The 144,179-nt window shown below is 37.2% G+C and overlaps 3 protein-coding genes across 4 annotated transcripts in view; 1 reads left to right on the top strand and 2 right to left on the bottom strand.

Annotated features, from left to right (window-relative positions):
- ZFAND1 (zinc finger AN1-type containing 1) overlaps positions 1-23,964 on the bottom strand; it is a 27,024-nt gene extending 3,060 nt beyond the window's left edge. The window contains exons 1-7 of the mRNA XM_024731771.1: positions 23,908-23,964; positions 22,289-22,340; positions 21,526-21,568; positions 20,521-20,560; positions 17,977-18,101; positions 17,798-17,889; positions 16,897-17,018 (exon numbers count right to left, since the gene is read on the bottom strand). Coding sequence (XP_024587539.1) covers positions 16,897-17,018; positions 17,798-17,889; positions 17,977-18,101; positions 20,521-20,560; positions 21,526-21,568; positions 22,289-22,340; positions 23,908-23,964 — 531 coding nt within the window. The remainder of the gene's footprint in view (positions 1-16,896; positions 17,019-17,797; positions 17,890-17,976; positions 18,102-20,520; positions 20,561-21,525; positions 21,569-22,288; positions 22,341-23,907) is intronic.
- A 10,505-nt stretch (positions 23,965-34,469) lies between these two features.
- CHMP4C (charged multivesicular body protein 4C) lies at positions 34,470-60,265 on the top strand. Its single transcript, XM_024731510.1, has 5 exons — positions 34,470-34,837; positions 52,855-53,032; positions 55,202-55,316; positions 58,308-58,473; positions 58,665-60,265. The coding sequence occupies exons 1-5, from the start codon at positions 34,648-34,650 to the stop codon at positions 58,727-58,729; spliced, it is 714 nt and encodes a 237-aa protein (XP_024587278.1). The 5' UTR covers positions 34,470-34,647; the 3' UTR covers positions 58,730-60,265.
- A 22,261-nt stretch (positions 60,266-82,526) lies between these two features.
- On the bottom strand, positions 82,527-119,180 carry SNX16 (sorting nexin 16). 2 transcript variants are annotated; one of them, XM_024731849.1, is made up of 9 exons: positions 119,082-119,180; positions 117,103-117,350; positions 116,876-117,015; positions 111,177-111,263; positions 103,530-103,678; positions 90,231-90,300; positions 86,146-86,282; positions 85,504-85,623; positions 82,527-84,703 (listed from the first exon to the last, which is right to left on the bottom strand). In XM_024731849.1, the coding sequence occupies exons 2-9, from the start codon at positions 117,248-117,250 to the stop codon at positions 84,607-84,609; spliced, it is 948 nt and encodes a 315-aa protein (XP_024587617.1). In that variant the 5' UTR covers positions 117,251-117,350; positions 119,082-119,180; the 3' UTR covers positions 82,527-84,606. The 2 variants fall into 2 exon arrangements, with proteins under 2 accessions (XP_024587617.1, XP_024587608.1); XM_024731840.1 differs by having other exon boundaries at positions 83,767-84,703; positions 116,876-117,350.
- Between the last annotated feature and the right edge of the window lie 24,999 nt (positions 119,181-144,179).

The raw sequence follows: 144,179 nt of genomic DNA, 5'->3' as shown, positions 1-144,179 counted from the left end.
AGGAGCAATATTTTTCCAGAGTTTTTTTTAAGTCTTGCTGAATTAAACCTGAGGTTGCCTGCAGCTATCCTCCATGCCTCTCAGCCACTCCTGAACTAATGTGGAAAAGTTTCCTCAAATGAAAAACAGTGAGTCTAACTCACAGAAAGAGAAGTCAAGGAAAGAGATGGCCTCTTTCAACAGCATTTGAGTCCTGGAATTCAGTCATACCTTGAGACCAGATCAGTGCAGCACTCCCCATTATGTGAGAAAAAGAAAAATTGTTTTGAGTAAGCTAGTTGGTTTCTGTCAAGTTTCTGTCACTTACAATTAAAAGATTCCTGAGACATATAACATATCTTTTCACCTGAAAGACCTCACTACATATTTAGAGACAGCAGGGCTTTCGAAAACAAAGAAACAAACAAACAAACAAAAAGTTAGACAAGCACCATATCAACAAAAGAGAAAGATTCAGAAATCTGGAGATGGTTCCTCCAGTATTCTATACCCTGTATGCTTCCTTTATATTGTACTTTCTTGCAAAATTAACAAATGTAGAAAACAAGAAGAGGAGCAAAGGTATTGGCTTCTGATTTTCCCTTCTTCCTAAAATCGCTTTAAAGAAGTGCTGGCTTTACAGACCAATTCCTGCTACAGTAAATATTTCAGCATAACTGGAGGATCCCTAAGTTGTAGGGAAAGATCACAATTATTCTAAGAAATAATAGATTCAACACAATTTCTATCTCAGCACTAAGGAATTTAGATTTGTTAGAGACCAGTGGAGTGCATTATTACAGAGAACAAGTATTAAAAGAAAAGTAAGAAATCATTGGAAATTCAAGCTTTGGGCCAACTCTATAACCTCATAGTCCTTGCTCCAAAAACACAGCAACAAGAGGATTAATCTGAAAGAGAAATTTAAAAAGATATACCCTCACCTGAAAGTAAAAAAATAAATAAGTCTGAGGATCCAAAAATGAAACAGAAAGGCAAAGTGACAGTAGGCAGGCTGAGCCACAGGCTTTCAGGGCTCCAGAAGAGGAAGAGCTTTTGGGTTAACAGGAAATAACAGTGTCACATGGTGATGGGGCACCTACGTCTAGCTCACTGATTGAAAGCAGGAGCTTGTGTGGGACGTGCACTCCAGGAAAGGAGGCTTAAGAAGTTACTGTTGAATGTTGATGTAGGCTGTTGCTTACAAAACCGATATACAGGGAGGCAGAAAAGCACAGATATAACCTCTTGACAGTGAACAAAGCCAAAGCCTTCCAGCTCAGTAAATGGATCTGTAATAATCTGAAAATCTTCATAGAACAGAAGCAAAAAGTGTCAATCTCAAACTTGGGTTTGGAATAGAGGTCATGGGTAGGTGGGCCTGTGGAAGAAAATGTGAGACTGCTAGCAGGGAGAGGTGAGTGAAAACAGTAAGAGAGACACAGAAAGAAACTCCTACTCAACATGAACATGCAGAAGCTGTATGCCGAAATTTCAAAACAAATCAAAGGTTAACTTATTCTGGGCAGGTGAAACTAAATAAACTTGAAAAAGACATTTATAAAAGTTATTTAGAATGTACAAGGAGATAAAGAATAATATTCATAAAAATGGAACAGAAAATTGTAAAACCGAAACAGGCAGAAATGAAACAGGAAAAGCTATGAAGATCCAATTAGAAATATAAAAACCTAAGAATACAGTTTCTGAAATAAGAAATTCAAGCACACTAAATTTCTATAATCTTCAATAAAAAGGTTTAATTGATTGGAAGATGAATTGAAGCAGTCATCTAGAAGGCAGCACAAATAGACATAAAGATAGAAGTTACAAATCTCTAAAATATGTCTAGTAAGAGTTTCAGAAGAGAAGAAAAGCAAGTAATATTCAGAAAGAAAATAATAATTTTCCAAGAGTAAGAGATAAGTCAGATTTTAAAATCTATCTCAAGGGTCAAGCTGTGTAATTAAAACAAATCCACACCTAGCAACATTGCACTGAAACTGGAAAATATCATAGATAAAATCTTAAAAGCTACACACACACAAAAAAGAAAGAAAAATTAGCCAAAAAGCAACAAGAATAAGATCTACAGCACAAGTTTCCTGAACAACAGACAAAAGAAGCCAATGAATAGTATATTCAGCGTTGAGAGAATCTAACAGATAATCCAGCTCAAGTGAGGGAAAATTAGGGCAGTTTCTGACAAACAAAAGACTGAAAGAGTTTACCAACAAAGACTCTTAATGAATGAACTGCTAAAGAATGGACTTTAGCCAAAATAAAAGTGAGTCTTAAGGAAAAAAGAAACAAAAAATATATTGGTAAATTTAAATAGCAAGTGACTTAAAAATAATCATGTGTGAACAAAGATGATGGGATGGAAGATATTCAACTGCATAAAGCCATGTCAAACTCTTTGTCTTATTCAAGAGGATACAATACCAAGTAACTTTAGATTTTGAGAGAAGAATTGGTATTTAATTATACACGTTAAAAATTTTAAAGGTAAGCACATGCCTATTATCACTATTATTACAAAACATTATATTGAAGATTATAGATAATATAATACAAGAAAATGAAATAACTAATATATTTATTGAAAAATAAAAACTAAGCTACTTGTCAATGGGATGTGATTGTATACCTAGGAAGTCAAAGGCAAAAAAAAAAAACAACTTCTAAAATAAATAGAAGAATTTGGCGATGTGATTGAATAAGATGAATATACAGAATACAAGACCTTTTTCTTCTATATTAACAAAAAGTACTAGGAATAGAGGTAAAGGGAAATACTCTATTCACAAAGAAAAGAAAACCCATAAGATAATTAGAGATGAAAATAAGCAAGGAGTAATAAAACTTAAATGAAGAAAAATATAAAATGTTACAGAAGGCAATAAAATGTGATGTAAAAGAGAAGACGTAAAGTTCTTAGATAGGAAGATGATGTCATAAAAATGTCATTTCTCTCAAAATTAATATATATCATATAATGCAAATTCAGAGAATCCTTCAGGAATGATCCTCAGTCAGGACTTGTTAATAGATGCTGCAGGGAAGTTGAATTTTACTTCACCCAACTTCACAGAAATCACTTGATAATGTATCAAGGAGGTTTTGCCTCAGTTACTTGCACCTTGTGGGTAGGGAGGGAGCCAGAATCCCCAGAATCAAAAGGAAAAGGCCAACTGGGTAATAAAATCCTCCTGAGAATGGCAAATCAGGCTTCTCATAAATGACAGATTTCTCACTTCCTGTAGGCACTATTATTCACAGCCAACATCCTTGTGGGAAACTTTGAAAGATACGAGAAGCCACATTTCTGCCTAAAACCACGTTGTGTTCTCTCTTGCTTTTTATAATGATTTCTTTCAGTTTCTACATTTTGACCTTTAAAGAGGCTATATTCTTTAACAGTATCTGCTGGAGTCTGTCACTTACAACCTTGTCCCATTATGACAACCATGAAAATCCCGAGAGATTAAAAAAAAAAAATGTATATAATAATCACGAGGTTCATATGGATGAATAAAGCAAAAAAAAAAAAACTGCTAAGAAAAACTATGGAAAAATATGGATGGGACTTACATTATCATATGTTAGAACATTCTATAAAGTTATTATATCAAATCAACTTGGTATTAACATATGAATAAGAAATAGATGAATGGAATAGAATAGGAAATCCAAAAGCTGATCTAGTAAAAATAAATTTTAAACTTATCATGAAGGTGATATTTGGTATTTCAATTCAATAGGACAAAGATGAATTCTTTAATTGGTTGGCAGAAACTATCTAATCAACTGGAAGAAAATAAAATTGGGTCCTTAGCTCATATCATATGCTAAAATCAAATTCCAGACCTATTAAAGACAGATAAAAAAATGAAAACCCTAAGAAAACAGAAATGAAAGACAGACCTTAGAAAAATTTAGAACCCTGATATGTCAATGAGATACCTAAGTAAAATCAAGATGTCTGACAGATTTTGAAAAAAGATTCCAAAGCGGATTGATTATAGATAAAGCATTAATATCCATTCTACTCCAAGAGTTTCCATAGTTGACCAAACAAAATGTAAATGAAATAAAAATAACAAACTAAAAGAAAAATGATCAAAGGATATGCATGGGCAATTCAAGGAAGAGCAATCATACATGGCCAATGAACATAACAAAAGATGCTCAAACTGAACAGTGGTCAAGGAAATGCAAAGTAAAGCAATCAGGAAATATCTTTTCACAGCCATTAGACTGGAATACATTTTAAAAGATAAACAACTACTGGAAACCACTGGAGGGGAAAGGTACTCTCATGTATGGCCACAAGAGGCAGTATAATAATAAACAGGGTAGAATGGCAGGCTCTGACCACGCGAGTGATCTTAACAGCGCTTCACTTCAAATTACTAATCTGTGAAATAAGGATAATAATATATCACATGACAGTCATGAGTACTAAGGGAGATAAAAATCTAGAGCCACAAAACAATGCTTGGCATAGTGCAATCAGTCAGTAAAAGTTGACTATTATAATTACTGATGGTAGAAATGTAAATTGTTTCAACTTTGTAAAGCAGCTTGGCAACATCTATTAAGATTTAAAATACACATACCCTTTGACCCAGAAAACACACTCCAGGGAATTTATCTCACAGAAATAGGAAACTTCTTAGCACAGCTGCCAAAACTGGAAACGGAAGTGAATGTTCATCAATAGGAAAATGGTGATATAAGTCACAGTAGATCCACACCACTTGGAAAATTATCCAAGCTTTTAAAGAAAATGATTTAGAACCATACCAGTTCCCTTGGGGGAACTTCTGTTAGGCATTGATAAGAAGAATATATAGAGATAAAAGGATATCTTACCTACCTGAAGTGGGCTTTATTTTTATCCATAGGCTTAATCACCATCTGAAATTGTAGTATATATTTAATAGCGGTCTCATCCTACTGGAATATAAACTTCATATGGGCAGGGACTTTGTTTTACCTACTGTTGTATCCCCAGAACCTGATATATAGCACGTATTCCAAAAAGAGTGCTAACTAAAGGAATATCATGCCATTTTTATGAAATAATGACCCTAAAACACTCTTTATGTCTTTGTATGCATATACCAATAGCCATTTTCATATGTAAAATTATACACATGTATATGCACATATATACATGGGTGTGTATATATATATATATAAATAATATGTGTCAGTACATATATGTATAAACACACACAAATATTAATGACACAGGGGAAGAAGTTCTATCTATAGACCTGCATGCTCCAAGATAAAGTGTTAGGTGTGTTGAGAACATGGTTTCTGAGGCAGTCTCCCTGGTTTCAATTTGCAGCTCTCCACTTACTAGCTGTGTTACTACCAAGTTACTTAACCTTTTTGTGCCTCAGTTTTCTTGTCTATTAGGCAGAGATAATAGTACATATTTCACAAGCCTGTTGTGAGGATTAAATGTGACAGAAGAGGGCCTGGAACAAAGTTAGTGCTATAGAAGTTTTTGCTATTATGTTTTAAGTAATAAAAGAATTGCAAAGTAATGTGAATAATATTTTTGGATACTTTAGAGCAGGTCTTCTCAACTATGTCACTATTGACATTTTAGACCAGAAAATTCTTTCCTGTGGGTGCTGTCCTGTACACTGTGGGACATTTAGTACACTGTGGGACATTTAGCAGAATCCCTGGCCTCTACCCACTAGATACCAGCAGCACCCCCATGCCCAACTGTGACAACCAAAAATGTCTCTAGACATTGTCAGATGTCCCCAAGGGGGCAAAACCATCCTCAGTTGAGATGGACATGAGCACAGGAGGGTGTGTTTAGTTTTTTTCCTTTATACAATTTTTTTAAGTTACCCTTGCTGAAAGTATGTATCTTTATAATTTTAAAAACAAATAAAGAAGTTTTCAAAAAAGAAATATTAAGGATATGCAAAGAAGAAGACTATAATCAATGGTTTCTAAACCAGCAGAATGAAAGGGAATACAGAAAATTCAGTCGATACAAAAAATGACTGGAGAGAAATAAATAATAAAAGGAAAAGGATGATGAGCAAAAAACATAAGATGGAAGAAATACATTCAAATACATGTGATCATAATAAATATAATTGGGTTCAACTCACCTATAAAAGAAAGATACTATCAAATTGGATTAAAAAAACAAAGTCCAGCTACATGCTGCTTACAAGAAACATCCTAAAAAATAAAACAACAAGAAAAGTTGAATATAAAGGGATAAAGACATAATAGTTAACTATTCATCAAAAGAAAGGCAATGAAACAATATTATTATAATTCAAAACTGGATTTAAGGCAAAATTCATAAAGAAGACATAATGATGAAGAAATTCAATGTATCTGATAATATACAACTCAGCAAAACTATTAGAGTTACAGGAATAAAAAACCTGACAAAACCACAGCTACAGTGGGATTTTGATACCATCTGTTTCAGAAACTGATACATCAAGCCAAACAAAAATTCGTAAGCATGCACACACATATACATATGGACAGAGAGAGAATGCAAATGAAATAACAAACAGGACAAAATGTAAATAACTGGTATATTTGGGTAACAAATATGAAAATATTCTTTGTACTATTCTTGCAACTTTTCGGTTTGAAACTGTATCAAAATAAAGTTACCAAAAAAAAAAAAAATACACCTAACAAGTAGGTTGAAATAAGCAAGTTCATTATTCAGTATGAGAAGTTAGAAAAAGAACATCAGAGAGAATGTAAGCAAAGCAGAAAAAAAATAATAATATAAGAGCAAAATTAGCGAAGCAGAAAGCAAAGAAACAATAGAGAGGTCAATAAAACCAAAACATGATTCTTTGAAGAAACTAAAATATAAATTTAAAAAGTAAACACAAACCTCTAGCAAGACTGTTCAAGGGGAAATCAAAGAAAAGTACGAATGAAAAATATTAAGAATGACTAATGAAAGACACAATAGAGATTTGGGAACATAAGAAAATAAGTTGAACAATTTTATAACAATAAACTGAAAGATCTACATCAAACAGAAATTTTTAAGAAAGATGTTATTTACCAAAATATATTTCAGAAGACATAGTGTACCCAAATAAGCCAAGAACTATTTAATACATTAAAATAGTATTCAAAATTCTCCCCTCAAAAAAAGGCAACAGGGCTTCCCTGGTGGTGCAGTGGTTGAGAGTCCGCCTGCTGATGCAGGGGACATGGGTTTGTGCCCCGGTCCAGGAAGATCCCATATGCTGCAGAGAGGCTGGGCCCGTGAGCCATGGCTGCTGAGCCTGCGCGTCCAGAGCCTGTGCTCCGCAACTGGAGAGGCCACAACAGTGAGAGGCCCGTGTATCAAAAAAAAAAAAAAAAAAAAAAGGAAAAAAACAGAAAATAAAAAAAAAAAAAAAAAAAAAAAAAGGCAACAAATCTGAAAGTTATAACAACCATTACCAAACCTTCAAGAACAAATAATACCCAAATATTTCAAAGAATAGAAGAGGGAAAGCTACTCAACTAATTTTATTTGTTGGCTACTAATGTGAAGACAAAACACTAAATAATATATTAGTAAATCAGATTAGCAGCACATTTTAAAAGAATTATATACCAGAGTGAACTGGTTTATCCCAGAATATGTGGGTGATTCACAACAAAAAAAATTGATCAATGTAATTTACCACATTGATAAGGAAAAAAAACTCAACATAATCATCTTACTAGATGGAGGAAAAAAAATTACAGCAAAATTTAATACCTATTCTTGATATAAATTCCTAGAAAACTAGGAATAGAAAAATATTGTTAACCTAAGGAAGGCTACTATCAAAAATCTACAGCAAATATAATATTTAATGACAAAACTTTAGAATAATTTGCATTAAAAGTCAGAAATATGATGAAAATGCCTGCTATCACTCATATTATTCAACATTGTTGTGGCGATTTCGGCCAATGCACTAACACAAACAACAATAATGAGAAGGTGGAAGAGCAAGAGAAAAGCAAATTTGAAAAAAAACAAAAACAAAAAAAAACAACTCACAAAATTGTCATTTGCAGAAGATGTGACTGCACAGAAAACAAGCCAGGAAATCTATAAACTATGGGAACTATTAGAGTCTATTTGCTGGATGGAAGGGCATTATAAAACAACCAGGAATAAACAATTAGAAAAATGTTAATTTAAAAAAATTACCATTTACAATGGCAGTAAAAATTATGAAGAGCCTAAGAACAAACCTAAGAAAAGACATATAAAATATGTATGGTAAGCATTATAGAATGTTCCTTAAAGACATAAAAGAAGACCTAAATAAAGTTGGATAGACCATGGAGATGAATGGGAAGAGTGAAATTTTAAAGACGTCAACTGTCTCTAATTTTAAATTCAGCACAATATCTATCAAAATCACCACTTAACAGAACAGGACAAAGTGATCCTGAAATTTTTACAAAAGAATAAATGGCCAAGAATAGACACAGTTGAAAGCAAAGAAAGAGGTGGAGAGGGTTGTCCTACTTATTATAAAGCTATTATAATTAAGACAGTTTAAATTAATGCAAAGAGAGACAAACAGACCAAAGGAACTGAACTGAGATCCCCAGACTAGTCCCACATATACAAAAGAATCTGGTGTATGAGAGAAATGTCATTACAAGGATGAATGCTTCAATATCTTATGTTACAATGATAGGTAACCCATTGGGTGGGGAGGGGAAGGAAGAAATCTCTACCTCTACTTACTTACAATTAAATTCCAGATGGAATAAAGAGCTAAACAAAAATATAAAATAAAACTTTTAAAGGAAAATGTAAGAAAATAACATTTTTAAAAGTACAATCTTAATGAAATCATTAATAAATTTGAGTGTATTAAAATTTAGAAAGTCTGAATTACTAAAGAGATCAAAAGCAAAGTGAAGACAAGCTACAGACTGAGAGAAGATTTGTGTAACATACTTAATCAAAAATAGATTAGAATTCAAAATATATAGACTTTTATAAACCTTTCTAAAAGTTCCACAACCCAACAGAAAACATGGGCAAAGGATATGAACAAATAATTCACAAAAGAAAGCCCAATATCCAATAAACATATGCAAAGTAGCTGAACCTCACTAGTCACAGGGAAATTCAACTTTAAACCTCACTGAAGTATCATGTCACATCTATCAGATTGGTAACAATGAATAATACCCTACGGTGGCAAGAAACACTGAAACCCTCAGACACTACAAGAAGGAGATAAATTTGTACTACTTAAAATAAAAAGTTGACAAGGAGGAGAGAAGGCAAGATGGCAGTGTGTGAAGATGTGGAGTTAGCATCTCCCCACAACTAGGGCACCTGTCAGCCACTGGTGGGGGACTTTAACCCCCAAGGAGATGGGAGGAAACGCAGAGTGAACCAGTAGGATGTAGGGGGACCGAGGCAGGAGGAGAAGTGGAGGCCAGACAAGACCGGCACCCTTGAGGCTGGGAAAATCAGGAGAGGCAGGTGGGAGAGACTCTCTGGGAAGAGTGGGAGAGGAGCAGAGGGCGATCGCCTGGTCCACAGGGCCGGGGAGCCTGCTGAGCTCCCAAGCTGGTCCCCACGCACACACACACAAAGCTCCATCCAGGCCATGAGGGTCCTGGGGGCATAGGAGGGACGCTGGGGAGACCAGGAGTGGCAGGTGGGAGAGGCCATCCAGGAGGAGCGGGAGAGGAGCAGAGGGCAATTGTCCTGCCCACTTGGGCACAGGGAGCCTCTGAACTCCCAGGCTGGTCCCCCGCCCTCCAAACCCCACTACAGGCCACGTGGGTCCTTGAGGGTATAGGAGGGAGGCCAGGGAGATCAGGAGAGGCAGGCGGAAGGAGTCCTCCGGGAGGAGCAGGAGAGGAACAGAGGGTGACTGCCCCGCCCACTCGCCTGCTGAGCTCCCAGGCCGATACCCTGCTCTCCAAGCCCACTACAGGCTGCGTGGGTCCTTGGGGGCATAGGAAGGAGGCCAGGGAGATCAGGAGAGGCAGGCAGTAGAGGTCCTCCCAGACCCCAGATCAGAGGAGCAGGAGAGGAAAGGAGGGCATCTGTTCTGCCCACTCGAGCCCAGGAAGCCTGCTAGGCTCCCAGGTGAGGTCCCCTGCTCTCTGAGCCCAGGAGTGGGAGGTACGCCTGAGCCCCTTCTGTTCCTTGAGCCTAAGCCCCACCCCCACAGTCCCCAGAGCCTTTTCCAGCCCTGTGGGATCTGAGCATTGGCCCCGCCCACCACCCAAACCTCATCCTTGCTTAGGCCCCACTCTCCACAGCCAAGGCCTTCCCCCCTCCTTCTTTTTTTCTTTTTTTTTCTTTTCTCTCCTCTTTTTTACTACTGTAGTACTGATGTACCTTCCAGTTGTTGATTCATCTATATTTTTGTTTTTACATTCTTTCTAACATATCTGTTAGTTTCCTAATCTAATTTTATTTTTTACTTTGTTATTGTTCTCTCTTTTTTTTTTTGCCACCACACGTGGCTTGTGGGATCTTGATTTGTGAGCACGGGGTTGGGCAGAAGATCCTGCAGTAGGAGCTCCGAGTCTGGACCACTGGACTAACAAAGAACCTCAGACCTCAGGGAATATTCATCAGAGTGAGGGCTCACAGAGTTCCTCATCTCAGCACCAAGACCGAGCTCTACCCAATACCCTAAAAACTCCAGTCTTCGAAGCCTCAGGCCAAACAACCAGTAAAACTGGAACACAATCCCACTCATTAAAAAAAGAAGCATGAGATGGCAAAAAAATATGTCACAGATGAAGGAGCAAGGTAAAAACCTACAAGACCAAATAAATGAAGAAAAATCAGGCAATCTACCTGAAAAAGAATTCAGAGTAATGATAGTAAAGATGATGATCCAGAATCTCAGAAATAGAATGGAAGCACGGATTGAGAAAATACAAGAACTGTTTAACAAAGATCTAGAACAACTAAAGAACAAACAAACAGAGATCAATAACACAATAACTGAAATGAAAAATACGCTAGAAGGAATCAATAACAGAATAACAGAGGCAGAAGAACAAATAAGTGAGCTGGAAGACAAAATGGTGAAAATAACTGCCAAGGAGCAGAATAAAGAAAAAAGAATGAAAAGAATTGAAGACCATCTCAGAGACTTCTGGGACAATACTAAACACACCAACACTCAAATTATAGGGGCCCCGGAAGACAAAGAGAAAAAGAAAGGGTCTGAGAAAGTATTCGAGGAGACTACAGTGGAAAAATTCCCTAACATGGGAAATGAATTAGTCACCCAAGTCCAGGAAGCACAGAGAGTCCCATATAGGATAAACCCTAGGAAAAACACACCAAGACACATATTAATCAAACTAACAAAAATTAAATTCAAAGAAAAAATATTAAAAGTAGCAAGGGAAAAACAAATAACATACAAAGGAATCCCCATAAGGTTATCAGCTGAGTTTTCAGTGGAAACTCTGCAGGCCAGAAGGGAGTGGCAGAATATAATTAAAATGATGAAAGAGAAAAACCTACAACAAAGATTACTCTACCCAGCAAGGATCTCATTCAGATTCGATGGAGAAGTCAAAAGCTTTTCAGACAAACAAAAGTTAAGAGAATTCAGCACCACCAAACCAGCTTTACAACAAATGCTAAATGAACTTCCCTAAGTGGGAAACACAAGAGAAGAAAAGGACCCAGAAAAACAAACCCAAAACAATTAAGAAAATGGTAATAAGTAAATACATATTGACAAGAACCTTAAACGTAAATGGATTAAATGCCCCAACCAAAAGACAGACTGGCTGAATGGATGCAAAAACAAGACCCATATATATGCTGTCTACGAGAGACCCACTTCAGACCTAGGGACACATACAGACTGAAAGTGAAGGGATGGAAAAAGATATACCATGCAAATGGAATTCAAAAGAAAGTTTGAGTAGCAATACTCATATCAGATAAAATAGACCTTAAAATAAAGACTGTTACAAGAGATAAGGAGGCACACTACCTAATGATCAAAGGATCAATCCAAGGTGAAGATATAACAATTATAAATGTTTATGCACCCAACATAGAAGCACCTCAATATAAAGGCAAATGCTAACAACCATGAAAAGGAGAAATTGACAGTAACACGACAGTACGGGACTTCAACACCCCACTTACACCAGTGGACAGATCACCCAAACAGAAAATAAATAAGGAAACACAAGCTTTAAATGACACAATAGACCAGATGGAGCTAATTGATATTTATAGAACATTCCACTCAAAAGTGGCAGAATACACTTTCTTCTCAAGTGCACATGGAATATTCTCCAGGATAGATCACATCTTGGATCACAAATCAAGCCACGGAAAATTTAAGAAAATTGAAATCGTATCAAGCATCTTTTCTGACTACAATGTTATGACGCTGGAAATCAATTATAGCAAAAAAACTGTAAAAAACACAAATACATGGAGGCTAAACATTGTGCTACTAAATATCCAAGAGATCACTGAAGAAGAAATAAAAAAATACATAGAAACAAATGACAATGAAAACACAATGACCCAAAACCTACGGAACGCAGCAAAAGCAGTTCTAAGAGGGAAGTTTATAGCAATTCAATCTCACCTCAAGAAACAAGAAAAATCTTAAATAAACAATCTAACCCTACACTTAAAACAACTAGAGAAAGAAGAACAAAGAAAACCTAAAGTCAGTAGAAGGAAAGAAATCATAAAGATCAGAACAGAAATAAATGAAATAGAAACAAAGAAAACAATAGCAAAGATCAATAAAACTAAAAGCTGGTTCTTTGAGAAGATAAACAAAATTGATAAACCCTTAGCCAGACTCATCAAGAAAAAAAGGGAGAGGAAGCAAATAAATAAAATTAGAAATGAAAAAGGAGAAATCACAAATGACAATGCAGAAATACAAAGGATCATAAGAGACTACAACAAACAACTATATGCCAATAAAATGGACAACCACGAAGAAATGGACAAATTCTTGGAAAGGTACAATTTTCGAAGACTGAACCAGGAAGAATTAGAAAATATAAACAGACCTATCACGAGTAATGAAATTGAAACCATAACTAAAAATCTTCCAACAGGGCTTCCCTGGTGGAGCAGTGGCTAAGAATCTGCCTGCCAATGCAGGGGACACGGGTTCGAACCCTGGTCCAGGAAGATCCCACATGCCGCAGAGCAACGAAGCCCGTGTGCCACAACTACTGAGCCTGTGCTCTAGAGTCTGCGAGCCACAACTACTAAGGCTGCATGCTGCAACTACTGAAGCCTGCATGCCTAGAGCCTGTACTCTGCAACAAGAGAAGCCACCGAAACGAGAAGCCTGTGCACTGCAACGAAAAGTAGCCCCCACTCACCTCAACTAGAGAAAGCCTGCGCACAGTAACGAAGACCCAACGCAGCCAAAAAATAAATAAATTAATTTAAAAAAAATCTTCCAACAAAGAAAAGTCCAGGACCAGATGTCTTCACAGGCAAATTCTATCAAACATTTAGAGAAGAGCTAATAACACCCATCCTTCTCATACTCTTCCAAAAAATTACAGAGGGAGAAACACTTCAAAATTCATTCTACGAAGCCACCATCACCCTAATACCCAAACCAGAAAAAGATATCACAAAAAAAGAAAATTATAGACCAATATCACTGATGAATATAGATGCAAAAATCCTGAACAAAATACTAGCAAACAGAATCCAACAGCACATTAAAAGGATCATACACCATGATCAAGTGGGATTTATCCCAAGGATGCAAGGATTCTTCAATATATGCAAATCATGCAATGTGATACACCACATTAACAAATTAAGGAATAAAAACCGTATGATCATCTCAATAGATGCAGAAAAAGCTTTAGACAAAATTCAACACCCATTTATGATAAAAACCCTGCAGAAAATGGGCATAGAGGGAAACTGCCTCAACATAATAAAGGCCATATATGACAAACCCACAGCAAACATCATACTCAATGGTGAAAAACTGAAAGCATTCCCACTAGGATCAGGAACAAGACAAAGATGTCCACTCTCTCTATTCTTATTCAACATAGTTTTGGAAGTCCTAGCCACAGCAATCAGAGAAGAAAAAGAAATAAAAGGAATACAAATTGGAAAAGAAGAAGTAAAACTGTCACTATTTGCCGATGACATGATACTATACATAGAAAATCCTAAAGATGCCACCAGAAAACTACTAGAACTAATCAATGAATTTGGAAAGGTTGCAGGGTACAAAATTAATGCACAGAAATCTCTGGCATTCTTATACACCAACAATAAAAAATCAGACAGAGAAAGTAAGGAAACACTGCTATTTACCATTGCGCAAAAAGAATAAAATACTTAGGAATAAACCTGCCTAAGGAGACGAAAGACCTGTACTCAGAAAACTATAAAACACTGATGAAGGAAATCAAAGATGACATAAACAGAGGGAGAAATATACCATGTTCTTGGATTCGAAGAATCACTATTCTTGGATTGGAAGAATCACTATTGTGAAAATGACTATAGTATCCAAAGCAATCTACAGATTCAATGCAACCCCTATCAAACTACCAATGGTATTCTTCACAGAATTAGAACAAAAAATCTTACAATTCGTATGGAAACACAAAAGACCCTGAAGAGCCAAAGCAATCCTGAAAAAGAGAAATGGAGTTGGAGGAATCAGGCTCCCTGACTTCAAACTATACCACGAAGTTACAGTAATCAACACAGTATGGTACTGGCACAAAAACAGAAATTTACATGAATAGTACAGGATAGAATGCCCAGAGATAAACCCACGCACATATGGGCACCTAATTTATGACAAAGGAGGCAAGAACATACAATGGAGAAAAGACAGCCTCTCAGTAAGTGGTGCTGGGAAAACTGGACAGCTACATGTAAAAGAATGAAATTAGAACACTCCTAACACTATACACAAAAATAAACTCCAATTGGATTAAAGACTTAAATGGAAGGCCAGACACTATAAAACTTTAGAGGAAAACATAGGAAAAACACTGACATAAACCACAGCAAGATATTTTTTGACTCATCTCCTAGAGTAAAAGAAATAAAAACAAACAAATGGGACTTAATTAAACTTAAAAGCTAAAAGCTTTTGCACAGCAAAGGAAACCAACAAGAAGACAAAAGGCAACCCTCAGAATGGGAGAACACATTTGCAAATGAATCAACAGACAAAGGATTAATCTCCAAAATATACAAACAGCTCATGGAGCTCAATATCAAAAAAACAAACAATCCAGTTAAAAAATGGGCGGTAGACCTAAATAGACATTTCACCAAGGAAGACATACAGATGGCCAAGAGGCACATAGAAAGGTACTCAACATCACTAATTATTTAAAGAGTGTGGTGAAAAGGGAACCCTCCTACACAGCTGGTGAGAATGTAAACTGATACAACCACTATGGAAAACAGTATGCAGGTTCCTTAAAAAACTAAAAATAGAACTACCATATGACCCAGCAATCCCACTACCAGGCATATACCCTGTGAAAACCGTAATTCAAAAAGAGACATGCACCACAATGTTCATTGCAGCACTATTTACAATAGCCAGGACATGGAACCAACCTAAATGTCCATCGATAGATGAATGGATAAAGAAGATGTGGCACATATATACAATGGAATATTACTCAGCCATAAAAAGAAACAAAATTGAGTTATGTGTAGTGAGGTGGATGGACCCAGAGTCTGTCATACAGAGCGAAGTAAGTCAGAAAGAGGTAAACAAATACTGTATGCTAACACATATATATGGGCTCTAAAAAAAAAATGGTACTGATGAACCTAGTTGCAGGGCAGGAATAAAGAGGCAGACATAGAGTATGGACTGAATGACACGGGGTGGGACGGCGAAGCTGGGGTGAAGGGAGAGTAGCATTGACATATATACACTACCAAATGTAAAATAGTTGGCTGGTGGGAAGCAGCAGCATAGCACAGGGAGATTGGCTCTGTGCTTTGCAATGACCTAGAGGGGTGGGATAGGGAGGATCGGAAGGAGGCTCAACAGGGAGGGGATATGGGGACATGTGTATGCATATGGCTGATTCGCTTTGTTGTGTAACAGAAACTAACTTGGTATTGTGAAGCACTTATACTCCAATAAATATCTATTTAAAAAAAAAAGAAAAGGTTGAAAATATCTAGTAAAGCTGAAGATGAGCAAACCCCATGATCCAGCTTTTCTATTTCTAGGTATGTTCCCTAGAGTAGCATTTTTCAATTTGATGGTCTCAATCCTTCGGGGGCTACAAAATCAACAATCTTTAAAGTAGAATAAAAAATATCAGAAAATACACATACACATAAGGTATACACATACACATCAGTTACTTACTGAAACTGTGTTAAGGTATGTATGTATGTACATATGTACTGAACCGTTATAGAAAATGTAATTGGCAATATGGAGTTTTAAAGAAGCTGCCCTAGAGAAATGTTCCTACAAGTACACATGGATGTTCACTTTTGAACAGTTTATAATAGCAAACAACTTGGACAAGAAATCTGAATTGTGTTCACTAAAAGAATGGATAAATGGATATTCACACTACAGAAAAATGTGAGCTATCAAAATGAATGAACAAGACTCAACGTATCAGCATGGATAAAGTTTTAAAAAATGATACCAGGGGTAAAGGAAAAAAGTTGAAGAAGGATACATATGGTTTACTGCTGTTTCTATAAAGTGAAAAAAACTCATAAAAACTATGTATTATTTATGCAGACTGATGCCATGTAATAGTAGAAATGATACATATAAGGTTCTCATACTTAATGAGAGGGAAGAGTAAAAAGGGAGCTCTAACTATGTTTAGAACATTTTGTTTTCTAAAATCTCTAAGACCAACCTGTGGCAATGATTTATCTCCATTAGCATGCATCTTTAATTTCATCAATGCTACCTTTGCAGCTGTTTCACTATTTTTTGCACCTTTCCGTCGTTTACTTGCTGTCTCTCCTCTCTTGGAATCTAAGAAATAAGTGTAAGCATATAAGCAAATAAGAACTTTTACATTTTCCAGAGTTTTATTTTTATTATTATTAACTATGGCCCTGAAATGTACATGAATTACATATTATAGAGATATATAGAGACCACATTCATTTTATAGGTATGATCAATGGAAAAATACCACTGAGTTGACCTAAGTGATTTCCACATCAAAAACAAGTTATGTGCCTCTTTCCAGCTTAAATCTATTTAATCCAGAGCAATCACTAACACTTCTACAGAGAATTTTAAGATTTGGTTATAGAAGATTTTAATTTGATTAATTTAATTTAATTTAAAGTAACACCCTTAATATAAAATGAAAATTCAGCTGAACTAACATGGTAGCAGACAGACTGGTCTAAATCACAGATACATTCTTTCCTCATATGTCAGAATATCAGCAGCATTCATAGGACAGCTGACTGGGCTTAAACTTTAGTCTTTAAAGAATGTAAACCACTACTTCAGCCTCATGAATACAATTTTTAGCCAAGATGGTTAACCAGCTGATATAAATGGTCCAGCAAGAGAACATCTGGTAGGATATTTCCATAGAATTTCCAAATTTTCATTGGAAAGCCTTGTGAGAAATACTGTCACAAGAATGTCATCAAAATCTATAGCAAGTTATAACCATCAGGGTTGCTAACAACACCTTCCATAACTGGCAAGCTGACACGAGAAGCAGGGCTATGGAACTCATATAGAGTATAGAGCAGTAGGGAAACAACAAAACAAGCTTTCTAGATACTTGCCAATAATGTCTTTAACAAGTTTCTGAGTGGCAGCCATACGAGACTTAGGGATTTCCAGTTCTTCACATTCATGATCTGACTGATGACGATGTCTATGAGCAACAGAAGAGTGACACTAGTTCATGTATTTGCATATGACTTAAACAGATATACAGAGTTTGAATGGTCTCAGTGATCACCTCAGGCAAAAATTCTTCTCACAATAAGGACACATAACCGGCACAAGCTCTCTTTCAGCACAGTCCTTGAATGAGCATGGGTAAGATGTATGTGTATCTGACTTCAGTCTCTCAATTACAGTAACCTGAAAATGTAAAATGGGGTACATGATATTATATTTCACATTTAAAGCAAATCAACAAATCTATTCTGGATATCCACATCATTTTTGCTTAAACTTATAAGAGAAACTCACACATTCTCACATAGATTATAAAAATTGTTCACGTGAGAAATGATTACTGTGCTGACTGCTCTACATTTCCAAAGTTTTCCTACTGTGGTGTATTTATCTTCTAAGTCAAGTTAAAATGACTACTCAGTTACTCTCCATAATTTTAGTTTTCTACTTTGTAACATACTACACAAAGATGCCTCCATAATAATATGCTTAGGCAATCAGCTCATCACTCCTCAAATGGCAAGTCATATCTACTTTCTATACTGGTTTTAGAGGCTTAAATACATGTAAAAGAACACTTAAAATTATATGTTTTTCCATGATACAGAGTTGGTTAAAGACAGTTTTCACAACGATATACTATTCTTTTTTAAAAAAAATAAATTTATTTATTTATTTTTGTCTGCGTTGGGTCTTCATTTCTGTGCACGGGCTTCCTCTAGCTGCGGCAAGCGGGGGCTACTCTTTGTTGCAGTGCACAGGTTTCTCATTGCAGTGGCTTCTCTTGTGGCGGAGCATGGGGTCTAGGCGCGTGGGCTTCAGTAGTTGTGGCATGCAGGCTCAATAGTTGTGGCTCGTGGGCTCTAGAGCACAGGTCCAGTAGTTGTGGTGCACAGGCTTAGTTGCTCCACAGCATGTGGGAATCTTCCTGGACCAGGGCTTGAACCCATGTCCCCTGCATTGGCAGGTGGATTCTTAACCACTGTGCCACCAAGGAAGTCCCACACAACGATATACTTTATTTTGTATTTAATACTGTATTACTAGCAAATATTACATCAGAGGAAAAAGAGCTTTTGAGATAAAAAAAAATCCAGATCACTCAGGCTATTTTGAGTATTAAGTAACTAGGTTTCTAGAACTGAATGAACTCAGTAGACCCTTGCACAACTCAGGGGCTGAGGTACAAACCCTCCACGCAGTTGAAAATCCAAGTATAACTTTACAGTCAGCTCTCCGTATCTGCAGTTCTGCACCTGCAGATCCAATGCATTGTATAGTACATACCTAGTGAAAAAAATCCACATATAAGGGGACCCACACAGTTCAAACCTATGTTGTTCAAGGGTCAACTGTAATTGCTTGAAATCTATAACCAAAGGGCATTCCTCTATATAAACGATAGTTACATCTTGTTGGAATTAACTTCTTAACTATTTTTTCAAATTTATTCCAATGGTCTAAAGGTAGAAGATTTTTATTTCACCTTTAAATTAATAAGATCTAATTGAGAGACATTCTATGAGACATTCATAGATCAACTCATATAAGAAAAAGGAAAACACAGGGAAGATTTACAAGCTGTATAACAAACATGAATATGTTTACTATATGACTCTATATGAGTATTTTCTTCCAAGTAATCCTGAATAATACCAATATGTTACTTAATTTTTATTTCCTCAAATAAATCACCAAAACTTCAAAGGGCCAGATTTTGACTGAAGCTCATTTAACCTTAATTTTCTATAATCAAGAGACTCAGTAAAGTGTTTGGTAAATGGTGGGCAGGAATAAATATCAACTGCAAAATGTGAGGTAAATGCTTCTTTCCAAATGGAGTAAATTCAGTTCAACTTTCTGCTGATCTCTGATCCAAGGGAGGTGGAACAACTTCTCTGATTACAAATTTGAGAAAATTACATTAGGCTCAGCTTTCTTTTTGTTTCCTTGGAAGCCTAACCTGGTGCAGCATTGCTGTGACTGGTGGGCAAATCCACCTAATTCTGGATTTCCTTTGCAGACTCTACACTAAGCTATATCATTTTTGGCTCTACACTAAGCTATATCATTCAACTTATTCTTTATCAGTAATAAAGATGATATTTCGGCTTCTATTTAACAGCCCTTTTTAATCTCTTGATTTGGTCCAAATTAGGGTAGGGAGATTTTGCTGGACTACAGGTTTGCTCCTGGTGACCTAAGGCTGATGGAGTCAGAACAATGTATTACCACAGAGTCCTAACACCAGGCACCAGTGAAAATGAACGAAACAGTGAAGCAAACTGGAAGGATTATATGATGAGGATATTAATTCCATTATGTATTTATAAATATAGAGCCTAAAGCTATAAGCAGGCTACGTAAACACAAATGAAGTACAAAGGAATAAGAATTATAAGAACAAAAATTTATAAATACCAAGTAGACTATTTTATGTTAAAACATACTGAGAAAAATAATATAAATAAAGTAAGATCCTCTTACATAATCAGTTTAGTCTGTCAAATTTTAATCTGTGGTACACTGGGATTAAATTGAATCAAGTTCTGAATGAAAGTACATAAATACAAACATGTTTTACCGGGAGATATTAACATACCTCAGGACAGCTATGTGAGTCCCTGCTCCTGTGTTCAAGGCTTAAATAACAACAAAAGAAAGTGTTTATTTAAATGTAATCAAAGAATGTACTTAAAGATAACTGTAGTAATTTGAGATATTTTAATGGTTAGTATCCTTAAGATTAACTACACTCACACTACATTAACAACTCTGCCTATAAGAATAAACTGAAATGACAGATAAATAAAAGACAGAGCATCTATAGTCTCAAAAGTTTTAAAACCCAACTACTATTCAACTTCAATATGAGTACAAAAATTCACCACTCTTAATTACCTTTACTTTGAGTGCTTTAAGGTGTGTGAAAATGCAGACCCTTTTGATTCTTTTATTTCTCAAAAATAATCAGTAATAAAATGTCAAAGGAGTGTTCTAGTTCTGAATGACTTTAAAATATGCATTATTTTTATTTACTTCTAATAAATATTTCTGAATCATCTTCTGAAAAAAATTTATTCTTTCAGTGCTCTGTTTAATAAATTAAATACCTGATACTTGAAAGTTTAATTGAAAAGAAAATGCATTTTCCAAAATTCTTGTTTGTTCCCAGGTTTTACTTTGCATATGATGTGTGTGCAAAGGACGTATAGTACTCAATTTAAGAAATATAAAGGTTGGGCTCTTTTCATTTTATTAATTAAAATAAAGACTAATAATCATAACTGGATTTTTTTTTACCATATTCTTTATATTGTGGATATGTTCTCTCCTTGTGATTAAAAGACATATATATGACTTTTACATAAAAATCACACACATCACCCCATTTCTGGAAAGTTTAAAGGCTAGCCACATATATGTACAAGTAATCAGAGTCTATGACTAGTCTATTTGTTTTTTTTCCCCAAGTGATTACTATAATGAATATCAGATATCAGTGGCTAAAGTAAAAACTATTTTAAATCATTCTACTTTTTAGAAATAAATCTCATATTATAAACACTAAAATTACTCCCAAATAAAGCATAAAAACTTAACTTACCAAAATATTCCTGAACAACCATCACATACAAATGGAAGAAAATCTAAAATTGAGGGGAAATGTTATATGTTCTGGTCAGTAACTGATTTTGATTTAGTTTTCTTAAATAAAAAGAATCTTAAAGTACTGAACTATGGCTATAGGAGAACTTTCCTTTTTGAACAATATCCTAGTGCAGCAAGCAGTGGTTAAACAAAAGCCATCACAACCTCAAGCACTTTGAAAGTAACTGGATTATCAGAAGATAAATGTTACTTGCTGTAGCATGCTAAACCAGAAAGAAAAAAAGAAGTCCTGTGAGTTTTCTGTTTGTTTCCCAGATTTACTAGGTGTTGTTTCTGAGGACTGTATAATGCAAAAATCCTGCATTTGAAGTGACAATCCTAGGTTTCAATTTTGATTCCACTGCTTACTAATCTAGCAATGCTAGGCAAGTTACTTAACAGTAGAGCTTTGGATTATATACATACATATTGTATATATATATATTTGATATATAGTATACAGTGTATGTATGTGTATGTATACAAAACCAAAGCTCTATTATTAGGTAATATGCATAAAAATAGACATAGATATAAGTATATTGTGTTTGTGTGCATATGTATATATGTGTGTATGTATCTATGCTATATGCCACACCTACTACACAGGGTAATTGTAAAAACCAAATGAGATACATGTAAAAGATAAGAATAGTAAGGCAATACCTGTAATTAACAAGAATAACTATAGCAATTAACTTGTTCTGAATACACTCAACTCAGAAAAATCCTGTGGTGACTAGGTAGAGATGTGTTCAAAGAAATTCCAGAAATTCAATGGATGGATTGATTGATACCGCAAACTGTAGTCTTGAATTGTTTCTTTCCTTGCTGTTGAGGAAAAACTAAGTTAGGACTAAGTAACAACTAAGTTAGGAAATGAATTTTTGGAAAGCACATGAAAGTATCCATTCTTAGATGTGACAATTGACCATAAATCACTGAATACAATCACTTCTTCTCTAAACTGTTTTCAGTGTACCTCATATTAAATTACAGTATACAGCCAAGTGAGGCTGGCTATATCTAATCACACCACTTTCACAAAATGAAAACAAAAAGCACTGCACTTTAGAGAAAGTTACTATTGCTCCCAAAATATCTCACCCTACAGAGTATCTTAACCCAAAAGAAAAAGAAGAGGTCCTATTATAACCCAAAGGGACCGCTGGATGTTTCTGCTTGTGGGACAAGAGGGCCCAAATATAGTTCTTCCTTCACCTGAAAAGCGAACTTAATGCATTGTCACTGTTGTCCTGAAAGCATGATACTGTAAGTATCTGTTTCATACCAAGAAAGTAGGTATACATTTGTCAAAAAGAGAAGGAAACTGAAGTATATGATACTTTACAAAACTTTTATGTCTCTTTCAAATCGGAAAAATGTACATGCTCACTATTTTGAGACTTTGGTGACCAACTAAATATTAGACGCAAACCAAGAGAATCCAGGGGTAAGAGTTAAGATCAAGATAATTTCCTAACACTTGACACCATCCTTCTACTCATCCAGAAACTAAATGAAATTTAGGATACTCACTTAACGTATTCTAACTCTTAACTGCTCTCCACTAGTCCAAAAGAGCTAGACCCTGGCCTCAGTTCAGGTATTTACACTTTAAGAGACACCTGAAGTTGGAAAGGAAGATGAACTATGTCATAAATGGTAGATATTATGGACTTGCTAGAGATAATCAGGTATACCAGAATTATATAACTTACAGTCAAAACCCAACTGGCTAAGCTTCCCTATGAAAGATCTGCAAGGAAACATTGGTTCTTGCCTGCTGAATGGCTGAAGATGACAGCCAGTGGTGAAAGATACAAATCAGAGTGCTGAAAATAACAATAACCTAGCAGGGATTGTGTCCTTTTGCCCACCACACACAACAGGTATCATTATCAACTGTAGCACTCCCACTAATTCTGGGCTAAAGCCCAGAGTCCTTCTCAACAGTGATCGGGTGGCTACCTGCTGCCAATGACCGTAGCTGCAATGGGAGATAAAACCTATTTTGTCACCCAACGTAGTATGAGCCAGATGTGGTAGCATCCATTTGGAGTGAAAGCCAGGAACCAAAGACTGAGCATTCTGTGTGGCTCTAGTGCTTCAGGACATACCTGCTGCAGATGTTTCTAAGGCCTGTACCCCACTACCACTGGCTATTAGATTGGGCTATGTGTATCACAAGGTCTCTCAGTTCAGCGGAGAGAGAACATCACCTTACTAATGCTCTAAAAAAGCAGCTAACTATCCTGAAAGCTTTTCTGTGGAAAGGGCTATATTTTATACCCTAATGTGGTCCCAGCACCAAAAGAGGTGCTCAGTAAATGTTTACCGAATCAGTGATAATCAGAATCAAAGAGTGACAGAGCTGAGAGAGCGTAATGACCATCCGGAGGAAATGCTAAGGGCTCCTCTCCTGAGCAGCCCGCGAAAATGAGGTTAAAAACTGATCTCACCCAATTCCTTGCTCTGACAGATAAGCAAACAAAAAGTTTGGGAGAGAAGTGGCTTGCCCGAGGTCGCAGTGGCAGGTTCAGAAGGGAACTCTCCCGCTTCCCAGACCGAAACGTCCTCCCTACCCGTGCTCATCAGAAAGGAGTGGGCGCGAAGCGACTACTTGGCAAGGCGCACTTGAAAATCAAAGTTCACACTGCAAGGTATGTTTTTGGGAATCGCATGGCTTCCTTCCAAGGAGACCATAAGCCTCTTCCAAAGGCTCAAGGGCAACAAAAAACATGGGCATCGAGGGCATCAACACATGTCTAACTCCGCCATCTCCCAGCGCCGCGAGAGGCGGGCACAGCCGCGGCAGGGCGGGACGAGGTCGCTCGCGCGGTGCCTGCTGGGAATGGGGTGGGCCCAGGGGCGGAGTCCGCAGGTGGGGGCGGGGCTCGTACTGAAAGGGATCGGGCTGATCCTAGTGCCCTGAGTTCTGAATGTTTGCTATCTGGGTCGCCTAGTGAGGCGGCAGGAGGAAAAAGGTGGTTTCTCCGTTCGGTTTTCCCGCGGGCGGAAGTCCTGTCGCCCAGTCCTTAGGAAAATATCCAACTGCCTTTATGGAAGATTGCGTGCGTGCGTTACCTCCTCCGTGCTGCAATCGGAGTCCCGGACGGCCTCACAGGGTTTGTTTGTTGTTTTTTTTTTTTTTGAATTAACATAACTCCATAACTCTAGGAAGCACAGTTTGGCACAAGTATTTGCAGGAATCAAGTGAAGTAGACCGACCCTGGTTCAATCCTCACTCGTCCTACACCAGTGTTACTTGATTATATAAATGCTCCTTGCAAAGGAGTCAGGGTTTTTAAAAAGTAGACGTTTCTTTTTCTGCCCTGCCCTTACTTTCTACATTCTAGTAGGAAAAAAAAGTCTCTAGCTCTTGAAGTCCTGAGTGTGCACTGAGCCGCATAGGGTCCCTCAGTTGAGAGCACAGACTGATTTAACACACGTCCTGAAGAAAGCTTGTGGTGATTCCATTGGGATGTAGGGAGGTAGGGAGCTTCATGTGCTTGACAAGCCACTCCAAAGATACTGAGAAAGGAGAGACTCTTCTAGGTGGGGTGCAAATGGATGCCATTCCACTTAGGTGACACTAGACACGACTCAGAGTGGATGAGTGACAATCAAAGCTGTACTGAGAGGAATTGTAAAAATATCCAGTGCCTCCTATATAAATTTAACTATTTCCCAATCAATATTCATTGAGGAAGAGGGAAGGGTGGGGTTGGGAAATAGGTATCCTTACTTCAAGATTTGCTCTTGAATAAATCTATTTAAAATTTTCATCTCAGACTTTGCTTGGGTCTCTGAGGAAAATTTAGATTTTAGAACTGGAAGTAACAGAAGAAATCTAGCTATCCCAGCCTTTTTTTTTTTTTTTGAAGAGAAGACAGGTTCATAGAAGTTAAATAATTTGCCCAAATTAGTGGAAGAGCCAGGACTAAAATCCAAGTATCAAAGACTTCTGGTGTTCTTGAATTTAAGAATCAGTGGCTTATCTAGATTTTGTATGTTTCTTTTAGCTGATTGGATCAACCAATGGCAGGTTTTCTAGAATTTTACTGTTAAAATGTTCTAGATAGGTGGCAAATATTTATTTATGAGTCCAATCTTAATGGAAATGTTTTTTCAGTTCACTAGCTTGGGAGTATAGGAAGCATTAAATGATTCAGATAGCTAAGATCACAGTTGTTAACTCTTCCATCTCTGTTTAGTCTCCTTTGCTGATTTCTCCTCTAGGTGCTACTTAAACATGCCTGTTTCCCTGTAATTTTGTGCTTGGTCCATTTATCAATTTGCATCCTCATTCAAATGAAATTCCCATGGTTCCAATGATCCCATAACCCTATTCTCTGCCCTGAGAACTTGCTCCCAAACTGGAGGTTTCTAGTTCCATATTTCTAATTCTAAACTGGAATGCTTTCTTACCATACCATCCCCTCTCTAACAAGGGAAGTCTGCCACATTAGAAACCTTGGATTCATTTTTCACCTCTCCTTTCTTACTTCTCTCATGGAAGTAGCCATTAAACGCTCTCAATTATGTCTCAGAAATGTCTCTCAAACCTGTACTCTTCAATTTCTTGAGTAATTTCCTCCCAAAAAACTAATTTCCTTGCCCTAAGATCTTCCATTGGGTCTCCATTATTCACAAGATTTTTTAGCTTAGTTGGGACAAACTTAACTGGTAAAGCGCTTCAGTTTCCAGCCTCAGCAATAACTGCTTTCCCTTATCTCCCTACTTCCCAATCATTTCCATAAAATACTTCTGGCTTTTTCAGATGTTCATACTTTGGCACATGCCTTTCCTTTTCCTTTGAATGTTTTCTATACCAGAGTTTTCCAAACTTTCTTGAGAATAACAATCAGGTAAAGTGCTTGTTAATAAATACAGCTACTTACATCTTCCCTGGGTCTGATTTAGAGGGTCTGGGATGGATCCTGGGAAGCTATATTTTTAACAAGTGCCCTCACATTCATTCTTATCATTGGATCAGTTTAGCAAACAGGTTTCACTCTTATTCCACCTTCAGAATGTAATTCTGTTAACCTTTCACCTGGGAAAGCCTTCAGAATGCACAGACAAAATTCCAGGACATCAACCACATGCTAAAGTAGCACCTGCTACATACTTTTCTTACTAGCACTAACCAGGCAAGATTATAATTTACCTGACCAAAAAAATTCTTCAGTGGCTTCTATTAGCTACAAAATAAATTCTGCACTCAAGTCAGTTTAGCAAGTCTTTTGAGCATCTATTATATATCAGATATTATTCTAGGTTTGATACAGAATCGACTAAGACCCAACCTCAAGGAGCTCACATGGTCTAGGAAGGAATGACTCTGCTTGGCATTTAAAGTCTTTCAAATCTTGGCTCAACCCAACTTTCTCTCACTCTTTATCTTTCAAAGGCCTCTTCATAATGGGTGCTCCCCGGAGCCTCCATCGCTTCACAACTGCTGTTCTTTCTATTTGGCATGCTCTTCCCTTTCCCATTCGATCTGGTTAATTTCTGCTTTATTTTTTTAGCTGTGGACTCAAGTATCTTTTCCTCAGGAAATTCTTCTTTGTTCTTCCTGACTAGGACAAATCCTGCTATTATGACATTCACTTTGTATCTCCTTCAAGGCATTTGTTGTCCCAGACGCGATTTTCTACTTGTTTGTATGATTATTTGATTAATGTTTGTCTCTCCCTCTAATCTGTAAGCTCTATGAGAACAGGGACCTGGGTTGTGGTTATATAGATATTCACTGTATAACTCTTTGTTAATCTGTCTCTATATGTTTATGTACCTTTCTGTAAATTTGTTATAACCCTGAATATCAATTTATCTTGCATACCATATTCGAAATCAAATCTTGAATATTCTAAATTCAAGCTTAACAATAACAGCTGAAATTTCTTGATTATTTTATTATGTACCAGGCACTTAAACGAATCATTTAATCTTCACAACACTTTAAGATATATGCCATTATTATCCCCATTTCATTGAATGGCTTATAAAAACGTTACTCACCTCCTGCCTCCCTGTCTGATCCTTTCCTCCTTCTTCAAGGCCAGCAATGTGTCCTCCTCAAATATCTCTCTTTTCCTGTCCTTCTCCACTTCTCCCTTCTCTTACTCTGACCCTTATGCCCTTCCTCTGTTAAGGACACTTGTGATTACATTGGACCCTCCTGGATATTTCAGGATACTCTCCCCATCTCAAGATCCTAAACTACTAACACTTGCAAAGTCCCTTTGGCCATATAAGGTGACATAGTTACAGGTTTCAGGGTTTAGGATGTGGACAACTTTGAGGGGGGAATTATTCTACCTACCCCAATATACATTCTTATATTTCCTAGAATTGTTCAGTGCTTGACACATGGTAAGGCCTCAAAAAATATCTGTCCACTGAATCAATGAATGAACAAGTCTACATTGACATTCAGCTGCACCAGAAGCTTTATAATCTTAATCAGTATTAATAAAAATAGAATCTTCAGAACAAGGAACATGGATGTGGTAGCTTGTTTCACTCTGCTTGACTGGTCAAAAACACCTGGGATACTGTGCTTGGTCCTGAGTACCGCACTTCAAGTGTGAAAGAGGCAATCTAGAGCACATTTAAAGGAAGGCAACCGAATCGTGAAGAACAAAAAACAGTGTTATGTGAAACTCAGAGCCTTTATAATGTTTAGGGCTTAATCAGTAGAGTTGAGGAAGGGTGTGAACAAAGAAAAACCCATCAGCAAAGCTACCATCCCCACTATTATTATAACAGCCAATGTGTGCATCTGTGTGTGTATGTTTGTGCATTAAATGTCTGCGTTTTGGAAAGTATCATCTTTTTTTAGCAATGGTTTGTCTCAGAAGGAGTTTTCACAGGCAATTATTCTTTAGAAAAATAATTTTAGTTGTCCTGATAAACATACATAAAAGTATTTTGAAATGATGTCTTCAATTGTGTTTTGGGACAAATTGGGTAGTCACATATAATTAATTAACTATAAAAGATTTTTGGATGTGCAATAACAGCTACTATTAGCACGGCTCCTTGAAATTCTCACCAATGAAAAGGAATCAAATATTTTAAAATATGAATTCATTTCTAGAGAGTACATTTTTAATATGAGAAAGTGATTTCTTCCTTCTAAAGTGCAGGTTGCAACATCTGTCCAAAGTTTTTTCCTTTGCCCCGGTAAGACAGCCAGAGATTTTGTGAGAACCTTTGCAAACTGGTTTCAGACTTAAAACTTAGAAGTATAGGTGTCTCTTCTGTATCAGAATCACGACAAAGATGACTAGATCTAGGAAATGCATTTCCAAATATTTTCGTATTTTATACCATCATTTGAATATTTTATCACTTATATTGTATTTCTTCATTCATTCATTCATTCATTTATTCAACAAATATTGATAGAGTGCCTACGATGTGCTAGGGTCTGTTCTAGGAACTGGGAATATAATGGTGAGTAAAATAAATAAAAATCTCATTTCTCATGGGGAGCATTCTAGTGGGGAGGGGCAAGAGACATAGAATAACAAGACCAAGATAGCACATGATAGATGGTGGTAAATGCTATGAAGAAAAATAAAGTTGGGAAAGGGAATAAGGGTTCTGTAGGAGTAGGAGGGTGAGGGGAGAGGGTTGCAATTTTTAACAGAGTGGGGCGAGAAAGTAGTACTTAAATAAAGTCCTAAAAGTGGTGAAGGAGTGAACAAAATGGATGTCTGGCTCCTGGGCAGAGCAGCCAGTGCAAAGGCTCTTCAGTGAGAGTGAGCCTGCTGCATTCTAGCTGGAGTGGGAAGACCAGTGTGGCTGGAGCAGACTGGACTGGGGGGAATGGCAGTGAAACAGAGCAGGACCCTACGGTCCTTGCTCCCCATGTCCTCTGCCTGCCTTTTGTCTGTGGAAAAAACTTTAGCCAAAGAATAAGTTTAATCAGAGAAGTGAGAAAATATGGAAACAAAGGAAAACAGCCGAAGGAGACCAAATAGTAATAGTTTAGTCATTAAGCAAATTCAAGGACTTTTAGTTCCTCCTCAGGGCTATACATAATATTCTGAGCCCTATCCTTTGAGCTATCTTACAGATATTGAAACCCTCATCAGGTGGAGAAGTTAACTACATGATGACCAGACTGTGTCCATGACATCAGGTGCCACAATTCCGAGAACTGCCTTCAAGAAATGGAAACAAACCAACCCTGGAACTGAAGATTAACTGTACTTAAAACAAGATGACGCTGGTCAGACTCCTGAAGACCAATTTCAAAATGACAGTCAGAGCTGACTGTGCTGTTTCTGCATGTAGCCCCCTCCCTTCACCTATAAAAGCTCTTACCCCCGATTGTCAGTGGGGGGAAGTCAGCCTTTGGACAGGAGTCCGCCCTCCGCCCGGTTGCCGGCATCCAAAATAAAGCAGACCAACCTTGCCTCTTTATTGGCTTTTGAGGGGAGAGTAGCCAGACCCCATTTTCAGTTACAGTAGGATGTGTGGACAGGGAGGCACTGGTGAAGTGAGGGTGTGGTTGGCAGCACTTCATGTCAGAGCTTGAAGATGTTTGTGAAGATCTTGGCTTTTTATTGGAGTGAGGTGGGAAGTCAGTGGAAGGTTCTGAGCCATGCTCACTCTGGCTGCTGTGTAGGGAGACAGCAGCAAGGTCAAGGTGACCATAGGGAGGTCAGTCAGAAGTCTACTGCAGTATTTAACTGAGAGATTAAGAGTGGCTCAGAGCAGCGTGTTAGCAGGGTTGGTGGTGGCGAGTGGCCATGTTTTTGTACGTGGGGCTTGCTGATGGATTGGATGTGGGGTGAGAGAAGAGAGGTGTCAGGGATGACTCCAGGGTTTTGGGCTTGGGTGAAAGGAAGGCTACAGTTATCACCTGAGAGGGAAAGGAGCTGGATTGGATACAATTTATATGTTCCTCCATTAGGTACAAAGTCTCACCTGAGTGCACTCGGGTATAATGAAGTTCTGGAGGTAAATGAAGACGTTAAGAATCAACTTTGGGAAGGCTATGCAGTAAGGATGGTGTTGAAGTAAATGGGTTACATTTCCTTTTCTATACATTAAGTGACTGGTGTAGAAAACACTTTACAGCCAAATCTGATAACCCTTAAATTCTTTAATTTCTTTCTAATCAGGGATGGACAGAGATATGAGAAAACATGGATAAAGAGCTATGCAGGCAAAACTCAGTCACGGGTACCAGAGACCTTCATTATGAATTAGGGCAACAAAACTTTTATTTTTGCAAAATTATTGTTTTCCATAATGGCTACTTTTGTAGTCATTATTGTGATTGAGTGTTATATACAATGAATATTTGGTTCTAAGAAACAAACAAAAAACCTGCTGATGGAAAGAATGTGTACATGCTTGTTGAGCTGTTTAATAAATAACTATTTGATGATGATTCTGCAGTATGTTTAAAGGGTAATTCTTCTTTTTTGGACAGTTCATCTGGCATTCTAAAAATGGATGTAATTTCAAGGGGTAACCAAAATGCGTCAATTAGCCTGACATCTAGGTCTTTTTAACAGATCTTTAAATTTCCTATTTCCTTTGCCATCTTAACCATGGTAAATCATCCTGAACAAGATCATTCTTTTGAACAACAACCTCCTTATTAACTGAGATCAATTGAGATTAGAAAATGAAAAATACACTAGATGCTGAGAACTCTTTATGAAACCACATTTGTAAGATGAGTATTGAATGAAGATTAATGTGTTATTTTCAGCTTCTATATCATTGATTTAAACATTTATTCTCTATATCCCACTGCTGGATTAAACACTAATATATATTTGGATAGTGTGCTTGTTTGCAAGTATTATCTTTTCCCTATTGAGATTATATATTAATGGAAGGGAATTATTTTTAATTCAAAGGTAGCTTGCTTTGCACACCACATGTGTTTTTGAAAGTGCTACACATCAAATTGAGTAGAACAGATTTTCCATTGAATTATAAATTAATGATTAACTCCTTTGTTCTAATTTCCTATTGATTTTCATTTGCTCTACAAGATCCTTAGCACATCGTGTGGCCCCTATGTGATCTGGACTCAGCCTACTTTTAAAGACAACCTCACAGCACTCTGCTCTTCTGTCTCCAGATACCCTGGTCTTCTTTCAAACTCTAATACTTCAGACTTGAGATTTTTGCACACACTGTCTAAAACGTTCATTCTCTAACACTACCTGCTTTATGTTTTCCATATAGTACATTACTTTCTTAATTATTTGTCTGTCATTCCCTAACTAGAAGGTAGCCTCCAAAAAATGCATGGATTTTAGTTTCTCTTTCCTCACTGCTGAATCTCTAGCATCTAGAACTGTGCTGGGTATATAGTATGCATTCAGAAAAAAATCATAATGAATGAATAAATGAATGAATGAATGATCACTTACCCTGGAATACCAATTTCCCCTCACTATACCTAGGTACCCTCTATTCATCATTCAAATTCCAGCTTAAATGTCACTTTTTCAAGCCACCATTTTTGACCCCTAGGGCAAGATCAGCTTTCTCTACGACTTGTTCTTACATGTCTCTGTATGTCTAAGTTCTCCATAGCACTTATTAGAACTTTAACTTATAAAGTCCATTATTTGTGAGATAATTTGCTTAGCTCCCGTCTTCTCTTCTAAACTGTAAAATGTCCTTATCTTGTTTTTAATCACCTCCCCAACATCTAGCAAAATGCCTGGAACAGAGACATGCTCCATAAATAGCTGTTGGATATAAACATGGATAGATGGATGGTCAAGCAACTCCTCATTATAAATTTCAGTCTCTTTGTTCCACTTGTTCAATGTTCTCTCAACAAAAAAATAGTTGTTAGTGAACCAGAGGGAATGTTTTTCTATACCGGACAGGTTCTTATTTAAACATACTCCTCCATGAATTCAGTAATGCTTGTAGGATCCCTTAAAGCTGATGCCTCATACCAGCCTCTTTACCCCCCATGTTATTTAATGAAATAAATACTTTATGAGTTTCTCCTCTGGACCAAACTACACAGGAGGGAAAGGTCATGTAAACAATAGAAAGACCAGAAGCTTTAAAACAGAAAGATCTCTTACACTTTGACTGCCTGTGTGAGCTTGGCTAAGTTACCAGTTGAGCCATGGGTTCTTCATCTGTCAAAGAGAAACAGCAATACCTATCTTGTGTGGTTGATGTAAGGATTATTAATAATGCATGTAGTGTGCTTGCCATATAATAGGTGCTCAAAATATGGCACCTGTTACTACTATCACGATAAGGTAAGCTCCTAGAGGGCAGACTACACTTGCATTCCCAGAACCTTATGTATAGAATACTCTTAGTAAAGGTTGGTTAATCTGACCAGCAGAATATGTGCTACTTCTCCACTCTCAACGGGTTTTAAATCTAAGCATGAAAATAAGTTCCAAAACAGATTCATGAAATATTTAGATAATAACAAAATATAATCCTTATTATAGTGTACTATATACAAGATTAGAGCAAAATATGTGTTACAGGCCATAAGTGCTTTGGATGGCCAGGCAGGAAATGGTAAGAGGTGGCTGGCTATAGTTATTGGGAAATGATAAGTTCCCATGTCTGTGTGTGTAAGATATAGACCAGTAAGCCTCCTATAAAAATATTCAATTTCTTTGTCATTAGCTCTACCAATGTTGGATAAAATGGTAGAAAGCATCAACCTGATGCTTCTGGGTAAATATGATGGCAGACAAAATTGGGTTATTGATCGTGAGTAGCAAGCTGTATCTGTCATAGTAATGGATGCTTTTCCCCCTTTAACAATCAGTGGTTAGTTAGCTAATGATCACGCATAGGTTCTGATGACGGTGAGTAATGCTGCTCAAATAGGGCTGTATTATGTGGAGTACATCCTAGCCTTGGAAAACTAGAACATAGACTCAATCCCATATTCCACATCTTTGCAGCATGCTCTGTACAGGTTTTCAGTTGAATTGCATCATCCATAATCATTACTTATCGTGGTCCCTTTATCTTAACCAAACTCTTTGGTTACAGCTCTACTAGATGGGACTGAGATAGTGAGAATGAACAAAACAATGCTGCTTTTTCCTAAGACGTTGTCTCCTTTTTGTTACTTAGATGTCTCTGTAAATGTATTTGACATAGATCCAAACACAGGCACCCCATTAAAGGCTTTGGTACACTAGCAATCATACTGAAAGCTTCAGATGCCTAGTTACAGAACTGAATGCAGCCATCAACACACTCAGAAGTCCTCACATTAGGGAAAGAGATGACCACCGTCTTTCGTCACCTCAAGCCATGTAAGGATGATCTAGAATCCACCCATGCCAACTGGCAACCAGGCACACATCAACCTGCCCAGATTCTACACCTGCGGCAACAAGCCCAGTCAGACCAGCCGTCCTGAGAATGAGCTACTTGCCCACACACCTGCATCACAGTGACAGACAAATGTCCTGCAAGCCGCTGTCCTCCACACTCCTACACACACCATGCACACCTACATGAACGCGCCTGAATAGTCTCATTCACAAGGACAGAGACCTGACACTGTGCTCACACGATCACAAACAAAAACACATGTGGAATTATGCGTTTTGTTCATCCAGGGCAGCAAAGCGCACTTATTAAACACAGGCTTTCATGCCCCGCCCAAGACCCTTGGAAGAGTGGTTTGCTTTTCTCTGAGCCATGCACAAACTAGTCCTTCACCCCCGGGTGCGTGCCCAGCGTAGATAAAAGAGCAACTCGGCTGCAGTCCCGTCGCTCTTTTCAACTCTTTTCTCCGCCTGAACTCCCTGGGGGCCGGGTGGCGCCGGTCGGCCACGTCCGACTCCGGTGTCCTCCCCGCCCCTGCCGCGCGACGGGGCGGGGCCCAGCCGGCGGCCAGGAAATGCCCAGGAGAGGGTGTCACCTGGGCAAGCCCGACGACGTGTTGATTCCCAGGATCGCCGCCTTCCCGGGTCTGGGCCTCCGAGACCCGAGCCCGATCGCGCTCACCTGTTCCCCAGGCGCGGCCCCGGGGAGCCCTGGGACGCTCCCGGGACCGCTCTCACCCTTCAACTCCACAACCATGAGCAAGTTGGGCAAGTTCTTTAAAGGGGGAGGCTCTTCCAAGAGCCGAGCTGCTCCCAGCTCCCAGGAAGCCCTGGCTCGACTTCGGGAGACAGAAGAGATGCTGAGCAAGAAACAAGAGTACCTGGAAAATCGAATCCAGAGAGAGCTCAGCCTGGCCAGGAAGCACGGCACGAAGAATAAACGAGGTAGGCTCGGGGGTCTGGCCCCAGGCGTGAACTCTCCCTCTCCTACCTCCAGCCGTTTCCTTGGGGATAGTCCGGTCTGGCCCACAGCACCTGTCCCCCAGGCCGCCAGGTGTGCTCCCATGGCCTTTCTAGAAACTGGTAATGACCCCCCAGGGGCCCGGAGTTAGAGAGAGCTGAGCAAAGCACAATCCTAGAGGGCAAAATGTAAGGAGGCATCACATATCTCAGGAATCAAGATGAACAATATTTTTATGCAATATTTTAAAAACTCAAAGTTGATACAAAAGCATCCATAATGAACAAAATATCAATATTTAAAATAAAAACAGGATTGGTATTATTGATTCTTTTCTGTTGCAGCTGGCCCTTATGTGTTCTGCGCAGCCCTTCTTTATTTCAAATTCATTCTGAAATGTGATGTTTTGTTCATCGTGGATTTTTTTGCATTAATTTTGAATTTCACAAATATTGCATTGAAATATTATTTATCTTGATTATTGCTTTTTTGGGTGCCCCCTTAAAATTTCCTCCTGGCTTGTCTCACCCTGGCCCAGTCCTGCTGATTTCGATGCTAAATATCAACTTTTCTGCCGTGTGTTTGTATTTTGAATCGTACATTTTAACTTGCTTGTAAATCTCCATTGAAGTATATTCTAGTATGTTCTGGTTTCCCTTTTCCTCCGCTGTTGAAGACTTCAGTTGGCTGTTGTGCAGTTGAGCTATTATACCAAAAAAGTAATGTCGGAGAATTAAATATTAATTCTATCACTGGCTTTTGCCACGCCGAAAGGACTTTAAGTCAGTAATGATTCTTGGTGATCCCCTTGCACCTTGAACCTTTTGTTCTTTGCCAGAGTTAATTGGTTTCTTCAGTGTATGGCTCTCTCTATAGAGAATAGATCTAAACAACACCCGTGGCACATATAAAAACCCAGCAAGAAGTTGAAGTGATTTGCTCTTGTAACACAAGTTCAGTGACAGACCCAGAAATAGAAGTGGCAATTTAGGACTCTGCTCACCACCAAACCCTGAACTTGCATCCTCAAGTTGGGCTTCTTGAGTCGTAATGAAGCCTTGGGAAGATTTAGTTTGCCCTAAATGACCCTGCCATTGTTTAACACAGGAAAGGAATCATGTCTCCTGGAGTCGACCTTGAAAATTCTGCTCTTTCCATAAAAATGACATTTGTGCCCATTTACTACCAACAACAAAAAGGCCAAGTTTCATTTTCCTCTGCTCTTGCATGTAACTCTTGTCCACATTATAGGCTGTTTTAGAGTTAAGTGCTGGTTTCTATTTTTACTTCGTGCCTGAAGTATTTTGGGATGTTATTAAATGGCAATTTCTACAGAGAGACTATGCCAATATGACTTGCTAAAAAGCCATTGTTGTTCTGTTCCTGGGCCCTTCCTCTTCAGTTTGATGGGTACTCTGCCATTTGCTTAGAGTACCCATCAAGGTACTCTGTCAAAGATTTTTTGTGTGTTTTTTTTGATTTGTTATCCACTTGGATCTGTATGTAGCTTTATCTACAGTGGTTGCTCAGTAAATACTGGCTTAAAAAAATCTGAAAAATGAAACGTCTGCTTCTATGAAGTGGTAGAAATATAGATTTCCTTTCAGAAGAAAAGAATGTAAAATACTATAACGTTCTTGAGTTGGCAATGCACTAAATAAAGTGTCTACAAGTAGACTTTATAAAGACACCAAAAAAAAAATAAAGACAACACTAATCAGGAACATCAATCTAACTTCCTTAAATCAGAGTAGCTAGAGATGTATCAAGTGCAAATAATCAATTGGTTTCAGAAAAGCTATTTCTTTTTCATCATTTATCCATGGGAACTTCATTGAGTTAGCCCAAGCCTGATTCTACAGTGGCCCTGGAAGTAGGAAGAGTCTGGTTAGCATGAGGCCATCTGTAATCTAAACTATGGAAAGAATCCAATCACAGGCCATGCATTCGAAACACTGTCAATATCAGCATCTTCCAAATAAACCAAATAACTTCATATACATATGGTTACTGTTTTCCGTTAGCCCCCAAGAAATATTTTCACACACATAATAAGGTCAAATATACTTAGTACTAAATGGGTCTTGTGCTACACAATGTCAGTGTCAGAATGGCCATAATTTACCTGTTAATCAAAGTGACATATGTATGTGCAGTTAGAGTTTTACTTCTAGAGGTGGTTAGTCAGCTAACATGCTGTCAAGAATACTAGTTGAGTGGCGAGCTAGTATCATATCAGAAAGGGCCATACTCCCAGCCAGTACAAATTCTTCCGTGATCTAGTTCTCTGCAACAGAAGTTTTAACAGTTAGCATTCTCAATGTCAAAAATGGATTTTACTGGTAAAATGAGTAACTCTTAAATTAGCATAATAAATGTTAGAAATGGGATCTGACTGGTGAAATTGTGGGTATTCTAAACCTGTGGTTTGGCTGAGATAGTTTAGAGATACTTCCTTGCTCCCCACATAAGAACAGGCATTAAGAATGTACTAGGTGTATAACTAACAACGTGAGGATGGTACCCGGGGCTTGATCAAATCAGTGTAGTGTCCAGTCCTTGGTTCAGGTGGATGTCTGAACTCCCACAGAGCACAGCACCCTGCCAGGGAAGGTCGCTGTCTGTGTTCAGTGAGCCTTTCGTATAAGGTGTATTAGACTAAAAGGGCATAGAGCTGGGACTTCACTGAGCTCATAAACAGGTTGAGAAACTGTTTTTTTGCCTGCTTGGCCAATGTATGTTTGTTTAATAAGTGTATCTGCAGATCTGAGTCTGAAACTTGCTTTCATTGCAACTTGTAGCAAGGCTGTGCAGTCATAGCTAATTCTTACTTCAAACCTCTTTGGCAGTTACCATAATCTACCAAAAAGAGCCATAATGGGCACCACCAAACTGGTTTTGCAACAGCCATGATATCAAGGCTCTGTTGATCTAAAAGAGGAACAATTGAAGCAAGATCTATAATTTGGTTAAAAACTTGAGAAGAGCAGACATGCTTTAGTGCAGTTTATTCAGATTACTATGACAGAACTCCTGCTTTATATAAGCTAGTAATCTGCTTTGTGGAAAAGCAGATTTTTTTATACGTCACTTAATTTTTTTTTTCTATTTTTGCTGAGCACTGTCATCTAGAGCAGTTTTCAGTCCTGGCTGTATGTGAAAGTCACCTTGTTGCCTGCGGGATCCTGCCCGCATAGATTCTAATCTAATTGGCTGGGGTGGGGTTTGGACATCAATATTTTTTAAAGGTGCCCCCAGGTGATTCTGCCCTGTAGCCAGGGTCAAGGATGAGAAAACTAAATCCATGGTAATGTTAGTGGGGTAGAAATACAAGGTCTCTTAGTCTTGAAGTGCTTCCTAACTCTTTTCATATCATGGCACCCATGGGCACCGATAATATTTGTATGTGTCACTGGGATAACTAAGGACCAGCAGCTCGAGGACTCTGGACACCCCAGGCTGGAGGCCTCAGGAGCTGAAGGTATCAACATTATAGTACATTGCAACTCCCTCCTGCCACACTAGTTGGTGAAACACCTTAGAGGTCACTGTTCTAACCTCCCTTATGAGTTTTTTTTTTTTTTTTTTAATAAAATCATTAAGAGATGGTCACAGGGATTTGCTTAAGTGTAATATCCCTATTCAGTTTTCGTCAATGTGTAAATATCTGATAGAAAGTAACTTAGTGTTGTAGTCAAGAGCCTGGGCTTCAAAGCAGATAGCCCTGGGTTTGATTCCTGGCCCTGTCCTGACACTTAGAAACGGTGTGACTTTAGACCATTTACTTGGCCTGAGTCTGTCTCTTCATCTGCATAATGGTGGTGATAAAGTTAATCCTCAAAGGTTTGATGATTAACGACATTACTGTGTCAAGCCCTCCATTCAGCACTTTATATATATCACCCTTTGTGATAAAATAGCATTTTTTTTTTAAAGCTGACATCAGTTTCCTAGTAAGATCCACATACTGGCTCCAATTTGTCTTCTGGAATAACACGGAATAAATCTACTCCACCTGTCATGTGAAGACCTTTCACATAGTTGAGGACAGCAGTCACTTGCCTGAGTCTCCTGTTCTGCAACCCCACCTCTGTCACTTCCTCAGTTACTGCTTCCCATGCTGAGGTTTGCTCACCAGGGCAGGTCAGTCAGAGAGTGAGTGCCCCTTGACATCTTCCCCCTCGGTACCGCTCTACTCTCTCCCCTCACTCTTGTGGTGGCCCTGTTGCTTACATTTTCCCAGGCAGAACAAGAAATCCAAATATGTAACTATGTGGAAAGGGGTGGATCCAGGTTGGAGTTATCACTAGGCCTCAGGCTGTTGGGAAGTGGACTTACAGAGGTGAGAGGTTGAGACAGAGAGGAAGTGAATTTGACCAAAATCCCTCCTCAGTTTCATTTCACAGGGTTCCAGTGACAACCCGGAGCCGAGGTCATTCAACGTCTTTGCCAGGTGTCTGCTTGGTGAAATGAGACCTCAAGGCAGAGAGTCTTGTGTGCATAGCTGGCTCACTTTGAGCCCTGAGGTGTTTGGGGGCAAGGATGAATTTGTTTTCAGAGTCATGATGCAGTTTGGGGCTTCCTTGGAGTCAGGATGTGGGCACAGTCCCACTAGTTTAGCTCAATGCTGGAATCTCTTTGGGCTTTTTATGATAGTTGTCACAGAGCTGAAGTCTGCAATCTCAGACACCGGAGACCAGAAGAAATTGGTAAAGAGAACCACATCGGTATCAGCTGGTTGAGTGTCAAACTAGTGAGGACAAAAGCATGGCTCAGGTAATAGGAGACAGGCACAGACTGCAGGACCCAGATGGAAGTTCCCCTGGGAGATATCACTTACCTGGCGACCTCTTTTCCTAATAGAATTTCTCAAAATGTGGGCCTCAGATCAGCTGCATCAGAAGCCCTGGAGGATGCTGGTTAAAGTGTATACTCAGAAGGACGCCCCTAAAAATTCTAATTTAGGGTTGAGTGTAGAGTTCAGAAACCTGAACTTTGAACAAATAACTCAGTGATTCTGATGCAATTTGAGAACCTGTATGTATTATTTAATGGGCTGTTAAACTGGGAGGCACTATCTCTTCTCTCCTTTCTTCCTCCCCCATTCTGTTCTCTTGTTTCTCCTCTCCTCTGGCATCACTCAGATACCCGGATGAGAAATAAACCTCCCGCTGTGTTAATTGTGAAGAAACACTCCCAGAGCCTCTGACAAGTCATCTCAGGCACCGGAATTAGTTTTCTTTAGGGAAGTGTATAGGGTACTATGACTCCACAATCGTGCAGGGTCCCAGAGTCCCCCAGTATTCAAATTACAACCAGGCATCACAATAGTGTTCTGTTTGCCTCTGATTATCCAATTGTTGTACCACACCCTGTGTATTCCGGGGCCAGGGAAAAGAATTTTATTCCTGGGGCATCCAATACCTGGATCTTATTCTCAGGTCAACTGCCCATTTCTCTTCTGGAAAAGACAGATCAATAGAAATGCGACCCTTCCTCAACCTCCACCCTCAACTTCCTCCCTCACCTCAGGAGCTCCCGTCAGGCTTTACCCCCTGGTTGGGGGGGACCTAAAATGTCTGGACCACTCCTGGGAGCCCTATTCACTTAAACTGTAATTTTAAAACTTCTCGCTTTCTTAATACCTCCCACACCCCTCTGAGCCCTGGCAAGGATCTACAACTGGACTTGGAAATAATTAAAAATCCCAGCCAGATTTACCCTTCCCCCCCTTTCTAAAATCAATATTTTAAACTTGCATTCCGTGTTTTACATGTATTTCTATTCAATATCATCTTATTTTCAGTTGCCTTAAAATTAAGATTCTAAAATTCCAATTTCATTGGCTTATATATGAGCCATTTCTTTTGGTTGAATCAGTCACAAATTTATTCAACTGCCTTTTTTGTTGTTGTCCAAGTATTAAAATGTATTGAATAAGACAGAACCAAGGACAGAAGCTCATGACACACCACTAGAGACTTCATTCCAGGATCACCTCTGCACGATAGCAATGATGTTTCATGTAAGATTCAGCTAAGGCATGATTACCAGTTTGACACCTCCGCACTCAGTGAGTTTAGTTATTCATCTAGCTATGAATACACCTGACCTCTATCTCTACCCGACACCATCTTATTTCTCTAAGTTTTTTTCTCTTTTCCCTAACAATGCCTCAGTATACCTTGCGAATTACATCCCTAAAACCAAACTATATTCACACACCTCTGGTTCACAATGCTGGTTTATGAACTGGTAGTGTGTTAACTTCATCAGATTCACCTGGAAAGCTTTTTAAGCTGCCACAGCAGGAGATTCTGTTTCAAGAGATCTGGGATAAGGTTTAGAATTCTGGTACTCATAGCTTTCTGGGTGATTTTGGTATGTATAAAGTTAGAAGGCCAGTGGGTGGTCCATATTTTTTCTTTGGTCATCATCCAGTAGCCCAAAGAAAAGAAGCCCATGAGATTAGTTTTTGAACTAAATTTTCACCTTGTGAACTCGTATTGGCTTCTAGTTACCACTGGCTTCTTTTCTACTTCCTCAGAAACTAGAGTATAGAGTGTATCTGTTCTAGAATCATTCTTTCAAGTATCTGTGGTACAAATTTTGATAGTTTGCTGACCTATCATATTGGATTGGCCAAAAAGTTCATTCGGGCATGGAAAGACCTGAGCAAACTTTTTGGCTAACCCGTAGCTTCTTCTATGAGGGTAATTGGGACCGTTTCTTGTGTTATATAACTTTACATCTAGTTTATTTTTTTCCTTCATGAATTTGAAGCTATAGTATAAACATTGGAACATTCATTTGTTATTATTCTTCATATAAATTCCGCAAAGCTGGAACAGAGCACCATATTTTGGGAAATATTTACGTTCAGCAAAAATATAATTTTCCTTGATTTATGCTATTTTGTAGTTTACTGAATCAGCTACAATAAAATAGAATAAGGTAGAAAAGTTACTACTAACACCGTGGTTATGCCAAAATCATGTGATTTATGCAGTTTCAAGAAACTACAACAGGAGATTACTGTGAACTGTCCTCAGATGTACTTAGTATTACTAGCATGTTTCTCAGTATTTAGGGCTACTTATTTCAGATCAGATTTTATTTTCAAGATAACAGAAAAAAAAAAAAACTCAAAACACATAATACTCTAGCCTATGCCTATAAGGCAAGACATCTGATTCTGAGTTTTAAAGTTTATGCTGCTTTGCTTTGGGGGTCAGTTTTGGAAAGGGCATGAATAATCTATTTTGGTATTCAATTTTTGTAATACGCTTAAGTACACGTGAATCTATTTGTGCTCTTAAGGGACAAAATTATCACAATCACTTAAAATATATAGATAATATTGAGGTTTTATTTTTTAAAACTACACTCTCAATCCTCTGCTTTAGCAAACTACATCCAGAACTTATAGCATACACCAATCATTTTAGTTTCTCCTACTTTTTCTGACTATAATTTTATAGAAGTTCTAGCACATACACAATTGCTCAAAAATTTGCAGAAGGTGAAGGAAAAAAAACAAAACAAGAGTCTGGAATAAATATAAAGCAAATAATAAGCCATTTCCTGAGTAACTGACTTTCTTGTACCAGAGATTTTAATTACTTACCTCAAACAAGTGGTATTAATAGAGAATTACTTATTGGAAATATTTAGGACTTAGTACGAAGTTTATATGGTCATACTTTAAAGCAGTAAGAGCTCTTAAACCTGGACCAGTGGCTCTCTCAGCCCACTGCTAAGCCCTTTTCTCAAATATTTCTATCTTGCGGGAATTTCCAGTGAGAGAATGGGGAATAGCTAAAGCCCTGCCCATCATCTGCTCTGTGCAGCCTCCAACACCTCTTCTCAATCTAGCAGTCTAGTGACTTAAACGCCAACAGTGTAATTGCTACCCTCAAACAAAACAAACCCAAAAAGGCAAGCAAGGAGGAGTGGTGATTTTAAAAGTATAGGAAAGGAAAAGTTGATTATTCTCTGTTAAAATTTGGGAATCCTTGTATTAGAAGATATTTAAAAACTTAAAATTGAATGTCAACCAGTGAGCTTAAATTAATAAAGTTTACACTTTTATATTTGGCTTACATATGAAGTTAGAGAAATAAAATTGTGCGACCAAACATTTTGGACATTTCATTCTCTAGTTGAACATGAATTTCTAGTGAATCTTTTTGGTGCTTTCACAGAGTGCTATATGCTGCACAGTCATAATGGGTGTGTCTTTGCTGTAGCAGGAACATTGTTCAACAGGCCTTTCTCAGTGAGCAGTGCTATTTATATTACCATTCTTTTTGTATATTTCATTCATGTAAAATGAAAGTCAGTGTAACCTTGGAGTTTGAACAAAGATATTATCCTAACTCAGAACTTCTACTGTGTTGACTGAAGCAAGAAAAAAAAGTTATGATTATGTTAAGCCAATTTACACATGTTTCAAAGATCATATACACAAGAACCTATGTTTTATCATCTTTTGAGCAGTTTGACAACTTTTATTCATGTAAACTATATTTATGTAAACTATTATATTTGTTGAGTGTTTTTCTCTCACTTACATTTGAAAAACTAAAGAATAGTACATAGAGTTCATCACCAGTGTCAAAGTAAACCTTTCTCCAAGAATTTAAGTTAGCAATAGTCACCTTGCTTTGAGGATAAGAATTATGTATTCCTCCAGACTTTTTTTTTTTTTGTATTCCTCCAGATTTGTTGGTCATAGGATCTCTGGGGAATAATCATAGAATCATAAGCAGTGGGAGCTAATGGGGGCTCTAGGGGTAAAATTTGTTGGTTCTCAGGAGCACCTACAAGCCGTGGGCACAGTAGTTGGAACTATTGGTGCATCATATGAACAAGGAATACTTATTTACAAGTAGGAAATAGAACCACATTACACACACACACATATACACATATATCCATATATAGATACATATACACACATGCACATATAAACACATGCATATACACATATTCGTATATACAGACATACACAAAGGTACACACACAGCATACAAAATTATATCCATAGGTACCTATGTCTACCCTGTAGAATGAAGCATAATCAGCTGTTTTCTGAGATTTTCTATTTAATATTTGCTGGTTTCATGTTCATACTTTTTCCTCTATATTCTAGGCAATAGCAGGCCCATAAAGGTTACCAATTTGTCAGGTTACTAATAATACTAGTAGCAAGTAGAAAACTTATTCATTCAATTGGTTATATATTCTGCCTGGTCACTTAACTGGGTCTTTACAAAGAATGTCAAGTAGATTTTAATTAATACATTGGTATAGTGTTCCAATAACAAGTTAATTTTACTTGCCTGGAAATTGACCTTGGAAGCAATTAATTATGAAAAATAAGAATTTTGGTAGATATTTAAAATGAGTCTTTTTTACAGAGTGAAGTAAGTCAGAAAGAGAAAAACAAATATCGTATATTAACGCATATATGTGGAATCTAGAATAATGGTATAGATGATCTTATTTGCAAAACAGAAATAGAGACACAGACATAGAGAACAAACGTATGGATACTGAGGGGCAAATCGGGGTGGGTGGGATGAAATGGGAGATTGGGATTGACATATACACACTACTATGTGTAAAATAGATAACTAATGAGAACCTACTGTATAGCACAGGGAACTATACTCAGTGCTCTGTGGTGACTTAAATGGGAAGAAAATCCAAAAAAGGGGGGATATATGTACATGTATGGATGATTCACTTTGCTGTACAGCAGAAATTGACACAGCAGTCTAAAGCAACTATACTCCAATAAAATTTTTTTTTAATTTAAAAAAAGGAAAAAATAAATAAAATGAGTCTTTTATGCAAGCATTCCTTCCTTTTTTGGCAACTCAAGCCTAATAGCACTTTTAGGTCATGACCTTCCCCTCTCAGATTTATCTCCTCTATTAATCTCTTGGGTGACATCCTGGCAGTAAGAACTGCCTTATCTCCAAAAGTAAGTGTGAGCTTTTTAGGATGCGGAGAAGAACATCATTTCTGTTGGACAATAACTTCCATTTCCCTTGTCTCTTTCTATCTTTCTGCAGATGGCTAAGGCCACCTCTTTGTAATCCTTTACACTTCATAATATTAATCAATCACTCTTTTTTATTTTCACACAAAATTCAGTACAACATTACTGGCTTGCTTCCAACAATATTCCTCTTCCAAATGCCGTTTCCTCAGAATATCTCTCATTCCTTTTTTATTGTTTTCTCAAGCATATGCTTTGCCATTGTATAATTCACTACATCATTTCTGTGGTCTAATCTTCTTTTAGCTTGCTATTTACCCTTTTTAATGACATTTAATATTGGCCAGACCTCTGAAAGTGTGATCTTACTTATAAGTTCCAGCTAGTGTGGCAAACTGGTGTGATTTGCTCCGGTTTCTCAGCCAGAAATTTTACATCATTTAGTAAAGAGATTTGCAGCAGGGGAGAGGGTCAGGGGCTAGAAGTAATATGTTTCATCATTCATGCTTCTTACTGGGCAGTGTGTTTGAGCATCTGTGTAGACAGTCACCCTGGCTTCATTACCTTCCCTGTGAGGTCTTCCCTTACTCTCCAGAGAGAGTGTAGTGTGTACATTCCTCTGTGTATCCATTGTGCCTTGTACATGTCTCTTATTATTTTCCTCAATGTCTCCTATGCTACTCGAAGTGAAGGATGTACCTTATACAAGTTGGTATCCATGGAGACAGCTACTGTAAGATGATTGGTGCTTAATAAATGCTTGTTGAATGATGAATAAGTGATTGAATGCGCATTTTATATTTTGCCTCCTCTGAGATTGTAGCCTTATTTCTTTGCCCCTGCAGTGCCAAACATGTGGTGGATCTCCAGTGCATACCTGTGGAGTGATTGAAATTAATGGATGAAGGATATTTTTTTAAAAATGACAAAGCCTGGGGAAAATTCATAATGGGTTGGCCCTGGACAAATAAATGAATGTTAGAATTTTCTAATATTTCCCCAGCTGTTTCCAATCTAACCTGTGACTTTGAACAGAAACATTTTGTTTTTATTCCATTTATGGAATGCTCATGGTGATGCTTACTCAGATTGTGTTTTTCGAGAACTATAATGAGTTGCCATAAATAGAACTATTGTTTAATGAAGTGAGTTGTATGTGAGTAAGAACGGGGCTTACGTTGAAGTTTCTCAAATAAAACAACACGATTATGAGACTTCCCAGTTAAAAGCAAAAGAAGACATAACCAATTGTGAGTGGCATGTCACTTAAGCACTCTCTGGGATTAAGTCTTCCAAGCTTCATCTTTTTATGCCTTCTCTAGAAATCATCCGTTCCTGGGAGAGAGTAGAGCTGTTGTAATTCAGTTTCATATTTCACAGATAGGTTTGTTTGTAGTCACTAGATATGATGGTTCCTAAAATGTTCTTCCTTTTTTGCCAACTAATAGATGAACAATGGCACGGATTTATACACCTTGAACAAGCAAAGAATAACAGATTGACCTTTCCAATCAAGATGCCCTCTACATTATCTAAGCAATGAAACTGCAACTCTTTCCTGCTATTTGAAGTTATTTTTCCTCCTCTGGCAGAGGTAGGAAGGCTTTCTCTGCCAGAAAGCCTTCCTCCTCTGGCAATGTGGTAAAGTTGCAGAGGGCTAGTTGAATTTTGGTTCAAGTGGGTAATTCTTACATTTCAGTCCCAGTTCTCAATGGGCTGTATAGTAGGGGCTCTTCGTGTATCCCTTGGCAGCAGTACATACCGGACATTGTTCTGCAGCTCCGTCGCTGAAGGAACATCACTGTTATACAAAGAGACAAAACCCCTGGAAGTTTCTCCCCCACAGAGGAATACAGTAGATTCCTTTGTTTTAGAAAGAATGTTTTCCAGGTTTCATCAGCTGCCTAAAAGCACATGTAGGAGCTTGGCAGATTGAATTGCACAGTCTACATAGGTTAAATTACACGCCTCGAAAAGTGTCCTTCTTCGCTAAATCAGGAGTGATGCTTTATTTGCAACATTTGTCGAATGTCTTTGAAAAAAATACAACTGTTTCTTTCCTAAATTGGTTATTAGAAAACAAAGTTAAAGCCTGTCCATCTCATGGTGGGCGCATGGCATCATCATTTCACATGAGAAACAGCTCGCAGGGGTACTCCTCACATACACCTCTTGACTCTTTGGAACAGAAGCGTCCGGTCTTAGTGTTTGGGAGAAACATACTGTGCCAGATAGAAGCCACAAGAAGTGTCAGGTGTCCTGGGGCCAGATCCAGCCATACAGAAATCATCTGTTTTGCTCACATAAGTTTCTTTTGAAAAATGTAGCTCAGCTTTTAAATTTGAAGGATTTGGGATGCAAATCCAGATCTCTTGCTTCTTTTGATCGTGTGGAAGGCTGGGTGTGCAGTCTGCGTGGCAGCCAAGGACTGGAGCCCAGTGGGGCTACTTCCATAGATCAGGCTTAATCTCTCCTGGTCTCTGGAGTTCCCACTTCTTCCTGTTGTCTCTTTCATACTGGAGCCAGTGTCCATGGCCATTTATCGTCACTCTTGCACTATTTTTTATTGTTATAATAGAGAAATATTCCTCTATCTCTTTCGCACAGGTGAGAAAACAAAGAAGGCCTTTCCCCTTATCAGAATGGGGGAAAATATTTTCAAATGAAGCAACTGACAAAGGATTAATCTCCAAAATTTACAAGCAGCTCCTTCACTTACTTTCATTACCTGCTTCCTCCTTCAGAGTTTAGGTGTCCGATTCAGACCAATGGGTAGTTTGCGGTATGGAGATTATAGTGTAAGTTGAGATCTCACATCTTGGTGAATTTTTAAATTTCTCCCAACTATTTTTAAGGGCAGAAACCATATGTTAATATAGGCATTCAAAATTGTGTCCAAATCAGAACTTGTTATTATAATGTCAGCTGTGCCATGTGGCTTGTGGGATCTTAGTTCCCCGACCAGGGATTGAACCTGGGCCCTTGGCAGTGAGAGCACAGAGTCCTAACCACTAGACTGCCAGGGAATTCCAGAACTTATTGTTATTAATAAAAAATATTGACAAGGTTGGGCATTATATCATGTGGCTCCCAAAATATAGTTCTGAAATCTTGCGAAGAAGATGATGGTAATGATGAAGGTTTCTAATATTTAGTAATCACTCACTATGTGCCAGGCTAATTTCTTTACATATGTTATTTCATTTAACCTTTAACAACCGCATGAGTTATATTCACATTTTCCAATAAGCAGCTATGTAAGGCCATGTAGCAGTGGGTAGATGGAGCCTAGATTTGAAAGGAAACCTGACTCCAGGGTACAATGTTCTATTGTTATCTTCTAGGTGTTATTTTTATTGTTATAATTATTTTTCAACTGAGGGAGCATCATTTAAGGAGAGTTAAGGTCACATTACAAGGTTATTACACACAGTTTTTAATTGGTAGAGGTAAGATTAAAATGCAATGCTAGTGATTCCAAAGCCCCATCTTTTATACCAAATTGTATTTTTCAATTTACAAAGAGTAATCTAAAATTAATTGTTACTAGGAAGCGTGGCATATTTTTTTAATGAAAAGTTTTTAAAATTCTCAAAAACAAAAATAGAAAATACTTTTGGGTCAATGGGTATAGTTAGGTTCCAAATAAGTATGGACACTGAACCAGCCTGACAAGATAGGAAAGAGATGGACTTTGAACCTTCCACCTCTGGGTATGTTGGGTGGAGATGTGTATTTGAAGTTTACCTTCTTAGGATACTCTGCTGTATAGTATTATGTATTATACCATAGAAATGCAGAGCTGTTTTGTAATATTATGTTCCTGTTATGGTGAGTTAGGGTGAAAAAACAGGTAACTTGTTGCTCGGAGGTCTCAGAAATAAGATATGCAATCTCATTAATGAATGACTGTTATATAAATCACTGTTACTAATAGAAATAATATCTAGTTGCTCAGTCTCTACTGTGTACAGGTACTTTATAAGGTGGTTTCCATAAATTATCACTAGTTCTTAGAACAATCACCCTGACTCTTGGGGATTATGTCCTCATTTCTAGAACAGCAAACTGAAGCTCAGAGAACGAAAATGACTTATCCAAGAAGGAAAGTGACTTATCCAAGAATATACATCTATTAAGTCATGGAAGAAAATTTCACACTCTGACTTTGAAGGCCGTACTCCTTCCGTTATACCATGCTGTCATGGTGCACAAAATTATCAAATTTATTCATTTAGTATTCATTCATCTTATCTTCTCTAAAATGGACCAATAATAGTATTTACTCTTGTAGTTTTTTTGTGAGAGTTAATGATATAAATCACATAATGCACATAAAACACTTAACACCAGTTTGGCATCTAGCAAATGCTCAGTAAACATTGGTTTTTATTATGTACAGTATTTTGTTGGCCATGTGCCAGGAACTGGGGAAACAGACGGATAGGATTCTGTATCTTTCCACAAAGGGCTTATAATTAGTGTAGGGGAGATGGATTAGAATACATTTTACAAAAATTATAATCCAATGTAATAAATGTCATAGTGGGTGTGGATCTACAGGCAGAGTGATAGCACAGAAGGTCAGCTGGCCATATTCCTGCATTCAGGAGAAAACCCTCACACAGCTCTGGTCACTCACGTGAAGAGCCTCTCCACAGTGATATTGTATGATATTGTAGAAAGGCCTTTGTGCCAGTTGTTTTTTTTACTTTTTATTTTTTTTTAGTTCTTTCCTAAAGGACAGATTAAATAAATAAATAAAAGCTGTTCTTTAAATTAAGTGTTAGTGCTATTCAGCAAGGACAGAAATTGTGGTGTTGCACCTGGGGAGGGAAGTAGAGCAGAACCGAGTTGACCCTGGACCTTCACAGTGGGCAGAAAGGGGCGGGGAAAGAAAATTACCACTCATGAGGGAAATATAGAAAAGTGATCCACACCTAAAAAGCCTTTCTTTGGCAACTGTAAGAATCCCCAGCCTGTCTGCTTCCTCCCTACCCTTGGAAGGAAGCCTGCCTGTTGGCATGACCCACGCGCTTCTGTAGAGCTCTGGGCAGCCTTCTCTTTCAAGAGAGAGACCTCATGGAGAAACACTCTTATGTAACTACGATTTCAACAGTTAGTTACACTGTTAAACTACAGTGTTCCCTGGCTTATTTTCTTACTATTACTTTTTGTATCCTATATTGTCCTTTCTTGGATTTTTAAAAAAAATTTTACTGGAGTAAAAGTATTTTTTTTTGGAAACAGTGCATAGATATAAATTCTCTAAATGCCTGTAGGTCTAAAAAAGACTTCATTTTGTTTCAGACTTAAATAATAGTTTGGATTTTTACAGAATTCTAGCTTCAAAACATTTCAAAAAGTTTAAGACACTATTCCATTGCTGTTGGATAGCCAGTATTTCAAACGTTTGATAATAATATCAGTCTCTTTCCTTTGTAGATAATCTCTTTGCTTGTTTCTCCTCTGGAAACATTTAAGATTTTCTTTTTTTACCTTGGAGTTACAAAATTTCACTAGTATAGGTCTAAGCATGTGCCTTTTATTTTTTGTTTTTCCCATCTAAGTGTTCAGTGAGTATTTTTATTCTGAAGAATAGTCTTCCTTCAGCTTGGGGAAACCGTATTCTTTAATTTTTTTATTACTTCTTTCCCCACCATTGTTTCTATTTTCTTCTGAAATTGTTATTTATTCTTGTATTATTATCCACACTCCCCCTGAAACATTCTTTCTCTTTTGAAATCCTTGTAAGACGGATGTTGGATTCCTTGGCTCTGTCCTCCAATATATTAACTTATCTCTCTTTTCATTCTATGTTCTGGGAGAATTCCTTAACTTTATATTCCAGGTCACTAATTTAGTCATCAGTTATATTTATTCTACTCTTTAACATTTTAATTTATTTTTTTAGTTATGTTTTTAATTTCTAAGAATTTTTCTTGTTTTCTAATTGCTCGTTTTTATGGAAGCCCATTCTTGTCTTATAACACAATAGCCTCTTGATCTCCCTGAAGATACTAATACAAGTTTTGTATACAAGTTTTGTATATTCTATTTCCTACATTATCTCTCTTCTCTTGGGTTCATGACAATATAGGATACAAGAAGCAATAGTAAGAAAATAAGCCAGCAAGCTCTGTTGGTTAGTGTAAATAACTGTTGAAATTGTATCTATGAAACTTACTGCACTTAAGAAATGTTTCCTTAAATATTGAAAGAATAATTTAAAAAACTGGTAATCATCTGGAACTAATAAAAGCTAGATTATTTCAATCAAATACTCTGGGGTTTGGGGTGATAAGACAATCTTGTTTGGGGACAATACATTTTATAGATACTGATTAATTATAGATTCTGATTTATTTTCAACATGGATAGAAAACTTAAGTTTAATTATATGGGTATATTTTAAATACAAGGGTATCCATTAGAATAATTTAATATATAAAACTATCCCACAATTAAAGGGGGATAAAATGGACAAATGAAAATTGATGAATCTATATAAAGACAAGAAAGCAAAAAGAAAATAAAAATCATAACAAACAGAAAACACAATAAATATGATAGTAAAAAGACCATACTAGATGACATATCAGTTATTACAATAAATGAGAATAACTTAAAAACTTACATTAAAAGTTGGAGACTATCTGAATGGTTAAAAATAATCACACACATTAAACACTCAATGCTATCTGTAATAGGCAGTATCAAAAGAGAGCAAATTAAAAATAATTTTGAAATTGAGGTCCACGTAAAATTATTACAGGCAAATTGTAATAAAAAGAAAGCTGAAAGATTAATTTTATATTAAACATTAATATTAATATACAAAATATAAATTTTAATAGATAAATATTAACTTTATATTAAATATTAATTTAATAGAAAACAAAATGGAATTTGAGGCAAAGGTTAAATGGAGATCAACTAATATTGATTCATAGATCATTAATAAAATCCAGCAGGAAAGTATAATGGCTAGAAGTCTTCATGCACCAAACAAAAAGCATTGGAATAAATATACTGAATCTGTTGGAAGAACAAGAAGAAATTGACCAAAACCATTAGAAAAGAGTCTTCCCTCAGAAATCTCTGTTGCAATAACTTACATGATTCACTCTGAAACCATAAAAATATTTGTGTTCTTTTGTCAATTCCATTTAATTATCTTCATATTAGTATCCTGCTGCTGCTGTTTTCTTGCATTCTCACTAAATGCCTTATCAAAACTCACATTTTAGGGCCTATTTTTCGGGGTGCCTTCCAAGGTTCCATAGTCAACTCTCTTAGTGTTGTGATTTTTGAAAGAAGCACGTAAGATTTTGCTACGTGTTAATGGGAGGGTATTTGGATAACATTTCTCTGAAGGCACCAGTCTTTTCCCTCACCAGTATGCCATCTAATCCTTGAGAATGACCCTACAGTGTTGATTTTATGGACACTTATGATTAGATATAACCTTACTGATCATAGTCACTTCAGACCAAGACAAGCTTGGCATCCTAGGCTTTGGACTGTCACTCACTGATTACCTTCAAGCAAGTCATATAACTTCTCTGGGTCTCAATTAACTTGTCTTTGAAATAAGAAAATAGGGCTAGAATAGATAGTTCTTAAAATTCTTTCTTTCTCTAAAGTTTTATTTTTCTTATTACGTGATATTTACTTCTATTTTATCTATTCTTTTTCTAAAATCCAATATTAACAGAAACACTTCTGTGGTATATTTTATAGACTATGAAATTTTGACTTTTCATCTTCTGACACTTGGCAGATCTTTGGAAGAATAACAAAATGTGTAAGGAAGCAGTAGTTGGTACAAGCAACTGAAAGGATAGATGCTACCCTTTAGATTTTTTATTTGGTATCCTCTTTGGTTTCAACAATACTGATTCCATGGTTGGTGCTGAGTAAACAGCTCAGCAAGTGTCTTGAGTGAGTGATTGGCTCTCTCCTTATAAATGTGGCTTCTCCATTATTTAGCTGCATTACAGGCACTAAAGAGAAAGAAGAGGTTTGAGAAGCAGCTCACTCAGATTGATGGCACCCTTTCCACCATTGAGTTCCAGAGAGAAGCCTTGGAAAACTCACACACCAACACAGAAGTGTTAAGGAACATGGGCATTGCAGCAAAAGCCATGAAAGCAGTTCATGAAAACATGTGAGTGACTTTAGTCTCCCTCTGAGCCATAAATTCCCTCAGTGCTTTGGAAGTATATGATGATCTGCACAGGAATGGGCTTACTCATTTGAGACTCTTTGACATGTTGGAATGGAATGTTCCTTCAGAGAAAGAGCAGAAGTAATATTGGCAAAAGAAAAAACAGACCATGAAAAAATAAAGGACATTCGTTTTGCCCTTAACGTTTCCCAGTAGCCTCACTATTGTTTGACACTCCACCTGCAAATATTTTCATTCTATAATTTTTAAAAGACTTAAATGTTAATATCTGTGAAGGTGTTAGAACTATACAATAGTGGTTGTCAAATTTTGGGGGGACTCAAAAATCACTACTAATGAGAACACAGATGCCCAAGCTCCTTCAAGAAAAGCAAGGATTGGGCCTTTTTGTTTTTAACCAAGCTCCCAGGTGATTCTGATACTAAGCAATGTTTGAGAACCATTGACATACAATAGTAGATAAAAGCATGGATTTGGGGTCAGATTTTCTGGATTATAATCCCAGATCCTGCTGACTGTCCTTGGGCAAATTACTTTGCCTCTCCCTGAGTCAGTTTCCTTATCAGTAAATTAGAGATAATAATAGTACTTACCTCATGTGGTTATTGTGAAATTCAATGAGATACAGTATATACTGCATTTAGGAGTTCCTGGCACAAAGTAAGCGCTCAGTAATCTATATTCATAGTGGCAGTGGGGCTAACAATTTGCTTTATATTCACACTCAGAATCAATGTCTGGGACCTAATCCTTTTCCAAAGTTAAATATCATAGTGAAGTTTGGACCAAAGGTATGCAAGGGCAAAGAGTGACTGAGGGATGTAGAGAAGCTTCCATGGATGGGAAAAGATGGGAGAGAGAGAGGCTGGGGTCAGTGAAGACATCTTTGCTGACATTTTCTTGCCTTGATAATTGACAATTAGCCATCATTTCGACAGCTTCTGAGAGATCATTCAATTCATTATCAGAGTCACAGTCCTATATTGTTGCTGTAAGCTGGGTGCTAAAATGTATTACAAAATCATAGTTTTTCTCTCCGGGTAGTTTAGCAGCATCACCTCTGGGTGTTCCTTTTGAGAAAAATTCACTCCCAGGCCCAAACTTTAGTTGTACCTTTGTCATATGATTTTTAAATAAATAATCCTTGTATATTTGTTATAAATATAAGAATTAGAAATAAGGGGTGATAGGAGAATGGCAAAGTATTCTTTTTGATTACTACATGAAATTATGTCAGAATACTCAGCTTTTCCCATGTATAGAGTATGGAAAACTTGTAAAAGATTTATTCCACTGGGAATCAAAATTTCAGTGTTAATTGCTTAATAATGAGGAAAATTGTCACTTCTCTGGTATCCAATCAGTTTGGCCTAGCTTCAGAGTTGGAGGAATGATTCAGAGACAAGGTACTGGAGAGGCAGCTCAGATGCTGGCATTCGGAAACTGGCAGCTTCAGTGGGTGGTTGGAGGCCAGTGGGACTTGGGTGCTAGAAACTGTCTTGAAAGCAGCTGTCCGTCCTGGGCCTGTGATTCCTTTGCTGAAGTTGCTGATTCTTCTGAAGGCTTCATAGGCCTAATCCTGCTCTCATCGGTAATCTCTCAGACCATCAGCAGCTATGGGAAAGTTCTCAGGGAGCCAGGACCTCAGACGTACTAGGCAGTCTAGAAAATAGATCTCTAGTTCCAGAGTTCACCTTCTACAAAAAGCTGCCCTGATAGCAGCTGCTGAGAGCTTCCCGAGTTTATCTTAGTCACAGTGGTCCTTGGTGGCCCATGGTACCACTTCCTGCAGAGTTTATACATAGCAGCTTATATTTAAATTTTACATATGCCCTACCAGACAAAATTTCAAAATGGGTCTACAAATATTGTTAGTTATCAAATAATTTGCCCTCTAGTGACTCCCAAATGTAATAGCTATCAATTTAATTTAATTTACATAATTTAAAATATATGTACATATACAGAATTATTAATTTTTTTGAAATGCAATTCTTAAAGTTGATAAGTCTTATCAACCAGAATGTTTACTATCCTACTGAAATAACTAAGAGTTTATATTAAATTGACTCATTTTTCTAATTTATATCTAAATTCATAATTTTAAAGTAAAATTCTAAACTATTTCAATAAAATATTATTTCCTAGGGATCTGAACAAAATAGATGATTTGATGCAAGAGATCGCAGAGCAACAGGATGTTGCCCAAGAAATCTCAGAAGCGTTTTCTCAACGAGTTGGATTTGACGATAACTTTGATGAGGTGGGTGACCCTATAATAAAGAATGGAGTATGGTGGCCGCTAAAAAAGACAGCTTCCCATCATATGGAGCAAGCAGGTTTCCTTACACATTTCCTTAAATATCATTAAAGAATAAATTTCTTAGAAAAGTACCTGTCTTAAGAGGGAAATGAAGTGTTGGTAGCTCTGAGTTAAAGGAAAGATTAATATAGTTTGGCAAATAGCCCCCTAATTAAGTTTTCAGCTATTAAGGAAAAGCAGCATGTGATTATGTAAAGTTAGTGACTTTTAATGGTTGAAGCCTAAAACCCCATTACGAAAAATTGAGTGCTCGCACATCTGGGCAAAACAAAGCAGACTGTGTCACTCTGCAAGAAACAGATCATGCTCATGTTAAATTAGAGGTTAGGCTGCCTCTGTTCATTACTTAGGCTATGAAACAAAATAAATGTGGAGTGACATTATTAACACACACATTCCATTGAGATTAATCAGTCCAATAATACAGGCTATAATTATAATGGTGATGTCTGCACTGTGAATTTCAATTGTTCTACTCAAAGTACACACAAAGTACACACAAATTTTGAAACATTTCCAATTCTCAGATTACCATGGCAAAGAATCTGACTTCCTACGTTCATGTAGTGTTAAAAATGGTACATCTAATAAGTAAGATGTAGTTCCACAGAATCCTTGAAAGTGAGAACTGGGTGTCAACAACTTTTTATTTCTAGTTTTGTTTTATTTTATCTTTCTCCATTCTACTTTTTTTTTTTTAAATTGAAGTATAGTTGATTTACAATGTTGTGTTAGTTTCAGGTGTACAGAAACGTGATTCAGTTATACATACACATATATCTATTTTTTTTCAGATTCTTTTCTCTCATAGGTTATTACAAAATATTGAGTGCTGTCCCCTGTACTATACAGTAGGTCCTTTTTGGTTGTCTATTTCATATACAGTAGTGTGTATACGTTAATCCCAAACTCCTAATTTATCCCTCGCTCCCCACTACTTTCCCATTTGGTAACCATAAATTTGTTTTCTATTTGTTGTCTGTTCGTCAGTTTCTTCAATAGCTTTTTAAAATAGTATAGACCAGGGGTTGGAAAAATGTGGCTTTCAGGACAAATCCTCCTGAAGTTCTGTTTTTGTATGGCCTGTTGAACAAGATGGTTTTTATATGTTTAAGGGATTGCAGAACACAACAGCAGCAGTGACAATAGCAACAAAAAAGGCTATGAGACAGAGACCATATGCGGTCTGCAAAGCCAAAAATACTGCTGTCTGGTCCTTTCCAGAGAAAGTTTGCCTATCCCTGGTTAGACTAACAAGCACCTAATGAGTGCACTATGACATGGTGGAAAGAGCTCTGGCCTCATTAGGACCTCTGGGTTCTGCCATTTATTACTAAACTTTGTGTAAGTCCCTTTACTTTTCTGACCCTTAGTTTTCTTATTTATAAAATGAAAATGACCGGATCCCTAGACTATCTCTAAAGTTTCTTAAATTCTAAAATTCTTTTATCAATGAACAAATAAGTGTATGATACCTGAAGTTTGAAAATGATGGAGATGATTATCCTGTCAACACATATTTGCTAAAGAAAATATCAATATCTTTTCAGTGCTGTTGGTAACCATCAAGCACTATTGGCAATTCTGGGCATTCATTCAGTGTAGGATAGTGTGTTCTGCTACTACTACATTTGCTATATTTGTTCTTAATTGTTTTGTGAGCAGAAATAGGATATCAGAGTATTCATGCTGAAGGTACATTATTCATTCAGCCTGTGGAGCATCATAAAGCCCACAACTACACTGACCACACTATTTCACATGGCCTCATGCTATACATTTTCATGTTTGTTTCCTTTTCATGAGGTAGATATAATGGTGGTCAGACAGTCATTCAGCTTACTGTATGTCTGATACACGGTGACTTGATTGAATGCTGTGGTTGGCTTAAGGATCTCCACTCTTGGCCCATAGTATTGTTACTCTCATTCTAATATAGAATAATTATTTGTTTCTGTGCCTTTCTCCTACATTCAATATGCTCCTTAAATGTAGGGACTGTTGTTTGGACTTTGTCTCCCCAGCCCTGAGTTCAGCCAGGAGTGAGCTCTCAGTAAATTTGTTCTATGATGAATAAATGAAGAAATCTCCTTGGTCGAATATAAGAGTGTCTTAGGTCATTTCTAATAATGACAACCTCAGAATTCTAATGATGACAAATTTAGTTTTGACTCCCAACTTCTCTCAGGGGGGTTGGACTCAACCTGAGGACACTTGGAGCCAGTTAGACATGAACTATTCATCTCAAGTCATCTCATATCTGTCATAAGGTGACTTTTACCCTTAAAGCCTCAAACTAGACTTGCCTCTCTAAGGTTCTTGAGACAGAGAACAGTTTAGGATTAAACCAAACTCTGGGGCTATTGCTAAAAGAAAGAAATACAGTGTACCTACCTTGAGTTGAAGCTTTCTTAACTAAGACATAGAGCATGATATTTACTAGTTTTGGTAATTTGACAAAGGAACAATAATATCTTTGATTCTTTTTACTTTTGGTATGTTATGGTTTTGCTATACCTGTTGTTTTATTTCAGTAGCATTAGCCCAAATGAAAATATTTATTTCCTCTAGTTAAAGTCTCACAGATTCTTAATTCTTAACAGTAGAAAATAAAAGATACATTGGAAAAATGACAGGCAAGGTGTAAATTTCCTAGAAACTGTGGAGGTTATATATTCAGCAAGCACAAATTACTTGAAAAACTGTTGACTGAAGTATTATAAGATTAACTACAACAAATTTGCACAGCCCCAAATATTCATATTTTAATTATTGCTCAGTGTTGCAAAACAGACTTAGTCTTAAAATAAATATTCCATTTCACTGGGTTCTCACATATCAATTGGGTAGCAGATGTTCTTGTTATTATGTTTGAGGAAACCCACTTCTTGAAACATTAACTCCCTAATTCTTTCTTTTTCCTCTGTTCAGGATGAGCTGATGGCAGAACTTGAGGAACTGGAGCAGGAAGAATTAAATAAGAAGATGGCAAATATCCGACTTCCAAATGTGCCTTCCTCCTCCCTCCCAGCACAGCCAGACAGAATACCAGGTCGCATGTCTAGCACATCCTCCTCTGCACATCGATCCCGAGCAGGTCTGCTCCCCACCTCAACCACCTGTGGTCAAATAATTACCTGAAATAATAGCCAGGCCTATGCCTTTTAGCACTTATTTTTCATTGCATAAAATATACCTTTTAATACATAATTCATACCTGTTTTCTGTGCTGAAAGTATGAATGTCACCAATTACTAATTTTTATCCATTTTTGTTTGTTTGTTTCAGCATCTTCCAGGAGGGCAGAAGAAGAGGATGATGATATCAAACAATTGGCAGCTTGGGCTACTTAAAACAGAATTTTTGGACACCGATATTAATGAGCTGTACATAAGACACAAAAAATGTTTTTGCCAAATATAGAAGTTAACAAAGATTCTGTTTTATATTTATACTGGATGAATAATTGTCTTTTAAGCCTCATAAGTAAAAGTTAAAAAAGGAGTCATGTGTAGATTTAGGATCCGGGATGGAATGGGACTTCCTGGTAGCATTTTGGAGGATCTCTCCATACTGACGGGAGGGGGCATTCTACCTTGTTCACTATTATATTATTTCCAGTCCTGGCATGTAGTTGGTACTCTCTATATATTTGTTGAAAGAAAACTGAACTCTATGAACATATAAAACATATAACAGTTTATAAGCAACTTAAGAGTGATATGTTTAGGAAAGATGGGGAAAATAACTTTCTTTCCTATGAGAATGTAAGTTTGCTGTGCTGTATCCATGTTGTAGCCCAGAGTGAATGTATAAGAAATGTATCTCTTATAGGAGACATGTTTGTAGAGAAGTCTTGTGTGAATCTATACATAAATAGTTTCACTTGAGTTTAAAATCTTAAAGGAGTTTTAATTGACATTTATTATGCCAATTAAGCTTGGAATGGGACAATGGATGCATTTCCCAAAATGACTGGAAGCACTAACAGCTTACACTGCTGAGCGAGAATCTCCTGGGTGTAATTTAGTCACTTAGGGGGCTACATTAACATTCCCAGTCCATTATGATGCTGTTATGGCTTCAGCGTGCTAAATGTGTGAATATTCATTCTTTTCTGTTTTGTGCTGTCTTGTACATTTATTTATACTTTACATCATATTCCTTGTAAATACATAAAAATATAGGAAGGAAATTAAAAGTGTATCTTGAATAAAGTTTTGGCCATAATGATTTTTAAGTGAAAGTACAGCATTATGTATTGTCCATAATGGTTCATGCACCATAAAATGACAAACGTCATTATAGAAAATGATCTAGTAATTCCCCACATTTGCTTAGGGAATACAAGGTCTAATGGGATGGAAAGAACACTAGACCTGGAGGTAGGAGTTCTGGATTCCATCTCCTGTTCTGACACTAACACAGTACAACTAGGTAAGTCATAAACTCTTGTGTCTTGCCTTTGTGTCTTCACTGGGAAATCTAAAGGTTGGACTTGATGATGTCTAATGGTTCCATCTTGCCACAGGCCTTTTGCACATGCTGTTTTTTCTTAGCAGTCTTCCCACCCTCCACAACACAGATACCACATCTTACTTATCCCTTAAATCTTAGAGTGTCCTTTGTTTTGGTAAACTTTTCCTGATCGCACAGACTAAATCAAGTCTCCCTGTTGTGCTTTTGTAGCACTCTGCTTTCTCTCCTATCATCTATCATGGTTTATGTTGCATATTTACTTGAACAGTCACTTTATTATTCTTCTTCCCTGCTGGGCTGTGGTAATTTGAGGTCATGGACTATATCTTTTCCAGTTCAATCCCACTGTGTATCTCTGCACAGTCCCTCACATACAGTTGGCATTTAATAAAGATTTGTTATATGAATGACTATTAAGTTTTTACATTTTTGGGTTCTGATAGAATAACAGGAACTGGATTTACCTTCTACCACCAAATAACTAGAAAATTGGACAAAATATATGAAACAACAGTTTCCAGACAGTTGACAGCAGGCAGCACTAGACAGTGATTCTTGAGAGGGAAACAAATGAGAGGGAAACAAAACAAATGAGTCCTTAGAAGGGTATTGTCTCACTAGTGAGGTCAAATTATGTCTAGACTAAAGGCTGTTCTGTGCTCACCCTAAAAAGCTTAAAAGCAAGCTTCAAAATGATTCCAAGTAAACTACCTGCATCCCAGAACAAAACCCCCAAATGCTTAAAGGAATATAAAAGCTAATAAATACCAACAAAAAAACAACTAAAATAAAACTGGCACCCAACAGCATAAAGTTCACAAAGTCTGGCATCCAATAAAAAATTTTCAGGAGTGCAAAGAAGCAGGAAAATACAACCCATAACCAAGAGAAAAATCAAACAGTAAGAACAGACTCAGAAATGACACAGATGATGGAATTTGAAGGCAAGGGTTATTAAAACAGCTATTATAAATATATTTCATATGTTCATTAAAATTACTATAATAAGTATACTCCCTATGTTTGAGAAAGAAAATCATGATCACAATGAAGAGAGAAATGGCAGATATGAAAAAAAGACCCAAATTGAAATTCTAGACATGAAAAATACATTATCTGAAATGAAAATACAGAATATAGTGGGAGGGAGTAACATCAGATTAGATATTGCAGAAGAAAAGGTTAGTGAACTTAAAGACATAGCAACAGAAATTATCCTAAATAAAATACTAAAGAAAAAAGAGATTGGAAAAAAATAGAACAAGAGTAAGCTGTGAGACCATATTAAACTGTCTAACATGCAGGTAATTGGAGTCCTGGAATTGTGGTGGTGGGCTGGATGGATTTTTTTTTCAGGGTGGGGAGAGTAGGGGGGAAGGGAATACGATAGAAAAAACCCTTTGTAGAAATAATGGCTGAGAAATTTCTAAATTTGATGAAAACTATAAACCCACAGTTCTGTGAAGCTTAACATAACTTAAACATCAAAACCTCATAAATGAGACCTGAGACGTGTTTGGATATCTCTCCCCACCTACTTAAACACACATTCCTAGCTAGTTCTGCTAGACCTGTGAGGTCCAAACGGTATCCAATAGCCATATGAAATGAATACTTGAAATGTGGCTAGTGCAGTTGAGGAACTGAATTTTTAATTTCATTTAGTTTTAATTAATTTAAATTTAAAAACTAGTGCTCAAGTTGGTTATAAGAAAATGTTAAGTATGTTTGAAAAAACTTGGGTACATACTTTTTCAACTGTAAAATTTATAAAATATATATATACAGAATAAATATTTCTAATTGAAATTTACATTTGAATTGAGATGTGCTCTAAGTGTAAAATATATACAGTAAGTTCCCTACATACGAACCTTCAAGTTACAAACTTTCGAAGATGCAAATGTGCGTTTGAATGTCCAGTCACATAAGTTAGTTCGTGTGTCTGGCGTACATTATCATGTGTGTGCATCCTCTACAAGTGGTTGTGCTTTTGGGTACTTCACTGTGCAGTACTGTAGAGAGTACAATAGTACAGTATCTTTATTTCAAGCCCAGGATGCCTGCAGTTTGTTCATGATTTTCATAGATTTGAGAAGGTGGATGAGGAGTCCAAAGAGGTCTTCAGTGACCATCAGCAAGAAGCTGGAGCTAGATCTGCAAGAGGACCACTTCACTGAACTCCTTACCATGCAACACGAGGAGCTTACTAATGAAGACCTGATGAAATTGGAAGCCCAGAGACAGGATAAAGAGAGACAAGAGGAAGAAGAAGTAACTGAAGAACCGAAGAGATTCACGATGCAGGAAATGGTAAGGGGATTTTCTTTATTTGAGGAGGCACTGTTAGTTTTTGAGGCACAGGACCTGAACATAGAATGCTACATGAAGGTTGCAGCAGCAGTTTGGAATGCAATCCAGTGCTACAGTGTCATCTATGACAAGAAGAAAGAACTGCTACTCAGACATCACTGGATCGTTTTTTCAAGAGGGTAGATAGAATTGAATCCAGCAAGGAACCAGAAACTGTGCCGTCAACGTCAGGTGTGAGTGAAATTTCAGCTTGCCTTCCATCTCCTATTGCTGATGATCCTTCATCTCTACCATCTCCCACCTCCTCTCCCTCCTCCAGTCAGTAACTCTTCTTGCCTGTTCACTCGATTCTAGCCCGTGTATGCCAGATGTTGTACTGAATTACTGTAATTTTCAAGGTACTGTACTGTAAGATTAAAAATGTTTTCTTTATTTTTTGTGTTTGTTTTTTATGTATTATTTGAGTGAAAAGTATTATAAACATATTAGAATAGAGTACTATATAGCCGATTGTGTTAGTTAGATACCTAGCCTAAGTTTGTTGGATTTACAAACAAATTAGACTTACGAGTGTACTCTCAGAAAGGAACTAGTTCGTATGTAGGGGACTTACTGTATTGGATTTTAAAGATTTAGTATAAAAAGAATGTAGAATGTGTCATTAGTACTTTTATATTTATTTTATGTTCAAATATTGTTTTAGATGTATTGGGTTAAGTAAAACATATTATTAACATTTATTTCACCTGATTGTTTTTACCAGTTTTGAATATGGCTACTTGGAAATTAAAAATTACAGATGTGGCTCACATTATATTTCTATTGGTTAGCTTTGGGTAAGAAGATCAGTTCCTCATTAGCCATGAGTGCACAAGTAATGCATGATTTGAAGTACTAAAATGCCGAAGTGTTAAAAATAAAATAAATTTTGCAGAAGGTGACCTCTTACTCTGAAAAGAAATAAAATACTTTGAAGTAAAATTATAATGTTGTTGCCCCTCTGTTGACAGTAAGAAGGAATGAAAGAAATGAAAGGAAAGGTGAAAAGTAAATCGTCCTTAGATTGAAGAGGTATTGAAAAGAATAAATGTATTAATCAGACATCTAAAGGTGTTTCCAGCAATGCATCTTAGAATGGAAAAACTTCTGTTTGGAAGTTATAAATTCTGGGATGTTTGCTAAAAATTGGTTTCACTAAATTACAGTGATACCTCAGGGGTGGATCTCCATTCGGGCAGTGTTGTTTCATATTTTTAAGTAAAATGTTTTCCAATATATCACTTAGACTTTTCTCCTTCTTTTTGGTTGTAAGAAACACACAACATAGCTTAAGAGACAAACTTGGATTTTTTTGGAAGTGATTTGGATAGTTCCTATAATCAAAGAAAACACTTGAAATGCAAATCAGAGGAAGATTAGAAACCAGAGAGGCTCTGGAATTCACAGCAGCCAGATCTAAGGGACTCTTTTTTCTGAGTAGCGAACGGTGAGGAAATGTAAGCTGCTACCATTTCGACCAAGCTGTTATTCTGCTCAAGAATCAAATTCCAGAGCCAGAATATTTGATTGACCAAGCTTGGCTCATATAACTAACTCTGGAGTAGCTACCTGGACCATCATGAACTGAGAAGCAGGAAGGGAGGTTTGCTAAAGCATAATCAAGGTGCTCCTTCCTGAAGAAGAGAGAAGGGGTGTTAGCTACCTAAACCTAAAAACACCACTTCAAACCACACATGTCCACTCAACAACAGAGAATAATTAACTCTGAATTGCAGCATTTCCTTATTCTTGGCAAACATAGAGTCTAAGCACTGATTTATTTAGTAGAAATTGGAGTAGCAAATAGTTTATACACCACAGTGGTATATGTCTTACTAAAACAAATTGAATAATGTGTCAAAGTTAGCAATCCAAGCAAGAAGAAAGAAAACAAAATTTTTAAGGGAAAAATTCAGAGAAGCTAGGACCAATAAGGATATCTTGGTAGCATTATATTACAGCCCAAGGGAACAAACTGATGAACTGTTAGTCAATGTCTATTTCACCTCTCTACTTCCTTTCATTTCTTTAATTTAAGACAGATATTAATGTTTCTGATGCAGAAAGTGTTTCTTAAAATAGTTAAAGTACTCCTCTAACTTCAAATTTACTTTGCATCATTTGTTTCTTGACTGACTAGAAGTTTTATTGCACTTTATACAAGACATTGGAGCTACTTTTCAGAAAAAAAAAAAATGACTTGGTATACATTGAGGGAGTACAAACAGGGAAAAGCAGTAAAACTGTTATTCAGAAGGAGATATTCGAACACTGAGAAAGTAGGTGATGCCTTTGATTATGAATGATTCTCCTGAACATTTCTGATATTCACAGGCTACTGAAAGTTATATATACACTATTATCTGTGATATCAGGAGGACAGAGTGTTCCTTTTCAGCATTCGGAAAAAAATTCCAATTCATCTCGATGAAGCACTGAAAGGATGACATGTATGTGGCATGTGACATGATTATATGTAATATATCTATAAATATATGAAATGTGTGTATGTAGATTATATATACTTATATACAAATTATACATACTCTCTATATTAATACAATATGTGTGTGTCCTGTACTCTTGAAGGTCTGTTACTCCTTGCCCTCCACAACTTTCCTGTATTTCCTCAATCTCCACTTCTTTTTTTTTTAGGCTGTTTATCATTTCTTTATTTACCTTTTTCTTTCTTTCTTTCTTTCTTTCTGCGATCTCCACGTCTTACTCTTCCGCCATCTTCCAACCCATCCCACTCTTGCATTTCTTTCTCTTTGGAAGACTCGGTCTTCTTCTTGACTCATAAATGTGAATCTTTCTCAGATTTTCCATAATTTAGTTATTTGACCTCTCTTTCTTCTATACTATTCATAGATACCATTTAATTTATAGCTTCAACTACTCTTCTATGAGAATGACTTAGATTTCACGTATAAATTTATTCATTCACTCAACCAATATTTACTAAAAATTATACTCTGACTTCTGAGCTAGCATGGGGATTAAAGTTTAATATAACAATCCTGTCATCATGTATATTTCTAGCTGTGACCTGTATCCCAAGCTCTAGTCAATTAGAATTTTACTTTAGTTTTCCTGCCATCTCTTCTATGTCAACATCTTTGTCTTAAAGTCTGTTTTATCTAGTGTTTTTATAGGTCCTCCAGCTCTCTTTTGGTTACAGTTTGCATGGGATATCTTTTTCCATCTTTTTACTCTCAATCTATATCTGTGCTTGAATCTAACGTTAGTTTTTGTAGACAGCATATAATTAGATATTCTGTTTTTATTCATTCACCAATCTCTGCCTTTTAATTGGAGAATTTAAGTGTTACTATTTAATGTAGTTACTGTATTTGTCATTTTGCTGCTTGTTTTCTATATGTCTTATGTCTGTCTTTTCTCCTTAATTTCTCCATTACTCACTTCTTTTAAAAAGTTAATATATAAATGGTAAATAAATACATTCTAGTGTACTATTTTAATTCCCTTGCAGCTTCGTTCACTATGTAATTTAAAGTTATTTTCTTAGTGATTTCCTTGGGGATTACAAATAACACCTTAATTTATAACTAGTTCAGATTAATACAAACTTAACTTCAATAGTATACAAAAATTCTGTTTCTATATATCTCCATCCCCCTTTATGTTGCATAAATTACATCTTTAGGCATATGTGCCTATCAACATAGATTTATAGTTATTGCATCATGTTCTTGTCTTTTAAATAAAATGGGAAAAAAGAGGAGTTACAAACAAAAAAATTACATTAATACTGTCTAATATTTACCTAGCAATAGTTACCTTTACTGCTATTCTTTATTATTTTGTGTTGATTCAAATTACTGTCTAGTGTCCTTTCATTTCTGCTTGAAGGACTTCTTTTAGCATGTCTTATAAAGCAGGTCTATTAACAATGAATTCTTTCAGTTCTTCTTTATCAGGGAGTATCTTAATTTCTCCTTCATTTTTTGAAGGGTAGTTTTTTTGGTTATAAAGTTTTGGGTAACAATTTTTTGTTTTTTTTCTTTCAGCACTTTGAATATGCTACTTCCTTCTGGTCTCCGTGGTTTTTTTTGAGAAATCAGCTGTTAATCTTAGTGAGGATCCTTTGTACATGATGAGTCTCTTCTGTCTGGCTACTTTAAAGATTCTTTGCCTTTTGATAATTTGATTACAATGTGTGCAGGTGTGGATCTTTTTGAGTTTTTCCAACTTAGGGTTCATTGAGCTTCTTGGATATGTTGATTCATATCTTTCATCAAAGTTGGGAAGTATTTGCCATTATTTCTTCAAATATGCTTTGGCTCCCTTTTTCTCTCTCTCTTCATTTGGGTGTCCAATTACATACATTTGCTTGGTGGTATCAGACAGGGCTTTTAGGCTCTGTTCTTTTTTTTTTTTTTTCATTTTTTCTTTTCAGAGTAGATAATCTTAATTGATCTACCTTCAAGTCCACTGATTCTTTCTCTGCCTGATTAAGTTTGCTGCTGATTTTCCCTAGTGAATTTTCATTTCAGTTGTTATATTTTTCAACTTCAGAATTTCTATTTAGGTCTTTTTTAGAAATTCTTTCTCCTTATGAATATTTCCTATTTGGTGAGAAATTGTTCTCATGCTTTCCTTTAGTACTTTAGAAATTGTTTGTTTTAGCTGTTTGAACACATTTAAAATGGCCAATTTAAAGTCTTTGTCTAATAAGTCCAACATCTGGGCTTTTTCAGGGATAGTTTTTATTGATTGCTTTTTTCCCCCTGTGTTTGGACTATACTGTCTTGTTTCTTTGTATGTCTCATCATATTTTTGTTGTTGTTGAAAACAGGATATTTTGAATATCATATATTCAAATATTATAATCCATCCCTTAGTGTTTTTTGTTGTTTCTTGAACTTGTTTGCTTGTTTAGTTACTTTTCTGAACTAGCTTTTTAAAGTCTGTAGTTTTTGTTGTGTGTGTCCATTGAAGTCTCTGTTTCATTAGTGGTCAGCTAATAACTGGATACAGATTTCCTTAAGTACCTGGAAATAAAGTATGTTGTATAAAACAAAATATTCTGTATAAAGTGGTGTGTACCACTCTCTGTACCTTTTATGAATACATAATAACAGTAAACATGACTTGTTAAAATTTCAGTAAGACTCCTGTTTCCTTGAATGTGACATATGCACAGTCTGCACTACATGGGAAATAAGGCTTACATTTAGTTTATGCATTCCCAAATTATTCATTTCTTCATATATTTTTTCACAAAAGTCCACTTGATGATAGATATTGTGAATTTAAGCAAGACACAGTTGCTGCTCTTAGGTAGGTCACAGTCTAGCTCTGTGACCTTGGGAAAGTTTCTTAATTTCTCTGAGGATGAAATTCTTCTATGATACAATAGGAACACTATCCTTGATATCACTGGATTATCATGAGAATTAAATGGGAATATGTATGTAAAACTAGTACAGTACCTGGTACAAAATTAATGCTTAATAAATACTTTCTTCCTCCCCTTGTCAATTCTCAAAGCAACAGAGACACGTTAGGTAACAATTATCACCATCTGTCATGTGCTATCTCTATGCCAACTGAGTGCAAAAGTCTTATTCAATATTTCATTAGTTTGTAAAACATGGCTATGAATTAGGTATTAATTAATTAATATAAGTAGTCATTAATAATAAGCTTGAAAGTGGCTCAAAGAGATGAAGCAATTTCCTGAGGACACACAATTGCTAAATTAAGACTAAGAATTTGAATTCAGTTCTCCTTTAGTTCAATACCTATATACTTAACCTCTTCTCTGTACTTCTGCTGATACCACTTCTTCTCTCACAAGATGACACAGGCATAACATCCTTAAGAAAATAGTTCCAGACCAGTAGAACCTAAGAAAGGACCATTCCTTGTCTTTCCTTGGCTGTAGAAATCCAGACTGTGAAAAGGGTGAGTGTGTCATACTGGTATTTCTCCTAGAAGGTTATTTTACTTTGGACAATGCAAAATTACATAAGCCTAAAACTGTGTAATAAACTCCTGGGAAACTGGGCCAGATTGGTTGCATTTCTAATTAATTAGTTAATTGTTTATTTGTTTTTCTGACAGAGTTTTAACTTTTTATTTTAAAGAACAATTATGCTTTTGGCAGAGAAAGAAAGCAAACTTCAGCCGAAAAGATTGAGCTACTAACAGTTCAAACACTGGCTCCCCTCAGTCCCTATTGGAAAAGTTAGCCCATTTGTAGTTCTTAGTCAAGATCGACAAGTTCAAGATCATGTTTTAAAACTAAGGTTCACATTGAGAGATTGTGATTAACATAAATGAGAACCTACTGTATAGCACAGGGAACTCTACTCAGTGCTCTCTGGTGACCTAAATGGGAAGGAAATCTAAAAAAGAGTGGATATATTTATAACTGATTCACTTTGCTGTACAGCAGAAACTAACACAACATTGTAAAACACCTATACTCCAATAAAAGTTTTTTTAAAAAGAAAAAAAACGAAGGTTCAAAGGAATTTGAGTTGTTTTTACTCTGATTTCTTTCCTGAAGATGTTTGTTGACAGGATATGGAGCATTCCGCCATAGCTAAAGGTTTCAGATGACTGCAATGCTTGAAGTCACTCAGAGCAGACTGTAAAGTGCAGGAGAGCTAAATGTGTGACATGAACACTCCTGGTAGACCCAAGGGTCCTTACGTGCCTGTGAGTTCTTCTCTCTCCTTCTCTTAAAATGTTTCGCTTTTTAATGGCCTTAAAGGTATTTACTAAAATAACATCAATAAGACTTGGATCAGGCTTGTATTTAAGGGGTAGAAATATAATTGCTGAATTTTTGAGTTTCTAAAAGCATTGATAAATGAAACAAAGTCTAAAATTAGAGTGTTTTTGTACTGTTTAAAGCAATTAAATTGATCATTTATTGACCTGATCCTAAAATCATGAACTTTAGAATATAATTTGCCCGCCCCTCTGTGGCAATAGACTAGATGGTGAGGTTCCTGAGGGCAAGAACTGTAAACAAATAACCCTAACCAACCAAGCCAAAAAAACAGATAAAAAGGTGAACTGACAAATATTTGCTGAGTACCTATGCTTAGTACCAGGGGTACAAAGATAAGCAAGGCTTGTTTATCGTAGGAGGTGGTATAGTTAAATGGATCACAAGCACAGCTCCTGCTATAGGCTGCTGATCTGGTCCAGGTGTTGGCTCCGTCATTTACTAGCTGCATGACTATTACCAGCCAGGTTCCCTGAGAAGCTGACTCTGAGATGGAAAAGAACACAGGAAGTTTAATAAGGGGTACTTTTGGCATCTATACCCAAGGAAAGGATTAGATAGAAGGAGAAGCTGAGCCGCAATGCAATCTAAACGGAGGCCTTAGCTAACCCTGTGAGACAATAAGAAGTGGTATCTGAGTGGAGGCAATTCCCCATGGTGATCGGTTATTGAATGTGGCTGCCTTGAAAAAAGGTATAGTCTTGGGGTGCCACAGGAGGAGTGCCACAGACAACACTTCAAGGAGATGAGAAAGTCAGTAATATCTTGAAGGGGATGTGGGAGGTACATTATAGCTTCCACCACAGTCACCTTAGATAATTTAACTTTGTTGACCCTTGTTTTCTTCATGTGTAAAATAAATATTTAAAAATATCTTTATAAGGTCAAAATTAGGATTAAATATAACCATACAGGTAACATCCATGTTGTGCCTGGCACACGAGAAGTCACGAAGATTCTCCATTGTCATCTTGTTCATAACTTCTCCAATAAGTAAAACAACTACTCTATAGGGCATTAGGTTTTCAAAAATGGGTAACCTCATTCCTGCCCTAACCACTATTCCTGGTTGGGGGAGGGCTGGCACATCAAAAGACAGTGCAATGCGATGTGATAAGTGTTCCATTGTTGCTTGGATGCCTTAGGCTGGTCTTCCGGACAAGCTGTTGCTTGAGTTGAGGACTGAAGGGTCTAGTCCAAGGAGCTGGCGGGCAGTGGGTAAGGCAGGGCATTGTGAAAGTTTATGCTGGGGTCTAGGATGGCCAGAACACTGGGTGTAAGACAGAGTGTGGGGAGAGATGAGGCTGATAGGAGCCAGGTGATGAAGGTCTCAAATATCCTAGTATAGGATTTGGATTTATGCTGAAGGTACTGGGGAGTCAAGGAAGGATTTTTAAGTGTTGATGAGCTTGTACTTTTACAAAGTCCAGTCTACCACAAAAATAAAGACTAGATTGGAGACAGATGAAGTGAACACAGAGAGACCCACTGAGAGGTGTAAACTGAGAGCACCACAATGGGGTTTAGATGAGGGGTCATAGATACCCTCAAGTACTGGTTTGAGAGACTCAGCAGATGGTTGTGCCATTTTCTATGAAATAGGGATATCAGAAGGTGGATCACACCTGGGTGGGAGGAAGGGGATCAGTTTGGTTTTGGACATCAACGCTGAGATGCTTAGTGCACATTGATGATTTCAGGGCTGGAGTGCAGAGGGTAACCTATACAAGAGTCAGAGTTTGGAGTCAGCAAACTGCAGCTGTAGAGAGAAGAGGGTGGAGTGGAAGAGGACTGGCTAATAGCCAGTTAGTGGAAATTGCAACTGAGGAAGGAACAGGATACATGGAAAATCCAGGAGGTTTTTTTTTAGCTTCTATGACATATTTTGACAGAATGGAAAAGTTCCTATTTCCAAGAAGCAGCTTTCCATCTTTTAATTATTTGAGCAAAGCCACTTCTCTTCAAAAATCAACCTCTCCCTCAAACGGAAGATATGGAGAAAAGAGGAAGAATTTTATGTTTTTCAAAATAAGGTGACAAAAAGTTTTCAAACATACCACTTTTAGGAAACTAGCCGTAAAAGGAATTAAGGCACAAGAAGAGTTTTGATAAAGGAATAAAGAGAATGTGAAAAAATGAAAAGGGTGATATTGGGAGTAGAATTATTAAAAATGTTTAGAGACAGGCACCTTTCATCCTTGTGTAGCTGGCAACCTAAGTGAAAAATATGTAAACTAATAGAAATGGATACATTGCAGAGTTTATTACAACTAAAAAATAGTTGATCATGACTTCTGGCATTTCAGATATAAAAATGGGTAAGGCAAGGGTAAATTTTATGTTCTTACTTTATGAAGGCAAAGGTAAAAACTCACCAAAAATTCTACAGTAAATGAAATACATTCCTCTGTAGGCTATTTGAGATCTAGCTGGGATGAGTTCACTCATTCGGGTAGTACATTTTCTTAGATGAGATAGTCTCTCAAGATAAATCTCCTTGGGATGTATCTCCTTTAGGTCTGACAAACCCGTAAAACAACAGCCAGAGATCTTCAATTTGTAGCCTCTCAGACATCTCCTGATAGTTTTTTCCTCCGCAGAATGCGAGGCTATCAAGTGCTACCACGCATCGTTCCCACTAGGCGGCACTCCAAGCTCATCGTCAAGCCGAGTATTAGCCGCCGGCTAAAATCTGCCATAGGCATCTCGGTTCGTGGAAAATCGCTGATAGTTTGCATTTTATTAATTGAAACTTAAGAATTGATAAATGCTTCTTTATAAACTAGGCAGCAAGGCATGACATATGGTTTAACTGAGCCTGAAAGTAAGTCGTCTTTGGAATCCCTCCTGCTTCATCTCACGCTCCAGGGCATCTTGCGCACCAGTAAGGTGAGGCTGCCAGTGACAGCATCAAGTTTGCAGTGATGCCTGGGGTGGCCCTCTCTTCCCCGAGTACAGGTGGCTTGGGACTGTGCTAACTGGGAGATGCCTTGGTTGACTGCTTCTCAAGGAATTGATAAGACCCAGCAACATTGCTCAGCCATGCACGCAAGAGAGGTAACTTCTCTAACAAGCAGCTCAGAGGAGCAGGGTTTTCACTGCTCACTCACACAGAGGAACCAGGACTGCATGATTGCCGCAGCGCCTGAGGGGCTCAACATTCCAGTAAATTCGGAGAAACAGCTCTCCTTGTCTGTGAGCTTCTAGGCATTGGAATGGGCACCGATTTTCAAAGACTTCAGGGAGGAGGATAGGATGCGTGCAGCTAGGCTCAGGCTGGAAGTTGTTGACTCCTGTTTGTTGGTATTAAAATGGGACACATGACCCTTCTTCACCAACCTCTTCTGTCAACATAAGCCTAAAAGGTAGAACTGGAACCTGGAATCAGGGACAAATTTTAGAACTCTCCCTCCAGTAACTGTGGGAAAGTTAATACATAGATAATGGCTATGATCTATCATCCATGTCGTCTTTATGGATATAACCAAACACAGGAGAGGTTTTTATGAAATAAAGCAGCACTGGACTGGAAGCCAAAAAGACTTGTTTCCCATGATGCTCTACCACTCAGTCACTGCATTCAGGTAATCTTTCTGGTTTGACTTTTTTTACCTGTAAGATGAGGGATTTGAAGCAGAAGATTTGACAGGCTCTTTCAGGCATAAACATTCTAAGATTGGAATCTAGAGAAGTAGAGTCTGTCTGCAAACTTCCATGCCACAACCCCTGCAGGAGAGCTGTCCAAATCACAGTCGCTTCTGGGGGAAAGGCAGCTTTGTTACGTATGGGATTTGTGCCCGAGGATCAGTTTAAATCAGCTAATTTCTAAAGTACTTCTAGTTATAATAGACCCTCTGAGTCTATATTACTTGTGAGTTGTTGATAAAGTATTAATTGACTGAGCTCCAAATACCTTATTTTAAAATTATTTTTAACTTCCAAGATTAGTCACAATCCTTTCACATGCAACAAATATCCATAGAGCCTCTGGCATGCATATGATTAGTGTCTACATGGGGAATGGACTTAAATGTACAGCCCAAAGCAGTAAGTACTCTACCAGAGGAATGTACAAGGTGCTAGGGGTTCAGCTTCCTGGGCATCCCAGTGGCAATATGCCATGCAGAGCTGGAAGATAGCATGTCTGGAGTTGAGGACTCACAGAGGACTGACCATGTCTGGAGTTGAGGGCCTGGAGAAGTAGCTGGGTCAGGAAGGGCCTTGTTCCTTGCAGCACATGTCAAGAACAGGCTCTACCATGCAGACGGCCAATACTGTTTGCTGATTAAATGCCTGAACTCATACAGTTTACAAAGTGTTGTGTAACTGAGAGCAATGTCTAAAAAGTTTCTACAATATTTCTCTAGACAGAATCTAAGGCCAGCATAGACTGTGTCTTTGTTGCTGTCATTTTCCCAGAAATTCCATGGACATGGGGAGGAATCTCAAATTGGTTAAATTTAAGGAAATTCTTATTTCTGCATCTCAAAATACAAATTTCTTAGACTACATCTCTTCTCATCCCAGCAGAAGCTTGTGAAAAAAGAATGGAATAACGTTATTCAAATAATATTTATTTTCAAACATTTTTAAGTTGAAAACTTAAATGTATGTAATAAATGAGCCCTATGTAATAAAATGAGAAACCTACCAAGGCCCAAGGCATACAGTCTGTTTAGTCATGATGACCATTCTGTACCCTGAAAATAAATTTAGGAAGTGACTTCCATATCAGATTTTATGCCTTGACAGTGCACTAAATCAATATTATTCCTCTGACATATTTGAAAGGTGAGACTAAACCAAAAGAAAAATGCTTCCAAGAATAAGTCTGAGGGAATTTGATGTCTGACAACAAATAGATCAACTTCCTTCATTTCCCTATTTCTTTGTGTCCTTAAATAATACGCTGTATTTGCCTTATGCATTTACACTGGACAATTCATTTTAACTTTCAGTGTTTATAGGGCAATTTGTAAGCAACCCTCATGAAACAAAACTTATTGGAAAGACAGCAGAAGCAGGAAGTTGAGATATCCTAAGTTTTGGCTTTATGCTTCTATTGAAGGAAAATGTGGAGATAATGTGTGTGAAGGTAAGGGGGTAGGAAAGTAGAACACTCAAGGAGCTGAAAAAGGCTAATATGACTAGGAAATGAGAAGCAGAGTGATAGATGACCTTGAGAGGTGAGCTCCAACTGATTGTCAACTTGGGTGCGTTAAACGTGTATTTCCATGAAAATATCTATTCACACAGAGATCCCACTATCACCAAGTAAAACTATGAAAGGTAGGAATATGGAAAGTCCAGGACTGCAGGTAGCTTTCTCTTCTCCACTTAAGTCTCCAGACTGTGACTGAATTATGACCTTTTTATAACACAGCTTGGTGGGCACTGGGTGAGGCAGAAATGCCTGCCTGACAGCTTTACCTGTGCACAGAAGAGCACGGTTAGCACCTTTGCAACACCCATGCTGCCCCGGGGCTATGGTGATATTTCCAGGCCATGGGAGGTGCCAGGTCCACAGCTGCACACTTGACACACCCTTTCACATGTCTTCCTTTCAACAAACCAAATTGGTGAACACTATCATTATCTCCATTTTAAATGAGCACTGAGGCTCAGAGAGGCAAAGTAACTTGCTCCACTTGGTAAGAAGCAGAGCCCAAACTCAAACTTAAGTCTGCTCAATTTTAAAGTATATTCTTAACTAGTATTGGATTAAGAGGTAAGTGAACTTGGAAGGTTCTGAGGCTTCAAGAACTGGAGAAAATCAGGAAACATTTTGTAGATATGAAATGTTCAGAAAAGTAAACCCAACAGGTTTTTACAAAATACTTTGAGGAAGACATTGTAAATATATCCATGTTAGCTATATCAACCTTTATTGAGGAATTAATGTATTACCTAGCTAAAAAGTGAAAGCCATTTCTAAATGTATTTATGTCTTTCAGCACATACAATAAAAGTCTTATTTTGAACATAAAGTTGTTCATATACTATAAAAACAGTTTCTCCAAGACCCTACTAAATAAATCATTGGGTTTCTGAAGGATTGAAGTCTGACACAGTGAATTATCAGCCTCCTAGAAGGAGAGCCCCTCTGCTTTTGTCTGTCCCAGCTTTATCAACTGTATTCATATTTGTCTGGTCTTCTTTCCTTCATTTCTGGGGCATGAGCCCAAATGTTGTTGTAACTTGTTCTTTTATCATGCATACTTTAATTATTTCAACTATAAGCCATCTCTCACTTCTTCCTCTGTCTTCCAATTCCTGTTCATTTATCACAGGGAAATCATTAATCCATTTTAAGCAAAAACACAGCCCTTATTTTGATTAATGAGCATAAAATTAGAGCCGGTGGTTGATAGCCTTTTGTGAAACATGAATGCACGAAGACACTAAAAATAGAATTAATTGTCAGATAATCATGGCACTGAAAGGGGTTCCCTTGTATGGCAGTAGGTGGGCCTTTAGGGCTGACATGGCTCCACTCTAGCTAATGTACAAGAAGGCAGGGAGGGAGCCAGTGGTTACTTTGCTTCTGTGACCTTGTGCCCCACGTGTGCTGCATGAGTCACCAAACTAGAGGTTGGCCTCCATGAGAACCCAGGGAGAATTTGGGGAGCTATTTTTTGTATCCTTATGGCAAATCTTTTGCACTGCTGGTTGGCTTTGTTGGCCCATTTAGTTGAGGTGGTCAGAGTTGTCATTTTTGAGCAGACTACAAATCTGTGTCATCTCTTTGTGTTTGGCCTGGCTCTCTTTGAAATCTCCCATTAGATTCTTTACAAAAGTCTCCACTTAGTTTCATCTGTACCATTATTCTAGATTCCACGTATATGGAATAGAGACGTAGACATAGAGAACGGACATGTGGACACAGTGTTGGGAAGAGGAAGGTGGGATGAATTGGGAGATTAGTTTTGACATAAACACACTACCATGTGTAAAATAGATAGCTAGTGGGAACCTGCTGTGAAGCATAGGGAGCTCAGCTCGGTGCTCTGTGATGACCTAGATGGGTGGGATGGTGGGGCGGGCAGTGGGAGGGAGGTCCAAGAGCGAGGGGATATAGGTATACATACAGCTGCTTCACTTCATCGTACAGCAGAAACTAACACAACATTGTAAAGCAATTTTACTCCAATAAAAAAGTCTCCACATACATTTCATCTCTAATCAAACTGCTTCCCTCAAGCCCTGTATGTCCACATAAATATTTGTTGTTAAATTATTCTTGTTTAATCACCAGTTCAAAACCATTTTGCCCCATTGCAAACATTTTACAGATTTCCATTATCTTATAGATTAAAAAAGCATTTTAAGCTCAGTTTGATAAACCATCGCCTACCAAATGGGTCATGTGGAAGTATGGTTAGAACAAAAACCATTTGTAAACCAGACAGAGCCTATTCAAGCCTTCAAAGTGTGAACTATACGGTAAATGATGGAATAACATGGTTAATGAATGACATTCAGTCTGTCCACCAATATCAGTTTAATGAAGGATTTCCACTGTGTTTCAGGTTTACGGGTATACACCTGAATGGCCAACAATGATGGTACACAGGGTTGGATGTCAGAGTCTGTTCATTTATAAGTGCCTACTATGTGATAGACTGTGTTTTCACACTCCATTTAGGCCTCAACAGTGTTGTAGTTTGAATGGCATTATCTTCCTTTTACAGGAGACAGGTAGGTTGAGGAATTTGCCATGAGTCAAACACACAGTAGATGGTGGTGTTAAACACATATTAGTTACCATTAGTTTAAAAATTATTTTAGGGCTTCCCTGGTGGCGCAGTGGTTGGGAGTCCGCCTGCCGATGCAGGGGACACGGGTTCGTGCCCCGGTCCGGGGGGATCCCACATGCCGCGGAGTGGCTGGGCCCGTGAGCCATGGCCGCTGGGCCTGCGCGTCCGGAGCCTGTGCTCCGCAACGGGAGAGGCCACAACAGTGAGAGGCCCGCGTACCGCAAAAAAAAAAAAACCAAAAAAACAAAAAAACCCTACAAAGTAATGCATGCTTAATGTAGAAAAGTGAGAGGATACAGATTCATGAAAAGAAGGAAATAGAATTCCTTCCTAATTCCATCTAGTAGATAATCATGGCTATGATTTTACGTATTTATTCTTTATTTAATCGTTACATATTCTTATATTTTATGTATTTATTCTTTTTGTATACCAATGCATGAGTGTATACCTTTTATACTTATAAAAGTGAGACCATACTGTCTTGAAATCTGCTTCTTTCAAGTAGTGGTATTTCATGTACATCTTTAAATCTGCAACCTTGCTTTATTGGGTACAAAAGAATCTACCTTTTTATATATTATATTTAATAAATCTCCTTAGCAGTGGAAATTTTGAAGTGTTTGAGATAAATGTGATGCACATCCCTTAAGCAAGATCTTTAAACATCACATATATTTCATTGGTTTAAGTTTCTAGAAGTATAATTCCTAGGTTGAAGGCTATGAACATTTTTAATAGTTTTGCTGTATGAAGTCAGATCAGCTCCAGAAATATTATTCTTAAACCAATTCCCACTGCCACCAGCAATACAAAGACTTCATTTCCCCAACTCTAGTAAAAATACCATTAAAAAATATACATATATATATAACAACTATTTTTGATTAGTGAGGTCAAACTTTTCTCATTTTATTGTATATTTGAATTTCTTCTTTTTCTTAACCTTTGCTTTAAATACTAAATATTAATATTAGCCTCAAACAAGACAAAACTGTGATATTGTGCCATTATTGTATCTCCTCTGAAGGAAGAAGAAAAACATGGTCTTCTCTGATAACAAATTACTTATGGGATGAAAAACAAATTAACTGGATGAGACACCTGGGCCCATTAGGTATATTTCCATGATGCTTGTCACCATAGTACACATGGAGCCATGCATTTCTGGTCTTCATTTTAGTGCTAACATATGAGTCCCTGATAGGTTTTAGACTAATGTACAATGGGCAAAGAATATGAAAAACAATTAATCCTAATTAATCTGACTTGAGTTCTACAAGGCACACCGTTCCCCTGAATTTTGGAGGATTGTATCCAAATGCCTGCTGCAGAGCTCCACTTGGATAACCTACAGTATTTCAAACCCAGCGTGTCCAAACTGAATCTATGCCCCCCTCCCTAGAACTCCCCCTCCTTGCGTCACTCTCTTCCTCAGTTGGTAGCACACAATCCACAGACAGTGTCAATCCCCAAGACTTAAATTTCCCTTTCAAATACCTCTACTTTCTCTACTAGTTCCCTAATTTAGGTCTTTAATTATTCAATAAATATTTTTGAGCACCTACTATGTGCCTTATCTTTCTAAGCTTGGTAGTGGTGGGGACAGGCAAGGGTTAGAAGAAAGTAGACAAAGCTTCAGAGCTTCCTTTTGGAGGAAGCTCTGAAACAGACAATAAGAAAGTAAGAAATCTGCAGTTGAAGTGACTGTTTTGAGGACTATTTGAGGTTGCCTAAAAAGATAACACTTAACTTAAAATTTGGAGAGGAGCCAGACAGTTAGGATTCTGGATACAGCATTCTAGACAGGGGATATGGAAAGGTTAGGTGGCAGAGGACCTTAACAGACTCAAGGAACAGAAAGGTGGCCCGGTGGGCTGGCGTTAGGGAGAGGAGTTGTCAGGGTAAAACCATGTTTGGAGGCCACATACAGGAGTTTGAATGTTACAGTACTAAACATGATAGGAAATCTTGGAAAGTTTTTAAGTAGAGAAAAAAACATTATGTGATTTACATTTTTCAGAAAGAACACTGTGGCAACTATGGGAGACTATAGTGGGGCGAAGATGGAAGCAGGGAGATCAGTTGATAGAGGCTCACAGTCATTCACTTGAGATATTTTTGTGGTTTGGACAGGGGAGATGGCAGTGGAGATGAAGAGAATTGGATAAATTCAAGGTATAAGGTAAGCCATCTCCTCGCCACCCCCAAACTTAGAATACATAATTTACCCGCTGAAGTTTTCCATCTTCTCTAGAGAATGTGCTCATTGACACCCAGGGTATGCTGGATGCTCGTGGCTGGTTGGATGCTTTTTAGAACACCTGCACACTCTGTTCCCTCCTAAGAGGGCTGTGTGATTACCAAGCATCAGTTTTGTTTCCAAACTTGTATCAGCTGTACTTAGATTAATTTTAAATAAATTTATTAATAGTATATAAAACAGTGAAATAGGAGAATAAATAATTTCTAGGAAAAACTAGGTCAGATGATACTTGGTAAAAGTGTATGTAAGATAGCAGTACAGGATTGAAAAAGGAAACAGTAAGAAATGTGCTTCCTGTCGCAGATTCCTTCATACATGTCTTCATTCTGCAGAAACCAAAGCTAAGATTCAGAAAATGCATTAGGGGTATGGCTTAGCAAGAGAGAGAATCAGAAACTCTCACTAGTGAAACTATACCAAAGAAAAGCCTTGAACCTCTATAAGAACATTGGTAAATGAATATACACTTATGTGCATTAAGTTAAAATGATATGTTTAAGGTGTGTATCATAATATGTATCTCTGATCTATCACATCAGGTAAGTGGACTTCTGCATTTTGTAGCTATAAGTAATGTACGGGATAAGGGAAAAAGAATTATGGATAATTATACTTGTCACTTGCATAGGCTGGAGCAGACTCTTCGGCTTGGTGTGCCCTTCACATTCCACTTTAAGAAGCAGCTAAAGCACTAGACCTCTACTGCTTGCCGGTCTTTGCCCCCCTTTCCAGTCCTCTCATTCCCATAATTCATCAAGAATATTACCACATCTACCTCAATGCCACACCACATAGAGATCACCAAAAATCGTATCACTCTGAACTCCTTGAAGGGATCATGTGCCTCTCAATAATTTTCATAACCCAGAGCAGACACACAGTAGATACTCAGTGTTTGTTGAATGAACAAATGAAAGAATATGCTATATTTTTTAAGGCTATCTACTTTTATCTTTTGAACTGAGAAAAATCTTTGCAAGCATTTAGTGATATCATATTCATTCCATACTGTTATGGACTGAATGTTCGTGTCCCACCCCCCCAAATTCATACGTTGAAGCCCTAACTCCCGAGTGTGGCTGTATATGGAAATGGAGCCTCTAAGAGAGTAATTAAGGTTAAATGAGGTCACAAGGGTGGGGCCCTGATCCAATGGGACTACTGTCCTTACGAGAGATACCAGAGAGCTTGCTCTCCACACGCACGTGCACTGAGGAAGGGCCATGTGAGCACACAGCGAGAAGCTGTCTGCAACCAGGGAGAGTCTTCAGCAGATACCAACCCTGCTGGCATCTTGATCTTGGCATCCAGACTCCAGTACTGTGAGAGAGTAAGTTTACTGTCTAAGCCATCCAGTTTGTGGTATTATAGTAGCCCGATCAGATTAATACCTATATGTAGAATACTAGATTTTCATATTTAATTTGTCTAAAGGAGCCTCAAATGTAATGTGACCTTGGATATGTCTAATAGATGCTTCTCTCCCCTTTAGCTTTCAAAAATTTTTTTTTCTCCTTTTTTTTTCTTTGCTAATATACAACATCATCACAGGAAGAAAGGCCTTTTATTTTCTCTTTAAGCTTACAATCCACAATCCAAATTTAAGATAGCTTTTATCTTGGTACAATTAACAAAAAACTATAATTTAGAGTGGTTTAACAAGTGGCTAGTCTCTGTGATTTTCTTACTCTTCCCCCATGCTTGTCACACCTCATGTTTGCAAGATGGCTTTCATAGTACCTCTGGATACCACCTGAGGTCAAAACAAGAGGAAGTGGGGAGAGGATGGGTCAGTAGCATGCTTACCTTCTTACAGGAAAAGCAAGAGATTTCCCAGAAGCTACCAGACTTCCACTTGTGTTACTGGCCATAATGTGTCACAGGCTCAAACCTAGCTGCAAGGGGAGCTGAGAAAACAAGTATTAAGTTTCTCCAATTCTTATTTTGGAGGTGGCAAAGGAGATGAGGAATGCAAGCATCCGTCAGGTTAGGCAATGAATGGTGTGTGCTATAGAGGGAACTGGAAGACTGGACTGGCAGATCAGCTCATTTTAGAAGAGTCCTTGAGATTAATCATCACAAGGTGGGCTTTATATTTCACACTGTAGCAAAGGACTTTAGCCACCATCTGACTAACACTAATACCTCTTTGATTACAATTAGCTGGGCTGCAAACATTACACTAGGGTATTTGAAGTCTGTACCTAGTCTCCCCTGTATCTAAAACACTACCTTTCATCTCTTGAGTATACATTGGCTGTATTTTTGTTGTTGTTGTTGTTTGCTTTGTGTGGAGATATTAACTCTGTTCTACTTTTCCATCAATGATAAATATAAGAAAGTGGCAAGTAGGGTTTGCTCTAATCTGAGGCAATGGTTAAAGCCATAATTTGAGTTTACTGTGTTCTGGCTGAGAACCTACCAATAGCTTACCACTAGCCAGCATTTCTAAATTTGCATTCGTGTTCACTGATTTTACTTAAAGGCAACTTTTAAAATAATTTGTATAATTACTGGCATCGCTTAATGATGCAGTAATTGTTTTAGTACAGGCTATGACAAGTTCTTACCTAATGTAGTCTAAAATATCATTAAAATCTGAGACTTTACCAGAACAAAATTACATCTGTTCTAATTGAAGAACTTAAATAGGGAAGAAAATTGGAGTTAAAAGAAAATAAGAGGGAAAAATAAAGTCATCTTTACTATACAAAAGGATAACTCATAAGGTTCTATACAGTAGCTACAGGTGAACCACAATTTGGCTTAAAGCTCCCCAGGAAACAAAACAAAAAAGAGAATGACAGTAATAGTCTTTAAGATAAAAACAAATCAATTGTTTAGGAGACGCACAGGTTTTACTGGAACTGAGACCTACGAGAATTTTCTCCCATGAGTTCTCATAAATTGTACACAATGTGACAGAGAATGCATCAGCTTTAAAAACACATGTACTGAAAATACAAGTTTTGATGATTGTTTTTGCTAGTAGAAGCCAACAGCATAGAAGCAAATTGCAATGGAGTAAAGCTAACTCTATGAAGAATCAAAATGTGGATCAAATATGTAGCTCTTTGAAAATCTCCCAGAATATAAAACTTAGATTCCTTTCTCTTTCTAGTCGGGAATACAAACTTGTTTTAACAACATCTAAAACTTCCTCTATTCCTATAAGTAATACAAATCCATTTCAAAACCAGACTAATTATTCTTAGACCTAAGGCCACTGTTCCCTGCTAATCTCACAGACAGGTGAAGCAGACTACATGATTTATCTGAGGACCATGGTTTTCCAAATAAATGTGCTTTAAATGGCTAATTTAAGTATAGTAGATAGAACACATTCTAAAATGCTGAACTTTATGGTTGTACTTCTTATACATGGACTTAATTTTCAAAACGTTAAGTTAAAAGATTATCTACAAAATTGTTTCAGTTACGTTCAAATTTTTAATCAATACTGGTTACAGTTGAAGTGCACTGCACCTATTTACAAAGACTTAAGATGATCAGTAATATGAAGTGTAAACTTAAAACGAAAATCACAGACTCATTCCACATCTGTGAAATGCCGCAGTTAACTGTGATTAAATTTACAATGATCGTAAGGGATAGGAAGAACATAGAAACTGGAGGAGAAAAATAGTATTCAAGATCTGAACAACACAGCTACTGTTGTACTGAAAAAATAATTTATTAAATGAGTATAATACTGGGAATAAGATGCATTATAAAAGTAAATTCTAAAAATAAACAACAGTGGTTTTCCTAATTAACAAGAGTTTTTCTTCACCCATTCAAAGTTTTAAATACAATCTTCTGAAAGGCCAGATTTTGAAAGTGTATGGTTCACTTTAAAACAGACATGTATGTAGCACTATAATATCTGGAATTTATCACCTTGTTTTATTAGACTAAAAATGATATTAATTTAAATGATTGTTCTTTTTAAACCTTTTTAAAGCCTAGAATAATATTTTGAAATGAACAAGTAGACCATTTTATTATACTCTTTCTGTCTCCCCGGACAGCACACACATTTCTCATACAGTTTGTGGAAAATATTGAGATAGAGCACACCTGTCCATTTTGATGAAGACTTTAAAAAATTTTGGTACTTTGGTAAAAAGCAGTCTCCTTTTTAGATCAAAGGTTGACAACAGCCACTGTATCTATTAATCTACGTCCGTAGAATTTTAAACAACCACATCTTAATATGTACGTCAAGATACTGATAAGCTTTTAGCTAGTGAAAGAAAAAAATGGAGACCGTTACTCTTTCCCCACTAAGTTTCCTTCAGTTTTTAGAAAGCATACGCAGTTCAATATACCAACTGGGATTTCAAAATGCCAGCATGATAACAGTGCTTATTAACAGCAATATGCAAAACAATAGAAATATAAAATAAATAACTTCACACTATAAAAATGAAACAAGGCACTTTCAACAACTGTATGCAAAGCTGAGATAAACATTGTTTTCATAATGCGGACTCAAAGACTCTAGGAGACTTCTGTAAAGAGTGAAATAGTGAAGGCACTACATAATTCTTTTTCCTAACTCCACTTACTAAAGAAATTCACCAATTAAACTTGGCACAAAAGAGTTTAATTGTCATAAAGTGCATCACTTGGCTAAATATATTAAGAAGAAAATCAGCATCAATACATTATAGCAACATATTCACATATACAGAAATAAAAATGCAATGCCAGGAGTTGACATAGGAACTTTGTAGGATATATGGCTTTTTCTCTTTTATTTTTTTGTATAACTGCCTATTTGCTTACAATCTACATTTTCAAAAGAGTATGCCTTGATTAGCAAAAAGAGGTAGTGTTTTGACAAAGGCAAACCCACTGATTCTATAGGTAGAGATTTAAGATAAAGATTATGTGGAAAATATACAAGTATAACATATAATACACTGGTACAACATTTATTATAGTATTTTGATATTAGCGAATTTGCTTTTAAAATCAAGGCTATTTTATCACTTTAGCTATGTTATTACAGCTCTTTCAAAGAGTTTTCCTTTGGTACTAGAAAGTTTTTTTCTTTTAAATAGTAACATTCCAAATAAGCAACTTTTATTTAGAGATGATAAACATGTCAACATTTAAAACTCAATTCATCTCTACCACTTATTTAAACCATTAATGAAAATATATCATGTCTGAGACACAAGGAAGTATATAACCAACAGATAGCAACATGCAATTTATGTCCACTTAACTAATGTAACTGGTGATTTAAACACACACACACACACACACACACACAAAATGTGCACACCCACGTTAGTCTGGAGCAATATATTGGCAAAACAACAAAATAATTTATGCACACTATTTAAGGATGTGGGCCTTGACAGAACTCCAGATTTTTTTTAGTGTGTTAAATACAAAGTTTGGCTAAAAGACAATGTAAAGCAACAGTGAATATATTTCCTATACCAATAACTTAAATTTTTCTTTATGTAAACTTTATACATGTGCAATCTTGCTGTTTTCTGTAAATGCTTCAGTCTCTTTTTTTCTTTTTAAATATCTGCTACTCTATTCTAAATTTGCAGGAACATAAAAATGGAAGGAACCACTTGAGATGCATTAGTCGTCTTCCGCATTATATGCCACTTCTGCTACTTCTATGTCTGATGTGGAATTTTCAGGTTCGCTAAAACTTGAGCATTGCTTATTATCAGCTCTGCAAAAAAAAAAAGAAACACAATGAAGAGATTGGATGCATGCTATTTCACTTCACTATTACCTTAAACATTAATTTTTAAGTCATGTAAAGAATATTTAAATATTTAATGGAAAAATATTTAATGAAAAAGAACATTTAAATATTCAATCAGGAATTTAATATTTTAAAGTTGTCATTGCCAGATAACACCTTTGGAGATATATTTTTAACTCTTTCAGCTCTCTGAACTACCACTTTTCAATAAAAATCTAGTTTATATTTTTAACTCTTTCAGCTCTCTGAACTACCACTTTTCAATAAAAATCTAGTTTGTAATGACCTTTAACCAACAGAAAATTTGTTCTCATAATTATAGCTTAACCACTATCACTAATGTATTAATGGTGACCTTGGATTTATATGTAATAAAAATTCTTTGTGTGTTCAAATATACCATCTTTCCATCATTCCTATTAGGTAGACAGGGTGGTTGCTATTACAGTGTCCCACTTTTTGCATGGAAAAGACTGACATTGAGAGAGATTAAAGTAAACTGTCAAGATTACAAAATTAATGAATTACCTGAGTCGGCCCAGTTAATTCGACGTATCTTCAAAATAAGTAATGAAATTTATAGGCTGGATGACAAAGATTCATTTTTAGGGACAGCCTAGAATATCTATAGTCTTCCTCTGTTTGCTCATCAGATTCATGATATAATAACACTGAGTTCATAAAAACATACTCTACAGAGTATTATGACTGTTTCTCTCCAATTATTCAGATGATTAGGTTATAATAAACCAAACAGTATATACCTAGATTCTTCATCTAAGACATCTTGATCAACCTCAAGTGCAGAGGACTCCACCTTTAGGATCTGTCCACCTTCTGTTCCTGACACGAGCAGTGATTCTTCAGGTTCCAAACATAAGTTCCTAAAGGTAAAGTACAGCAACAAGTTATTTTCTATGAATAAAATAGGTATATATTTATTGTTCTGAATGTGTGTAGCTTTAGTAGCCTTCAGCTGTTCTAAGTGGAGTCATATACCTAATAAACTGTTGACTCTGGGTGTCAACAGTGAAATCAGTACTTATGATTAATTTAAAATGATTTTAACATCAATTCGATATATGCTGACAAGAAGGCAAACTAGAACTTTCATATGTGAAAAGTTGGCATAAATGCCTAGAAACAAAGATACTATTTAAATAGGTTAAAATAATGTTTGTCTTGGTGAACAACTTGAGCTTTATTTTCCTGATATTTCCTGTCCTTCAAATTTTCAGGCTTCTAAATAAATAAGCAAACAACAGACAATTTTCCCAATCTACAAGGATGTACACCATGAGTCTAAGACTTTTGGAGTCAGAAATTTCCTAAATTGTAACGTACAAAGGCATTTAGCCCAGAGTATCGAGCTGAATTAGACTGACAATGCAAGCATCACAACATACCTGATTCTGTTTTCTAGAGTGTCTATAAGAAGTTGCTTCTCACAGAGCAGTTTCTTCAGTGATTCCAACTCTTTTTGTTTTTCAAGTAGTTCTTTTTGAAAACGGTAGTTTGTCTCTTCTAAAGTTTCACAGAAAGCCTTAAAAACAAACAAACAGCAAATAAAAAACACATGCAGAAAGAGAATAACATTAATTACTTATGCAGTACCTTTCTCAAGGGCATAACTGAAGAGTCAAAGAACATAGGTAACCAAAATAATGTGTATACAAACCAGATGATTTGTTCTCCACCCTCATCTTTTTAGGTCTCTGCTACCTTAGTACCTACTGGGGAACTTATAAATAAGTACTGGGGAACTTATAAATAAATACAAGTCCCTTTTCTTGAGAATTATTAAGTAGTAAGCTAGGGTGCCTGAAATGAATATGTGATATCTCTCTAGTGTATAACTGGGAAAAAAATTACTAATAATCACTGTTTTAGCTTCTATTCTCCTTAGCCTGTTTTCGCCCAGTCCTAGATGATTATACTTTAAAGAAAAAAAAAAATAAAAAAAGAAAACTGTGGCTATTGATTCCATTTGTATTAGCTCAGAAGACACATCCTATAATAACGATTTCCTTCATAGTGCCTTCAATATTATTTTCCCTTGCTTTTCCTTTTACTGTATTCACTCAAAGACATTCTATCCTTTATACCCAGGAAGCTAAACACTATTGAAATAGATTAAAACAAAATCATACTGCCACGAAGAATGATGTCATGAAAAAAATCTGGGTCACTTACCTTGATGAGGCTTTCAGTGTTGCTTTTAACTGTTCCTAGTTATCTATCATTATCTATCATTCCCTGTCTCCTTTGTGACTACGTTAAACCTTCACCCCTGGCAAATCCCCTACAATATGCTACTACTGGTGAGCCCAAGCCCAGCAGATGATCTTTATTCCTATACCAGAAAAAAAAAAGTTACTCTCCCAGAATCCTAACTACATTTGCATTCCGTTCTTGTCCTCAAGAATATGTGCCTCTTCAAGTTAAGCCCAATCTCCTTTGGAAGCCCGCCCTATCCCATACACTCTCTCTTAAATTTTCAACCTTTCCCTCTCTTTTGGCCCTTAGATTTATTTAATCAAGTTGACTGAAGTTGATTAAGCAAACCCTAAAAATCTCTCCACATAAAAACAAAGTCATATCCACCGGTCCCTTGATAAGAGTCTCTCTAGCTACTAACTCATCTTGTTCTTTTCAAAATAAAAAAGATTTCCAGGAAAAGTTTTTATCATCCAAATTTAGCTTCCCCATTCATGGCTAAAATCATTAGGAGTTTTACTCGCTTTTCTCTACTAATGCTAACAATGACTTCTAACTGTCAAATCCAAAGTACTGTTTTTCTCAACTTCATAGCATGTCACTACTGACTTAAAAAGTAAAAAAAAAAAAAAAAAAAATTAATGGAATCCTCTTTTATTGTGCTCTGTGAAACTTCCTGGTTCCCCTAATTTTACAGTTACTTCTTAGATTTCTACTTGTTCTTTGCATGTGGGCATTCATCAGAATTTTGTCCTTGATTATATATTCTCTTGCTCTATATTTCATCCTTGGGCAATTACTGTTATCACTTCAACTATAACCTATACTATTTGCTATTGACTTCCAATTTTTTTTTCTGTTCATCTCCAGCCCAGACCTTTCCTGAGTACATAGATATCATTCATATGCCTATTGGTCCCCTTCAACTGTATGTACCAATGGTAAGTCAAAATGCACTCCCGACGGTACATCTGCACTACCACCTCATCATCAAAGCCACCAGGCAAACATCTTAGATCACTGCATTTCGCTACTTTCTATGCCCCAGGTAACCCAGTCTTTTCCACCTTCCCCTTCTCCTCCTCCCCCACTGCCTCATCAACATCTCGCTATACTCATCTACTCTCTATACTCATTTCTACTGTGCAGTATAAGGCTAGGTAATGTGATCAGTGAAAGAGAAGAGTGCAGAAGCAAACCCTTCCTTTCATGTTCATTTGACTTTTGATAAAGGTGCCAATACAATTCAACACAGGGTACTGACACATTTTAATATCTATAGAAACTTAAGGTCCTCACTTCACACCTTATACAAAATTAGCTCAGTATGGATGTAAGAGTTAAAACTATAATAGAAAAAAAAATAGGAGAAAATCCTGGTGGCCCTGTGTTAGGCAAAGAGTTCTTATGATACAATACCAAAAGCATAAGCCATAAAGGATGTGATAAAATGACCTTCATTATAATTAAAAACATTAGCACTTCAAAAGATACCATTAAGAAGGTAAAAAGACACATACAGACTATGAGAAAATATTTGCAAATCATATATTTGATAAAGGACCTGTATTCAAAATAATGAATTCTTACAAATCAATAAGACAAACAACCCAACTAAAAAAATAAGCCAAAGGCTCAAACAGACAATTCATCAAAGAAAACATACAAATGGCAAAAAAACACAGGAAAAAGTGATTAACATAAAAATCATTACGGATATACAAATTAAAACTATAATGAAATACCATTTCACACCTACAAGAATGGCCATAATCCAACAGACAGATAATATCAAATGTTTGTGAGGACATGGAGAAACTGGAACTCTCATACACTACTCGTGGGAATGTAAAATGGCATAGCCACTTGGGAAAACTCTTTGTAAGTCTCTTAAAAAAGTTAAACATAATTTACCGTATAACTAAACATTCTACTCTTAGGGATCAACCCAAGAGAGATGAAAACATATGTCCACAAAAAGCCTTCTCTGAAATTGTTCATAGCAGCATTATTCATAATAACACAAAACTGGAAACAATCCAAATATCCCTCAGCTGGTGACTGGATAAACAAAATGTGGTATATGTGCGCAACAGAAAACCATTCAATAATAAAAGTAATGAAATACTGAGAGAGACTATAACATGGATGATGCTCAAAAACATTATGTTAAGTGAACGAAACTAGATGCAAAGATTATATATACTGTATACTATTGCATATTGTATATATTATGCATATACAATATTATGCATATTGTATATATGAGATTATATATATATAGGCACACATATACACTTATATGCACATATATACATACACACACACAGTATGATTCTATTTATATGAAATATCCAGAAAAGACACATTTGCAGAGACTGAGAGCAGATCAGTAGTTGTCTGGGGCTGGGAGTGTGGAATGGCTGCAAAATTGCTTGTAGAATTTTTTTTGAGGTGATGGAATTTTCTAAAACTGGATTATAGTAATCTACAAATTTACTAAAAAGTTACAAATTTACTGAAAAGTTATTAAATTGTACATTTACAATGGAATAGCAAATAGCAAATTTTATGGATGAAAGTTTTACTTCAATAAAGCTGTTTAAAAAAAAGCTATGGCATTCCTCTAACACAAAGAACTGACTCAGTTTAACTGAAAACATTACAAATCTACCAATTAAATCTGTTCCATTTAAACACTATTAAACATTTGGAAGAAAAACTTGCATAAATCCTAGCTAATCTATTATTACCAAATCTGTCTGTGAATCTAGCCAATTGCTTCAAGAAGTAGGCTACTTTAACACGTCAAGTAGTGTAATTTGAGTAGCCTTAAGCTTGAGCTGAATTGATAACAAGACAATAACTTCTACTTCTGAAGATTAGTTTTTTAATTTGGTTTTAACTGTAGGTTCTTTACTTTGATACTTAGATGGAAGAAAACTCAGCATGCAAATGTTACTTTTAAATGTAAAATAAATTTCCAAGTAAGCTTCTTTTTTCTGAAATGGTATAAATAAAGAGAATAAATGTAGAATTTAATTTTAGGGCTTCATAGACTATAGGACATGTACGAATTTTTATTTTTTCACTGAATTATGTTCATGTATTTCAATGAAAGAAAGCTTTGACTCAAACATTAAAAGCTTTCTGTGCAAAACTACCATGGTCCGAAATTATAACTTTGCTGTTTGCTGTTCCATTCAAGAAACAATGTAGTTATTGTACGGTATTATTTGTTCCTCTTTCATGTGATATATAATACAGCACTTACCCTGCTTTCTTCTAGGCTATCAAATGGACCTGGTGGATCATCCAGACAAAGAAATTCTCTCACTGCAAGGCTTTCAAAGGAAAAAAAAAAAATTAGCTGGGATACAAATAAGTTTACAAAAGAGAGCAAAATAGCAGAAAGCAAAAGTTACTCTGAAGTTAGCTATAGTGTTTTAAGCAAGTTGGTTCTGCTGATAAATGAAAATAAGCAAGATGGCGTATGTGTTTTCACACAAGTAACAAAATACAAATATAAAATCTATAGAAGATACAAAGATTTTAGGTTATTTCTATGATCTTATGAACATAAAAAGATTGTGAATTTATGTTACATAAAAACTACACGACATAAAACATAAATCAGAAATGGTACGGGAAACCAACGTAAATGGTGAAAAGACAGTATAACTTTTCAAAGAAATATGAACTTGAACTAGTCTAAAAAAGTCATTATCTTTTTATGAAGAAATACAATTTCTAATTTATACTTCATTTGTTTCTTCTTCAGGAGATGATTCTAAAGTAACTAAAGTATTTACTATGAAACAAGTTAAAGATTTTTCTTGCAATCATGTTTATTATATTAATTTACTTAAATGTTTTCCCTAGAGAATTCAAGAGAAAGAATTCTGATTGCCCCATTTCTGAATTACCATAAAGTTCAAAATAATGAAATAATATGACATTGTTATACTTTTCAATTACCAGAAACAGGTTAAGAAGGTAGAAACCTGAACTTCCTTGTTACAAAATACTCTTCTTTCTAAAAAGTAATCTTGGATTGAGGGACAGTTCTATATGTATGTTAAAACAAAAATGTGGAGACTTAAAGGATGATGATGAAGGGGGTGGTGATAAAGAGATAAATGGGATCTTTAGTAAAATCATTCCAAAGGAAAAAATGAAATAGAGAAGTGGTGTTAAGAAAGTAATCCAGAAGATCCCAAAAATAGAAAAAAGAGCAAGTTTCTGGATTATAAAATCTTGATAATATAGATAATAAAAAAACATACACTCAGGGAAACTGAGATAAAACGTGAATATTCATAATCATGAAATAACAGAGATGGAAGGGATCGTAAATGTGATCTAGTTGAACTATCCATAGTATGCTGCTTATATTACCCCTTTTGTATGTTCAGCCAAGAATATGCCTAAACACCTCCAGAAATAGGGACTATAACCATCTCTTAAAATAAACCATCCTAAGTTTGAATAACACAGAAAATTAGAAAATTATTTCTTCACTGAGCTGGATTTTTCTCCCTGAAGCTTCTATTCATGAGTCTTAGTTTGGCTTTCTGGGGCCCTTCCAGGTAAGTCTAAGTCTTCTTTCACATGATAACCCTAAAAATATGTCAAGAATGTTATGTTTACTCTAACCTTATACCTTTAGCAAGCAATACTAACACACTAACATTTCCTTTTCTTTATTCATGTAACAAAATTTAGTGAGTACTTAGAGCCTATATGGTCTTCTGCATTCATGGAGCCAACATTTTTTTTCCAGTTTTACTGAAATATAATTGACAATTAAAAATTATATATATTTAAGTTATATAACTTGACTCGATATATACATACATTATGAAGTACAATCAAACTACTTAACATATCTATTACCTCACATGGTTACCATTTCTAACATTTTCAAAGTACATTACACACACAGGGTTTTCACATACCCTACTTTATTCAATTTCCACAACAATCATGTGAGGTGAGGATAGGCATTATTCCTCCATTGTACAAGTGATAATAAAGTTCAGAGAGGTAAAATGACCCACCCAAGGTCATTAATGCAAGTGGTAGAGCTAGACCTTAAATCTATCTTCTCAGTATAAATATGTGCCCTTTTCCTACCTTTAAACTCTTTTCTCTTATGTTTTGGTTCATTTGGATTCCTTCCCCTTGCTGATCACTTCTTTCTGACCACATTCAATTTCTCTGTATCTTTCTTTAATCAAAGTCTCTAGAATACTGCAGTTGGTCTAATAGTATAGAGAAGAACAGGACCACCACACGTTCTTTTGGTTTAGATATTATACTTTCTATCCACCCACTATGTATATCAGAAAACCAACTATTAGGCAGAATGAGGCACAAGAAATAAACTGATCTTGGGATTGCCAGGTCAAAAGTTTGGATGGGGGCTTCCCTGGTGGCGCAGTGGTTGAAAGTCCGCCTGCTGATACAGGGGAGGCGGGTTCGTGCCCCGGTCCGGGAGGATCCCACATGCCGTGGAGCGGCTGGGCCCGTGAGCCATGGCTGCTGAGCCTGCGCGTCCGGAGCCTGTGCTCCGCAACTGGAGAGGCCACAGCAGTGAGATGCCCGCGTATGGCAAAAAAAAAAAAAAAAAAGTTTGGATGAAACGCTGAGAGAACAGCCTTTAAGGATGAAAAGGAAAGTGCTAAGAAGTTTATGGAAGATTCTTTTTAATACTTTCAGTGTATGACAACTTAATGTGTGACATTATTTCTTATAAGTTTATACTCAGATCTCCTCATTCTTTAGTAACATTTTTATGTTCACTATTACTCTAATTATTGGAATGCTGCTGCTAGGAAAGAAAAAGGGGGTAAAGGGATATATGTATTTCTTTTCTTTTTTTTTTTTTTTTTGCAGTACGCGGGCCTCTCACCGCTGTGGCCTCTCCCGCTGCGGAACACAGGCTCCGGACGCGCAGGCCCGGCGGCCATGGCCCACAGGCCCAGCCGCTCCGCGGCACGCGGGATCCTCCCGGACCGGGGCACGAACCCACGTCCCCCGCATCGGCAGGCGGACTCCCAACCACTGCGCCACCAGGGAAGCCCTGTATTTCCTTTTATACCTTTGATTTAAAGCAGAAATTCAGCCCAAGATCCACAGTGATGTTGACAATGTACCTAGTTGTAGGAAATTTTTTTTAGAGTAGCTATTCCATTTCATTCTCCTTCCCTAAAAATCTTTATATGATTTATGGCTCACTAGAGTTCTACGCAAATGAAATCCAATGGATTCTCTAAATTCTTTTTCACTACAGTTCCAAGGTTATATTCCATGCCCTATTTTGTTTAATCTGTAGCATAAGAGTGAAATTTAAAACTGGCACTTCAACTGTGATTGACAAAACACTTTTTTCAGGGGTTCAATACATTTCTTCTGTTTCAATAGGACTCAGTTGATGGAGGAAGAAAGTTAATACTCTTAAGCTCTTTTCCCATCCAAGGAAAGGGACACACAAGAATGTCTGGCAGATGGTAGTGTTTGAGAAAAGAATTTCTTTCTCAAAAATTCAGGTACCTTTTCTCCCCCTGTAGAAAAGGAAGCCATTACCCCTTCTTGCGAATCACTGACTAGAGAACTTTATTTAGATTTGATAAATATTTGACTGCCTATGTGTGCCATGGCTCTGCCCAGTGATTTCTTATATATTATCAATGTATAATTTATAAACAAATCAAGTAAATTCAAATAAAGTACCAAAAAGTCTGTATTATTAAATGGTCTATGGATTAAATAGAAGTCAATTTAAAATCTCTCTTCTGTATTTGATCTTTAATACTTTTGTTTCCATTTGACCATGATAATGAAGGTAAGAAAAACATCAGAATTAGGAAAGAAACCTATCTAAGAGAAAATCCAACAATCTGGAATTGAAAGGTATGGAAAGACTATCTTTCTGTTTATCATGTAGAGTAACTTCTTAGTGTGGTTGGGAAATCTCTATTTTAAAATTGTGATCAGTTGACTTAACTTGTCTGAATATAAGGAAACCAGAGATGGTACCCTTCAGCATTGTTTGCATCAGAGCAAATTTGCCCTATAGCTTAAACTCTTCCTTTGAGTCTCTTGAAAAAGTCTCCTTTAAAAGAGTTTTACTGTAATTTTCAAACTTCTTAAAAAACTATTTCATCCAGTGAATCTTCACCTTTTATTTCATAATATACCTTCCTTTTTTTCTTTCATGGGTATGTATTTGTTTACATTCCACAATTTTTTTTAAAAGACCAGTAATTTAATAGCTAAATGAGCTCTTTATCTCAAAATATTAAAAAAAGCTAAAACTAATGCCTACAATTCATTAAAAGGTCTATAAAGAACTAAGTAAAAAAAGTACTAAAAATACTAGATACTTCTGTCAAAATCAAATTAAGCACAAAAAGTCACTGCATGAAAATATTAATTGAGGGATTTCAGATAGAAATGTTTTATCAGTTACTATTTCTCTTCAGTATTCTCTACCAGTAAAAAGAAAATAACAAAAATATGACATTAAATACAACCCCGAGGATAGGGACTCAGGGATCAAGGTTGGTGACAGTGAGGGTCACGGTGAGGGAGATGGGCTGCTAGGTATGAAGCTGAAGGGCTCACATTTACCCTCCTGTGCTGGATATGCAGGCAAGGCTGTGGCCCTAGTTTATATCTTGATTATCTCTCACCTAGTTACTTTTAGTCCACTTGTGTCCCTACATTCAGTTTTATTCCTTCTAATACAAAAATACTTCAAAAGCAAATGTTTTATGTCCATCTCAGCTTAAAACCCATCTATGCCTCCTCTAACAAGAGGGAACAAAGCCAAGGTCTTGGCGTTGGCATAACGCACCTGTGTACATTCAAGCTTTTACTGCCTTTCTTATTTGACACTTCAGCAGTAGTACTTCCTCATGCCTATCATGTTTCATGCTTGCTGCTATCATCCTGGCCCACCCTTCCCACCTTCAGCTGGCTAACTCAGACTTCACATTCATGACTTAGCTCATCTATTATCTCCTCACAGAATCTTCTCTGACTAAATCCCCCTCCCCTATACTCTACTCGGTTCAGTACTCTTATATGCATTACTACACCACCTTGAAGAGATCCCTTTCATAGGACTTACTACACTGTATTATTAGTATTTTCTGTTTACCAAGCAGTCTGCTTCAACAAAAAGTAGATGACAAGTTCCAGGGCTGCACAGAATCTGAATAAATTAGCATAGCACAGAATAAGTATTCAAAAAATAATGAATTTATTTGTAAGAGCTATGCTAATTGCTCTTAAAAAATTAATGAAACTATTAAGAGCATCAGAACAAGTTTCTACCCACTGTTGTAGATAAATAATACAGCACAACTCTCAAATTTGAGATGGAATTTAGTTTTTAATAGATATGCCTACTTTGACAAGGGAGTAAGCTTAGGACAGCAACATGTAAGACCAAAAGTCTTAAGAGTTAAAAGAAGGTTAGAATCTGGCTGTTTCTGATGGTATGCCTTCAAGATTTATAAAGAAGCACAACGAAAGGAATAGCATATGAGAAACTTAGAGCTGAAAGCGGATTTTTAGAGAACATTTAGTCCAATTACTTCATTTTCTAATTGGAAACACTAATTAAAATCAGTTAAGTAGGACTTCCCTGGTGGCGCAGTGGTTAAGAATCCACCTGCCAATGCAGGGGACACAGGTTCGAGACCTGATCCGGGAAGATCCCACATGCCACGGAGCAACTAAGCCCATGCACCACAACTACTGAGCCTGCGCTCTAGACCTGCAAGCCACAACTACTGAAGTTGGGGCACTTAGAGCCTGTGCTCCACAACAAGACAAGCCACAGCAATGAGAAGCCCGTGCGCCGCAACGAAGAGTAGCCTCTGCTCAGCTCACCGCAGCCAGAGAAAGCCCGCATGCAGCAACAAAGCCAAAAGTAAATAAATAAAATAAATAAATATATAAAAAATAAATGCATACGTTTAAAAAAATCAGTTAAGTAATTGCCTAAAATTATTTCACTACTAAGCCCAGAAAACTGAATTTTGCATAAGGTCTTTGAGACCTAATTTAATTAGTTAAGAGTTTACGTGTATCTGAATACAAAATATTTAGCTTTATTACATTAAAAAAAATGTCCATAACTGAAGGTCCACCAAACTAATATTTTGTGGTAAAAATCATCCAACCAACCTTAGCAATAATGTGTTCATTCTCATGAGCTGTCATTATATAAACTATTGCATATATAATTGAATTCTTTTATAAAAATACTAACTCAACCTCTCTTGACAGTATCTTCATATATAAAAACAACTTACACATTAATAAAATTTCCAGTAAGAAGATGTGAAAATGTATAAAAAATAGCTTCTTTACATATTCTTGTTCAAAAATTATAGATTTGTTGAATTTTACAACTAGAAGAGACCTAAGAAGTCATCTAATCCAATATATCCCATGTAAATAATTCCCTCTTTAATACCACTGATAGTTATCTAGCCTAGTCTCTTCAAATATTGATGCTTAAGGTAAACTCACTTTCTCAAAAGGCAGAACATTTTTATACCAGACAGCTTGAAATGACATGTAGCTCTTTTTTCTGAGTTGATGGGGGCTTCCTCTAATTGTTCACTTATTCCTAGTTCTACACGTTAGTCTTGCTATTCAAAATGAGGTCCCTAGGCCGGCAGCATCAGCATCACCTAGAAACCTGTTAGAAATGCAGAATCTCCACTCCAGACCTTGCTAATTCAGGACGTGCGTTTGAACAAGATGCACACTATAGCTGGAGAAGCACCGCTTTAAAGCTAAATATCATTTGATTCCTTTCCCCATCACAATCTTTCAAAGACGTGAAGATGGTTATCACGTCTTCCAAGTACTTTTTTTTTCAAAGGGTAAATTCTCATTTCTTTCAATTGTTTCCTCACGTAAATGTTTGGATACTATATACTACAATATATATTTTTTAAACCATGAATTGCTTGTTAATCCAGATCTATCTGTACTTTTTTTCTTTTAACATATGTAGAATTTAAAACACTGAATTTTGGCATGGGTAATATAAGGAAAATATGTAATTTTAACCCTTGTATTTTAAAGAATTAAGAAGAAAAATGTGGTAAATCAGGATATATGTGTAGTAATTCTGAAAACAGAGAATAGTAAGATATTTGGTGTGCTGATTAAATGATGTAATTATTTCAAAGTAGCACAAACTGGAATAAAACAATAAATAGCTAAATTTTAACTATAACAGATTATGCAATATGAGAACATCCCCCTCTATCCATCTTTACACATGCTTCACCTTGACAAGCTGAGTTACATACTGTTTCGGGTATAGGACTTGGCCTGCTTGCTTCTGCATTTTCATATAATATTCCCTCTCATTTGGAAAGTCCTTCTTTACTTTCTCTTTGTCGGTTCAAATAGCATTCATTCTTTAAAATTCAGCTCAAATATCACCCTCTAGGAAGCCTCCTCTAATTCTCCCAGTCAAAAGTTCCCTCTCTTCCTCTTCTGAAAGACATCAAGCTCTATCCATTATAGTTCTTTTGGGTTGTCTTCTTCCTATTCAGTTTTCTTGAATAAAGGATTAGCATCTAATGCACCTTTGTGCATTATATATAGTAAGTAATGCACCTTTGTGCATTATATATATATATACCTTATATATAGTAAGACCTAAATAAACATTTATCAAACAAACAAAAACCAATAATAAATCCTTTATCATAAAAATATTAACATTTTTATCCGTTTTCTTACTTTGTATTCTCCAAATGCATCTGAAAATAACATTCTCCTAAAACATTTAAACCAACAATTCTTAACATCCCTTCAGTTCTTATGTCACTTCTGTTTTGTTATAGTTAGAGAAGTTGTAATATTAAGAGCTGCCAGTTGTGTACTGTTAAGCTCTTAGCCCACGTGAAGGTTAGCAAATAACTGTGTCATGAGGTGCTAAGGAATCAAAACGGAAAGTGAAAGAACTGTATAAAGAATTAATATCAGATAATTACTTGGCCATATAAATATAGTAATTTTCTATGCTGCCGTTCCAACTATAACAGGATGCTAACAGGTATACCAATAGGTAAGGTAAACTCACTGATATTTTAAGTAGTGATTCTTAAATATGTAGTTTCATGTTTTTATAAAGAAGTATTGGGATTTTGTCTTTATCCTTTCCTCCCTTATAAGAATTCATAAATGGCTGTTTGACAACCTCGGACTTTCTGGATATTTTCTAATTATTTGTCCTCCCACCCATAATCTTAATCTATTGTTCAAGGTTCTCAAACCCCACGCCCTACTTTAGTATTGCTTGATTCACTGCAAACAGGACTGATCTTCCCCTTCTCTGAATTCCTTTTACTTTTATAATCTGTATCATGCCAAGTAGGACTTCATAAACTCCATTATTTTGTTCAAACAGAAGCTTAATTTCTTCAAATGAATTAAGTTCAGTAAGTATATCCTCAGCTTCCTTTTTACCCTTCTTAGTATGACAAAGGGCAAATGCTTAGGATACAGATTAATAACTTTTCCCTCTGTCAAGTCATGTTTTAAACAGTAATTTATTAAGAAACTGCTTAAATTGTGAAATAAAAAATGCTACTCATCACTTGCAAAAAATATAGTACCCTAGAACAAACAAGGTATACAAACCTTATTTAGAGTTCTCTTTAAGTTACCTTACTTGTATTCCTTAAATGTCTGAGATATATGACAAAAATAAGTAAGCAAGTAAATGTGAGGCACAATAGAGGTTTTCGTGCAACACTTTTTCGAACCTTTAATATTCTAGGAATGTCAAATGAAACCTTTCCCCAACTTACTTGACCAAGAAATCATTCTGTCCCTGAAACACCTATCTATAAATTGAACATGATTATCACTGTTCTAAGGACTGCAGTTTTAGAAACAGGATCTTGAATGTTTACCATACAGATACAGATCTATTAACAATAATTAAAAAAAAAAAGATACATCTCAACTAAGATACACTTTTAAGAAATCACAAGATGAGTTCATCAATGTGGTTCATACTATTTAATATTTCATTAAATAGAAAGAGTATAGTCATTTATAGAATAAATTTGATTTTAATTTACCATATTTGCAATACAGAGACATAAAGGTTTACTGAATAAGGAATAAGAGAAAGGGGATATGATGTTTTGACTTCTTAGCTGTGAAAGTCTTCTTTTATGGTATGGTATAAAATATATTTTCTTCAAAGGCTTTCTCTATGATTTTAGACTTTGTTGGTTTCTATTCCTGCTTTGTGTATCTGAATTAACACTAACCTTTTTTTTTCTTTGGAGAAATGTAAAAAATTATAGAAAAGCATCCATCTTCCCACCACCTAGGCTGGAACACACAGTTGCTAAATTTTGTCATATTTGTTTCAGTCTCTTTTTCTTATAAATAGTACAACAGCAAATATCAACAGTTCTGCCATTCATTCAACAAGTACTTATCGAGCATGGACTCTGTGTTGCATTGTCCTAAGCACTGCACACTGAATGGTGGGTAAACCAGCCACATGACCTACTACTATGTATGCACCTTACAGCCTGGTAGGAGAACACAATCAAATAATCACAGAAATAGTTACAAACTGAGATGTTGTGAAAGTAAAGTACCAAGTAGCCTTTCTCAGCTGGGATTCCATGACAGGATTAAACCCTGCTGACAATGACGTGAGTGACTATTTTCTCATTCTCTTAAGACTGGTACATAGCTAGTAGCATCCTAGAAGTATGTAATGAGAAGTTAATTCATTACATGCAATGGGTGTCTTAGGGCATTAGGAGCTGACTTTCAGAACCAGTAGAGAAGATACTTTGAGAAAGACCTGACCTAGTTTTTGGTGGTGGTGGTAGGTGAGGGGTTGGTCCAGAGAGCCAGTTACCTAAAAGTCTGTGTTGAAATGTGACTTTTAGGCCAGGGCTGGGGGAGCAAGGGTAGTAGTGTGAAATGTTGCCTTCCTAGGGAATAGCATATTGAAAGGTCCTAGGGGACAAAGGAGCAGGTGACTTCGAAAAATTACAAGACCAAGACGGCTGATGTACAGAGAATGGGAGCAGGGAGGAATAACAAAACATGAAGTTGGAAAGACAAGCAGGTGGTCAGGGACCAGAAAGGATGACTTAAACTGCATTACAAAAGATCACTGTGGCTCCAATGGGCTATAGAAATAAGAGTGGATGAGGAAGATGAGTGATGGGAAAGGAGTAATTAAAGTGAGAGAAAACTGCTAGACTAGGTGGCAATGGCAGGAATGGAGAAAAGTAGACAGACTCGAGTAGTGTTTAAAGTATAAAGGCAGGGATGTGTCCAGATGACTTGTGGGTTTTAGGTAAAGGATGATGCTGAATATTGGGGGAAAAGTCAGAGAGTAAGCATTGAAGTCTTTCCTAGGTTTGAGGTTTGTCTGAAGGAGATGTCAAGGAGGCAACTGCAGATGTGAATCTGGAGATGAGAAAGGGGTCTGGCTTATAGTTCCTTTATTAGAGAAAGTGAGGGGGGATGGGCAGAGATCTTAAGCAGTCACTGAGCTTAGCACACATTAAGAAGCAAGATGTAAAAGCAAATTGGAAAAGAAGAAGTAAAACTGTCACTGTTTGCAGATGACATGATACCATACATAGAGAATCCTAAAGATGCTACCAGAAAACTACTAGAGCTAATCGATGAATTTGGTAAAGTTGCAGGATACAAAATTAATGTACAGAAATCTCTTGCATTTCTATACACTAATGATGAAAAATCTGAAAGAAATTATGGAAACACTCCCATTTACCATTGCAACAAAAAGAATAAAATACCTAAGAATAAACCTACCTAGGGAGACAAAAGACAATTTTCTGTATGCAGAAAATTATAAGACACTGCTGAAAGAAATTAAAGATGATACAAACAGATGGAGAGATATACCATGTTCTTGGATTGGAAGAAACAATATTGTGAAAATGACTATACTACCCAAAGCAATCTACAGACTCAATGCAATCCCTATCAAATTACCAATGGCATTTTTTACAGAACTAGAACAAAAAATCTTAAAATTTGTATGGAGACACAAAAGACCCCGAACAGCCAAAGCAGTCTTGAGGGAAAAAAATGGAGCTGGAGGAATCAGACTTCCTGACTTCAGACTATATTACAAAGCTACAGTAATCAAGACAATATGGTACTGGCACAAAAACAGAAATATAGACCAATGGAACAGGACAGAAAGCCCAGAGATAAACCCATGCACCTATGATCAACTAATCTATGACAAAGGAGGCAAGGATATACAATGGAGAAAAGACACTCTCTTCCAAAAGTGGTGCTGGGGGCTTCCCTGGTGGCACAGTGTTTGAGAGTCTGCCTGCCGATGCAGGGGACGTGGGTTCGTGCCCCGGTCTGGGAAGATCCCACATGCCGTGGAGTGGCTGGACCTGTGAGCCATGGCCACTGAGCCTCCACGTCCGGAGTCTGTGCTCCGCAATGGGAGAGGCCACAACAGTGAGAGGCCCATGTACCACAAAAAAAAAAAAAAGTGGGGCTGGGAAAATTAAACAGCTACATGTAAGAGAATGAAATTAGAACACTCCCTAACACCATACACAAATATAAACTCGAAATGGATTAAAGACCTAAATGTAAGACCGGACACTATAAAACTCTTCGAGGAAAACATAGAAAGAACACACTTGGACATAAATCACAGCAAGATCCTTCTTGATCCACTTCCTAGAGTAACGGAAATAAAAACAAAAATAAACAAATGGGATCTAATGAAACTTAAAAGCTTTTGCACAGCAAAGGAAACTATAGACAAGACGAAAAGACAACCCACAGAATGGGAGAAAATATTTACAAACGAATCAACGGACAAAGGATTAATCTTCAAAATATATAAACAGCTCATGCAGCTCAATATTAAAAAAAAACAAACAACCCAATCCAAAAATGGGCAGACCTAAACAGACATTTCTCCAAAGAAAACATACAGATGGCCAACAGGCACACGAAAAGCTGCTCAACATCACTAATTATTAGAGAAATGCAAAACAAAACTACAATGAAGTATCACCTCACACCAGTCAGAATGGGCATCATCAGAAAATCTACAAAAAAACAAAAGCTGGAGAGGGTGTGGAGAAAAGGGAACCCTCCTGCACTGTTGGTGGGAATGTAAACTGATACAGACACTATGGAGAAGAGTATGGAAGTTCCTTAAAAATCTAAAAAGAGAATTACCATATGACCCAGCAATCCCACTACTGGGCATATACCCAGAGAAAACCATAATTCAAAAAGACACATGCACCCCAATATTCATTGCAGCACTATTTACAATAGCCGGGTCATGGAAGCAACCTAAATGACCATCGACAGATGAATGCATAAAGAAGATGTGGTTCATATATACAATGGAATATTACTCAGCCATAAAAAGGAACGAAATTGGGTCATTTGTAGAGATGTGGATGGATCCAGAGACTGTCATACAGAGTGAAACAAGTCAGAAAGAGAAAAACAAATATCGTATATTAATGTATATATGTGGAACCTGGAAAAATGGTACCGATGAACTGGTTTGCAGGGCAGAAATAGACACAGATGTAGAGAACAAATGTAGGGACACCAAGGGGGGAAAGTGGTGGGGGGCAGGTGGTGGTGTGGGATGAATTGGGAGATTGAGATTGACATGTATACACTAATAGGTATAAAATGGGTAACTAATAAGAACCTGCTGTATAAAAAAATAAAATAAAATTCAAAAAAAAGCAAGATGTATATGCATAGTACATGTGTAATATAAGGGGATATACATAAAAGAAAGACTAAGAAAAATGGGTGAAAAAAGTAAGGGCAGTTTTCTTATTTGTTTTCCATTCTTATGTGAAAAATTGCTAAAGATAGTTACAGACACAGGTGTCCATAGAATATGCTATTGCTTCATTATAAATGCTCTGTAATTTTTCTCAAAATGGTTCTAATTTATCTGATAATGTCAGTTCCAAAATTAAATACCCAGGTGATATTAAATCATATAGCAATTTTCTTGTAAATATATTCAGATACAAAAACCCCATATAGGTCCTTTCTTTCCCTTTTTAATGATTTCTGGTATTTTCACTTTACCCTCTGTATAAATTAACCTGACTTCACAATTTTCATATTTTTGCATTACTTTGGAGACATATATTATCATCAAAATTATATGGTGTTATTTAACTAAAAATCTACCAGTATGTGAGCCATTCTGTTTAAAATATTACTAAAATTCTAAAATCAAGTTTATAGCTGGGTGGTTTGAATATATGGCACACTGAATTTTCAACTTTGCTGACTTTTTGGAGGTGTTACTATAAATCAAACACCAAATAATGTCCTTGCTGAAAAAAGGCAAGAAAATTACAGTTAGTGCTTTATTAGAGATAAACACGCCTACCTTATATTTCTGTGCTTGAATATATATGGTCCTAGATTTATTCTTTAATTTAAACCAATTATTGGAATGCATTTATAACCTGTTATTCAATTTGTTACATACCAGTTAGCAATGTCCTTGTGAGCTACTAAATTTTGAAGAAACGCTTGTAATCCTAATTGTCTATCTTCTAAAAAGTCGGCATTGTAATTATCTTTAAACCAGCGTTTTGGTGGAAGTGCTAATCGAAAGCCTGGAAACATCTCTTTTAACTGAAAAAGAAGAAAAAAGAAGATACAATGTTCAACTCAATTATATGAATTCTACAAAATCTATCCTGTTGACTATGTGAAACTATTCACATAACAAGCTTACAATAAAAGAATTAAATTCAGCTATGCTTTTTATGCCTTGGTTGTTTTATTTCTGGATTTCTACCAGTTGTGTATGCATAGGAGCTACAGTTGCTCCCTGTCCCTGCTAACACGTGGCACTGCCTGTCTTTTTAATGTCAGCCATTCCAGTGGGTGTGTAGTAGTATTTCATAGTGGCTTTAATTTACATTCCTCTCTTGACAAATGGTGTTAAGTATCTTCTCATGTGCTTGGATCTGCATATCTTCTTTGGCGAATTATCTATTTAAATCTTCTGAACCCTCTGCTTTAAAAAAACTGGGTTACTTGTCTTTTAAGTTGTCAGAGTTCTTTATATATTCTAGATAGAAGGCCTCTGTCAGATATATGTATGACAAATATATTCTCCCAGACTGCGGCTTGATTTTTCATGTTAACCGTCTTAACAGAGCACATTTAAAAACTTTTAATGTTACCTAATTCATCCACTTTTCTTTTATGGTTTATGCTTTTTTTAGATACTATCTAAGAAATCATTGCTCACTCCAAGGTTACAAAAATTTTCTTCCACGTTTTTTCCTAAGATGTTTATAGTCTTAGCTTTCACATTTTGGCTTATGATCAATTTTGCATATTTGGCTTAAATTTTACTTTCTTAGGAAAGACTTTTCCACCTTTTAAGCTAGGTTAGATTTCCCTTTATACACTCTGATCAAGTGACTATAACTGGATAACAAGTTACCTCAAAACTCAGTGGTGTAAAATAACCATTTATTAGGCCATGGACTCTGTGGGCTGGTAATTCGTACAGGGAATGGTGAGGATGGGTTGTTTTGTCACAATGAATTAGAACCTCAGCTGGAAACTTGAAGTTGGGAGCTGGAAGCCACTGAAGTTCGTTCCCACATATTTATACTGGATCATGCTGCTTGTTGGCTGAGACATTAGCTGGGGCTGTCAGTCACAAGCTTAACATGGCCTCTCCATGTATCTTGGACTTTCTCACAGCATAAAGTCTGGGTTTCAAAGGGGAGCATCCCAAGAGAGAAAGCCAGGATGAAGCTGTATGCTTTTTATGATCTAGCCTCATCGTCCCACAGCATCAGTTCCACTGTCCTCTATTGGTTAGATCAGTCACAAGCTCACCCACGTTCAAGGGGGAGAGGAAACAGATTCTACTTCTTGACAGCGGCAAGATTCTGGAAGAGCATATGGGACTGAGAATATTGCTGCATACATTTTTAGAAAAGACAATCTGCCACACATTCTCAAATCATTAATTTGTTTTTTAAATGACATTTATCACAATGTAAATTAAGTAACGTTTATTTAATTTTGGACTCTTCTACCAGACCAGTCTTCTAAACCTTGGTTGCACATTGGAATCACCCAAGGAACTCTGAGTAAGAACTCATAATACAGACACTTTGTGAGGTCTCTATTGTGAGGGCTCTATTGTAGAACAGCTCCCTCTTTTCTGAGGATAATTAATGAGGATCTTGTATTAATGACTGTGTCCTGTCTCTGATATATTTGCATTTAATTAGTTGGGATATGGCCTGGGCATTGTAATTTTTTTTGTTTGTTTGTTTTTGCGGTACGCGGGCCTCTCACTGTTGTGGCCTCTCCCGTTGCAGAGCACAGGCTCTGGACGCGCAGGCTCAGCGGCCATGGCTCACGGGTCCAGCCACTCCGCGGCATGTGGGATCTTCCGAGACTGCAGCATGAACCCATGTCCCCTGCATCAGCAGGCAGACTCTCAACCACTGTGCCACCAGGGAAGCCCTGGGCATTGTAATTTTAAAAAGTTTCCAGGGAAGTCCAAAGTACAGCTAAGACTTAGAATCATTTTACATTGCAATGACTGTCTTATTCATAGTTGCACCCCCAATGTTTAGCAAAATGCCTGCTACATTACAAGCAGCCAACAATCTATGTTCAATAAATGAATGAGATGAAATCATGTACTGTTCAAATTTCTATACTTAAATATAAGACAAAATATCACAATGTAAGAAAAAAGACTAGCAAAAGAGAAAATTTACAGGGTAAAATGTGAAATAAAAATATAAAACATAAATTCTGTCTATATTTCTATCCTGAAACCCTGATTTGATTTCAAGATGTAAACAGATAATTTTGGCCTTGGAGTCTGGTCATTTACTGTGTATGCAATGCAATTAATAAAAGCCATAAGGAGAAAATAAAAATAGTCTTTTTATTAATTTCAAGCTTTAAAATTTAAATGTCACATATGTCCACATGCATGGTTAGGTCTTTTTCCCCTTAAAAAATAATCCTCAGAAAAGAGTGAGTTGTTCCACAATTGAGCCCTCACAAAATCTTTATATTATGAGTGCTTACTCAATAACTTTATTTTGAACAAAGGACAATTTGGGAACTATACATTAGCTTGAAATAACTTTAGTAAAGGCTAGTGTTTTTTGTTTGTTTGTTTTTTGTTTTTTTTGCGGTACGCGGGCCTCTCACTGTTGTGGCCTCTCCAGTTGCAGAGCACAGGCTCCGGACGCGCAGGCTCAGCGGCCATGGCTCACGGGCCCAGCCACTCCGTGGCGTGTGGGATCTTCCCAGACCAGGGCATGAACCCATGTCCCCTGCATCGGTAGGTGGACTCTCAACCACTGTGCCACCAGGGAAGCCCAAGGCTACTTTTTATATTTCATTAAATTAAACATTAATAGATTTCCTGTGAATGATATCATAATAGGCATTTGATGTTTCCATAAAAAGCCTTTAAAAAAGTAATGCACATAATTTTTGGATTAAGTTGGAGAACTGAGTACACTCATCTAATTCTCTCTTTCTGCAGCCCTGCTAAAACTACAGTGAAGAGAAAAAAAAAAAAAACGTAAAACAACATACTGGAAACCAAAAAGTAGAGAGGAGAGTAGCAATTGACTCAGAAGAGTTAAGAAAACCCAAAGTGCAGAAAAATTTATACCAGGTTTATACTTACAGAGACCTCAAATTGCTCACAAACTGGCAGCACAAGGCAGGAGACCGGAAAACACTTCTCTGGAGAGTCTGACCCAACAGGAAAGACCTTAAGATCCTGACATCAGAAGGTCTCCAACACAGCCCACCTTCCCCATTACACAGTGAGTCTTAAAGTCAACATAAGCCTCACCCATGGAGTAAGAGATTCCAATCAGCTTTTAGTACCCAACTTTTAATCACGACTAGACAACCAGAAAGAATTACTACACACTATTACTTAACATGGAAGACAAAGACAAACAGAAAAAAAGTAACTCAGAGAACACAGACAACACAAGGAGAAAAAAACCATAAAATAATAAAAATACAAATAAAAACAATCTCTAATACACTCTATGGATGAAGATACTACATTCAAGAAATAAGAATAAAATGACCAAACACAGGGACATTCAGAGAACAAAAAGGTGGTTTTAGAAAGAAATAAGGAAATCTCCTTTGAAATAGCAAAAAAGAAAAAGGTAGTAAAGGAAGGGGAGGAAAAGATCTGGAACCAGCTCAAATGCCTGTTTTACAAGAAAGGTTACAGAAAGAGGGAACTGACAACACAGAAGGCAGGAATTCATTAATAAAGCAGTTCAAAAGCATTTTTCTGATCTGAACCACATGGGTTGCCCACAGAGTGTACAAGATAATAGAAGAAAAGAACTTTACAAAAAGTCACTGAAATTTCAGATTAATTACACAGAGAAGATTCAACAGACTTCCAAAGAAGAATAAAACAGGTGACATACAAACGATCAGGAGCAAGAATAGCTTTGGGCTTCTCAAGGGTAATACTCAACACTAAAAGCGAGATGAAAATAGCTTAATGTCTTCAAAATTCTGAAAAAAAAATTTCCAATCTATAATTCTATACCTAGCCCACATTTCAATCAAGTATGAAAACTGCATGAGAATATTTTTAGACATGTGGGGTCAGAAAGACATCACTTCCCATGTAATCTTCCTCAAGAAGCTACTAGGGGATTAGTTCTACTAAAAGGAAAGAGTAATTCAAGAAAGAAGACATGAGATAAAGGAAATAAAATCCAACAAAGGAAAAAAGTGAAAAAAAATCCCGAGAAAGACCGTAAAAGGCGAACTTAGGACACTACTTATGAACTGCCTGATGTCAATCAGTTCAGGACAGTTCAGGACAGTATGACCCAAGAGACAAACATGTTGAGGATTACCACTGAATTTCTTTTTAATGAGAGGATCAAATACTTGGCTGAGCTTAGCCCAGATTTTCATATGAGCTTGGCTTGTCTTGACAGTGAGCTGATAATGAATGGTTCTGCTCCCTCCCTATGCTCTGCTGTGTGGAACCAACTGAGAATAATCATTTTAGCTCACAGAAATACTCAGCTTTGACCTACTCTGCAACCTGGAAGTAGAAAATAGTGAGCTTTTAAGTAGAATATAGAGAAACCCCTACTCTCGTGGCCATATTTCTGCAAATCATTCATCACCAGCCTGCCCTACAACCCTGCCAGATGCCTCAACTCTGAAAAGCTCTATGTGTTCCAGATCTTGCTCATGACTTTGCCCTCTGACTTTCCCAGAAGAGGCTCTTAAAAACTCCTAGAGAAGCTGAAGCCAGATTATAACCCAGGAGATTAAAAAAAGAGGAATAAAAAAAAGACTAGTGTTCTATAGAAAATTTTCTTTCTAAACAGTGTTATTTTAACTATGTTAAATAACTTTCATATTGTCAATTGACTATTTTTTTCCTCCTAGTATAGATAAATGGAAAACATAAACTCTTCAACATTAGAATCAGATCTATATAGTTTCTATATAATACCAAATTCCTAGCACAGTGCTGAACTCAAACTACTCATTTCACAAATACTTCATGATTGGTTTTATAAAATGAAAGATCCTAAGATTTTACTTTATTTTTAACAATTACAGAAATAATAACTACCATTTAAACTGTGTGGCTGCTGGTGCTTGACACACATTTTTGATTCTTGCCAGTAAAATCAGGTGATGGGTGGAGCTCTTTCTGGTACCTAGAAGACTGACACAGACACTTATCAATTTTAAGTGCCCAACTCAGAGTATCAAGGAGATATTTACTAGATTTAAATTAAACTTCTACTAACATCTTTCTTCAAAAGCTTAAGAGCTATCTAAATCTCAGCTTGCCTAAGATAAATATTTTGGCAATAAAGATGAATCTAGAGAGACCAAGGGACGTAAACACTAAATAATAGTTGAGTCCTGAAAAGAAAAATAAGAAGTCATAAAGGATGAAATAGCTCAAAATTGAAACTATTAGAAACTGTATGAACAAAAATTATAACAATTTCATAAGAAAGCTAAGAATTCCACTTTAGTATCTGGTAACCTCATGAATTACTTTGGTCTTCTTGTTTGTTTAATCATTAAAAAAAATAAACAGAAGTAAAGAATTACAGGTTTTAAAATCATGAATATAAGAAGAACTCAAACAGAAAATAAAATTTACATATAATGGTAGAAATATATTAGAAATAATACTTTTAAGTATTTTGACATGTTGCAAAAAGTCATCTTAACAATACCTTAATTAAGGCTAAAATAGTTTAGCATTTTATATTTTATCTTTTCATTCAAACTGAGGTTTTCAGAAATGGTAGAAAATTTTGGCATCTGGGCAGTTGCAAAGTCACATAAATGGAGTTTCCCACCACCAAACATTTTAAGAATATACCAACTTGAGAAGTTTTGAGTGTCCAGGAAGAAGGTGGGGGGAGGTGGCAGATGGGAAAGAATAGGACCAGTAAAGTTTCCTCTACTAAACATATGTCAAAATTAGGGAATAATTTGTGGTCCAAGTTCAGCTTACTTGGCCTCTCAGAAGTATCATAAATCACTTGCTTCTTTTGGAAAAATGCTCTTTCTCTTGGTTTCTTAAATACCAATTACCCCCACCTGCCCCACCTGATTTCTCTCCAGCTTTGTGAACGCCTCAGCTGCTGTTTTTCTACTGAACTCTTACTGCAATTAACTCAATGAATTCCCTAGTGTTGGAAATTTAGGTTGGTTCTAATTTTTTAACTATTAAAAACAAAATAAAACATGAACAAAGTAAACAACAATACATAAAGCATCATGATAAGTATCCTTAGGGCTAAATCTTGCTCATATCCATAATTTATTATATAGGATAAATCCCAGAAATGTGATTGTGTCAAAATTATGCTCAGCTTTACAGTGTCCTCTAGGAAGACTCATATTTCCAACAATGGATAATACCATTTAAAGCCTGTCAACTTGACAGGTGAAAAATTGTTTAATTTTCTTTTCTTGGAGTACTTGTGACAGTAATTTATTGGTCATTTATACTTCTTCTGTGGATTACCCCATTCATATCATTTGCTGAATTTTCTTTTTTTTTTTGTTACTTATTTTTAAGGGTACTTAATATACTGAGGTTTATTATTATCATCTTTGTCTATTTCACACGTGCAGTGGGCAGAATTCTAGATGGCCCTATGACCTTTGCCCTTGGTGTTGCCTCTGTGTTTTGTTTTTACACAGGAAAAGATTCTGTAGATGCAATTAGGGTTACTATTCAGTTGACCTTAAGATAGGAAAATTATCTAGGTGAGCCTAATCTTATCACATGAGTTCTATAAGGGTAAAGGTTTCTTCCTGGCTGGTGACTGAAGAGAAAGTCAGAGATATTCAAAGCACAAGAAGGACTTGACCGTCTCTTCCTGACTTTGAAGATGGAAGGGCCATGTGCAACGGCTGAAGAACAGTCTTTATGAGACAAGAACAACTTTTGGCTGACAACTAGCAAGGAAACAGGGACCTTGGTCTCACAACCACAAGAAACCAAACTCTGCCAACAACCAGAATGACACTGGAAGCTGATTCTTTTCCAGACCCTCCAGGTAAGAGGCCAGTCAAGCCAACAGCTTGATTTTGACCTTGTTTGATCTTAAGCAGCAAACCCAGCTGAGCACTCCAAATCTCTAGATAATGAACAGGTAAGTTTTAAGCCACAGTTTGTGATAATTTGTTATACAGCAATAGAAAACTAACACAATGTGCTAAATGTTTCTTTCTTGTTCATTCTTTTGTAGTCATATGATTTAGGGGGTCTTATTATACATATATATCTTTTCAAACTCACAAGATTATATAAATAATCACTTATATCTCTGCTGCCAATTTTAAGGTTTTCACATTTTTAATATTAAAAATAATTTTTTGTTTCCAATAAAAGGAAGTTATGCGTAGGGATGGGACTTCGAACTATTAAAGTTAAATGAAACAGTCAATTTTGTTTGGAAATAGCAAAGACTTGACTTCGCTCAAATAATTAACAAGGAAGAAAAAACACAAATATAACAGAACTCCAGGAATAGATAATAATTGAAAACTGAAAAGTCAGTTTTAGATTTATTAACGTACTTACTTTATCATTAAGCCTAGAGAAGTCAGTGTATCTTCTAAAAACTACCCAGCTTTCTTCTGGACTCTTCTTTACTAGTATTTTATATACCTATGCAGAGAGAGTGAGAAACAGAGAGTTTTAAAATATATTTATGTAAAAATATTTAAAAATTCAAACCAAATAATTTAAAAACTTTTATTTGACAACCCAGATCATAACAATATATAAAAAATATCAGAAATAAAGACCATCAAATGTTCAAATAATCTAATGTAGGTACCAAAAGCAAGATTTTTTCTTAAGAAACATAACTGACATATTTGAGGCAAAATGCTTTTTTGCTGAATACTAATAATAAATAAACTTATCAGCCTTCAAAATATATTTTATGCTAATATATTTTAAAATTAATAAAAGACTCAATCATGCTTGAAAAAACTTTGAAAAATCTTGTCTTATACAGTCAACTTAATTTTTAAATTCAGTAACTGCCAAGCAAAGTTTTCGAATAAATTAGATGATGTTTTAATCTTCAAGGCTGAAATACAAGGTAAAAAATACCCATATTAAAGTTTACATTTATATAATTATGTACAATTATCTAGGTTATTGAATAGAAAAACTTGGTTGAAGCAAGTCAATATTTTAAAAAGCATGTAAGAAAAAGCTAGATCCTATTTTTCATAAGTATAATTTTGGAAGTACTATTTATAACAGAATCTCAGAGAAACATCTCCTGGTAGTTTTCGGTACAGTGTTTTGAGCTAAACTATATACATGATATATGAAAAGTACTCAGTAACTATCTATCAAATGAGTGAAACTCTCTTAAAAAGAGTAACTTATTTTCTTAAAGTCTGCTGTGCAATAACTTTCAATTGTAGCTCTAGAGCTCCACTCTAACCACACGTGGCTATAGGACACTCAAAATGTGACTAGTCCAAATTGACATGTACTGTGAGTGTAATACAGAAATACAGACCAGATTTCAAAGACTTAGTATGAAAAAAGATGTAAAAATATGTCATTCAAATGATTATATACTGGTTACATGTTGAAATTATATTTTAAGTATATTAGGTTAAACAAAATACATTACTAAATATAATTTCACCAGTTTCTTTTTACTTTTTCTTAACATGGCTACTAGGAAATTTTAAATTACAAATATGACTCATATCATAATCCTATTGGATGATCTAGAGACAATTCATTATTTTAGGGACTGTACATCATCTTTACCATTTGATTTTTCTCCCTTACAGACTTCTTTTTCAGCTTTGAAGGGAGTCAGCAAGGGTAAGGATGAATCCCTTTGTTTTGAAGTAAAACATAAGTAATTTATCTTTATTACATTTAAAGGTGAGGAAGAAAATTATTTGGATACCCTGTAAAGTCTCCAGAGAGCCCTGACGTAAAATAGTCATGAAGGGGATACAAAGAAAACATTCTTTTTAGGAGTTACTAATTTCAATTGACTTCAAAACTTTTGACTATGAATAACTGATGCATGATACAAGTCAACTTCATATGATAATTAGGTTTATCTATACATAATACATACCAATTTTATTTTCCTGTTTTAAAAAACGAGCCCTTTTCTAACTAAGCCACTCTTTACAGTGGTCCCTAAACACTCCTGTTTCTCTAGGAAAAACAAAGAGGTTTTCATTTTATCTTTTCTAGAAAGCTCTCCTACTTTTCTACTTGTTTAAGTAGTGCTTTCAATGAAAACTTTATGGACAGTATTGATCATTGCCTCCTCTATGTTCTAATAGCAGTTATTGTCTCTACTCTTTATTTGAAACTTAGTATATACTACTTTGTACTGTCTATCTTGTTATGTACTCCCTGTTTTAAGTAAACAACAACAAATGTAGATGCATACACTAATCATAAGATACATACAGAAAAGTGCAAACATCTTAAGTATATAACTTAATGAATTTTCAGAGTAAACACACCATGTAACTAGTACCAAGAGCAAGAAACAAAACATTACCAAAGAAGTCCACCTCATGACTCTTTCCCGATCCGACTCACCACCCCTCCTAGTCACTTTTTGCTTTTAAACACTTTTCAAAAGCTTGACACTCTCTATATAAGATCTTGCCGGTTTGTCCTAATACTTTCTTCAGTTAAGAGATCAATTTAAAGAAATATACCAAGGTAAAATTATTTTACAAACCTAAGACTCCCAAGCTTGTAACTCCAGCTTAGACTTCTACCCTAAACACGATATCGTATATATATATATATATATATATATATGATATAAAATACACATGTGTGTACACTCTCACATGCACATACACATACCTGACATCTCCATTTCAATGTCTAACAAACATCTCAAACCTAGCACTTCCCAAAACAAATCCTGATCTTCCCCTCAATATTTGCCATCTAGTTAAATGGCAACTCTATTCTTCACATTGTTTAGACCAAAAACTTCGGCATCACCTTTGATTTCTCCATCTACCACGTCCCAAGGCTCTACCTTCAAAATATATCCAGAATCTGATCACTTCTTAGGACCTCTTCCACCACCTGGTCCACGCCACCATCATGTCTCCCATGGATTACTGCAGGAACCTAACTGCCTCCTGTCTCTAATCTTCCCCCACAAAAATCTAATCTCAATTCAGCAGCCAATTTTAAAGGCTCATGGGAGCCTTTAAAAAAATTAAGTCAGATCATCTGACTTTTCCTTTTAAAACATTTTCAAGATTCCCATCTCATGCAGAATAAAATCTAAAGGCCTTATAAAGGCTAGGTACTCTACTTGATCTGGGTGTCACACTTGCCTGCCTTTACTTGTTACCTCAGTTCATACATCTCTTCCCATCGCTTATTCTCCTGTCAGCCACAAGGGTCTTGGCAGTTATGCAACCTGTCTGGAAAGCTTTCCCCCCAGATATTCCCATGCTAACATCTTAGTACTAACATCTTTTCTGTGAGGCCATGACTGACAACGCTATTTAAATTGCAACTCCAGTTTCAAGAAACTCTCTATTTCCTTCCCCTCTTTTATTCCTCCCTATAGCACTTATCACCATGTGACATACCAGCATTAAAAAATAAAATACTTATCTATCTTTCATTCACTCAGTCGAGTTGCTGTCCCAACATTACCTGGAAGAGGGCCTGGCACATAACAGGTACTCCAAAAATGTCAAATTAACAAATAAACGACTATGACTAATTTCGTATTTGCCACTTATTTCTTCCTCTGTATTGTCTTGAAAGAGTTTAAATTTATATATCACTGCCTTCAATTTGCCTATGAACTTTTCACACATGTCACCTCAATGAATGCTCCTTCCTTCGTATGGAAGGTAGGTCAATGTAAGGAAATGAGCAACCAATTTATTATAATTTCCAAAAAATCACTCGCAAAAAAGTCAGGTCCATGCAGATTTCCCATCATATCATCAGTCTTACAATATTTGAACTCTAAAGACTGCCTCTTCATAAATTATTTCAGTACTTATTTTTTGGCGGTCCTTCCATACTATCATAAATTTACAGCATGAAATGTTGAAATAAATAGGAAATCATTACTTCAAGAAAATCCAAGAGAAAAAACAAACTAACAGTTTGAAAGAACAAGTTTATAAATGAATTTAATTTAGCAAGGTCACTGGATGCATAAATATATAATAACATATGAGACCAAAATATATAAACTAGCAAAGAACAAATAGAAAACATTACGTCAAGAACCTCAAACGACATCCATACCCAGAAATAAATCTTACCAAAACATGTAAGACGTCTGCCCTGAAAACTACAAAATATTATTAAAAGAATGTTAAAGACTTAAATAAATGGCTTAGGTTCATAGATTCAAAGACTTAGTACCATAAATATGTCAGTTCTCCCTAGATAGATTCAATACAATCCCAATGCAAAGGGCCAAGACAATCCTGAAGAGGAACAGCAAAGCTAGAGTAATTAAGTTACCAGATGTCAAGACTATTATCAGGCTTTAGTAATCAAGACAGTGTGGAATTGGTAAAGCAGGGAAAAATGGAACACAGAATCAGACCCATACATTTATGGTCACCTGACTTAAGACGTAGGCAACAGAGTAAATGCAGAGGAGAAAGAGTTGTCTTTTCAATAAAAATTTGACTTTAGGGAGAAAAAAAATGTGTCTTGACCCTGACCTCACACCACAGACAAAAAGCAATTCCAGATGGTTTACAGATCTAACTGTGAAAGGTCCAACAATAAAGCTTTTAGAAGAAAACATAGGACAACATATTTTTAACCTAAGAGGAGGCAGATTTTATTTATTTTTTATAAATTTATTTATTTTTGGCTGTGTTGGGTCTTCGCTGCTGTGTGTGGGCTTTCCCTAGTTGTGGCGAGTGGGGGCTACTCTTCGTTGCGGTGTGCGGGCTTCTCATTGCAGTGGCTTCTCTTTTTGCACGGGCTCTAGGTGCACGGGCTTCAGTAGTTGTGACTCACAGGCTCAGTAGTTGTGGCACATGGGCTCTAGAGCGCAGGCCCAGTAGTTGCGGTGCATGGGTTTAGTTGTTCTGCGGCATGTGGGATCTTCCTGGACCAGGGCTCGAACCCGTGTCCCCAGCATTGGCAGGCGTTTTCCTAATCCCTGAGCCACCAGGGAAGCCTGAGGCAGATTTTAAAAAGTGCTAAGCATAAAAGAAATTTAATATACTGGACTATATTAAAACTAAGAACTCTTGATTATCAAATGCACCATTAACAAAGGCAAACCACAGAGAGATGATAGTCACAATACACGTTCTGAAAAAGGACTTATGCCCAAAATGCATAGAAAACTACAAATCAAAGTGGAAAAGGCTTTCCAAAAGAAAAATGAACAAAGGTCTTGAACAGACACTTCAGAAGAGAATATCCAAATGGCCCAAAAAAAGGTCTTAAATGCAAATTAAAACCACAATATGGTATCATTCTACCCACTAGAATAGCTAAAATGAAAAAGACAGAAAAATACCACATGTTGGGAAGATGTGGAGTAACTGGAACTCTCATACACTACTTAAAGGAGTATAACTTAGTACAACCACTCTGGTACATCGTTCATCAGTATCTTCTAAAGCTGGGCAGATGATCCAGCAATTTTACTCCTAGGGAGCTATCAAAAAGAAATGAGTTCATGTGCTTACTGAGTGACAAGTACTAAAAGGTTCACAGCAGTAGTATTTGTAAGAGTCCCAAACTGGAAATTACCTAAACGCTCCTTAAGAGTAGAATGGATAAACTGTAGTAATATTCACATAAAGGAATAGCATCAGTAATAAAAATGAGCTGCCTACAACTACATGCAAAATCAAGGATGAATCTTACAAACATAATGCTGAAGAGACCATACCCAAGAGTACATACTCCATAATTCCACTAACATAAAGTACAAACATAGGCAAAATTAATCTAGGCTAACAGGAGAGTGGGTATTGACTGACAGACAGCATGCGGGGAGGCTTTTGGGCTGTTGTAATGGTCTGTTCTTGATTTGTGTGCTAGTTTCACAGCTGTGACTGGTTTGTGAAAATTCGTTCAAGTAAAGCCAAAGTTCACTACGGCATGACAACTTAAGGGGTATAAACCATTTGAATTTTATGTTCAAGAAATTACAAGTATAGGCTAACATCACTTAACACAAGTTTAGAACACAGGTTAATCAATTTTTCATCTTCTACTGATGTACCGCAGAAGTCAATACTCACAGTAAATTTAGCTCTTTCTTCCATCACCTCATAACCCAGGATAATAGGTGTAGAAGGTCTATCTTCCAAATTCACTGTTTCAGGATTTTGTTCTTCACTTTCTCTTGGTCTAGCAGAATACTCAATGGAAGAATCTGCACCTGTAAATTTAGTCCTAATGAGGGGACTGCTACAGACAGATGAAGTGCTTTCCATTTGATCAGGTACACTTGTCTGTTTAAAATTACCCATATTTGAGTCTTCTAACTGGCCTTTGGACGAGTTTGAGCTTGTTGAGATACTCCCAAAAGAAGAACTTCTTTGGTTTCTGTTCGTTGCAAAACTGGAAGCAGAATTCCCTATTGGCATAGGAACTGGGACATAAGGAGTTGCCATCTTCTTTTGGCTTTTGCAACAAACCTGCACACTTCTGAGTTCAAACAATTAGAGAACAAGTAATATGCAATCCATTATTTTCTTCTTAGGAATTCACTACCTAAAAATGAGAAGAACATATAGAAAGATTAGTCTTTCATCGGGAGCATTATCCAAAAAAACCCAAAATGCTCATATCCATTTCTTTTAATTTCGTGACACTGTATTACTTTGTTTGGAATGAAAACATGCCCCAAACCTCTTCCTTTAATCCCAAAATGTCATCTCTAAGAACTCCCGTTTTAAAGGTAAGGAGAGCAGAAGTATTCGCACCCTTTTTCTTGACCTTGATCCTTTTTTACCCACTTTATTTCTTAGTGATGGATTTCTATAACGTCCATTGTAACCTGATCTCATCTATATGAGTTGCAAAGAGGAAAAGTGATAAAGACCGTCCAGAAACTTTATTCTCTGCTTAGGATCCTGACACTACTAAATACAGTACAGAGAGGGAAGGGTAAAGGGAAGGAAAGAAAGGGAGAAGAATTATTCATATTTCCTTCTGATTTAATTAGTGAAACTGAACAATTACCCTGAGTAATGATAGTGAGCCAGAAGCTTAGACACCTTGTAAGATAAATAATAACAGTTCTTAAAGCAACGATTTATTAAACCCAGGATCAAATGGATTTTAAAAAAAACTTAGTCAAATTACATTAATCAGATAAACCCCAAAGAACATTAAACTTATGTCCAAAAAGATTAAATGAATAAAAGTTTAAATATTCTTCAGTTTCTAGATCACTAATTCTGCTACGCCATAAAGTGCAGGTACGTAACAAATCTTCAAAACTCATACTCGGTAAGCTCTGTTGTCAAAAGGACGAGTTTATCTTGCCTCAGAATAATTTCGTAATGATACGAAGAAAAAAGCTTTACCACTAAGTTGTTAACTAATAAACTAAGAAATGGAGATAACTACAGACCAGGGAAATGGCACATAACAAGAGGTCTGCCTATCCAATTACATCTACGCAACCCTACTGGTGAGAAAGGTAGGAAACAAGCCGCTCAGACTCTGACAGATGCTGAAATAAAATTTTTAACCCGGCACGTGGCTCTGGGCTACCTTCCCCATCATCAAAGATTCAGGAAACTTGAGCTGCTGATTCACCGCTTCTCGGTTCCGCCAGATGGCCTCCCCAAAAAGAAGTAAATAAAAGTCTGAAATCTCAACCTCCTCACCGCCTGTAAGGTCGCCCCGCCTCCAGCCATTCGAATGAATACCTGAAGCCGCAGGGCTGGCGCGGGGGGCGCTCAGACTAATACAGCCATTGACCTTGCAAAGACGTGAGCGCTACCCAAACGTTAGAAAAACGTACTGGGCTCATTAAGGGTGTCTCCACTTTTGCCTTGGCATCGACATGCTCTGAGGACGAACATCTCAGTGCTACTCTGGAAAAACCAAGGGCAGGTGAAGTGTCCCGAGCCTGAGCAACACGGTGGGCAAGAGAAGTCGGTGGCGAGAGCAAAGTGCAGAAGCCCGGGCTTAGCTCGACCCCAGGAGTGTCTGGTCGGTGTCTGATCAGGCCAAGGGTCTTCGGCTCGGTGGATGGCAAGACTCACAGCTCCCGGACCTCCTTGGGGCCCCAAGACGGTCCCGCCTCCGCCGCCCGGTGCGCAGCCAGCGCCTCCCAGACGCCGGGCGGAGTTGGCGGTGGCCTGAGGTTGGCCTGGAGCTCCTGCCGCGTACGCCCACCCTCCTAGGGAGCCGGCCCGCCGCCAGCCAACCGCGGGGGCGCAGGTGTCACTGCACGAGCGCCCAGGACAGCGCCCGCTGCCCGGTCCCTACCTTAGTCCGCTCCGCGATCCAGCTCGGGCGCGCTTCCCTGGGACGGTTAAATCCGACCCTCCTTAACCTCAGCTTTCCGTCTCCACCCACCACACCGAGAGGCCTCACGTGACACCCCCTTCCAGAAAACAGCTGCTCCCTGCCTCTGCCCGCCTCCGCCCGGGCCACAGGGCGCAGGATCCCGGCGAGGTGGAGGGCGGGGCTGGGCGGGGCCGCCGCTCCAGGAAGTGACGTCACGCCAAAGGGCGCCGGCCCCCAGAGGCGCAGGCAGGAGTTGTGGGGCTAGGAGTGTTTGGCACCTAGGTTGAAACTAGTTTTGTGGTAAGAATTTTACCTTCTTTTCCACAGCTTTATTTTTATAAGTTAACTTTTGAGAAATGGAGACTACGGTACCTAGTTTGCCCAACAGGTGATGAGAAGACTACAATTCCCGGGAGGCACTGCGGCCAGCATTGGCCCGGGCTTCTGCTCTGCATCATGGGACTTGTAGTCATCACCAGTTTGGGCTTTTTCTACTAGGTTACAGAATAGTTTCCAGAGTTAACAGCGCTTTAAGGGATGACAGTTGATTCTGAGTGAGAAGATAGAATGCTCCGCTACAGCCTATTCGTCCTACATAATTCAGAACTCCTCATTGGCAGAGAACTCCTGAAATTCTTCTGTGTGTTAGTGGTGGGTTTTTTGTTTGTTTGTTTTTTACTATCTCGAGAGCAATTTTATCTCAAATAATATGGTATTAGGCTTGTTAGACGTGCACATTTAAAGAGCTGAAGATTACCAGGAAAGTCGTTCTTTGATAGTCAAATACTGAAATTCAGACCAGTCTGCAGGTCTGTTTATCATTAGAATTGAGCAATTTGATATAAAACTCATTCCATGATTTCTAAGGCTTTGGAATATTACGAAGACTCGGAAAAATTGATAGTCGTAATTTCAAAATGCACATAGGAAGCTAATCTGGCTTGTGGCATAATAGTGGTTTTGGGTTGATAATATTGCTCTTCCAGTGTGAATGAGACATAAAAAGAGAATTCTGTAGAAACAGTAGACTAAAACATGAGGTAGTTTTCAGGACAGACTTGGGAGTCTTGGCTGTGAGGTGGCAGTTATATCCATGATTTCTGTAAGTTAATAAAGGTATAGAAAGAAAAGAAAAAGGAGCTTTGCAATATTTTCCTCACTTGTGGTCAGGACTGCAGGTGGTAGCAAAAGATACTTTTGATGTGGGAAATCTGATAATCTAATATCAAGGAAGCTGAGGAATATTAAACTTTCAAGAAGTAAAGGCATAGAGATATCCCAGTTAGGAGGAGAAAAAAGATCTAGGAAAAATCATTGGAATTGTCCAAAAAGAACTTCCTTCACTAATTATTGAAAGGAGCATACAGGATATACATACTATATGTAACTTTTATCTTCCAGAATATCTGGTATAGATTAATGTCTAGATTTACTTTTAGAAAATGAACTGAATATTTCTTAAAAATATTTTTAAAGAGATATAATTGACATATAACATTATATTAGTTTCAAGTGTACAGTGTAATGATTCAATATTTGTATATGTTGTGAAGTGATCATCACAGTAAGTCTAGTTAATATCTGTCACCATACAACTACGATTTTTTTCTAATGTGATAGTTACAATTTTTTTCTCATGTGATGAAGACTTTTAAGACTTACTCTCTTATCAACTTTTAAATATGCAATATAGTTTCATTAACTATAGTTACCATGCTGTACATTACATCCCCATGGCTGATTTATTTTATAAATGGAAGTTTGTACCTTGTGACCCCCTTCACTCATTTCACCCACACCTCCCACCTCTGCCAACCCCAATCTGTTCTCTGTATTGATGAGCTTGGTGTTTTGTTTTGTTTTTAATTCTACATATAAGTGAGATTCCATGGTATTTGTTTTGTTTTTCCCTGTCTGACTTATTTCACTTAGCATAATGCCTTCAAGGTCCATCCATATTGTCCCAAATGGGAAGGTTTCATTTTTTATGGCTGCTTAGTGTTCCATTTTGTGTGTGTGTATGTGTGTGTGTGTGTGTGTGTGTGTATCACATCTTTATCCATTCATTTATAGATGGACACTTAGATTATTTCCATATAATAGCTATTGTAAATAATGCTGCAATGAACTTGGGAGTGCCTTGTATCTTTCTGAATTAGTATTTTGTTTTCGTTGGATAAATACCCAGAAATGGAATTGGTGGATCATATGATAGTTCTATTTTTAAGTTTTTAAGGAAACTTCGTACTGTTTTCCATAGTGGCTGCACCAATTTACATTCCCACCAACAGTGCAAGAGGGTGTCCTTTTCTCCACATCCTTACCAACACTTGTTATTTCTTGTCTTTTTGATAATAGTCATTCTAATAGGTGTGAGGTGATATCTCATTGTGGTTTTGATTTGCATTTCCCTGGGGATTAGTGATACTGAGCATCTTTTCATGTGCCTGTTGGCCATCTGTATGTCTCCTTTGGAAAAATTTCTGTTTAGATCCTCTACCCATTCTTAATTGGGTTGTTTGCTTTTTTGCTATTGAGTTGTATGAGTTCTTTATATATTTTGGATATTAACCCCTTATCAGATATATTATTTGCAAATATTTTCTCCCATTCATTTTCTTGATGGTTTCTTTTGCTGTGTAGAAGCTTCTTAGTTTGATGTAGTTCTTACTAGTTTATTTTTGCTTTTGTTGCCTTTGCTTTTGGAGTCAGATCCAAAAAATCATCGCCAAGACTGACATCAGGGAGCTTACTGCCCATGTATTCTTCCAGGAGTTTTATGGTTTCAAATCTTACAGTCAAGTCTTTAATCCATTTTGAGTTGATTTTGTGTATGGTATAAGATAGTAGTTTAGTTTCATTCTTTTGCATGCGGCTGTACAGTTTTCTCAACACCATTTATTGAAGAAACTGTCGTATAATATATTTTGGCCCCTTTGTCAAAAATTAATTGATCACATATACATGGGTTTATTTCTGGCCTCAGGAACATCCTTAATAATTAAGAAAGAATATCCTGTGGTTGTCAGAGTAAAAGTTGTATTATCACAGACAACATCTAATGGCTAATCTCTATGCATGGAATATTTTATTGATAGTTAAGCTTGGATGCCTCTATACAATGCACACAATCAAACTGAATTGCATACATTTTAATTTGTAAAGTAACAGGTCTTTAATTTCTGCCCTTTCAGTACTTTAATTTTATATAAAAGATATATACGTAGCAGGATGTATTGAGCCCACTCAAGGTACTATTTTATACAATGATATATCGACAGTGGTACTTGGTGGTAGTGGGTTTAAGGGGCAGGGGAGAGGAAAGGTAGGAAAAAAACACAACAGAAAAAGTATGTGAAATAGGCAGACATCTCTTGAGGTAGCTTCCTAGATCCCAACATTTCCCTCTTCTATGAAGCTTGTCCCTCTTCTACAAGACTGGGGCCCTCGTGGCCGTGTTCGTAATATGATACTTTTATAACAAAAGTTTTTTGTCATAGTTGATTGTATCTGAAGAGGATATTTGACCCAGGTTGTGTCCAAATGATGCTCTCTTCTAGAAATTATTTTGAGGGCGGGTGGTGTGGATACAGGCTGGAAGTCACAGGAGCTAAAGTCAGACTAAGGGAAATTCTGTGGTCCATGAAGTCCCACGGCTGAGATCCCTGGAGTTGATCTGGTTCTTCCCCATTCTCCACTTTTCCTTAGAGCTCATGAGTAACTTAGTGTTCTTCCAATAGATTTGCTTTTTACTTAAATCTAGCCAGAGTTGGTTATTTTGCTTATAATCAAGAGTACAACTAATACAGCAAGTTGGAATGAGGCAAACTGAAGGTGCAAAGTAAAAGCTGATAAAATGCAAGCAAGTCCTTCTCAATGATTTATAATAACTAAAAAACATAAAATGACTTTTTCAATTATTACTTTGATATATTCATGAATTCCCTAATTCATATATGCTGTTTTCCATAGGCAGTGTTTCTGTAATCTTAATATTCAGGATCTGTACTCCACCTGCCCTTTATTTTCTCCCTGCCATGAAATTGTAAGAGTTCAGAAAATGAACCACAAGTGATCTGTTCTTAGAGTAACAGGAAGTGACCAAAGTTGTAACAGGGCAGCATGATAGCCAACTTTATTACAGTGAATTTGTGACCAATTTCCTAAATGCAGGGTAGGAATTACATGACATTTATAATGGGACAAAGAAGAGACTTCAATACTGCTACCATTGATTAGTGATTTTCCACTCATCATATTACATAAGGAAGATTCTGAAAGCATGTGTGGAAATCCTACTGGAAAGACAACAAAGAGACCAAATTCCTTCACCAAATCACAGTTACAGTGTTAGAACTGAAAGGGACCATAATGGTCATGAAGATAAGCCTCCATTTTAGAGCTAAGACTACTGAGGAAAACAGAAGTGAAAAGTTCTGCCTGTAATCAATCCCAGAGCCAGTGAACTCTTGACTCCCAAACTGGTAAACTTCTTACCATGCATAGTAAGACGCCCTTTTCTGAGCACTTTTGCACTCATTGTGTCCTAAATATCTTTCACCCTTCCAATAGTGTCTTGCCCCTGGTACATTCTCAGTTAACTTTTTTTTTTTTTTTTGGTACGTGGGCCTCTCACTGCTGCGGCCCCTCCCGTTGCAGAGCACAGGCTCCAGACGCACAGGCCCAGCGGCCATGGCTCACGGGCCCATGGGAAGTCTTCATGTATTTTATTCATGAGGAGGGCCTGCATTGGGCCTTTAAGGATTGCTAGGAATTGAATATGTAAAGAATGCAGGCAGGGCACCCTAGGCAAAGTCAAAAACTTGAGAAAGGGCATAACAATGTGGGGTGCTGTGGGACACTGAGGAGACCAACCTGATTGGATTGAAGGGTCTTTGGATGTAGCTGGAAATAGAGATGTGAGCTCCTACTCATCCCTCAAGTCCATCTCCAATATGATCTCATGAGTAATACCTTCCCGATTTCCTCAGATGGAATTAAGTAAGCACTGCCTCTGTGAGCCCATTGTATTTGTATTTGGTACATGAATGGAGACAGTCATCACATTATTTTTGAGTACTTTGTTATGTGTGCAGCCTAAGGGCAGGATTATATATTGGACATCCATGTGTAGACAGCATTTTATATGATACCTGAATAAGGCAGGTACTTCATGTAAAGTCTCCATAATAACTTGTTTTTATACCTGGTCCATCTTACTTATTCACATTTCCTATAATATCCCTCTAGACTTTTGCATTTTCAATTCCTAGTTTAGAGAATAAAATCCAAATTTTTTGAGTAGGCCCATGAGCCTCTTCATGTAATGACTTTTTTCTCCTTTATGGTCTATTTCCTCCAGATTAATTAATTAGTAAATTAATTAACCAGCTATTTATTGAGTACCTATCACATGCAATGAATCTCAAAGTCCAGCTATATCAATTATTTCCCAGTCTGAGCTTTTCATTTTTTTCTCTTGCTAGTATTTCTTGTAGCTTTTGCCTGGAATTCTACTCCTCTCGTCCCATTTCTGAGGCTCAGCTCTAGGTGACCTGCTCTGCAAAGGCTTGTCTGAATGCCTCTTCATCATGTGCCCACAGTCCTCTCTACAAGCTTCTTCTGTGGTCTTGCCCCCACTGGTTAGCCCTATATGACTGCCTTCCTGACTAGAACATGTGATCCTTAAGGCAGAGGACATGTCTTTTTCTTCTCCACTGGCTCGCAGAACCTCTGGCGTATGTTGGGGCTAGACTGAATAAATGAATGAAAATGGGTGACTAAAGTTGTCTTATTGGATCAGCTTGGTGGTTTAAGAGAAACTGACACACATACAAACATTCTCAGTGGAATTTGGTTTCAAAGAGACATTAAAGGGAAATTTGCTCTATGAAACAAAGTGAAACAACTCTGCTTAAAGAGAAAGGATTCCTTCATTTGCTCAGAGTAATTTGTAAATCACTGGACTAGATAGATGATTTCTAAGGTCCACTTCAGATCTAATGCTTTATGAGTTTATGTGTATCATTTGAAACCTTAAGGAGAGAACCAAACAAGTATCACAACCTGGTTAAGATCTATAAAAGGCATTATGCAGAGCAAAAATAAAATGAAAACCAAAAAAAGCTAAACTACCGAAATTAAACAGACCAATGGATTAGGTTTTATTGTACATTTAAGTCTTTGTCTTAATAAAAAGTTTGATATATGCTGCAGCTTCTGGGATAAACACAGAGAAGGAATTCTGGTTTCTGAGGTCCCAGTGCCAGGTTTCAACATCCCAGTGTGCAAGAGATCCTTTCAAAAAAGAAAAAAAAAAAGTTTTCAGGGGAAAAAGTATAGCCTTGGCAGAAGTAGCAAGTGTCTGATCCATCAATACCAAGATTCCTGCTCATCTCCTATGTGGGATATCAGCCTCTTCAGGGAGGGCTTAAATCATCTGGGTTTCCTGTGGTCTTTTGTTTGGATTACTTCCAACTTTTTTCATCCGTAATATGCGACAATAATAGTTCTTCCTCATAGGGTTGTTGTGAACAATTAAAAAATGATCTTGCTTGGTAAGTGCTTAGTGCAGTGCCTGGCAAAATGAACAAGAGCTATTATTATTATCTTGAGTCAACTTGGTAGGTCAACTACTTTAAGAAGATAGACAATATTAATAGTAATGTATGTAGATACTTGTTGAATGAATGAATGAACCATGAGCAGAGAACTGCACTATCGATTTTATGTACATTAACTTATTTAACCCTCAAAATAATCCCACGAGTGACGTACTATTATCATAATTGATCCTTTACAGATTAAGTCTCTGAAAGGCCCAATAGCTTGTCCTTTATATACGAAAAGTTATTCTCTGAGAAGTTATCTTGTTCAGAAAGGTTAGGACTCAAGCCCGGTTCTGTCTGTCTCTGAAGCCCAAGCTCAGATTTCTCCTCCGCCATTCCTTCTCTGTCATTGCAGGGGGTAGAACCTAGACCCTCAGAGGGCCATACTTGGCAAGACATAGATTGAAAACAAAGTATTTGGACTGAGTTCCAGGAATTCCTGGGTTCCTCACTTCATGTAACAGTATGATAGCTGGCTCAGGTGATTTCATTTCTTTTTTCTCTTTGACTCTTACTTAGCTCTAGTATAATTCGTGCATCCTAGGTTTGGCTCCTAAAATAATTTGTCTTGATACACTGATGTTCTCATGTGCCTGTTCTGTCCTCAGATGCTTTATTGGTATTCTGATTTGCTCTTTGATATTGGTTCTGAGTTCTCACTTCTCTCATCTTCCTTATTGAAAGACTGGGTGGACCAGAATGATTGGGAAGGAATTAACCAGGTGAAGGATGTGTCTGGATGGGAAGCGAGGGGTATAGTTGGGAAAAGGAGTATCCTAGGCAGAAAAGGTATAGAGGATTTTATGTAGAGATTGCTTAATAATGAGAGACAAAGTTGTTTGAATTGAAATAAAGACTTGCAGACAGTTTTAATTTTTATGTGGTATCAAATAGCCTCAACTCTGTGAGGAGCCAGATCTTCCTCTTCATTCAACAAATATTTGTTGCCTGCCTACCATATGTTCCAGTTATTGTTCTAAGCCTCCAGGAATTTATCATCAAGAACATATGCAAAGCCAACTCTTCTCATGGAGTTCACATTTGGTAAATGTTTATGTGGGGACAGACAATAGACATAACAAGAAATAAGTTTTAAGAATTTACCTAGGTTTATATTCTTTGAAGACAATAAAATAGAGTAATATGATCAGAGTGGCTGGGGTAGAGGGACGTGCAGCAATTATCCATTGAGGCATCAAATCGGACCTCTGAGAATGTGAATGTCTAGAAGAAAACAACTTTGTAGACATTGGGGGGGGGCAGAGCATTCTAGGAAAGCTGTTTCGTATGTTCTGTAGGAGGAAAAAGGAAACCAGTTAGCAAAAGCACTCCCTTTTCCTTTTCCTAAGAACTCACTCTAATTCCAGGAAGTAAGATGCCAGATGTTTCTCCAATTGCATATGTGATCCATATGTCTCTGAGACATTGGATGTTAACATTAATACCCAAATCTTGCTAGTTTCAAGCTCCCACTTCATTTTAAGGAGCTCTAGTCTCTTGTAAATTTTTCCTTTTCTACATACCCTTAAACTCCCCAAGAGATATCTTCTGTGCCCCAGGGAATCTGTTTTGGTCATTGCTCCCTGTCACCATTGCTGGATGAGCTGCTGTCACTGCTTTTGCCACTGATGGAGTCATGCTTGCATTGATAGCTCTGCACTAGCCTTTCCACTAACAGAGTTGAGACATTCAGTGTCACTTGAGTCAAACTCTTAAACCACGGATGCAAGCTGGAGATCTTCCAGTAATGCTACCTGCCCCTGCTGGACTGGAGACCCACAGGACGGCAGCCTGCTGCCAATTGAAACGGAGAACTTTCTTTCACTTTTGCTTGAATACTGTACACAGTTTGACAAGCAAGCCCTCTGAGTCTTGTTCACCTAGTCCTCTTTTCCCCAGAGATCACCATACCATGTGGGTGGCTGAGTTGACAGAAGCTCCTGTAACAGTTCTGCAGCAGACCTTATTGGATGCCAACTCTCTGAGTGTCTTTCTGAGTCTGGGGAACTCCAGTCTTATGAATCTGGGTGAGAGGTCAGAGCCCATTTCCCCCTATAAAATTCTAAATTGCTGTATACTTGCTTTCTCAGCCTCCATTGCAGCTAGGGTACAGAACATGCCCTCGGCATTACCAATCAGATGAATCCTTTCCCATGCCGGCTGTGTTGGTCGTCTGAGGTACAGAGTCTAAAGCTCAGTGACAGAAGCATCCTCACAAGACTTGTTTTATGGTTTGATTCTAGGCTTTGTTCCTGGCGGCGTTGTCCCCAAGTTTCCTAGAGGTTCTGTGGGCTAGTCAATATCTTAAAATTTTTTCTTTTATCTTAAATTGGACAGAGCCACCTTAGGGCTGCTTGCCACATAGGCAAGTGAAGAGAAAGATCAAGAGAAAGGCCAAGAAAAGGAAGGGTTTAATTTCTGTTCTTGGGGGGAAATATTCTCTTCTTCTCCGCAATTGGCTATGAACAAGGAAGCACAAAGAGTCCTGACTGCCATTGGTCGTCATCTTGCAACTGCAAGGGAATCACTTTGGGATGGAGCCGGTATGAGGATGGCAGAGTGAAGGGGGGTAAGCATCTTGATGACATGATGATGCCTTTGATTTTACTGTGCCTAGAGTCTGCTCTGCTTCTGGTCTTGAAATTATCTGAGGTAATAAATTTCCTTATTGATAAGCAAGCTTACCTTGGGATTTTCTGTTGTTACTACCTTTACTATTATACAATAAATACAGATAGGGCTTCCCTGGTGGCGCAGTGGTTGAGAGTCCGCCTGCCGATGCAGGGGACACGGGTTCATGCCCCAGTCCGGGAAGATCCCACATGCCGCGGAGCGGCTGGGCCCGTGAGCCATGGCCGCTGAGCCTGCGCGTCCGGAGCCTGTGCTCCGCAACGGGAGAGGCCACAACAGTGAGAGGCCCACGTACTGCAAAAAAAAAAAAAATAAATAAATAAATTCAGATAATAATGCCTAGCCTTTACTGAGAATGCAAAACGTTGCAGTCATTTTTTATTCATTCAACAAATACCCATTGAGCTCCTTTAATTGCTATAACCACCCTAAATGTTACAACAACGTACTGTTATGTATGCAGCTGGATATATAGACTTAGACATATGTATATATATGCTTTATAGATATACACATAAGCATGTATATAAATATAGTTATAGGAATGGGTGTAGATATAGATAGACATAAAGATATGCAACTGGCTGATACATGAGTTTTATCACCTATGGCAGCTAAGTACCAAAGATGAGGATATAAGTTGCTAAGAACTCCACGTTCTAAGGATGCAGTACACAGGTAGGTCGAGCCAGCAAACTTCTCCAAAATTCTTATTGAGGGCTGCTAGTTCAGAGAATTATTGAGATGTGCCACCAGCATCACCCAGGTAATATTTGAGAAGGCCTGAAGAGAGAGGATGATGTGCCCTGGAGAATTCAGTGTTTGTGAATAGTGTTTCTTTCCCATCACAACAGCTAACAGTTTAACCAACAATTTTTCAACCTTATTATCAGAATGGCCAGTTCCTCAGCCTGGGATATGCACTGGACCATGCTTCTCTCATTTAGCTCATTTCACATTTTAATACCAGGTTCTGAATTGGTTGGTATGACTTGGGGGTATAAGTAATAGAAAATATGGCTCACACTTGCTGAAACATTAATAATCAAATGTATTGACACAATTACCTGAAAATACAGAGGTAGGATGGATTTTAAGTTGGGTGATCTGATGACTTAATGGTTCTGTCCTGTTTTCTGTAGTGTTAGGCTAAAAAGCCTCACGATGTAGGATGGCTGCTGGTAGTAATGAAGTATATATGTCTCTTCGTTAATTCTTGTGGGAAAAAGAACTTCCATCTGAATATTCCAAGCAGATTCCTGAGATTTATCCTGATTGGACAGTTTAAGTCAGATGCCCAACAATGCAGCAGTGACTGTGGCCAGGGGAATAGAACATGTTTGTTGGCTTAAATCAACCAAGGTCCAGCCCCGAAGTAGGTGACTTTGAATAAGCTTTATGCAAAGAACATGGGTTGCATGGGAGAGGGGGTGTATGTCAGCATAACAATCTGGATGCTGTTGGGAGAGGAGGATGGAACATGGATGCTGAAAAACAATCAATAATATTCTCTATGAGGGTAGTTAATGACATAATGAGAGGTGATCAATGATGAGGGTATGTGTAAATCCTAAATAAGAGGCAGAAGAACTTGGATGGTGTCCCAATTAATGGGTAAAGATGTATATCTTTAGAGGAAGGTTGGGATGGTTTTCAAGGATTCTTCCTCAATAAAGATCAGCTTATACTTCCCCTGGATCTCTATTGATTTATGGAAAGTCAGGTTAGGTGGTGTCTAGTACAGATTTAGGTCACGTATCTTCCCCTCTAGCGATCCACAGGGAGAAGCACCCACTTCATTGTGGCTGCTGAGTGACAAGAAGTGTTTGCCTGTCACCAACAGTCCAGCTGGAAAAATGGTAAAGCTGACCCCCCAATCCCAGTTTTTCCTTTTCTAGAAGTGAAGAGAACAGAAAAGGAAGGAGCATTTCACTTAGGCCTAGTCCCAAAAGCTGGTTGAACATTCCTACTTGAATGTCCCATCAGTACTTTAAAGTCATTATTTCTTCATTGTCTCCCTTCTCTCTACCTTGATGTTCCCCTCCCCTCTCTACTTTGGTTGGTGACAACATTCCTACCTACTAGATCACCTGAAGCAGAAAACTTAAGAATTGATCCAGATGGGTTTTTTTTGTGGTATGCGGGCCTCTCACTGTTGTGGCCTCTCCCGTTGCGGAGCACAGGCTCCGGACGCACAGGCTCAACAGCCATGGCTCACGGGCCCAGCCGCTCCGCGGCATATGGGATCTTCCCGGACCGGGGCACGAACCTGCGTCCCCTGCATCGGCAGGCGGACTCTCACCCACTGCGCCACCACAGAAGCCCTGTCCTATATTTTTATTTCTCCATTCCTTATACCCTGTCAGAAGCAGTCTCTATCAATTGTTTTTTAAAATATCTTTCAAAACTGTTTTCTCTTCATTTATCACTACAAATACATTCCTTTGGGCATCTGATATATTGCCCTGGACCAATACAATTGGCTCCACATTGGTATCCTTGACACCAGACTTTCATTCTCCACTTTTGCTACTGGAGTGAGAATTCTGAAACATAGGTCTACATGCATCATAATCCTTTATTATTAAGCATCATTTATGAGATAAAACACAAAACTCTTTAGCCTGGCAGCTGGCACAAAGGACTTTATGATCTGCCCCCTGCCTACCACTCTAATCTCCTCATTCCTGGTTTTCTTTTTCTCTCTTTTTAGCCCCTATACTGGATGAAGCACTTGTTGTAAATGTGAAATGCCTCCTCTCCTTGGTCCATGCTGCCGCTTCTCTCTCCTTTGAAAGAGTCCATTCATAAAGCTTACATTTTAAATCCTTCATGTGTTTTTTCATACGTTTCCCAAGCTTAGCTGGCATTTCTTCCTCTGTGCTCCTGTTTGTCCTTAGTGTAAACTTCGGCCTTTATCACACTGTATTGAAATTGTTTTCATATTTATCTCCCCCTTCATTCAGTCAGCCCACATTTGCTGAGTACCTTGTGTGTGTGAAGCATAATTCCAAGTGCTGGTCATTTAAAGATAAACACTTTATACTTAACAACTTCAGTTAGCAGTTAAGTAGAGATAGGCACTTAAATCAATAAATATGAGTGTTCTAGACACTAGGATCGATCTCTCAACAGGGTACCTGATCAACATAAAGAAGAGAGAGGCAGTTTTACTTGGAGTTGGGGATTAAGTGTCAGGTTCGGTGGTAGCCACTTTACATGTATTATCTCATTTATTCTTTTCACCAACAGATATTTATTGAACACTTATGGTTGCCAACAGATATTTATTGAACACTTATGGTTGCCATACTCCGACCCAAGAGACACAGTGGTAATAAAATCAGAATTAGTTATTGCCCTCATGGCATTTACAGTATAGTTCAAAGGCAACAGACCAAACAGGTGATTACAATGCAGAGCAGCAAGAACCATAACTCGGTCAAGTAGAGAGTGTTCATACGAAGGAAGTGGGCCAACCCAGGCTGTGGGGTGGATAATCAGTGATGACTTCCTGGAGAAAATAACATCTAAGTTCAGATCTGAAGGATTATTAAAAGTTAGACAGGTGAAGGGAATGGGGTTTGGAAGTGTGGGGAGGGGTTCATTCCAGGCAGGACAGTATTTCCTAAGGTCTGGTGGTGAAAAACAGCATGGTGGAGTCAAGTGTATTAGGGGCAAAACATTATGAGTATATGAATATGTACAATTTTCCATGCACCCCAGACCTTAAAGTAAAGGAGTCAATCTTGCTTATTAGGTCTTTTGCGTAATGTAGTAATGGGCTGTTTTTTTTATATAAGTAAAGCAACCAAGAGGATAGTTGAGATTGCCTTTCCCAGGAAGTTCCATGCGTGCTTCCTTTCTGAGGACGTGAGAGAAGTCTAGGCATCTGACTGCTAGGTTCTCTGTATGTCCTAAACCATTCTAGGATGGATTACCTTAGCTATTGGTCTTGGGTGGAAGATTGAGGACCAGGATTGGTACATGATGGAGGTGGGATAGAATGGAGGGTGGAGCTACCTGACTATAAGAGAGCCATGAGGGGAAAAAGATTTTTGCCAGCTGCTCAGAATGGAAAACCTTCAGGGGAAGGAAAGGTGTATAAAGGTAATGCTTAGGTAGCTTTCTTTGAAATTCTGCATGAAACTCTTTAAGAACGTCATACTTAAGATCTACCCCGTCTTGGTGTATAAAGGTAATGCTTAGGTAGCTTTCTTTGAAATTCTGCATGAAACTCCTGGTTCACCTCTTTAAGAACGTCATACTTAAGATCTACCCCGTCCTTCAAGCTTTCAGACAAGCTCATGTTTCTGTGGCTGGAACACTACATAGAGACTTGACTGGGAATTCTTTGGATTTTAGAAGGAAATGCAAGAAGAGAAATAGAGGAAGTCCACAGAGCAAATACCTCAAATCATAGAATTGGGAAGGCTCAGGATGAGGCCGAGGAGGTGGAAGACCAGGTCACAGAGGACCTTGAAAGCAAGGTTGAGGAGCATGGAAGTTTCCTCTCGGGAATGGGCAATGGGAAGACAGAGAAAAGAACCCAGGATCAGATTTGCATTTCAGACAGATTATTCTGTCTGGTGTCTAGAAGAAATAGAGAGGCAAATCTCAAGGCAGGGAGGTGATTTGCTAGGGTATATAGAAATCCTTGAGGGCAAGTATTACTACCTTGATTTTTCAGATGCAGAAGCAGAGCTTAGGGAGGTGTTTGGCAGTAAACAGAGAGGATTAGGACTCTGACTCCAAAGTCCATAAATTTTCTTAGTAGATCATACTGTCCCTGTGTACTTGACTATACTATCCTTTGAAGGAAGAAGCTGGGTCTTCTCATTTATGGGTTCAGTGCCTGTCCTGGTTATTAATGAGTGACTAAACTTGGCAAAACCTAGTGGCTTAAAGCAATAACATTTATTTTGCTCATGCCTCTGCAATGGGAACATGGCTTGGGAGAGACAACTCAGCTTTGCTCTACTCAGCCACACCTAGGGCGGCTTGAAGGCTGTGACTGGAACCACCTGTTGGCTCATTAATACTCAAGTCTGCCAGCTGATGCTCACTGTTGCCTGGAACCTTAGTTGGGGCTGCTGGCCAGACGCCTCTACCTGGACTTTCCTTGTGTCTTGTTCCTTGTTTCCTCACAACATGGTGTCTGGGTTCCAAGAGTGAGCATCCTGAGAAAGAGTGGGCCATGCTGAGGTTGTATTGCTTTCTTAAATTAGCCTCAGAAGTCACTGCCTTCTGCTCTTTGTGAATGCATCACTAAGGCTAGCTCATATCTAAAGAAAAGAACATTAGACTTTTGATGGGAGGAGTGTCAAGGAGTTTGCTGATGTGATTTAAGTCAACTACAGTGCCTAATAATCATAGCTAATACTTACCAAGCACTTAAACATAGCAAGCACTCTTTTATACTTTTTACTTATATTGAGTATTTGATCCTCATGACAACCTTATATTATTAGACCCATTTCACACGTGAGTAAATCTAGGTACGATAAGTTAAGTATTTCACCTAAGAGGACACAGATAATGGGGGCGGGGTTGTGTGGACTACTATTGGAACCTAGACAATTTGGCTCCAGGGTCTATGTTCTTAACCACTCTGTTATGTTGTCTATTACAGAATCTGGAATATAGTCAGGACCAATATATATTTGTTGAATGAATGAATGTTTTGTATTTTGGGCTTCCCTCAAATGCTAATAAAGACATTCCTTAAGTGAATTATTTCATATCTGACATTTCATATCCTGTATCCGTCATTGAATGGGAGATATACTCTTGTACAAGTGAAATAGGTTAAATCATGGATTTCCAACACCCCTCGCCCCCCCCACACATATACACGCAAAAATCATTGAAAGAGCGTGTAGTTGTACATATTACATTTTTTTCTCCTTTCCCAAACTGGCTCTAGTTGTGGCGAGCGGGGGCTACTCTTCGTTGTGGTGCACAAGCTTCTCATTGTGGTGGCTTCTCTTGTTGTGGAGCACGGGCCCTACAGTGCGTGGGCTTCAGTAGTTGTGGCTTGCAGGCTCTAGAGAGAAGGCTCAGTAGTTGTGGCACTTGAGCAAGTTGCTCTGCGGCGTGTGGGATCTTCCTGGACCAGGGCTTGAAACCGTGTCCCCTGCATTGGCACGTGGATTCTTAACCACAGTGCCACCAGGGAAGCCCTTCAGTGCTACCTACGTGATACAGTTAATTTAGAATCTAGGAAGAGCCACCTTGTGGTAAAATTTAGCATCTCACTGTTATGTATATTAAAGAAAAAGTTATAAGCAGCTTTAAAAGGAATCCATTGACTAGCAAAACAAAAGGTATTGATATTATATACAAGTCACTTAATATGGTTTCTGAGATACATGGTTTGATTTTAACATTAGCAAATATTATCCAAAGGTTTTTACTGAGAATTCAAAAAGCCTAGATTAGAATAATTCATTAGTGTATGGACTAATTCATTAGTGTATGAAGAGCACGAATGGATTTATATTTAAAATGCTTGCTTCAAGGTTTCAGTTGTTTCCTAGTACACTGTTTCAGCACTGATTTGGACCTAAAAGTGAAACTTAAAAAGTATATTCAATTAGATATTTTTCTTAATATTTAATGATAATACAGCTTAAATTTTATTATATATTTCAATATATTTACATAAAAATATATAGTATTATTATGTATAGAGTATACATAATATATTCACGTATAGTATTCATGTATCAATAATCAAGAATACTAAATTTCCTTTTTGGTTCAGTTATTACATTGACACCTTTGCAGTTTTTCCTAAATTTCTTTCTTACATCCCAGCAATTCACTGAATTATCTGTCTTTCAATTGATTCTCACATGTTCATGTCTTCCATAAAACCTTCCCCATTTAGTTGAATGTGGTAGTAAATAGTTTGAAACTCTCAGTGAGTATTTGTAATGTGTACTGAAGTATGAAATGCCACACCATTGATGAGTTTCCTCTCTCTCCTTCTCCACTGACACTTTGAATATTTGCTATAAGTTAAGAGGTTAATTCAGCATCTTATTATCTGCCCTTCCGTTCTCCTGCCACTTCTCATTTCCTTTATTCCTGTTCCCCAGATCTCATCTGAAAATCTGGTTCCTGTCTGATAGTGGTGGAGTCGAGACAGGTAGTAATGGTCTAGTATTGCCATGGAAATGTGTCAGGGAGATCTGCAATCTAAAATATAGTCCAGGGCTTCCCTGGTGGCGCAGTGGTTGAGAGTCCGCCTGCTGATGCAGGGGACACGGGTTCGTGCCCCGGTCCGGGAAGATCCCACATGCCGCAGAGCAGCTGGGCCCGTGAGCCATGGCCACTGAGCCTGCACGTCCGGAGCCTGTGCTCTGCAATGGGAGAGGCCACAGCAGTGAGAGGCCCGTGTACTGCAAAGAAAAAAAAAAAAAAAATAGTCCAGAGGGAAGAGGAGTAGATGAGTTAGATTGAAAAAAAAGAGAAAAGGAAAACACTGAGACATGCTGCTTCTCCTCACTAATAAAACCCTCTGTGGCTCCTGCTTCCTTTCTCATTTCCAAGGATATTTATCTCTCTCAAACCTCCAAGGAGTATGGCTTTTGTTTGTCTTTTTGCTTATGTCTGTTGACATTTCTGGTTTGCCAGTTCTTCAACTCCAAATCTGGAACATATGAGGTTAAAAGAAAACACAGGTAACTCACTACCTTGTGATTCCTTGGGTCTCCATGTCCCTAGCTGATTTGCCTTCTCTCCACTTTCCAGAGTCATGTTTGTTTTATATACAGTTTCCAGGGTTTTCAGTTGTACTTAATGGGAGAAATAGGGGGAAGAAGATCTACTTTTCCTTCTTGAAGCAGAAGTTTCAAATTACTTTTTCTGTTTTCAAATTTACTTTTTATAAATCACTTCTGTTACTATGTGGAGAACAGATATTCAGAAGAGAAGAGAATAGGTTCCAGTTCAAGATGGCAGTGTAGGAAGACCCTGAATTCACCTCCTCCCACAACACATTGAATCTACACCTATCTATCAGAGCAATTACTCCTGAAGAAGAACTAAGGGCTGATTGAACAGCTTCTGCATGACAAATAATTGAATGACCACGTACAGACAGGTAGGAGAGATGGAGACATAGTATCAGCAGGAATCCCACCCCTGTTGTGGTGACCTCCAGTAGGGAGGTATATCACTGAGGGGTCTGCATGCAGACTTGCCTGTCCTGGGGTATGGGGAAAGAAGAGTGGTTTAAAGGGCACCTAGACTATACATGAAGGAAATCTATTTACTAACCCTAGAGCATCTGCCATATAGGAGGGAATATGCTGGAATTCTCTTGGGGCCCAGAGGCACTGGAGAGCACCATTTTTTTGTTTTCCCCCTCCACCTTCATAGTATAAGCAGGAACGTGGTTCAGGTGCTCTAGCAGGCCTGCCAGGGCTATCCCAGTGTGCCCTAGGCCCCTGGCCCAAACCAGCTCCAGCTGTCCCCCAAAGGTGACTCTGGCATTGTGTGCTCTGAGGCCTCCTCCTAGTGTGTGCCCACTCCAGCCATCCTGCCAAGGTGGCCCCGATGTGGTACAGTCTGGGATCCCCCCTAATCTGCACCTACTCCAGCTCTGGCTGTCCTGCCAAGGCAACCCCTGGACCCCACCCTCAGCTGGCACCCACTCCACCTCCAGCCAGCCTGCCAAAGCCACCCAACACATGCAGTCTACATAGGGGACTCTCCTACACAGAGCCACAGCTTCAAGACTGGGAGAGGTAGCTGTTTTGCTTAATTCACAGAAACAAACAGAGAAACAAAATGAGGAGACAAAATATGTTCCAAATGGAAGAACAAGATAAAACCCCAGAAAGAAATCCTAATGAAATGGAGGTAAATAATTTACCTGATAAAGAATACAAAGTAATAGTCATAAACATGCTCCCTGAACTTTGGAGGAAAATGGAGAAACACAGTGAGAACGTCAACAAAGATTTAGAAAATAAAAGAAAGAACCAATCAGAGCTGAAAAATACAATAACTGAAACAAAAAATACACCATGGAGAATCAACAGCATATTAGATAATAAAGAATAGATCAGTGATCTAGAAGATAGAAAAGTGAAAAGCACCCAATGAGAATGGCAAAAACAAAAAAGAACTTTTAAAAATGAGAATAGTTTAAGGGACCTCAGAGACAACATCAAGTGTACTAACATTTGCATTATAGGGGTCCCAAAAGGAGAAGAGAGAAAAAGGGGCAGAAAACTTATTTGATAAAATAATAGCTGACAATTTCCCTAACCTGGGGAAGGAAACAGATATCCAGGTTGAGGAAGCACAGAAAGTACCACATAAGATAAAGAGATTCACACCAAGACTTATCGTCATTAAAATGGCACAAGTTAAAGAGAAAAATTTAAAAGCAGCAAGAGGAATACAACTAGTCACATACAAGGGAACCCCCATAAGGCTATCAGTTAATTTTTCAGCAGAAACCTTGCAGGCTAGAAGGGAGTGGCACAATGTATTTAAAGGAAAAAGGAAAAAAAAAAATCTTAACAGCCAAGATTATTCTACCTGCCAAAGTTATCATTCAGAATTGAAGGAGAGATCAAGAATTTCACAGACAAGCAAAAACTAAAGGAGTTCATCACCACTAAAATGGCCTTATGAGACAATTTAAAGGGTATTCTTTAAGCAGGAAAGAAAAGGCCATAGCTAGGAAAAAGAAAATATATGAAAGAAAAAAAAATCTCACTGGTAAAGGCAAATATATACTAAAGGCAGTGGTTTAGCCACTTAAAAATCTAGTATGAAAGTTAATAGACAAAAGTCATAAAATCAACTATACAATAAGTACATAAGTGATACAAAATAAAAAGATATAAAATATGACATAAAAAATGTGGGAAAGGGGAGTAAAAATGTAGTGCTTTTAGAATGCATTTGAACATAAGCAGCTATCAGCTTAAAATAAACTACTGCGTATAGGTTGATATATATATGAACCTCATGGTAACAGCAAACCAAAATCTGCAATAGGTACACACATGCAAAATAGAAAGGAGCCCAACCATAACATTAAAGAAAATTATCCAGTCACAAGGGAAAAGATCAGGAAAAGAAGAATGGAACAGATAAGAACTACAAAAACAGCCAGAAAATAATAAACAAAATGGTAATAAGTACATACCTATCAATGATCAGTTTAAATGTAAATGGACTAAATGCTCCAGTCAAAAGATATAGGGAGGCTGAGTGGATATGCTACCTACAATAGACTCATTTCAGATCTAGAGGCACACAAAGACTGAAAGTGAAGGGATGGAAAAAGGTATTCCATGCAAATGGAAATGAAAAGAAAGCTGGGATAGCAGTATTCATATCAGACAAAATAGACTTGAAAACAAAGAGTAACAAAAAACAAGGGCAGTACATAATGATAAAGGGCTTGAGCCAAGAAGAGGATATAACATTTGTAAATATTTATGCGCCCAGCATGGAAGCACCTAAATATATAAAGTGAATAAATACATAAAGTGAACAGATGTAAAGGGAGAAATTGTCAGTAATACAATAATAGTAGGGGACGTTAATACCCCACTTACATCAGTGGATAGATCATCCAGACAGAAGATCAATCAGGAAACATTCGCCTTAAACAACACATTAGACCAGATGGACTTAATATATATCTATAGAACATACCATTCAGAAACTTCAGAATACTATCAAGTGTACATGGAACAAGCTCCAGGATGGATCACATGTTAGGCCTCAAAACAAATCTCAATAATTTTTTGAATTGAAGTATAGTTGATTGATGATATTATATTAGTTTCAGGTGTACAGTATACTGATTCAATATTTTGTATAGATTATACTCTATTTAAAGTTATTACAAAACTATGAGTATATTTCCCTGTGCTATACATTATATCATTGTTGCTTATCTACTTTATACACAGTAGTTTGTATCTTTTTTTAAAAAATAAATTTATTTATTTTATTTATTTATTTTTGGCTGCGTTGGGTCTTTATTGTTGTCCACAGGCTTTCTCTGGTTGCAGCAAGTGGGGGCTACTCTTCGTTGCAGTGTGTGGGCTTCTCATTGCAGTGGCTTCTCTGGTTGCGGAGCATGGGCTCTAGGTGTGTGGGCTTCATTAGTTGTGGCACACAGGCTCAGTAGTTGTGACACACGGACTTGGTTGCTCCATGGCATGTGAGATCTTCCCGGACCAGGGATCGAACCCGTGTTCGATTGGCAGGCGGCTTCTTAACCACTGTGCCACCACGGAGGTCCCAATAGTTTGTATCTCTTATTCCCATACCACTATCTTGCCCCTCCCCCCTTTCCTCTCCCCACTTTGTTCTCTGTCCATATATCTGTGAGTCTGTTTTGTTATATACATTCATTTGTTTTATTTTTTAGGTTATGTATATAATTGATAACATAGAGAATTTGTCTTTTTCTGTCTGACTTATTTCACTAAGCAAAATGCTCTCTAGGTCCATCCATGATTTTGCAAATGGCAGAATTTCATTCATTTTTTTGGCTAAGACTCCATTGTGTATTTGTGTGTGTGTGTGTGTATCACATCTTTATTCATTCATCAGTTGATGGACACTTAGGTTGCTTCCATATCTTGGCTATTGTAAATAAAGAATGCTGCTATGAACACTGGGGTGCATGAATGTTTTCAAGTTACTGTTTTCATTTTCTTCAGATGTATATGCAGCAGTGGAATTGCTGGATCATATGGTAGCTCTGTTTTTACTTTTTTGTGGAACCACCTTACTGTTTTCGATAGTAGCTGCACCAATTTACATTCCCATCAGTAGTGTACAAGTGTTCCCTTTTCTCCACATCCTTGTCAGCATTTGTTATTTGTAGACTTTCTGATGATAACCATTCTGACAGGAGTGAGGTAATATCTCATTAAAATCTTTTGCACAGCAAAGGAAACCATTGACAAAATGAGAAGACTACCTACTGAATGGGAGAAAATATTTGCAAGTGACATGACTGAAAAGACATTAATAGACAATATATATAAATAGGTCATACAACTCAATAATTTAAAAAAAACCAACTTGATTAAAAAATGAGCAGACCTGAATAGACAGTTTTCCAGAGAAGACATGCAGATGGCCAATAAACACATAAAAAGATGTTCAGTATCACTAATCATCAGGGAAATGCAAATCAAAACCATAGTGAGATATTACGTCACATATATATACACACATATATACACATACAATGGAATATTACTCAGCCATAAAAAAGAATGAAATATTGCCTTTTCAACAGCATGGATGGACCTAGAGGGTATTATGCTAAGTGAAATAAGCCAGAGAGAGAAAGATAACTACCATATGATTTTACTTATATGTGGACTGTAAAAAACAAACAAAAAAAAAGAAAAAAACAAAACAAAACGAATAAATATAAGAAAAAAACAGACTCATAGATGCAGAGAACAAACAGGTAGTTGCCAGAAGGGTGGGGTGTAGGGTGACGTGTGACATAGGTGAGGGGGATTAAGAGGTACAAACTTCCAGTTTTAAATAAGCCATGGGGAAGTAATGAAAAGCACAGGGAATGTATTCAATAATATTGCAAAAACTTTGTGTGGTGACAGATGGTAACAAGACTTATTGTGCTGATCATTTGGTAATGTATAAAAATATTAAATCACTGTGTTATATGCCTAAAACTAATATAATATTTTAGTTCATTATGCATCAATAAAAAAGCTGCAAAACTAAATAGAAGGGAAAGAAGTAGTGAAGTAGCAGAAGCTAGGAGACCAGTTAAAAGTTGTTTGAATCAATTAAGAGATGACGTTGACCTGCATGAGTGTAGTGGAATTGGAGCGAAGTATATGTTTCTGCTAATATAATGATACATTCTTGTTAGATATTTATGTATTTCATGTTTTTATTTTTTCATCCGCATATATTAATTGAGCACATACCACATGCTAGTGCCTGATTTAGTCTTTTGGTATAGAGTGGTAAGCAATATGAGTATTATCCCTGACTTTGATGGACCTTATCACCTAATTTGGAAAGATATGATAAACAAGTAAATAAGTAAGTAGTTATGAAACAAGTAAAGAAAAAAAAATAACTTATAATTACAACTTGTGACAATGCTGTGAATGAAGTCAATAGTGCTGTAATAGAGTATAACAGAAGACTAACTTAATGGCATAGAGAAGGCCTCTGAGAAGACGGTAATTGATGTGAGACCTGAACAATGAGAGGAAACCAGGCATGTGAAAATCTGGGGTTTAGGTAGAAGGAGAAAGGAGGAGAACTGGATGAGGATGTAGAAAGCACTTTGGTTATGAGATAAAGGGTGACATGGGGGCTTGGACTTTTGGTGAAGTAGGAATATATGACAAAATGGAGTTAGTCTTGATAGGCTCTATGGGAGGATGTATACTTATCACTTGGGCTATGAACACTGAATAGTTTACTAAGCAGTAAGGAGTTTTCAGTGCAGCTGCTTTTCTAGGAAGCATTAACTATGACAGTGGATAGGGCTATTGCTCATTCAAGTCCTCTCAGAGGGATTTGATCCTGATGGGCAACATGACTCCCTCAGGCAGCTGTTGTGGAACTTGTGCAAAGCTTGTCAGATTCTTTTTATTTCCACTAAGTGTTTTCACCAGAACCCCACTTTCATTGTCTTGTTTAGCAAATATTTATTATGTTCACGAGTACAACATGTACACTGTAATATTTGTACCCATATGGCAATACCATGATCATTTAGCTTTATTCATTAACTGAAGAGAAGACAAAACAGATATACTTGAAATATTGTGTTCGTTCATATGTGTGCCAATGATGAAGATAATGTAAATTACTAGAGAAGAATATCAACATAAATTGAAGATGCCTTAATATACAACTTATTTGTTTTAAAGTTTGACCTCTTTAACTAAAACACATTTTTAGTGTAAGCAGACTATTAAGGATTTGGGGGGAGAAGAAGGAACTCCGCAATAACCAAGTAGAACTCATATATGTTCTACCTTTAGACTGTAAATCTTTAAGTGTACAGACCATGTAGGATGTATCATTGAAGTCCTAGTACCTATATAGCTCCTGGAGTGTACAAGGTGCTAAGTAAAGGTCTGTAAAATGAATGAATGAACAGAAAAATGAAATGTTTAAGCTGATGCTTTGAATACCAACCAGCATGATTTTTGATCACACAAGTGCTCATTTCAAATGGTGAATGTGTGTGTGTGTGTGTGTGTGTGTGTGTGTGTGTGAGATATCACACAGTACATACTGCCCTAAGTGACAGCAGAAAATAATTAGAAAGTAGGTTCACCACCAAAGAGTTTTTGTCTGCGTTGTCTGTTCTTGGCTATTCCATCCACTCCATCTCTGTTAATTCCCACCTTCAGAGTTAAAGTTTACTGCAAGGGATTAGGGATGTACAAACTGCCTGCTAAAAGGCACCTAGCTGCTCATAAGCTAAAGACTGGTTTAATTCTGGAATATGTGTTGGGTTGGGGTGCAGTTTCAGAATGAGGATTGACTTTTCTACCAGGGAGGTGGAGAGAGGAGGCAAAATAATGTGGCATGTAGCAGAGAGAACAATCTTTCAGAAGGATTAACATGGTTACAGTAATTTCCATCTATTATCGGCTGTGTGCCTGGTAGTTTACTAAATGCTTTATATTGGCTCTATTAATCCTCAAAACAACACTCTAAATACTGTTCTCCTCCTGTTTTTCCAGATGAGGGAATTGAATGTTCCAGTTACTCTATCTTTGTTACAAATTACACCAAAACAACCATTTATTAGGTTCACGTATTTGTGGATCAGGAATTCAGATAGAGATGACTTGTCTCTCTACTCCACAGGGTCTGAGGCCTCAGCTGGGAGACTTGAAGAATGGGTCTGTGATCATCTGAAAGCTCATCCACTCACAAGTTGAATGGTTGATGCTGTTAGGTGCTGATGAACTGCATGTGATATTTTCACATGGACTAGTTTGCACTTCCTAAGACCGCGGTGGACAGATTTCAAAGGTGAGTATTAAGAGTGGAGAGAGGGAGAGAGAGAGAATGAGATCATTTTTATGAGTTGCCTTGGAAGTCACTGTAGCATTAACTTCTGTCACATTCTGTTCATTGAGTGACTATGAGGAATGCCCAATTTCCCAATTTGAAGAGGAGGAGACATTGACTTTTCCTCTTAGTGGAGGAATGACAAGGTTCTGAAGAGAAATGTTGACATGGTCACTTTTAGAAAATACAGTTTACCAAACAGAGGCTCAGAGAGGTTAAATGACTCTCCCAAACAGCTAGTAAGTGGAGCAGCCCCAGCTGCTCCGATTTACTTGTCTCTGACTTTGTGTGCTTGCCCCTTGGTCATATTGCACAGTAAGAGTGTTGTAGGATCAGTACAATCCTAAAGAGAACTATTGTGAATAAATAAGCAAAGAAAGTCATATGAACAACTTGAGTTCAGAGTTTTGATTCTTACGGAAGACCCCCAGGCTTCGTGATTTGCAGATCATTGAGACAATAGTTTGTACTTTTTTGGGTACCCTTTTGATGCTACCTATTCACTTTTTACCTTATATTATGTTCTTTGTGCGTATATCTTATAACTCACCACATCTCCCAACACATATACTCTGGTTGCTCATTTTTTTCAGTGTAGGATCTTTGTCTAATTTGATTCGTGTTTCTACCTATTATGAGAAGCAGGCTCATAGTAAACCCTCAATAAATGCTTGTTAACTGAATAAATATGAGTTTATACTAGCATAAAATGGCAGAATAGTATAACTTGGTTTTTGTTGAACTGCTCTGGGATACT

Source organism: Neophocaena asiaeorientalis, unplaced genomic scaffold (assembly GCF_003031525.2).
Source record: "Neophocaena asiaeorientalis asiaeorientalis breed wild unplaced genomic scaffold, Neophocaena_asiaeorientalis_V1.1 scaffold371, whole genome shotgun sequence".
Lineage (NCBI taxonomy): Eukaryota > Metazoa > Chordata > Mammalia > Artiodactyla > Phocoenidae > Neophocaena > Neophocaena asiaeorientalis.
Note: the sequence above shows the minus strand (reverse complement) of the source record. Positions and strands in the feature narration are given on the sequence as shown.

Excerpts from the sequence above, each read along its gene's own strand:
- CHMP4C (XM_024731510.1), top strand. The coding sequence starts at position 34,648 with ATGAGCAAGTTGGGCAAGTTCTTTAAAGGGGGAGGCTCTTCCAAGAGC. Across the intron at positions 34,838-52,854 it reads CGGCACGAAGAATAAACGAG|CTGCATTACAGGCACTAAAG; the intron begins GTAGGCTCGGGG and ends TCCATTATTTAG. Across the intron at positions 55,317-58,307 it reads TTGACGATAACTTTGATGAG|GATGAGCTGATGGCAGAACT; the intron begins GTGGGTGACCCT and ends TCCTCTGTTCAG.
- SNX16 (XM_024731840.1), bottom strand. The coding sequence starts at position 117,250 with ATGGCAACTCCTTATGTCCCAGTTCCTATGCCAATAGGGAATTCTGCT. Across the intron at positions 85,624-86,145 it reads ACTCTAGAAAACAGAATCAG|GAACTTATGTTTGGAACCTG; the intron begins GTATGTTGTGAT and ends CTTTACCTTTAG. Across the intron at positions 84,704-85,503 it reads GTCTTAGATGAAGAATCTAG|AGCTGATAATAAGCAATGCT; the intron begins GTATATACTGTT and ends TTTTTTTTGCAG.